We start from the raw sequence: 144,179 nt of genomic DNA, 5'->3' as shown, positions 1-144,179 counted from the left end.
TAACCATGAGCGGCAATTTAGCAGCCATAGTGCTACCAATCATAGTATAAGCTTTGTGTGGTTCCCATTGGAATGGCAAAGAAGCAACCCATAGAAGAGGCCATACAATAAGCAACCATCCAAAATGGTGGGAGGATTCCACCCAGGTAAAGCAGAGGTGGAAGCAATGAGAATCAGCATCATAAGTGGAGGTAGATGCTGCGAGCAGTTGGTCCAGCTGCCAGATTCACAGGAAGGATGGAATAGATAGCGGAGTAGTGGGGGATGATCATACAAGGTGGTCAAGTGGGCTATGAAACCAGGGGCAACAACATTCACCTCAGGAGAAAGGCAGTAGAGGGAGAGAAGGAATGGTGTAATGAAGCAATCCGATAATAAATATGAGGTGGGGTAGGGTTAAGGCTACCGTCAAGTGGCCCAACCTCAGTGGTGCAACAGAGATGGGGGGCCACTCTATCCAGCTACGAGTAAAGCAAAGAGATATTTGTTAGAGGACCATGGAAAAACAGACCAACTCTTGAGAGAAGAAGTAAACAGTGAAGCATAGTATGGTCTTCACATGCAACACTCCGGCACGGCACCTATTGTTTATCTATTAAAATCCCGGTGTGCCAACTGCACAGGATCGAGCTATTGAAATTGTGTCTGGGTCATTCTATGCCACTCCCTGAAGGAAACTGAACAGACAAGGATGACTGGCCAGTGTGATCCTGGGATGTAGACCTGCCAAAGAGGTTAAGCAAGCCATGTGACCTTGTCCTCGAGGACCATTTGGATACATTTGCGAATTGGAATGCTTTGTACGTAGCCACTCAGAAGCCAGATGCAAAGCTGTATGGCCACTCGACATTGTAAATTCCCCACATGGAGGGGAGAAAGTGAGGCCAAGTTCAAAGTAACAACACATTGCATGATCTTAATAGCACATGTGTGAGAAACCTCAAATTAATACCTCATTGCAAGTTTCCATAACCCAGTCAGTATTTGGCCAAAAGCCCTTCAAGCTTGGACGTGTAGATTGTGTCTCTAATCTAAAAGGAAAAGTAATCTCAAAGTATACAGGTTTGGATCAAACATTAGGTACAAAGTCTTGTCCGCTTGGGGGCGACTTAAATGCTTTTGTATGCGAATGTGCTAATCTGATTCCTATTGGATTGACATATTCAGACACAAGATCCACAACTTGCCCTTGAGAGGAACACAGCCCTTCGGTTGCAACCAAAAGAAGTAAAATGACGCCCAGTCACCAAAACCTCAGGGGGAGTAGGAGCGGTCTCAGGCACTCTTTAAACCCCAATCATATCATGCGATAGCACGCTGGGTTGTGGGAGGGAAAGATGTGGAACTACAAACAGAAACATGGCTATTAGAACTGTAGATCCTTCTGTTTTTACGGTCTGGTTCCCCTGGTAGAAAAGGGATTATTGAGACTACCCCTGGCTACTTCTTATCAACAATAAACAGCTGCTCACTCAATAGACTGCTTTACAAGCCCTAAATATTCACCAATCATAAAAAAGAGTGCACTTATCTGTTAGTTTTAGTAGGTGACTGGGCCAATGTTTTTAAAAAAAAACTTCTACTGAAGATTTAAGGCTACTGTGTGTTAGTATTCTGAAATAACATTTTTTGACACCAATTAAGACCAGCGTTCCTGTAATGACACTTATGACAGAGAGTAGTTTGATATTGCATCCACTGCCGTACAGGTCTAGGAAAAGGACAAGTGATTTGCTGACCTGGACTGAAAGTAATGGAGTACATCAGGGGACTATCCACCTTGAAATAAATCATGAACCAAGGTTCTAAAAAACAACCGGGTAAGAGTAGGAGGCCCTCCTGTTCTTTAACACTACAACAAAAATTTGGAAGCAAACACACTTTTGATTAGTGAGGCCAATCAAATGGAAACACTTAAAACACAGAAAAAGGGTTTTTGGTTTCTCTAAATTGTCTGTTGCCACTATTAGTAATTGCTGAACAAATTTTGAAAGTTTACATACGAGTATATTCCCAGAGTTATAAAAATTCATAAAGCGCCATCAATTTACAAATCCTGCACCAAGTTTTTCCAAAGCTACTACTAAATGAAGAGTTTCAATTTTGAATATAATTGTGGCTGCTACAAATGAGTTAGCCCTTATATATTGGCTTGGGGACTGGTCATCTATGACAACATTGTTGGGAAAATGTTCTTAACTTGTCCCTGGTTCATCATTACTGCCCATTTCTTGCACAGTAGGTTTTGTTGGAGAACTTGAGATGCATGCTCTGAACCCTACATATATCTCCTTCAAAAACGTTTGACCCAATCTTACTCTGCCCCCTCTAGTTCTTCTTTCCATTGCTCACTAAATTGTTTCCTATTCATATTTTATTTGGACACTAATTTCAACCCATAGTTGGAAACTTTGCTGATGTCTGAGATCCTGTAGGTACCTGCACGCAAACAGAAGAATATGAAGGAGAAACCAAACATACATTATTACAAATTAATGCATTACTATGAAAATAATATGTTTTAAGGACCCACCTCAATTGCCAGTCTCTATTCATGGTATAGTTTGTGGTCTGCTTCACTTCACACCCCGATTTCGTGGGTTTGACTTCTCTGAAGAACACTAGTATTTACTCCAATTCAGTCAAATTTTAGGATCGTCTGCGCTCTGCAATACTTGGTAGGCTGTCGGGTCTCATTACACCTCTTCAAATTTAGAGCACAAATCTTCCTGCACTTAGGATGGCAAAAGCACTGTTGTGTTCTGTGACAGTCGACCAAACCAACATCAGTTCTGCCACTCAAGTCACAGGTGAGTTCTCATCTTGGTCACTCGGACTCCGACCATACCTCAAACGTATAATGGAAATCAAGCATCTTTGACAGTTCTGCTAGAGTGGTTGATGCAAAGTGACATTCCATTACTCGGTGGTCTCCTCCAATTACTTAGTGGCCTATGCTGTTGGAAAGAAGACTGGAGATGCCTTTTGTTATAAGCACTTAAGCAATTTCACAAAACAATTTGATCCAATAAAGAGGAGATTAATCTTTCTCTGTTCCCTCCATAACAAGACACCAGTTACTGAAAGGACAATATTCCTGAAAGCAAGACTCCACACAAGTTCACTTCACTTCTTCATGGTGCCTCTCAGGGACCCTTCCCATCCCACAGAAAAGGACTGTTAAACCAGTGTTTAAATTGACTTAAACAAAAATCTCTTCTAGCCAGTTGTGCATTAGGACAAGATGGAGGCTTCTGATAACGCAGTATCTTTTCTTGCTATTTACTTACAACTTATCTTACAGACTACATGTACCATAATGCCTTTTTTCTAGAAAAACAAGAAACGACAATATACAACCAACAACATTCAAGATATATAAGGGCCATTAACTGTTGGGTCCCTCTTCTGTCTTGCTGCCTGCAAAGTGCGTTGAAGTGCATGAGGTTGTTTTCTTCAAGATAACTTGTCTTGGAGTGATATTTTGTAGCTTATTCTTGCTTATTGCTGCTTTTCATAATATCTACTTAATCTCTCAAATACATGACAGGTCAGCTTGGCCTGTAACAAAATATTGGTCTTAAACTTGCTACCTCGAGAGCAGTTGGTTTGTTAATGCCGGGCAGGCAGGATAATTTCTCTGTGGGGTGCGTTGTTTGGAGACTCTTGGAGGCAAGCTAAATAAACCAGAGGGACCCCGTTTGCTGCATACTCGCCTCAGAAGCAAGAACATTGCTATGGGAGAGAGTATTTGTTAAAGGACAATGATTCGGTCTCCTGTTTTCTGTAGGAGTATAAGGGCTTTAAGAGAGTGTGAATTCATTATCTGATTATAGATGCCTAGTTGAATTCTAATTGTTTTATGTTTGTAAGCTGTGATTGAGATTACTAACGCAGAATTGAGGTTTCGGTTTCTATGTGCCTAGCAAAAATAAAATGACTACTAGAGGAGAGGACTCATACTACTGTGTATGAGGAAGAGATTTTTAAATATAATTTGTGTGACTTCCTGGACATCAGTGCCTAAATCCATCCCCAATGCAGTTTCCACCTCAGTAAATCTGTGGTTTCAAGTATACTCATAATATAAGGGGGGGGGGGAGCAAATTGATAGACAAAGAACAACAAATTGTGGTGTAGAATTCATGATCAAGCCGATGGTTGGGGTTCTATTCTGCAGTGATTTGAACTCAAGGTCCACAAGGTTTGACTTTCATACAAATCCTATTGAGGGTCAACTCAAAAGATGGTTGAAATAGCATATAGGGTACACAAAAACAACACATGTTTTAACACCTTTCGCCGAGGGGGTAATTCCGCCGCGGCGCGGGGCGGGAGGGGGGCTATGCGCGGTGCCGCCATGCTCGTGATGGAACCACGCTGAGCCACGGGCCGCTGTGCTTATGACGGGTGGTTCCGTCACGACTCCGCCCATTCACTAATTCGCACGTACAGGCGGGGAATCAGTGCCGTGTGGGCGGAGCGGACGCAGCATGACGGAACCACGCCATCATGAGCACACGCCGCCCATGGCTCATGACGGCATGGTTCCATCATCAGCAGGGAAGGGGTTAATCAAGCTGAAGTTCTGATTGCTTCTAAAAAGCGAACACTGATAACTCAAGAGGTTTTCCTTGATGCAGATTTGTTGTGTTTGATCCAGGACTCATTCATCAACGTTACTCATCTGAGTGGTTCCTGCCTTCTTTCACAGATCAATATATTGGGACTTGAATTAGCCCACCCAATGCCAGGGCCAACCAGAGGAAAATGAGGGAGGAGTAACTGAAGCCTTCAGTTTCAGACATGGCACGATATTGATTCTAAACCAAAAAATAAACGCTTTTCTGGTTAAGTACCCTAGGGACGTGCTTGATGGGGCCTGGTTTTCTTGTCAGCTCAGGGTACTGGATGCTCTGGGACTTTGGCAAAAAAATACCATTTACAGCAAAGGAGGCCAAAAGCTCAGGAGGAAGTTTAGCTCTAGACATAATATATAGTCGCTTATGTTTTTTAGGGAATGCTAATGCAGGGCTTTCTTTTGAGAGAAGAAAGAACCTTTTATTCAGAATAGATCCTAAACTGGGTAATAAAGTAGAGTCCAAGTGCTATACCTTTAAGTTAATTTGAGGAGAATTACATGAAATAAATGATCAAATACGTGCAAGCTTTCACTTCTCTGGATAAGGCCTATTCATCTCAAATGAATTGGTCTGATCTCTCCCGGGGCCAGCGGATAGCAGGGAATTTTTAACCTATTACAGGTCCTAAAGCAGCTCCAGTGTCCAGGACAATCTTCCTCCCGCAGGATAGGGGAGGATGCTGTGGCCAGCTCGGAGGACAAGTAAGGGCAGAGAGGACCGAAGATAAGAGTTACTACCCTACCCTCTGCACACACATGTGGCAGGTTAACCCGGTTAGCCCAGGAGTGGTTCTCGATTTCCCAAGATCCATGGGTATTGCAGACAGTGATGGGTGTCCAAATAGACTTCGATATCCCTTTACAGGAGAGGATGTCCTTTCCAATGTATTTCTTCCAGGGCGAGGCGGAATTAATCAAACAATTTACAAATCAGCTAGGCCACAAATTGCAGCACAACCAAAACAGTCTCATATTGTGTTTATGCACCTCTGAATAGTACCAGCTATCCTGTAGCTGGAACAACAACGTTGGAACCATGTCATTTGCCTTGATGCTTAGTTTGATGTAATATTCAGATATAAAAAGGTTACTAGATTGAAGTTAGGAATTGAAAAATTATAAAGATTGAACAGATGGATCTTAAGGATGGAATAGAAAAGCGCTATGCAATATTTGAGAAGTGATACATACATAATTATATCCTAGAGAAAAAAGCTCAGAAAGATTGAAAGGGATGACAGATTACAGAGATGGACTGATTTATATGTTTGTAGGTAAATATGACAATCTGATTTATTGCCAAGGACAAACAGGACACTTATGATGAAGCTATGGGCTTGCCTTTATTAAGTAGCAATTCCATGTCATTTCCAATTAGTAACACACAAGGTGGCGCAAACCAGACTACTCCCTAACTACAGAATGAATCGTCTATTTGTTTTATTTATTTTTTTAGACAAAATGAAACTGGTATGCATGGCCAAAAGACAAACAAGAGGAAACCTAAACCAAGACTAGGAGGTAGGTAGTGGTAAAAGGTGGAGAAAACAGGGGTACAAGCTCAACCGAAAAAGAATGAAGCAACATTGTTGGACTACACCCTGACTGCAGACACTTACCTCTTGGTATGCCAAACAGTACTGTATTAAACAAAGTTGCAAACAAATTTGTAATCCCTAATTTCTCGGATAGGGTTTGGACAAATTGGTACTAGGATTACTGAGTCGGGGGTCGCAACTTTTGCCACAGCCAATTTTGCGACCCTGTAGATATTAGTGTTGACCTGTATAAATTTGTTTGATCATTGAAATTAAAGGAATACTTCAAAGGATTAAAAATCCTGTGTTACCTATTCCTAAACCACTATCTCTGTGCATACTATTTCAGATGTTTATGATCTGCAGAAAATGACAAATGAATCACTGAAACATTATTAGACATGTTAGATATTTCTGAATATGTTGAATTTTGGATCATAACGCTCCAAATTCTGTTCACCTAGTGCACACCTTAATATTTGACATTTTTACAGGAAGGGCCACTATCAATTCATATACATTGAATGACCAGGACACTAAAGAACCACAAATGAAATAACTTGACACAGGCAGAGAAAATAAGCCTTTAACAGATTACAACAGACTAAGATAATCCTTATTCGCAAGGCAGATAAGTGTGGAAATATCGTCATTATGAATTAGGAAAATTGCAGTGGTGAAAGCAATAGATAATTGGCATTTGCCACTTATTGTAAACTGTTCTCAATTAACCCTGTAAAAGAACTGACTATGGGTCAGATGTATCAAGCTATTTTGCTATCGCATGCGGTGTGATTCGCAAAAATAGGCCATTTGCGAATGCAAAATGGATTTATCCAATGTATGAAAGCTTTTGCATTTGCAAAATTGGGAATCTTAGACCAATGTATGAAGCATTCGCAAATTTCAAACAAACCAAAAATCTCAATTTTGCACATGCAAATTACCACCAACTCAAGTCCGGTGGTAACCAGGTGCAAACTATTTAAACAGGCCCAGAGGTCCCCAGAATGTTTCACCAGGCCAAGCTGTATGTCATAGCGAGGAGGATGCGGATTCAAGCAGCAGCTCAGAAGAGGAGGAGGAGACAGGAATACATTTACAAAGTGCACATAACCCTGTTAAAGCAGACAGAGGAAGAAATCCATTAAAAATATAGACTAGACTCTGCAACAATACTAGACCGGATAGCTGACCTACATCCAATACTGGAGCATCAAACCCAAGCCATCCCCACATATGTGCAGGTCCTATGTTCACTGCACCTACTAGCATCAGGAAGCTACCAGGGGGTCATAGCTGCAGCAGGAGGTGTGTCCCAAAGTTGCATTTCACTCTTCCTAAATGCTTTCTTGGATGCAATGGTACAGAGGATACACCATTACATCGGACTTACCACTACACAAGTGTTGCAGCAGACCAAATTGGAATACTACCATATAGCCCAATTCCACATGAAATTGGGTGCATTGATGGGACACTTGTAGCCATCTGTCCCCCCTCAGCTAATGAGTATGCATTTAGGAACAGGAAATCCTTTCATTCACTCAACATCCAGGTCATATGTAATGACTCGCACATAATAATTGACATATTGGCCAGATATCCTGGTAGCATGCACGATTCATTCATATTCAGACATAGTGGAATATACGCAGGTTACACTGGGGGTGAATTTGGGGAAGGCTACCTGCTAGGTAAATGCATGTAACTCACTGACAGACTCCTTGGCTCTGTAGAAATAGGAAAGGGATTCATCTATTTCCTTTAATCCTGATGGTGACAGTGCATATGCTGTGTGCCCCTTCATACTCACACCATACCGTAATCCTGCAACTCAGAGACAAAGGAAATACAATGCTGCACACAAGTCTACGCACAATGTCAGAGCGGACATTCGACCTACTGAAAAGTAAGTTCCGCTACCTACACAAAAGTGGAGGTGCCCTGCAGTATAGGCGAGAGATCTGTTTCAAAATTGTGGCCACTTGTGCCATGCTGCGCAACCTAGCAACAAGCATTGGCATACAATTGGAATTGAAGACACAGGTTTGAGGAAACCTTCCACCTTTACCCCCTCCGATGGGATGGTACCACCTGAAGTCCTAACTTTTGAGAGAGCGGTTCTTAGGACCATGCAGAACAAACCATCCATTAAACCTTTCAATAATTTATCCAATGCGGAAAGACAGGCAGCCATTTCCTTGGGTAAGGATACCTCAATTGTCATTAAGCAGGCTGACAAAGGGGGAGCAACGGTCATACAAAACTATGACGACTATGACCGTGAATGTAAACGCCAATTGGCCAACACAACACACTACAGACCTCTGATGGAGGACCCTACCAAACGACTGACTACCACCGTGATGGCTCTTGTCATTGAAGCTGAGACAAATGAGTGGATCATCAAGAAGGAAGCAGAATTCTTGGTGACAACGGACCCGGTCACACCGTATTTTTACACCCTCCCCAAAATACACAAGGGCACCACCCCGGTCCCGGGGAGACCCATTGTTTCCGGTATTGGTTCGGTGTTGGAGCCCCTGTCCCAATTCTGCGACGCGTTCTTTCAACCATTGGTGAAACTCATCCCTTCTTACTTACAAGACACCAGAGATGTGCTACGTCTGATCGCTGACATGGATGGAAGAGAAGACATCGATCTTCTTTTGACCCTTGACGTGGAAGCGTCGTACACAAATATTCCTCAACAAGCAGCGCTAGAAGCGGTAGACTCAATGATGCGACAAGAGGAATGGGTGTCCCCTACCCCGATATCCTTCATTATGGAGCTGGCACACATTGCACTCACTGAGAACTTTTTTAGATATGAGTCCAATCTATATCATCAAGTCCGTGGAACTTCGATGGGCTCGACCTTTGCGCCGAGCCTAGCATGTATCTATATGGCATCATTTGAGAAGAACTGTATCTACCCTCCTGAACACAACCCGTTTCGTGAAAATCTCACATGTTGGCGTCGATATATCGATGACATTTTGGTATTCTGGAAGGGTGACCGACCCACCTGCGAGGCTTTCTGCGTCTGGATCAATCAACAAGACCCATTCTTAAAGTTCACGGGCACTATTTCCGAAACGTCAATACCATTCTTGGACCTAACCATCTCCCTGGATCCGACTACGATCAGTACCACCCTGTTTAAAAAGGATACTGATAGAAACAGTTTACTCCCCTACAACAGCCACCACACGAGGGCCCTAAGGGACAACTTACCCTTCGGACAATTCCTCCGCTTACGGAGAAACTGCAGTTCCATCAATGATTTCAAGCAGGAAGCAAAAACTTTACAACACAAGCTCCGGGACAGGGGTTACCCTACACGACTTCTTAAAACATCAACCAAAAGAGCGCTAAACAACAATAGAGAATCCTTACTTGAAGTTTATCCCAAAGAGCAAGACAATATGATTACCTGCGTGACCTCGTTCACCAAGCATTCAACGTTCATAAAAAAGACTGTTAATTCACATTGGGGCATTCTCAATTCTGCAGGGATGGAGCTTCCGCGCCCACGCTTTGCATTCAAGAGGACAGCGAACTTAAAGGACACTCTGATCCATACCCGCCCGAAGAAAACAAGCACTCAACCAGTCAATACTCTCTGGGACCTCCCACCAGTCACCGGACACTACCGCTGTGGCTCCTGCGTAGTGTGCCCACAGACCATCCAAGGTAAAACCATCGAACTCCAAAGAGATTTTACTTGGACAATTAACAAACACACCAACTGTAATAGTTCCAGGTGTATCTATGTCCTTATTTGCCCATGTACATTGGGATGACCATGCGCCCTGTCAAACAGCGCATTATGGAGCACAACAGTAATATTCGCTGCCGTAAGACACACACCAAACTCTATGAACACTGTAAAGAACACAACCATTCCACAGAGAACATTCGGTGGACTGTCCTTGAATGTTTACCAGCTATCAACCAACAAGCCCTCTTTAGACTTGAACAAAGATGGGTGTATCGTTTACACACCGATGAACTGGGTCTCAATGATGCGGTGCCCTGGACGACGTTAGCCAGATAGTATCTAACTAGGACTGCATTGTCCTGCTCCCAGTAATCACCATTGCGCTTTCAATGATCTGATATCCATTCTAAGATGGCGCCTTTGTTTACCTCCGTTACCTCGCTGGTTGAGCAAGAGCTTCTTCGCTCTCTACCCCCGCGTTACGTTGCTTAGCAACTCAAGGGACACGCCCCCGTGGTGCGCGCGCAACTCGCCCTTATCTGCACCGGCCGGTGCTCCACGAGTGTACCGGTTGTCCAGCTATCGGCATTGAAGTGGGAGGGGTAGGTGCCTAACGGCCTGCTGCCAGCAACCCTTGAGGTAAGGTGTTGAAACAACCCCACCCCCCCCTTTTTCCCTCCTTGTTGACTTCCGCGTGCGCTCTGATGTGCTCGCTATGGCTGATCTCCCAGCCGTTCTTTAGCATACGGTGAGCCGCACCGCTTGATTAACCATCTGGCCTCGCGGTGCACCTTTCTCTTCTGTAGGTTCTCCTCACTTGTTGCTGGCCCCACCTGGACAGCTTGTGGGACCTACAAACGGGATTAGCGGGTAAGTCTACTATTATTATCCTTGCCTACTCCTCCCTTGCGAGCATGGCATTTTGATGGTGATTTTGATACTGATTACGTCACCCACGCCGGCGCTAGCCACCACCTTGTATCATACAGAGTGTCAAATGGTTCATTCTTTTGCGGTTTTAGCTAATTACCAATTGTTCTTCTTTTATAAAAATAAAGCTCCTCACGTCACTCGACTGCTGTAAGGCTCTAAACACTCACTGCTGTTAGTGTTATTGGCACACCCCATACAGTATGTCTACCTGTCGCGATACCGGCAATCACTACGATGCATGCCATGAGTGAAGCATGCCAGCTACACACAGGACGCAGTATTACCTCGTTCTGGTTCATTTTCTACCCTCTCTCTCACAGAAATCCCACATACTGACGGGGCAGTGTATTTTCCACATCCCGTTACACATCACTGTCACGTTCCTGTTGGCACCATATGATGTACTCGGGCCACAAATACACCAATGTTAGTAACCGCCTGTTTGTTTCCTTCCTAGTTCCCGGGAGGTCCATAAAGAAAATAGGCATTGCGCGACACTATACAGGTCGTATATTCGAGTCCTCTCACCTTAGAGGAATCTAAGCAATTATATGAGCACCTAAGGTCCTGATGAATTGCCCTTGTGGCAAGAAACATGTCGACCACACTCACACTAAGGGTTGAATAAGGATTTATCACATTGCCCATCACTCCTTAATACCCCTTAAAATCCTTTTTAACAAAGCAGTGAGCCAGACTATTAAAAATTGTTTAATGGACTCTACTGACTTTTTTTAGACTTCACTCACGCTCACTATTGCACTTTTTTAGGCCCCTCACACTCACACACCCGTTGGCTCGGAATAAAAGAACTCCGCCAAAGTGCAGCCCCCTATGCTGCCCGACGGGCATTGCACCGCCAGCCTGCCGTAGGAGCAGGATACCAATGATGACGCTGGACGGCCATCGGATGGGATGACAGTAGTCGTCCAACCGGTAACCTGTGTGAGGTATCCTTAAATTCCGAAAAGGGTTCACATCATGCACTTCCCTTGTCATACCTAGTGAGAGACAGGTTAGCTTGAGCCAATCATTTGGCACCCACTGGGGTTCTCTGTACAGCTACTTTGTTTACATACAATTGGACCTCACAGATTCGGAGTCTGATGAAGAGGATGAATCATGCACAACTTGCAGAGCAGCAGGTGGTGTAGGTGCAGCAGATGGCAGACAGACGTGATGAAATAACTATTTCTATGTGAGTAATGATGAGACAATGCACCTCATGGTTTTTGTTCAACTGTGTTTTTATTCACCTTAACATCAGCCAAATTCACACACAGCTGGGTGTGAATTTTGTGGGTCAGCATGGCATTTATACGGACCATGCACCAACCTTTTTTTGGACATAGGTAGCAACGGGGGGAGAGCACACTGGTGGAGAGGTCCACCCTAAAGCCAAATACAAGAACATGACATGTTCAGGACCAGGAAACAAATATACAAACCCACGCTGGCTCCTGAACGGAACCAGATATATAATCTAAGTAGATGCTCTCCTATGCAGACACACAGATTTTAAGAAAAGGTCTATCCTCTGTACCTGCTAAGCTCAAAGACACAGTTGAAACCAAAACTGAAATTTAGCATATTCTGCATGTACTTAGACTTAAAATGTATTTATTCGATTCCGATGCCTCTGTGGATCAAGTATTCAATGTGAGTGGCCTAAAAAACAAATCTACATTTTGTCCAAATAATTCCAGTATGCCACCAGAAATCATTAACTTTGAAGGCACTATTATTAAGGAGGTAGACCAACTGAAAGAGAAAACTATTCTGCAAACAGAACTGCTCCAAGGCAGAATCTTCTGCCATCTGCAACTTGGCCATGAATGATTTGTGTATCTGGCTAATTTTCTGGACCCCTCCTGAGGCGATAAGCCGGGAGGTAGACTGTCACTGAATTCGGTTAGTTAACTTGCTGAATGCGAGCGAATCTTAACTGCATTAACTGAATTTTAACTGCATTTTAAACGGCGATTTTATAAAAACTGCAATTTTGTAAAAACGTATTTTTATTTACTGCACCTACCAGAATTCTGCCCTCACTAGACCTTTACCCTGCACATTGACGGTAACAGCCAATTTTCGGGCTGAATACCGAGTCCTAGGGAATACACTCCTAAACGGCAAACATCTTAGGTGGGAGGCGTGAGCTTCGACAGCACTCTAGCCATCCCTACATAAGGAAACGGTAATCCTCCGCGATAGCGGACGCGATTTGTGGACGCGCCTTCTTCAGCGCCGGAGTCATGCCAGAGTCAGCCCGTCTGCGCCCGAGCCCGAGCCCGACAGCCATGGCTCAGACTCTTTTGCACCCCAGATACTTATCACAGGTACCTACTAGTAGAGTTATAAATGGACCCAATACAACTCCTCGTCTCATAAAATATAGTTCTGAGCAATTAATGGCTCTGAGATCCCCTATACAACTGCCCTGCTGTCTTTTTGAGTTAGACAGAGAGAATAATGCTTGCCACACCTGTACTCTTGCTATAAACTCTGTTGGGATAAAAGATAAAAAAAAATGGAGGATAGAATCCATAAAAACTATTCGAACTTTGATTCTGGACTATTCACATTTCTTAGCCTGAACTGCCGCTCCCTACCAAAACACAAGACGGAGATATTTAACTTACTACTAGATGAGGCTCCTGACGCTTCAGGCAAGTTCCGGACCTGATGTTGCCATGGCTCTCCCTGATGCATACGCGATTATACGACTTGACAGGATAAATAAACTAGGAGGAGGCATAGCCATCATTTTTAAAAAAATCTATAACTGATTTCAAAAAATTCCCATGCGCCGGGTGCGAAGGTGGCATTTTTAAAATTATACTGGCCCCTAATTTTACCTTCTCAGGAGCACTTATTTATCGACCGCCCGATGCGGCATCAAACTGGTTGACCAATATTTCAGAATTTATTGGCCCCTTAGTAATGAAGGCTGCTAACTTCACAAATATTGGTGATTTGAATTTACATTTGGACAATGATCATTGTATAAATGCCACTGAACTTATTGCTGATCTTGCGTCTCTTAACTTAACCTTTAAAAACTCTGGCCCCACGCACATCGCTGGTCATCTATTGGATCCAATCTTTTCCAATATTACTAACATGGGCACTTTCCCTGCCTTGCCCATTCCTTGGTCAGACCACTTTCCCATTAAATTCTCATTTCGAGTACAACTGTCAAATAAGGACATATCATCGGTTCCAACCCATGTTGTTAGAAAATGGAAAAGATTAGATATTAACATTCTGAATACTTTTCTAGAGGACACTACGCCTTGCACTAAATCAAGAGTGCAAAATCTTTCGACATCTGTCCAAACATGGCTTATGACAGCCATCGACTCATGTCTGCCCAAAACGAAGCTAAAAGGTCAAAATCAGCTCCCCCCTGCCCCATGGTTCAATGAATCTTTAAAGCAAGAAAAAACTAAATGTAAAAATGCTGAACGCCAGTGGAGGAAAACTTACTCCCTAGAAACCAAGAAGGAATATAAAATAAAACTAACACACTATCAAAAGATGTGTAGCAAAGCTAAAGCAGCATTTGTATGTACCAAAATTACTGAAGCCTTAAAGCAATCAAACACTTTTTAAAATAGTGAAAGAGCTGGCTGGCTCAAATACTTCACAAACCCCACCTGACCTTACTAAAACACAATGTGACCAACTAGCTACCTTTTTTGTAAACAAAGTGGATAAAATATATCAGAGCATCGAACAAGAACAGAATGAACAAAACGAAGCTAATATGGATGTTCATAATTCCTCCCTTGACAGACCGAGCAACCTTACTGACATACTAGACCCTAGTGTCTGCGACATTCATACCATCTCACTAGAAAATTGGCCCATGCTTAATATTGATACTGTTATCGACCTAATTAATACGATCAAATTGGGCTCACCAAGAGACCCATTACCATGCTCCATCCAAAAATTGCTTAGTAGGAAAGCTATGTCTATTATTACCGACCTTTTAAATACATCCCTAAAGGAAGAACATGTGCCAGATGAATGGAAACATGCAATGATCCATCCACTGCTAAAAAAAGCTGATGCTGATCCAAACTTGCCTTCTAACTTCCGGCCAATTTCTCTCCTCCCCATTTTTGCTAAGATCCTGGAGAAACACGTTCACCGATCTCTCACGGACTTTATAACCACGCATGACCTGTTGCCATCCCATCAGTCAGGCTTTCGCGCAGGCTTCTCAACTGAGACTACCTTGTTAGGTGTTACAGAGAATATCCGCGCTATGATAGATAGAGGAGAAACGGTGGCTCTTGTGCTTCTTGACCTCAGTGCCGCATTTGATACGGTGTCACATGCGGTACTAATGCGGACTCTCCATTCAATAGGCATTCGTGGCGCTGCCTTAAATTGGATCAAATCATTGCTACAGAATAGAACGTTCCAAGTCTTTTCTCAATCTGCCTGCTCAGATACTCTTACCTTCAAACATGGAGTACCACAAGGCTCGATTTTAAGCCCGCTACTTTTTATCTGTCTATGAGTCCGCTCCCAAAAGTAGTAGAAGAGACTGGTTTGCTGATGTTCTCCTACACTGACGATTCTCAGCTTCTCTTCTCTCTCTCCTCGTCGGAAAGTGATAATCCCTCCACCTTAAATCTAGGATTGGGAAAAATTGCAGGGTGGATGCAAAAAAACATCCTCAAATTAAACGGTGATAAAAATGAGTGAATGGTCATGGGAAAAAATAAAGAACTTTGAGGACCTCAACATTGGACATCAGAAATGGGTACTCCCCCAACTACACAAGCCCGTAATCCACGTTTCATTGTGGATGACTCGTTGAGTATGCACCAGCAAGCTGTGAAAACATCGGCTACTTGTTTCGCTATTCTAAAATGGCTAAAATAAATTTGCTGGATGCTACCAGAACACACTAAAAAAAAACGTCATCAATGCCTTAATAACATCCAGGCTTGATTACGGCAATGTGTTATATCTGGGGGCAAAAAAGGCAACGATCCGCAGACTGCAAACAGTGCAGAACGCAGCGGCGAGACTGTTAGGGAAAATTCCATTCTTCTCATCCACCGCCAAATTCATCCGAGAGCTGCATTGGCTGAGAATAGAGAACCGGATCAAATTCAAATCCCTATGCTTCATGCACAATATTTCCACCAAAAAAGCCCCCAAGTACTTACAAAATCTAGTCCGCACTTACCATCCTTCTCGGACTTTAAGATCTACAACAGCCAACAATTTTGTTATCCCTAAAATAAAACTATCACGCATGGGTGGCACATCCTTTGCTTTCCTTGGACCCTCATTGTGGAACGCTATGCCACAGACTCTGCGCTCTGAGACTAGCTACATGAAATTCAGGAAAACCTTAAAAACTTGGCTTTTTAACATCTAAGTCAGTTGTCCTGTCATTTACTACTGAATCATAGCGCCAGGAAACCCTTTGTTGGGTAGCTGTTGCGCTATATAAGCTAAATAAATAAATAAATAAATTCAATTGTTATTAAACCAGCCAACAAGAGGGGTTGGGGGGAATTGTCATGAGACAGCTCCCTCTAGGACGAAGAGGTTTTGCGACAATTGAAGATGAAAATCCCAGCCGTGAAATTACAACCAAAATTTACGACTTTACATCAAGAGCCCTGGAAGATGGATGGATATGTAAAAAAGAATTCAAATTTCCCAATAACATGGAATGTAGAATTCTGAATATTTACATTCTACCCAAGGTTTTTAAAAATCCTCTCCAACCTCCTGGATGTTCGATTATTTCGGCCTGTGGTTCCCTTTTCGAACCACTGGCGAAATATGCAGATGGGTTTCATAAACCGTTTGTTTTGAAGACTAAAGCGTATATTAGAGACGCTATGGACGTGATTAGTAAGGTTGAAGAATTTAGATTTGATGATACAAGACAATACCTTGCGACTTTTGACAGAGTCTTTCTTTTGCAATATGTTGCAAGATGAAGCACTATTCGTATTAAGAGAAGCATTCGAATATAGACCCACTCCACATGCAGTCACCACCACATCATTTTTTGGTTCCTTGACAACCCTGTGTTTAACCCCTCCCCTGCTGGTGACGGAACCACTCCGTCATCAGGCGTGGTCACGCTGTGCTGATGACGGAGCGGTTCCGTCATGGCCCGTCGGAACTGCTCCGGAACTGCTCCGTCATGAGCACAGCGCAACCGCGGCTGGTGACGGAGCGGTTCCGTCACCAGCATGGGCGCGCTGTGCGCCCCCCGCCCCCTTAGCACTACGGCAGAATAGCCGCCGCAGTGAAGGGGTTGAAGAATAACTTTCTCATTTAAGAGGAAGCTACATCTACAAATTAAAGGTGTTGCCACGGGCTGATATTTTGCCTCAGAACTAACTTAGAATAGACTACTTTGAGAATAAGTGCGTCTATGATAATACCAAACCATATAAGCCATATATACAGAAATGGTTCTGGTATATTGACGATATATTGATGATATTGGCAGGTGACTTGGCAAGACTGAATGGATTCGATGGGTGGCTATACTCCAGGACCTCAGACTTAAACTTTACTATTACATATGACACAAAAAACGAACGTCTTAGACCTAGTCATACAGAAACAGGGAGAGCACCTGGAAGTACGTCTGTTTACAAAATCCAATCATCATAACAATCCATTTTTCTAGTAACCACCCACGATCCCTCAAAGAGAATTTGCCACAGGGACAGTTTGTCCAAATCAGGAGAAACTGTACTAATAGAGGCGACTACTTTAAAAATTTTGAGACTTGAGTAAAAAGAAAAGCAATGAAAGATACCCCACAATTGGTTAAAAATACCATGAAAAGGCCGTGGTTCACACCCAGAGAGTTATTGAGTACTAAAATCTGGAAACCCACCCACCGAAAAGTTGACATACACCCTAAAGCCAATGAAAACAAAATATCTTATTACATCTTCATATTCCAAAACCCATGTTTTCATTCCATAGAGAAAACAATATGAGAAAAGATTTGAGAGGAATGTTAGGACTCCCCCCAGTTACGGGACATTACAAAAGACACTAAATTTATTGGCATTAGAGGTAAGACATGTAGTTTTTCAAATTGCAATACTAAAAACTTTGTTTTGTGTGCAATGCCCATGTGAAATGTTCTACATTGCCCAGTCCACCCTATCGGTTTAGCCAAGAATTCTACAACATAGGTCTACAATAGGATGCACAGTGCATGATGGTCCTCTAGTCCACCATTACATTGAATGTAAGCATTCAGAGGATGATATCAGTTTGATTGTGTTGTTTGTAATACAGACTAATTACTGTAGGGGCAATGTTGAGTCTGTACTCGATAGAACTGAAGCAAAAATGATAGAGATACGGGACAGCCATTCATGGCTTGAACAAATTTGATGAACTATGGGAACTATTGTAGAGCTTTGCACAGTATTGATTTATTGCCTTCCATGAACCATCTTGATGTAAAGTTACAGTTATCAGTTGGTTTATAAGGTTGACACAAGATAGTGTATCTATATGGTACTGCTATTTAAACACTTGAATGGTGCTGATGTGCAAACAATGGTGCTCTCCAAATCCGTCAAGATTAGCTTTTTCTATGATAATTACATGGGATTGATAATTAACTGTATAATATTTTTCTTTGAGGTGTTTAGATATAATTCTCAATGTTAGCAGTATGTTGAATTTATACTTCGAAAACTGTCTCTTGTTTCATAACCAATGGGTTCTTCACAAATGCCACAAGAGTGTGCCCTGAGCTATTTTAAAATGGCCATTTATTACGGATTTATTTAATCAGATTAGGACTAAGCATGAGCGAATTTTGCGGATCTCGCGTTCGCGAATTTTGCGGATTTGCGGATTCGCAATCCGCAAAATCCGCGAATTCCCGCGAATTTGCGGATTTTTTTTTTTTGTGTTCGCCCGTGTTTCTGCCAGTTCGCGAGGGTTTTGTACACTTTCGCAAATTGCGAATTTACCTGTCGGGTCGCAAGTTTCGCGAACTTGTTGTTTCTACGTGTCCAGCCTGTTTGGGACACTCTTCTTCATCACTGCCACTCTCTGTCACCACTGCCACTCTCTGACTACTCATGCCACCCTCTGGCCCACCCATGCCACCCTCTGTTTCATCACCACACCCTCTGGTTGTCCAGTGTACATTATTTTCGGCAAAGCAAAGCACACCTTCCCTGCCTCAAGTGACCTGAATTAATTTGGGGCTGATTAATGTGTCACAGAATATTTTTTTAGCTGGCACCTGCTTCCTTAGTGCGCCCTGATTAGTGATCTTTTGCACTTGCTAAGTGCTTTCATTGTTGCAAAATTAGTTACAACACCTGCCCTGCCCCAACTGACAATAATGAATTAGGGGCTGATTAATGGATTTTAACTTCCAGCCTGGCTCCTGCTTGTCTCCCTTAGCTGTAATTCAGGACCTTTGTGGCATATGTGTAACTATTCTGAGGTTCAGAGCAGGGTCACATAATAGTTTCAACTGGCAACTGAACTCTGGAGGGGCCCCTCAGGAAGCACTACAGGAAATGGCTACTAATGATGAGCCTGAACTTTTGAACCTGGTAAGTAGTTACTTTCAGTTTTGCTAAAATCGTATTTCTGCAATTTTGCACTTATTCGCGGGGCGCGAACTCACGCGAACTCACGCGAACAGTGCGAGCAGTGCGAGCAAAATCCGCTGCTCGCGGATTTGCGGATTTTGCGGGAGATTCGCAAATCTCGCGGATTGCGGATTTCCCGAAAATCCGCAAAATCCGCGAGCGGAACGGATTTTCCGCCCATGCCTAATTAGGACTTATTATACTTACCAACAGTCCTTGATGAGATGTCTGGGATCTACTTTTTGTCGTCATTTAGCTTAATTCATACTTGGATCCATCCATAACCTAGGAAAGAATTAACAGATTCCTTGTATCCTAGACTTCTAGGAATATTCCCTTCATTAATATAGGATCGGTTCGAAGTCTGGTAAGCTATTCTAAGATGGCGGACATGTCTTCTATTGATTCAGTTAACCACACTCTGCCACGAATAAGTTCGTGTCACTTGCACACACGCAATCCTTTTGACCTTTTAATGCCTTAGGAATGCATGCACCCTTAATTTCGTAATTGTCCCACAACTGTGGCAGATCTGAGTCTAGAGACCGACAGACGCGAGATGGAGTCCCAAAGAAAAATAATCTGTGTAGGGTAAACATACACAATCAGTTTAGTTAGCACCATAGAGACATTGTGCCTGGCATATATGTTGCCAGTAGACTCGATATTTAGCAGTTTTTTCGGTTACTTTGGAGATCTGATCGCAGAGCTTTAACGAGGACTGCACTACTCAGAAGAGACCATAGTGGATATTCTTCTCTATAAATCTGCTCGAAATGATCAGTAGACACATGATCATTTGCGGCTTGTCACTAAAGCACAAAAAGAACTGGACAGTGGATCAACCCTTCTTACGGCACCAAACATCAGAGATATTTTCCATACCTTAACATAAATCGGAAAAAACTTTGTGTGCAAAACTTCAACAGTGCCCTCTGTCCAAGAGCACCACTCTTACCATAGGGTCCAACAAATATTTTACAAAATATATTAAAGTTGCACCACCTCCTAATTTAGTATAATCAATATATTTTATACAGTTCACTAAATGAATGCAAATTCCTTCTACTGTGTTTTCGCAGGCAACGCATTTCGTTCTGAAACCGGAACTTCTTTAGGGCTGGAAAATTAAACATTTTACAAGCGTATAAAATCACCATCCCACATATATATATATATGTAAAACTAAGACATGAGCATGTACATAAAAATATATACAGCGTGTTACATCGATATAAATACAGACAATACAATACACCAAAAGAGCTTAAAATACATCACATATTGTGATTGTTACATTAAGTAACTTGCAATGATCATTTCATTTTTTCATTTAGAAAAATTTAGGCCAAAAGATAATGTCAGGTTCTAGCAGGGAAGAGCAAAAAGCAGAAAGTATAGTGAAAAATATATAGTAAGATCAGACCATAAGAAACTGCTACAAAACATCACAGTACATTCCTCTATCACGACCAAGCTTTGAAACAGGTTTCATGAACCTCACATACTAAAAGGAAGAGTTTGCTGTTATTCAGATTTACAAGCAAAAACCCTGTTCACTGGAGTACAGTTACCCAAACAAATCAGAAACTGCAGAAGGATTGATCCACTGTCCAGTTCTTTTTGTGCTTTATTGTTTTTGGATCAGAAGGGTACAACTCAGTCCAGGTTTACTGATCTATTTGAGCTGTACCGGGTGCTGTTGTGGTCAATTTAAATATAAACATGTCACAGTTTAATGGCAACAGGGAAGAAATGGCCAAGGGACTCTTCTCTGATATACAACCTTCTACTTCTAATATCACTAAAATACATACGAATGAAGGTCTGCGAACTAAGGTTCAAAAACTAGAAAGATTAAAGAAACAAGAAATGTCTCGCTGGTGGGACGGGATCACATTACAAAAATATCTTGATAATCAAAAAATACCACGAGGTCTAAGAATACTAATATTCCCGACCTTCGAGGACCTAGATGAGGAAGGACTAAAGGATTGGGATGAAAATTTACAACAAGAATCTAATACCATGATGCGTATTCCGATTATAGTAAATCAAAAAGAGACTAGCTAGAAATGGAGTTAGTTTGACATTAATAATGTTATTGTCATAGCGACTCAGTATCGTTTTGCCGATTGGTGGTGGCACCTGTTGGGTGTCTTTAGAAAGCCCTCACCCACCAACCTAGTTGGTGGCATGCTTCATCATCGGGCCCACCCAGTGACACCTAGCGTGTCCCGGGTGACACTCAGAAAAGAAAGTGGATAGCTTAAAACAAGACATTCTTAATCTTGAAAGAGAAATTGAGACCTCTAGTTTAAAATATATAGTTCAGAAAAACTATGAAATCATTGACAATGTGATTGAGTCCTACCAGGTATACCTAAGGGACAAGAAACTTCGAAAAATCAGCAGGGATGACAATGACTATAAGAATGGACGTATATACACATTTGCTCATAAATTTAATATGGTCAAGCCAGTAGGGGAAGGCAAAAGACTCAGAGAGGAATCAATTGATTCGCTCTCTGCTAGTAGCAGTTCGATTTCATCTATTGAAAGTAGCACCACCAAAGAAGGGGGTTCGACACCCACTACCTCTACTGTAAAATGTAATTTTTTATTGGAAATGGAGAGGATCAGATTAGGCAGCAAACTGGTAAGAAAGGAACAAAAACAAGGAGGGGCGGAAAAAGTTGGCGGGCCAAAAGTGATAAGGAAAGAAACGACCCATGCAATGGACACCTGGTCCAAGAAAGTTTAGATACAGACCTATGTAATCAGGATGAACAAAATGCTCTGACTATTGTTAATTTGTCAAATCGCTCACTCACAGATGTAGCAGTTGATGTTTTGCTAAGGGGACTTTGTTTTTGTCCCTCTTAATGGGGAGATCCATGTGAAATGACCATTGATTTTTTCAAATTTGTACGTTTGTTAAAATTAAAGGATCACTTTAAAAATTCTCCCAGTAGTATTGATTTAAATGTACAACCCTCACCAATAGTGACTCACACTGTCTCTGATCTTCTTAATTTTCAGATGTTGCTATCAATTCCAGGGGACAAATTCTTCTCGATTCAGACAATAAGGGATGATCTGGAGATAAGTGAGAATTTGGGGGTAACTTTTGGTTCAAAATCAAGATCTAAATGTATACCTAGCAATACACACAAAAACAGACCTGTTTAAAGAAAGAGTAACAAAAGACATGTACATTGATGGAGAGATCTGGCAAATATACACAATATCACTCAAACTAGACTAAAAAAGAAAAAGAGGCTGTGGAGGATTTATGAAAGGACACTTCAATTACCATTAAGGAGGCTGACAAGGGAGGGAATGTGGTTATCATGAACATAGTAGATTATTCAGCAGAAATAAAGTGACAACTTGAGGATCGGGTGTTATCAGAAAATTGCAAGCAGTCCCATTCCCTCCCTTGTCAGTTATATAAATGCCAAAATCTTTGACTGGGGCGAGAGTGGTCTACTTTCAGACTATGAGTTTAAATACCTCAAGGTTAACAAGCCACTCGCTCCTTGCATATACATTCTGCCAAAAATCCATACATAGGGTGCTTTCCCTCCGGGCCGGCCAATTATATCTGGCATTGGCTCACCCACTGAGCGGCTCTCCGAATAGGTTGATGGATTCCTCAAGCCTTTTGTCACTAATTTGCCAGCATACATACAGGACTCTAGGGACATCCTTGAGAAATTCTATGGCTTATGGTCAGATGATCTAATTTTTGTAACAATGGAGGTCTCTGGGTTGTATACCTGTATTCACAAGCATTTCGGTCTAATAGCAATACTATCTTTCCTTGCAACTCGTACAGCGGATCATGCTGACCATAACGAGATGCTTATCGAAATGATTGATATCATCTTTTCACAAAACTTTTTTCTACATGAGGGCACGTGGTTCCACCAGAACCAGGGGACTGCGATGGGGAGCAAATTTGCTCCCTCGTACGTGGGCCTCTTTAACCACATTGCTGCTTGAGAGATTCCTCTGCTGTGCTGGACAGCAATAAAAACGCGTGTGGTCATGACAAACTCAGCTTGTCATGAGCACAGGAGCACTGTACTGCATGACGAGCTGAGCTCGTGATGAGCATGGAAGGGGTTATGGGTTGGTGGGAGAGGGAGCATGCTTGGGGTAGATGTGCCTCCCCCTGGATGGTCAATATTGTCTTCTGGGGGAGGTATATCGATGATATAATGATGTTATGGAAAGGTACCCCAAGCCAGCTCCTGGAATTTCATGGGTTCCTAAATGACAACCCCCACAACGTACACCTTACGATGAAATACAGTCAGAGCAGTATAGAATTTTTGGACAACTTATTTTACATCAGAAATGGCAAAACAGAGAGTACTCTTTTTCGTAAGAGCACATCATGCAACAGTACATTGCATGCAGCAAGTGCTCACCCCAAATCAGTTATAAGGAACATCCCTTTTGGGGAAATGACACGAATCCGTCGGAACTGTAGTTCAGACGATGCATTTGGGGCTAACATCGAGGATTTGAAAACCAGGTTTAGACAGCGTGGTTATGACAAGGACACTTTGCTGAAAGCCAATCTGAGAATCAACAAAGTTCCAAAGGCGAGTACATTACAGAAAAAAAGAAACGTGGCAAAATTGATAAGGACAAGGGCCTACATTTAGCCTTTACTACACAATACACAAATAATAGTGCTGATCTTTTTGCCATACTTTAACGTCATTGGGGTCTCTTGTATGAAATTCCTATCTTGAGGGAATCAGTTACAACAAAACCTAAGGTAACATTCCGTCGGGGTAAGACACTTCATAACTTACTATGCCCAAGTTATCCCCGTAATATATCATCAAAAACATGGCTACCAACTGTTCCCATGGGTTTCTATACTTGCTCAGGTTATAATATGTGCATTTTTGGACTAAATAAAACGCTGAACTTTCAACATAATACTTGCAAAAGGTATGACATAAGACATTTCATTAATTGTTGTGTATATCATTGGATGTAACTGCAATAGGATCTATGTGGGCAGCACAGTGCGCCCTCTCAAATCACGGATACAGGAACATGTCCGTGCTATAAAAAATTTCAATTTAAAATATCCTTTGGCATATCACATAAGGGAACATCATGGTAAAGATAATAGGATTTGGTTCTATGGCATTGACCATGTCCCTATTCATCCCTGTGGAGGCAACAGGGATTTAAGCCTACGGAGAAGGGAAGCCATGTGGATTTATCGTCTTAGATGTGTAAAGAAGGGGCACAACACCGATGATGAAATACATTACTATCTGTAATAATTTTTTCTAAATATCTTGTATAAATTATTCTTGTCCTAGTTATTCGTAGGAATGTCCTTTCGGATACCTTGAATTAAATAAATATATGGGCTAAAGCTGTGCAGAGAAGTGGCCCAGTATCAATGATAAAATGCACTAGTATGTATACGTTTTTGATAGTCCCCCTCTGCTTTGGGGTTCTTGCCGTTTTTTTCTGAGTCCACTCTGCCTTTATTGCTCAATACTCTTTCCCTTCCCTTCTATATCTGCTCAATATAAATATATGGTTGTTCTGAATGAATAATGGTAAGAAGCTGTGCATTATTCTATTTACATTTCTCTTGGATTATGGTTCCAACCTACCAGTGCCCTTAAATAAGGTTACATTGGAAATTTGGACCGTTTTGGTATGGCACAATATATATGTGTCTTCTGATATAAATTATAACAGAGGCATGCTTATTGTGATTAGGAACGATTAGGTCAGAATTAATGGTTCGCATCAAAGCCAGTTCTTTAACGCACGTAGTTAGAACTGGCTTTGATGCGAACCATATATCAAAGCCAGTTCTAACTATGTGCGTTAGAACTGGCTTTGATGCGAACCATTATTTCTGACCTAATCGTTCCTAATCACAATAAGCATGCCTCGGTTATAATTTATATCAGAAGACACATATATATTGCAATACGAGATGAAACTGCAAGACCTAGCAGTTCAAAGAATGAAAATATATGAATGTCTTGCAGAGAAATTAGCTGCCCAAATTGCAATCCATCGTGCTGACATGTATGAAGTTGGTGAAAATTCAGGACGCTTATTAGCCAAGCAGTTAAGAAAGAGTGGCTAGGAAAGTAGAAGCCATACAGGATGCTAATGGTGTATAACAGACTGAGCCGAAAAAAAATTGGAAACATTTAGAGAATTCTATAGTAATCTTTATCTTAACGAGGATTCCCCCCATACTGTAGAGGAGGTAGCCAAGTTTCTTGGTGATCAAGACTTTTCCATACTTACTAACATCCAGTAACTGATGAACTGAGTGCAATCATATAACACCTGCCAGTGTAGGTGAGGTGGAATATAGTGCACTAGCTTATGCGGACGATATTGTGGTAATAACAACCGATTTGCAGCCTGCTTTAACAGCCGTTGAAGCCTTGGCGAAGCAATTCGGGCACTTCTCGGGATATAAGCTGAACATAAATAAGACTCAGATTCTATACGTGGGGGATAACTCCCCGAGAGATGTAACTGTCGTACCAGAGGCTACGTATCTCGGTATTAAAATTACTTCGCTAGTCAGTAAGATCCCAGAAATGAACTTTAATCCAGTTCTAGATAAAGTTAAATCTACTTTAGAACGCCTCAACCATCTTCATCTATCACTACATGGAAGAGCAAATGTGTTGAAAATGAGTGTACTTCCGAAATTCCTTTATTTATTTAGATCTGTCCCATTAGAATTTTCTGTTACCCGTTTTAAAAGACTTGAAAATATTTCCACAAGATTTCTATGGGGCTATAAAAGGAATAGAAGGGCCTATAAAAGATGGTACTTCACAGATCTGGGGGGGGGGGGGGGGATGGGGAATTCCATATTTTTTATTTTATTACTGGGCTTCGGTTCTGCAATTTATTTTTCCCTTAGCAGTTGGCAAAAAATGTAAGCTATTATCATGTCATCATCCCTCAATATATAAATTTGCTATAGGAGCAGAGGTTAATGGTTGTTTTCTGAAAGTACTCGAACCTAGCTATTATAAAAAGACCAAGTTTAAGGTTCTTATTGCTGTGTTCTCAGTTTGGAAACAAATTAAGCGGTTTTTAGGGCTACCTCAAATAAATCGATATACTCCTTTTCAGGCAGCCATATGAGGCTTCTCAATGTCAACTTGCTCGGGCTAAGTATGCCCCGGCAACGGTAGCTATGTATGTGTTCAGGCACACAAACAGAGAGCATGTAATTAGTCCTTGATTCACAATACTGCCCCAGTGGGCTTGTGTTGCATAGTTCGAAACCGCCATTTACAGTGGAAAAGTCACTGTAAATGACATTGAGAAGCCTCATATGGCTGTAAACCTTTGTTTATATTTAAGCATACCATGATGCTGTTTGTTGCACTGTTAATATGATTGCCAAAGAAATGTGGCCTTCAGTGTATGTTTTCCGTTCCGTTTTGGATAATAACTTGATTGTTTACATGAAACTTTTATTTTTCATTGATGACATTGCTTTAACAAAATGTTTTCACTATGTCTACGATCACGTGTGGCAATGCAAAACAAAGTATGTTTCTTTAAAAGAACGATGGTACCGGTAAGCTCCACCCATGAGCAAGAGATCGGCTGATCTCGAAACGCGTTGGGTGTTTTTCTTCTGTCGATTAAAACTGACAAGCACCGTTCTATAATTGGGCTCCGACTCTGGTTTTTCTGTGAAAGCATTTGGAACCAGGAGTGTGTGCATATTGAGGGGTTGGCGAACCCCGTCGTGAGCCCGCCGTCTGAAGTGGCTTAAGCATGCCATCCTTGTGTGTATTTATTTAAAAATAATTGCTTTTGCCCGCCTGATTTGTGGCTGCGCTGCATGGGGAAATCGGATTGAAAAGAAAAAACGGGCTTTGAACTTCACGAAAGCCGCGTAACCGAGTGACATTTTACGGCAATTGGGATAAGACCGGAACGCTTCCATTTACCCCGGACTGTGATATCCCGCCCCCCAGCTGGGAGAGCAGTGGCAGCCAAACACAGAGCAATACGGAAACGAACGGTGCACACAGCTATATACCGGCTGGTTAGCTGTGTCAGTAACCATGGCAGAATCAATGAACAACAGGAGGCAAGAGGCAGCAGCAAAACTCTTTACACCAACAGAGTCCAGTGTTGGGGAGGAAATGAGACCACCTGGCAAAAAGATTGATGAACTCAGATTATTGTGGGATGCATTATGGAAAAACCTTAAACGTGAACAATCACATTGGTGGGAGGCGGCTGCCCTTACTAAATACCTTGAATGTAACAGGATACCGCGAGGTTTAAGGATTTTTGTTATACCAACGTTCCAAAACCCTGACCCCGAACTCATTAGTGAGTGGATGGATAATAACCACACATGTTCACTCAACATGTTGAAAATGCTGATCAAGAATGCGGAAAAAGAGTGTGCACAACTGAATACAGAAGGTGAAGCACTAATTACGAAACTGAAAGCCAAGTATACTGAGAGTGAGTTTATCACAGAGATGGAGAAGATGAATAAACGTCTTGAGAAAATAGAGAAGGAAATAAAAGAGAAAAAACAGAGAAAATTTCATCGCGATGAAATTGACTACAGTAAAGGCCAAATCTTGACTTTTGCCAAGAGGTATGATGTTATCAGGGATGCAGCAAAGAAAACTAAAGCGCATATGACACCCGGAATGAAGAAAAATGTACCTAATCAAACGGAAGTAATTCAAGGGGAATCTGTAAACCTGGATGAAGATAATGAATCAGTTGAGAGTGAAAACTCAGCCAGCGGAAGCTATTCCAGCAAAAGATCTAATTTTAAAGGAGGTAGCCCTAATTGCAAAGGGACGCCAGACAGGCACCCCGTCAAAAGGGCGTGGAAAAGTCGGCGGACGCGGAAGAGGCAACAAATCATTCGAGGCAGCACAGAGTCCGGTGGATGTCGTAACCAGAGGCAAAGCGGCAAAGAAGTGAACTCCATGACTGTGGTAAACCTTTCAAAATGTATTTTAACACCTGTACAACTCGAAGTTTTATCTAAAGGGCTATCATTCTGTCCTACATCCACATTTAACTTTACTAATGCCCGCATAGATCTGTTTTGCTTTACACGCAAACTCAAGTTAAAGAAATGGTTTGCAACTAAACCTCGACTGAGAAAAGATGTAATGGTTGACAAACCCAGTGCTCTAAGTGTAAAGGATGCTGAACTTTTACAATCTGTTCAAATATTAGCAGGCTGTGACAATGTTAGTGACAATGCATATTTAACTTAGTAGACACTGAGATCTCAGTCGAAATGAGCAGCAACAGTGGGTTTAAACCCAAATCGGTTTTTGTACCGCAAATCACGAACAGCTATATCTCCAGGCCAGACCCTCTTGCCCCCTCCCCTGGACAGACCATTTTTTGGTCCCCTTTTTCTGGCCAGGAGAATTTAGGAAGCCCCACAAGCCCATCACGTACACCCAGGACAGGGCATGGTCCAGACTCTCAACCAAGGACTGGGCCAGAGCTCTGGAATCAACGACCCCCGCCCCCTCCGAGGACCCTGTTATAGCCGATAGTAACTTCAGGAAGTGGATTTCCGACTCACTTGACTCTATCATACCTATAAAAACCCGCGAAGACCAGAGCGGAAAGACAGGCTCGGCCCCCTGGTTCAACCTAGAACTCAGAGCCCTCCGCAAGGAATGTAAAAAAGCGGAGCGTCTATGGAGGAAGGATTGGCTCCACTCCAATAAAGACTCATACCGGAGGACTGTGAGAGCATATAAATCTGCTCTGAAAACTTCTAAAGCCTCCTACTATGATAGGATAAAAAATGCCACTAACTCCGCAAGAGAATCCTATCTTATCGTCAAAGAACTCCTAAAAGTCCCACAACCCCCACCCCTGACCAGGCCCCCCCCCCGGACAGGAGTACAGAACTAGCAAAATTCTTTGACTCTAAAGTCTCCCACATCTTAGATTCACTTCCGCAGCCCAGTCAGCTACCTTGCTGGGACAATGTGACGCCCGTCACTTGTCCAGTAGGCGTCCCCCGCCCGCAGCTTAATGCTTTTAGAGCAGTTTCATCGGACGAAGTCGAAAAGGCTCTTGCCAAGATGAAAAGTGGCTCTCCCTGCGACCCTGCTCCTATGAGGTTCCTGAAAACAGTCTCTCCTGCGATTGTTCCTCCAGTTCTGGAGTTGATCAATGCCTCACTGTTCCAAGGCACCGTCCCTCCCAGCTGGAAGGGGGCGGTAGTTAAAGCCCTTCTTAAAAAAACCCAATTGGATCCCGCTGATCGGCAAACTATAGACCGATCTCGCTCCTGCCGGGCATCAGCAAAATTACCGAAAAACTGGTCAACGTTCAGTTGTCTCAGTTTCTGGAAACTAACAAGCTGCTGCGACGGTCCCAAACGGGGTTTCGCCCTGGCCAAGGCACGGACACTGCCCTCCTCGCCGTCATCGAGGAGGCAAGGTGCATTTCGGATTCGGGGGGGGTCAGTGGCAGTGATCCTCCTGGACCTTAGTGCAGCCTTTGACACGGTGAATCACCGTGTCCTGCTCCACCGGCTGGCCAGGGCGGGACTCGGGGGCACAGCGTTGGCCTGGATAGAGTCATTCTTGTCGGGCCGTTCGTTTCAAGTCTGGGATGGCAATTCTCGTTCTGACCCTATTCCTCTGACAAGTGGGGTTCTCCAGGGCTCCTCACTGAGTCCCACCCTTTTTAATGCGTACATGGCCCCTTTGGAGGACGTAGTGGCCCCCTTCGGCATCAAGATTGTGAGCTATGCGGACGACACGCAACTGGTCGTCTCTCTCTCACACCTTGACCAATGCCCAGATAATCTCCTGCACTGCCTCCAGAAAATCCCTCTCTGGATGTGCGAATCCTCACTCAAACTCAACGGGTCCAAAACAGAAGTTATGCTGATGGGCAAGAAGTGGTCAGCTATTCCATCGTCTGTTTGGCCCGATACCATGGGTGAGGTGCCCGCCCCCAGGAAAGAAATTAGGAGTCTGGGGGTCTGGCTTGAACCAGACTTATCCATGAAAACCCAGGCAACTAAAACAGCTGGAACCTGTTTTGGACTTATGAGGTCAGTTCAAAAGATCCTTCCTCTGCTCCCCCCTCAATCCAGGAAACTCCTGGTTCAGGGACTGGTTCTTGCACGACTGGATTACAGCAATGCGGTCTATCTAGGAGCCCCTGAAGCTACTCTGGGCAAGATACAACTAACCCAAAATGCAGCTGCCCGGATGCTGATGGGTCTTCCCTCCAGATCCTCTGCCAGACCAGCACTTAAGGCGCTTCACTGGTTGCCAGTGCAAGAGAGGATCGAGTTCAAGGCAATGTGCATCGCTCACAAGCTCCTCAATGGAAAAGGCCCCTCGATCCTAGGCGACATGGTCACCCCGTACAAAGCCTCGAGACCCCTGCGCTCGGACAACGAGCGGCTGGCAATTGTCTCCAAGTTTAGGAGGGCACGTACCGGAGGTCGCCGCTTCTCAGTTAAGGCTGCCACACGCTGGAACTTGCTTCCCCGCAGTGTGCGGCTGGAACCCTGCTACTTGCATTTCCGCAAGCAGCTCAAAACTTTGCTTTTCCCTAAATAAAAAAATCTTTCTCCCGTCTCAGCCAATTTTCAGGTCTTCACAGCGCGGGGATACCTCCGGGTCACCAGGCGCTTTACAAATCCCTAAATAAATAAAAATATATCGATAGCTTTGAACAAGGCATGATTCAAGAAATGAGAAGGATGGACAGAATGAAGCCCAAATTGAATTGGAATCTAAACAAACAGCAGTTTCTTGCTTTAAAGGAGATGGAGAGTTGGGCTGATGTAGTCATTAAGAACAGTGATAAAGGTGGGAATGTAGTGGTCTGGCCACTTGACATGTATCTAGAAGAAGGTCTCTTGCAATTATCTGATGAGAATAACTATGTTAGAGCAAATAGAGAGGAATACAATGTATCTAAATGTGCATATGGTGATAAATTAAGTGATTGGAAAGCAAGGGGGTTGATAGAGGACGATGAGTACAATTACCTCCATGTAAAATATCCAAATCTATCTGCACTGTATTTATTACCCAAATTGCATAAAAACCTTCAGACACCCCCCGGTAGACCAGTTGTTTCATCTGTGGGGAGTCTATATGAAAACACTTCTAGATACGTAGACCACTTCCTGCAGCCTTTTGTCACCAGTTTGCCTTCATAGGTGAGGGACTCATCGGATTTCCTAAGAATTATAAAAGATACCATATGGAGTCCCGAGTACTGGTTGGTGAGTTTTGACGTCACCAGTTTGTATACCAGTATTCCACAAGAACTTGGCGTAGAAGCATGTAAATATTATTTAAAAAAGAGAGATCTATCTCTCATCTGTCACATACCAACATGCTTCTGGACATGATGTGGGAATGCCTGACCGATAACTTCTTCATCTTCAATAAACTATTGTTCAAACAAACCAGGGGGGTGGCGATGGGTACTTGCTTCGCCCCCAGCCTGGCATGTCTGTATCTGGGCTGGTGGGAGGAGCTGGTGGTAAATAAGATCTCCCACTTCAGTACCCACGTCATCCTCTCGAAAAGATATATTGATGACATCTTCTGTATTTGGAAGGGCACCCTCGACCAGGTACATGAATTTGAGTCCATCCTGAACCAAAATTCTCTTAACCTGAGGTTTACCAGTGTTATTAGTAATGAACAGTTGGAATTCCTGGACATTAGACTTGAGGTCATTGAGGGAACTTTAAAAAGTTCCTTATTTCGGAAAACTACCGCAGGAAATAGCCTTCTCCATGCGGGTAGTTGTCATCCTCCCAGCCTAATACGCAGTATACCAGTGGGCAAACTGATCAGAGCCAAAAGAAACTGTAGCTCGGCTGAGAGTTTTTCCAGTGAGAGCAAGACAATGGTGGAACGGTTCTCAGAGAGGGGCCACAGTCAGAAAGTGATTCAGCAGGCCTTAGCCAGGGTCAATACTATGGACAGAGATGGGCTGTTAGTCCCAAAACAACATACAAAAGATGAAAGAATACGTTTCATCACTACATACAACAGCCAATCCTGGAAACTGCATAAATGTTTAGGCAAGTATTGGGACACACTCAAACTGGACTAAGATATAAAAGAAGTGATACATGACATTCCCTCTTTGACCTTTAGGAAAGCCAGATCATTAAAGGATGCATTGAGCACCACATTGTTAAAAGAAAACCACAGGGCAGACACAATACAGGGATTCTATCCATGTCGCAGATGTAAGGCTTGTAAATACAGCAACAACTGCAAAACAATACAACTGTCTAAAGAACGTTGTCCACACAAGATCACTAAACACCTCAGTTGTACTACTGAATATGTTATCTACGCACTGGAATGTCCGTGCAACAAATTCTATATAGGGTGCACTACTAAACAGGCCAAGCTTAGAATTTTGGAGCATCAGAGAGCAATCAGGAATGTGAATCAGCAATATCCTGTAGCCAGGCATTTTGCAGAGGAACACAACAAAAATCCCAACTTGATGAAATTTTGTGTTTTGAACAGTGTTGAGAGTAATGAGAGGGGAGGTAACAGGTGGTTGGAGTTGAGAAAACTGGAATCGAGGTACATTATCATGTACAACACAATGCAGCCTGTAGGACATAACTTGGGGGAAGACCTAGCAATTCACCTCCAAAACTGAAATGAGTTATACTAGGTTTATTGAGAAGCTGCTGCCTCTTAGGTAACTGAAGTCTGATATTTTAATCATGTTTTTAACAGTACACGGATCTGTAATGAAATACTTGTTATATATAGCAATGTCCTCTTTTCTTTCCTTGCAGGAACGGGAGCACTATTGTGATTTTGCCCACTCGGGCTGAATTGGAGAAGTCAATGTAAATGGCGGTTTCTAACTCTGCAACACAAGCCCACTGGGGCAGTATTGTGAATCAAGGACTAATTACATGCTCTCTGATTGTGTGACTGAACACATACATAGCTACTGTTGCCGGGGGATACTTAGCCCGAGCAAGTTGACATTGAGAAGCCTCATATGGCTGTAAACCTTTGTTTATATTGAAGCATACCTTGATGCTGATTGTTGCACTGTTAATATGATTGCCAAAGAAATGTGGCCTTCAGTGTATGTTTTCCGTTCCATTTTGGATAATAACTTGATTGTTTACATGAAACTTTTATTTTTCATTGATGACATTGCTTTAACAAAATGTTTTCACTATGTCCATGATCACGTGTGGCAATGCAAAACAAAGTATGTTTCTTTAAAAGAACGATGGTACCGGTAAGCTCCACCCGTGAGCAAGAGATCAGCTGATCTCGAAACGCGTTGGGTGTTTTTCTTCTGTCGATTAAAACGGACAAGCACCGTCCTATAATTGGGCTCCGACTCTGGTTTTTCTGCAAAAGGATTTGGAACATGGAGTGTATATATATATATATATATATATATATATATATATATATATAATATATTACCTACTGGCAGTCGCCAGTAGGTATATATAGTTAGGATTTTTTTTAATAGGGATTTCTGAAAATTCTATGTTGAATAACTTTGGCGTTGGACGGAATTGGCTGAAATTTTCAGAAAAATAGCACATTTTGTTTCTGAGCAAGCCCGAAAGTTTGGGGGGGGGGGGGGGGGGGGGGGGGTTCATGAAGCGGGGGCCGAGAAAAAAGGGGGGCCCCAAAACGTGTTTTTAACATTAAGTTTTCCATAGGGCGGTTGGACTCACTTTTAGCTCGAACCGCTGAATGGGTTTCCACAAAAATTGGCAAAATTGTAGGGACTGGTAGCCCAATGTGCCTTTGCTATGTCTCAAGATATATGCTCCAGTGGTTTTTACGAAAATTAACTTTGAAAAATATATATTTGGCTATATATATGTTAGAGCCAAATGTAGCCCAAAGATGGCCACCAGAGACAAAAAAAACAAATGTAGCCCAAATATCAGCCAGATGTAGCCCAACTATAGCCCAGTGACAGAATGTCCCAGAGTGTTCTAAAGAACAACTAGATCACTAACAGTCTTACTTATGACAAAAGTATGGCACACCTGAAGTCATCTTGGTTGGAATAAAGTGTTAACACTTAAAACATTTAATTTGCAAAGGAACAAAATGAGGGGTTTAATTTGCCATAGAAATGTTATATATTACCTACTGGCAGTCGCCAGTAGGTATATATAGTTAGGATTTTTTTTAATAGGGATTTCTGAAAATTCTATGTTGAATAACTTTGGCGTTGGACGGAATTGGCTGAAATTTTCAGAAAAATAGCACATTTTGTTTCTGAGCAAGCCCGAAAGTTTGGGGGGGGGGGGTTCGTGAAGCGGGGGCCGAGAAAAAAGGGGGGCCCCAAAACGTGTTTTTAACATTAAGTTTTCCATAGGGCGGTTGGACTCACTTTTAGCTCGAACCGCTGAATGGGTTTCCACAAAAATTGGCAAAATTGTAGGGACTGGTAGCCCAATGTGCCTTTGCTATGTCTCAAGATATATGCTCCAGTGGTTTTTACGAAAATTAACTTTGAAAAATATATATTGGGCTATATATATGTTAGAGCCAAATGTAGCCCAAAGATGGCCACCAGAGACAAAAAAAACAAATGTAGCCCAAATATCAGCCAGATGTAGCCCAACTATAGCCCAGTGACAGAATGTCCCAGAGTGTTCTAAAGAACAACTAGATCACTAACAGTCTTACTTATGACAAAAGTATGGCACACCTGAAGTCATCTTGGTTGGAATAAAGTGTTAACACTTAAAACATTTAATTTGCAAAGGAACAAAATGAGGGGTTTAATTTGCCATAGAAATGTTATATATTACCTACTGGCAGTCGCCAGTAGGTATATATAGTTAGGATTTTTTTTAATAGGGATTTCTGAAAATTCTATGTTGAATAACTTTGGCGTTGGACGGAATTGGCTGAAATTTTCAGGAAAATGGCACATTTTGTTTCTGAGCAAGCCCGAAAGTTTGGGGGGGGGGGGGGGTTCGTGAAGCGGGGGCCGAGAAAAAAGGGGGGCCCCAAAACGTGTTTTTAACATTGAGTTTTCCATAGGGCGGTTGGACTCACTTTTAGCTCGAACCGCTGAATGGGTTTCCACAAAACTTGGCAAAATTGTAGGGACTGGTAGCCCAATGTGCCTTTGCTATGTCTCAAGATATATGCTCCAGTGGTTTTTATGAAAATTAACTTTGAAAAATATATATTGGGCTATATATATGTTAGAGCCCAAATGTAGCCCAAAGATGGCCACCAGAGACAAAAAAAACAAATGTAGCCCAAATATCAGCCAGATGTAGCCCAACTATAGCCCAGTGACAGAATGTCCCAGAGTGTTCTAAAGAACAACTAGATCACTAACAGTCTTACTTATGACAAAAGTATGGCACACCTGAAGTCATCTTGGTTGGAATAAAGTGTTAACACCTAAAACGTTTAATTTGCAAAGGAACAAAATGAGGGGTTTCATTTTGCCATAGAAATGTTATATATATATATATATATATATATATATATATATTCAATGAAAAAAACATAGGTTATAGACCATATATAGTTAGGGATTAGCATATATGGTTTTTTCAGTGAATATATATATAAAAGCCAACGCGTTTCGCCGTAAGGCTTGGTCACGGTAAAGTTTGCTGTGTGCACTCCCCTATACATACACCCAGTGATAACACTCAAAATAGGACTGACGCCCTGTGTGTCTTAGATTGCGCCGCCATCTTGTAGTGGCTTGTGACTACCTATCGCTCACTCAATGTAACCACCCCGCCTTCACGGAGATACAGCGTTCGTAACTGGGAAGATGAGCCGAGGACGCCGAGGTGGGGACTTTGGCAGGTGTATTCCGATTACAAACACTGATGAGAGCAGCGTGTGAGAAGTGCATTGACGCTGGGGACTCGCGGGTTTGTTTTCATCAAAACACGGAGCAACCCGGTGTCAGGTACATTGACGTCAGCACATAAAACGCAAGCTCGTGAAATTCACACCTGTATTCCACGGTTCTCTGAGGGAGCGGATTGGTTACGGTCGACCGAAGTGGGGGAGATCGTCATCCAAGCTGGGATGCTTTGAAACGGACTCGGTAATTTACTAAAACCAGCAACAATGGCTAGCAACTGGGAAATGAAAAGAAAAGAGGTCTCGAACAGATTATTTTTTACACAAATCACAGAGACTGCCTGTGGGGAGGAGGAGCGGCTGGAGCACTCCGAAGCAGATGAGGAAGAAAGAAACACTGCTTCCTGGTTGCCAAGAACACAGAACCAGGAAGTCAACAGCCGCGGTCTAGCTGTTGAACAGCGGAAGGGGGAGGAGTCCCATCAGCCGGCGGAACCAGGAAGGATAAGAGGAAGAGGCGTGGAACGGACGGTGCGCGAGGTCGAAGAGGAGGCTGCGGAGCACCCGGAGGCAGAGGAGATCCGAAGAGTGGAGAGCGTGAGAGCGGAGACAGAGGAGATACGAAGAGTGGAGAGCGTGAGAGCGGAGGCAGAGGAGATCCGAAGAGTGGAGAGCGTGAGAGCGGAGGCGGCTGCGGAACACCCGGAGGCAGAGGAGACTCGGAGAGAGGAGAGTGCACTGCGAGTCTACTGAGCGACGTTCCCGACACTGCTTCCATACCCGGTGGGCTGAAGGGAGAAGACGCCACGGGTCCTGCTGCTGTGGTCCGAGAGTCGGGCCACAGCCCAAGGCAAGTGCTGTTAAAAGGGGCATTCTGGTGGGGTGTTTGGGGAGGTGGGAGGTAGCAAGGTCAGGGAGGCGGGAGGCCCCGCGGTGATCCTTGCACTAAAAACACCCCCCCTTTTTCTTTAATTTGGTGAAGGTAGCACTACACGTAAAACTGAGAGCAGATCAGTAAAACCTGTTTGTTTTCTATTTTCCCTGAGGCCACAAGAACCGGGACATCGGACCAAACCCTGACGTTCCCTGCAACCAGAAACAACCCCAAGAAGGAAGGACCGTTACAAAAGCCATACTTAAGAGTAAAACTTAATAAAAAAACTGAACTGTAGACAACAGTGCTCTGGTCTCATTCTCTGTCCACCACTAGCCCCTGACACTGCCGAAAATGCACATAAAGAAGGAGGTGCGCAAACGCTGATGACCAATGAGGTTCTGTTACTGGCGCTATTCGATAAATTAGAAAAACTCCAAAAAAAAGAACTCTCCAAATGGTGGGAGGCGGAGTCTCTCCAGAAGTACATCGATGTGGGTCGTGTTCCTAGAGGCCTTCGAATATATAACATCCCGACGTATGAAGACCCAGATCCAGAGATGTTGGAGGAATGGGTGGGAAATTCAAAAGAAAGTTTGACGGTAATGATGCGCATATTGATAAAATACGCATTGAAAGATAGATCAAAGATCGTGGAGGAAATCGAGACGACTATCGAAGAACTGTTGAAACTAACCACCCAGGAGAAATTGGATGCTTTTATGGAAAAGCTTCAAACACGACTTAATACACTGGAAGAAGAAATTACAGCGCGCAAACAGCGCAAGTTTATAAGAGACTTCAAGGACTACCAAGCAGGAAGAACTTTAACGTTCCACAAAAAATATGACCATCTGTTCACGACCACGGAACCAGGTTGCAGTAATCAACAAGCTCAGAAAGCACCAGAGATAACTAAGAAATGAAGTGATAACCGAAGAGAGCAAAACTTCTGATGGTAATCTGTTCGATAGTTCATTGGAAAGATGAAGCCAAAAAGAACCCACTGCAACCCCCAGCCGTAACAATTTCCTGAAGCAATTTCAATTGATAAATAAAGCAAAACAGGATCAATTGAACGCACAAGAGAGGGAACAGGATTTTCGGAGAGGCCGGGGACGAGGACAACGCGGCAGAACGCGAGGACAAAAAGGAACAAAAAAGCAGGAACAAGGAGAAAAAAACGTATCGAATGCAGCTTCGCCGATGGTAACAAGAGCCAAGAGGGGAGCCAATTGACTGTCATCAATCTCTCAAACCGTGAGTTATCTAGTACAGAGATCAAGGTGTTATCATTGGGATTGTCCTTCTGTCCTACAAGAAATATAGACTATGTACAGACTCGGATAGACATGTTTTATTTTTGTACGCAAACTCAAGTTAAGAAAGTGGTTTCATTTACATCCAACACCCATGGGGGGCAACAGTAGGACGGATAACTTACCTACAATTGCTATATCTGATATTGCAGATTTTCAAACGGTGTGTGAATTAAATGAGGATGTTGTTCACCATGAGAATCCACTGCTTAACTTACAAGATACGGACATGGTCATTGATGATGCTGGTTTTAGTGGATTTAAACCCAGAGCATCACAATGAACCATAGGCATAAATTTTGATTTGGAAGTATTTGAAAAGAGTGTAACCAAGGAATTGAAATAGATCCGGTACAAGAGATTTGGTAGATCCAAATTTAACCTTAGAAAAGAGCAATTAGTGGCCATCGATAAACTCAAGAATGATCCCTCTATCATCATCAAGCAATCAGATAAGGGGGGGAATGTAGTGGTCTGGGGAATCAAAGACTATACCTGTGAAGGACTACGACAATTAGCTGACACTACCTGTTATAAAAGAGTTGACAAGAATGAAATGTTGATGTCTAATGTAAAATACGATGCTATGCTTGAGGATTGGAAGGACAAGGGACTATTAAATTGGGACGAGTTTAACAGTCTGAAATGCAAATATGCCAAAACGCCGGTATTATACTTGTTACCCAAGTTGCACAAGAACCCAAAAAACCCACCAGGTAGACCCATAGTCTCCTCTATGGGGTCGAAACTGGAGATGACATCTAAATACATTGACTTTTTTTTTAGACCGTTTGTTACTGTCTTACCTGCCTATCTGAGAGATACCATGCATTTTTTAAATATGATTGATGATATTCATTGGGAACCTGATTTTCTTCTGATTACATTAGATGTAACTAGTCTGTACACATCTATCAGACATGATCTAGGATTACAAGCCATTAGACACTTTTTAAAGGCCAGATCTATCTCTCTTTTAATGCATACCGAAATGTTGGTGGATATGGTGATGTACTGTTTGTCTAACAATTATTTCCTCTTCAACGACCAACTCTATGTACAACTACTGGGGACAGCGATGGGCACTTGCTTTGCCCCGAGTTATGCCAACCTCTTTATGGGGTGGTGGGAGGAGCAAGTGTCCATAGAGGTCGAACAGTTCAATGAACATATTGTCCTATGGACAAGATTTATAGACGATATATTCGTCATTTGGCGTTGTGATCGAAAAAGTGCGAATGAATTCATTCAGACTCTAAACACCAATGACTTCAACATTGAACTGACCTCACAAATCAGTGATAAATCCATAGTGTTTATAGATGTGGAGGTTGAGGTACAGGATGATCAGCTATGGAGAGCTAATTCGGCTTAACAAAACTGTAGTACAGAGGAAGAATTTGTGAAGGAAAAGAAAATCATGTGTGAGAGGTTCAGACAGAGAGGTTATGCACAGGAAATAATAAAGAGAGCAAGCAACAAGGTAGATGAATTGGACAGAACAGAGCTTTTGAACCCAAAGGCCAGAGAAGATAAGAATGATAACAGACTCAGGTTCATAACCACATATTCCAGCCAGGCATTTCAGGTGCGTAAAATTATGAAGAACAACTGGCACATATTAAAAACTGATGCCACTCTTGACAAATGCCTACATGAAACCCCCCAAATAACATTTAGGAGAGGTTTGTCATTTAAGGATGAACTAAGCCACAATCGTACTAGGACAGCAACCATCCAGCAGGGCAGAAATATGTCAGGGTTTTCTTGCTGCATGCGCTGTAAGGCGTGTGCGTACAGTAGCAATTGTTCTAAAATCAAATACCCACTGGTAAGAGGGAATTTGAAATTAGAGGAAACTTTGACTGCAATACAGAAATGTGTGTTTATTGCTTAATCTGCCCATGCAATAAACTTTACATTGGTAGTACGAAGAAGAAGGCTAAACTGAGAGTACTTGAACATAAACGAGCAATCAGAAACAACAATGAATTATACCCGGTAGCTCGTCACTTCAAAAGATGCCATAACCAGAATGACAAACTGCTATCTTTTGTAGTGCTAGATGCAATCAAACCTCAGTTAAGGGGAGGAGACAGAGAACATCAACTGAGAGTATTGGAGTCGAAATTTATTATTGATTTCGAAACTCTGATACCTGTGGGCCTGAACTCGAGTGAGGAATTATCAGTACATTTGTAACAGTGATGTGTGACACAACCATCGAGACCCTTTTGTAGATAAATGAAGGAAATAAGTATATTTTAATTGTATATAGATGGGTGTAATTTTAGCACTTCTTGTTTTTCCCGTTTTTTGTAGAATTGTTCGTAAGCACTGTTTTTTCTGTTACTTTGTATTAGGACTATGCTATCAGTGGGGTGGCTACAAACTGAAGAAACTCGGCTGGCAAGATTGAAAAATTCTTCATGACAACAGTTGAAACAGAATCTATTGTATATTGGCAGCATGCTCAGTACTATCCAACTTAATCGTTAAATTGGTAGTTATTATGGACAATGGTGCAGGTTCAGAGTAGTTTAGCCCACTTGGGCGAGAGTCTCTCTTATATATATCTTATATAGTGTTATATATATTTATAAATAATTATATAAATGCAGTTATCCGATGTATATTGTGAAGTCTGAGCCGCCATTATAAATAATGTTATACTGTGAGATGGCTGTACAACACGGGTGTCCATTAGAAGTATAAGTTGTAGACGGTATTTACGTTAACACAAGCATGCATGCCCATGTCTCATTTACATTTGCTAGCCGAGATAAAATGTTTTGATCTATATTGTTTTCGCCCACTGGGGCGACACGCAATTACATTGAGTGAGTGATAGGTAGTCACAAGCCACTACAAGATGGCGGTGCAATTTAAGACACACAGGGCGTCAGTCCTATTTTGAGTGTTATCACTGGGTGTATGTATAGGGGAGTGCACACAGCAAACTTTACCGTGACCAAGCCTTACCGCGAAACGTGTCGGCTTTTTGTGAACCTTGTTGCTGAATAAATCAATTTGAAGCATCCCGGAGTGTCCCGACCCTTTCTCAACCTGTTTGGTATGCAGAAAGCTTGTTGGTATATTTTTAAAAACGCCGGTTTTTTGGAAGGGACCGCCGCATTGACAGAGCCCTGGACTACCGGTAACTGTTGTAATATATATATATATATATATATTACAGACTGCATTTGTACACACGCATTGTGTGTGACCAGTGGTCACTCTACATATGAAATTATGTGGTTGAAGCTCCGGAAAATTAATTAAGGAGCAACATATAACATTTCTTTATTTATTTAGAAAGATATATATATTTTTATAGAGATGTATATATTTTTGTATATATGAAGATGTACATTTGGGACTCTATATATGTTGATTTTAATGTGTACATTCCACTGGAGCTTTTATGTAATCGTTCTGCAGTCTGATCTTTGTATGGTGCATTGCATAGTCTGTTTCTCAGTTCTATTAATGTAATGTCACAGCTGTTCACAATTTTTTGTTACCTTGCACTTTAAATTTGGCACCGGTCCATGAGTAACGCGTCATGTGATCAAGGTCCAGGTCGGACCGAAACGCGTCATGGCGGCGTACTGATGCAGGGCGGAAAACTTTAAATAAATGAAGAAAACGCACAAAGAAATTGGGCCGCGTTGTCTATCTGAGTCCGTGGTTTTGTTACTGGATTCTTGAAGGATAGAGTACTGCAGTATTTCGGTGTCAAATTGCTTCTTTGACACGAGTGGATAACCCCTCCTTGTTGTGGGCGTTGCGGCATTGGAAGCAGCTGGTCTCGTCTAGGCGGGACGTACTCATTTGCTCTGGTGAAGAGCGAGCCGCACGGAAGCCCCTGGATACCGTGAAGGAGTTCCTGCCTGTGGTGCCGGAATCGAGGTGGCCGGAGTGTGTGAATCCGAGCAACCTGAAGATATCTGGCGAGGTAGGAAAGTAACGGACTATCCAGTTAGGAGAGTGCTGTGTGTGGAGTTTCAATTGTGTTACAAAACTCCCACTGTTTAAATTCCCTATCGCCCGTTTTGCATCATGGCCGCGGAGGCGTCACGTAGCCGAGAGGAGGCGGCGATCGATATTTTTGATGATTCCCCGGCTGGGGGGTCAACTGTGATGGTGCAGGAACAGGACACTGCACCATCAGTGAACACTAGCGCGAGAGACTTATTTAGGCGCTTGGAGAAGTTGATGCGTGCCGAGCAGGCCAAATGGTGGGAGGAGAAGTCACTTACTCGCTATTTGGAGGTGGGCAGGGTCCCTAGAGGGTTGCGGATAACTCTGGCGCCCAGCTATGAGAACCCTGACCCGCCCTGCTGGGAGAATGGGCGGATACTAATCTCGAATCATCGGCCAAATTGTTAAGAATACTGGTAAAATATGCAGCCAGTGACAGATTGAACTGCATGTAGAAATGGCTGCTATCGAAGAGACTGAGAATTTAAAAAAAAATGAGACAAGACATGCTGATTAGACTACAAAAGGATGAAGATGCGATAAAAAAGCGTAAAGCCTTCAAATTTAACAGAGATAAACTTGATTACCAGAACGGTAATGTCTTTACATTTGCCCGGAGGTATGGCGCTGCTAAAAACAAAGGCAACATAGCAACTCAGCGCAAAAAACAAGGCACTGCGGGAGATAGTACACCCTCGCTAACATCTACCTCTGAACAAAGCGCTGTCAGCGGAAGCGAAAATGAAGAGGAAAGCGGTCCATCTAACCTGCTAAAAGACGGAGTTTTAATTATGTCCCGGGCAGAGGAAATGAATGTCCTTTGCCAAGACAGGAGAGACACGCTAAGACCCCGGAAGAAACAGCCGCAGCAAAAAGGCTTGCAAACGCCAAGCGGGGGGCCAGGAGGAAGTGCTACAGGCAGCGCAAACGTCAGCAAACCTCCGAAAAAAACAACGAGGGGCAGATGGAACCGAAAATAAATCTTGAGGACACGGCCAACACAGTAATCAATCTTTCTGACATCGCATTGAACAAGGCTGAATGCCAGATACTGTCTCTTAGCCTCTCTTTCAGTCCGGAAAGCAATTTTAACTATTCTGAAACCCGGATGGATGTGTTTCGATCTATCCAGAAATTGAAATTGCAAAAATACCATAAAACGAAGGCAAATAAGGACAGTACTAAGACTTCTCAGTATGCAACCAGTCCACCCCTATTATCTGCCGGTGATGTGGATTTGTTTTTTGATTTACAGCAACTTCAGGAAGATCAAACTGAACCCATTGGTGCATTGGGATTGGAAGGTATGGATTTTGGTTGCACTATAAAAACACCATTCAAACCAAAATCGATTTTTTTGCCTATAATGATGCATGATAACTTAGATCGTTTCCATGACCTGGTTGCCTCTGACTTGAAAGATCTATACAGAGTCACTAATCAATGTGGCACCGAAATGAACTGTAAACAAAGGTGCTATATTGAATTGATGAAGAAGTTGCAGGCCAATGAGGAACTTGTTATAAAACATTCTGACAAGGGGGGCAACATTGTCCTTTGGCCTAGACTCATGTATATGGAGGAGGCTTACAGCCAACTTAATGATGTTTCTTGCTATAAACGTAGTAATTTACAAATGATGAAGTCATCTTGGTTGGATTATTATGGAAAATTATTAGCTTGGAAAAGCAGTGGGTTAATCAGTAATGATGAATACCTTTTTTTGCACAATGATTACCCTACTGTACCTTCGATATATTTTCTTCCCAAGGTGCATAAGAATATCAAAAAACCTCCTGGTCGGCCCATAATTTCAGCTATTGGGAGTTTAACTGAAAACACCTCCAAATATGTAGATTATTTCTTACAAGAATGGGTGCTCACATTACCATCTTATGTTAGGGACACCTCTGACTTCTTGAGAAAAATTTGTGACAATAACTGGTCAGATGACTTGATTTTGATTACCATGGATGTTGCATCCCTCTACACCTCTATCAGTCATCGGGATGGGATCAGGGCGATTGAACATTATCTCAATCGTAGACCTGCATGCTTTACTCTCCATAACAAAATGTTGGTGGATATGATTAAAATGTGCTTGGAATATAACTATTTCACATTTGATAACACCATCTTCCAGCAGATAAGGGGGGTAGCTATGGGGGCCTGCTTCTCCCCCAGCTACGCCTGCCTTCATATGGGCTGGTGGGAGGAGCAGGTCCTGAAAACTGAGCATGAAACTACCTTGAGGGCACACGTCCCTCTTTGGCTGAGGTATATCGATGACCTCTTCCTATTGTGGAGGGGGTCAGAGGAAGTAGCCAGGGACTTTATTAACAGCTTAAATGACAACCAATTGAACCTGCAGTTTACTGCTCACATGAGCAAGACCTCTGTAGTCTTCTTAGATGTTGAAGTATATATAAGTAACAACAGTATATGTACTAGACTACATCGTAAACCCACTGCCGGAAACTCGGTACTTCATGCTTCCAGTCACCATCCCCAGCACTTGATCAACAGCATCCCCTATGGGGAGATGCTGAGGATCAAACACATCTGCAGTGATGTGGAGGAATGTAAACTGGCACAGAAGGGTTGTAAAGAACGGTTCCTTCTAAGAGGATATAGTCCTGCGATTATAGAGAAAGCTATTCACAAAACGGAGTCTCTAAATCGTGAAAGTGCTTTAGCCCCTAAAATCCCAATCACTGTTAATGGTGCCAGTAAAAAGGTGAGGGTCATTGTCACCTATAACAAGCAACAGGCGGCCAATAGAAAAATACTCAGGAGACATTGGGATTTATTGTTGAAGGACCCTGTTATTGGTGAGGATTTACTTAAGAACAACCCTACCCCCCAAATAACATTTGGTAAAGCCAGATCCATGGGAAATTGTCTTGACAAATGTAATCCTGAAATCAGGCCCCCATCTAATTGGCTTTCCAAACAAAAAGGCTTTTTCAAATGTTTTACATCCAAAGCTTGCAAGCATGCTAAAAATGTTAAGGAATACAATACTCCTTTCCTGCCCCAACCTGTTAAAATCAAACAACGCATTACATGTAAAACTGAATACGTTGTTAATGGGTTTGAATGCCCTTGCGCATTACGCTATATTGGCAGTACTAAGTTACCCGTGCACATGAGGATCCTGCAACACCTTCGGGCTATCAACAACAAGGATCAAACATACCCAGTTGCACGGCACTTCGAAGCCAAAGATGGCAGTGATAACACTCTTCTCCAGTACTTTGCCATCAACTGCATACCTCCGTCTCGCAAGGGTGGAAACAGAGATAGTGCCTTGCGGGTGTTGGAGACTAAATACATCTTGGAATTAAATTCCAAAGCTCCAAGTGGTCTCAACACTACGGAGGATTTATATACGTGTATATAAATCAAGTCTCACCGTCCCTGAATCTATGGACATTAAGGTATGTATAGCTTTGCACTGCCTGCGTGTTTTGGAACATTGTTTGATTAAGTATACTGCTAAGGTACTGCTACAACTCTCCATTATCTATTATAGGATGCCTCTATTTGTTTCTCTATATATACATCTGCGCTTTATGTACTGTAACTAAGCATTGTCTTTTTTAACAATTCACTATTACTGAACACATTGGTGGCTATAGGTTGGAATTTATTTTTGATTTATTATTTGTTCACTGATTCACTTTTAAGTATATCACAACATTTCTCGCCTATGATATTCAGGCAGATGATATAATCGATCATCTAACACTTGGATTAGGTTGCCTACTTTTTGTTAAGTGCTTGCCTACTTGGGCAGTATTAAGTAAACAGCTAATTGCAGACTGCATTTGTACACACGCATTGTGTGTGACCAGTGGTCACTCTACATATGAAATTATGTGGTTAAAGCTCCGGAAAATTAATTAAGGAGCAACACATAAAATTTCTTTATTTATTTAGAAAGATCTATATATTTTTATAGAGATGTATATATTTTTGTATATATGAAGATGTACATTTATGAACTCTATATATGTTGATTTTAATGTGTACATTCCACTGGAGCTTTTATGTAATCGTTCTGCAGTCTGATCTTTGTATGGTGCATTACATTAATAGAACTGAAAAACAGACTATGCAATGTCACAGCTGTTCACAATTTTTTGTTAGCTTGTACTTTAAATTTGGCACCGGTCCATGAGTAACGCGTCATGTGATCAAGGTCCAGGTCGGACCGAAACGCATCATGGCGGCGTACTGATGCAGGGCGGAAAACTTTAAATAAATGAAGAAAACGCACGAAGAAATTGGGTCCGCGTTGTCTATCTGAGTCCGTGGTTTTGTTACTGGATTCTTGAAGGATAGAGTATATATATATATATATATATATATATATATATATATATATATATATATACGGAAGAGGATTTGCTTCCGTAACGGACCCCTTCGCCTACAGCTGACAACCGCTCTACAAATCACCTTGCTTGGATCTCTTTTGGGAATTACAGCGGTTGTCCCCGTGATTACAGTTACTTCATTTGCGAGTGTTGACGGCGCGAGAAGCCTCGCTGATTCGGGTCGGAGGACGCTGAGCAGGGAGCAACTTCTGCCACACATAAGCGGTGAGTGAATCGTACATTATGTCACGGCGGCGAAGTTAATCAGCAGCGGCAATATTGTGGCGGATACAACACGAAATAACTTATCTGCCAAACTTATAACTATACAAAGCCACTATGAATGACGAAATTGATAAGTTGCGGGAAGAAGCCGCATCCACTATGTTTAACGGGACTAAAAGCCGTTCAGACAAACCACAATCACAGAGTGATACTAACACTACTCAAAAGCGAAATTTAAAACAGTTGTTTAAAGAATTAGAAAAACTATGCAAGTCTGAGTGCACCAAGTGGTGGGAGCACAAATCCCTCAGCAAATATGAAGTAGGCCGTGTCCCTCGGGGATTGCGCATCTTACTAGCGCCCAGCTTTGACAAACCTGACCCGGCCATGTTACTGGAATGGGGTGAGAGCAACCTAGCGGCTTCGATGAACTTGGTATGCATCTTAATTAAATATGCCGCAAGTGACCGTCTTAAACTTTTAGATCAAATAAAAGTTTTGGAATTAGAAATCAACGCTCACCCGGACCAACAAGAAGTCAAAAAGCTCACTGACAACATGACTGAGCGTCTACGGAAGCATGAAGAGAAAATAAAAGAACGCAAGGCCTCCAAATTTGCACGGGATGCGGATGATTATAGCCAAGGCCGTATCTTCACATTTTCTAGGAAATACAACAACGCTAAACGACAGGCATATTCCAATAAAAACATCACGGAAAATTCCAGCAACAGTGCCTTACCTGCTCCCAACCAACAAACTAGCTCTGATAATACCACAACCTCTGTGCCTGACGATGATAGCAATAATTCTACACCATTACAGAGTGATTACAGCAGTGATGCTTTATCCTCGTGCTCCTCCACGTCGGATTTAAACTTAACAGGTCTTGCGAAAGTAAATCTGCAGCAAGAAATGGATTTTGTGGTGGAGGAGAGGTTGCAGACCCTGCGATCATGGCAGCCGAATCCGCAAACAGACAAAAGCGGAACCAGCGCCGGAAAGCAAGGAAGCGCAAGTGGAAACAATGCCGGAGGGCAGCAACAGAAAAAGAAAAAGAAACCTTAGGTGAAACGCAGATAGTGGACAATACCATCATAAATCTATCTAACATCACCCGGACTAAGGCAGAGGAGCAATTACTTTCCCTTGGCTTAAACTTTTCACCCATACAGAGTTTCAATTACGCAATGACCAGGGTGGATCTATTTTGTTTTATAAGAAAATTGAAGTTGAAAAAAAATTTTGCTTCTAAATCCACCAAGGCAACATGCAAAGCTGATATGTCTAATTCTGTGACTAGTACAAATGAAATAGCCCTCTTAAGTGCAGCGGACACCCACACTTTTCTGGATGCCAATGATCTATTAGCTGACACTGATATAACAGAAATTGATCCAGATGTAGCTACACAAAATCGTTTGCGCAGAATATCCATCAAACAAACTGGAGCTGGCTTAAGTCCATTCCGCAGCAAATCTAAATACATCCCCCTGATGCCTAGGGATGCTGTGGATGTGTTCCATGATTGCGTAGTTAATGATATGAAAAAACTATACACAAAATCAAACAGCAAATTTCGCAAGAAAGAAATACATAGCAAAAGAGCGTTTGATGAATTAATGAAGAAGTTGAGTAACAATCATGAAATAGTCATCAAAAAATCGGATAAAGGGGGTAACTTGGTAATTTGGCTAAAAGCGGACTACATCATTGAGGCCAAGCGACAACTCGACGACTCTAGTTGTTATATAAAAAGTTCGCATAAAGACTACGAAAGTGCCAAGAATAAATTGCACAAAATGTTAGGCCAATGGAAGCGGGAGGGCCTTATTTCATATGAAGAATTCAAATTTATGTGCATCAACTTTCCCGTGTTACCCTCTTTATATCTAATACCAAAAATCCATAAAGCTGTTGTACCCGTGCCTGGCAGGCCTATAGTATCTGCCATTGGAAGCGTGAGAGAAAAAGTAGGAGAATATATCGATTTTTTCCTCCAAATCTTTGTCAAATAATTACCCAGCTTTGTAAGAGACACTAGTGACTTTATCAGCCAAATTGAGAACATTACATGGGATTCTGATATGTGGCTTATTTCCCTTGATGTGGAAGCGCTTTATACTAGTATAGACCATAAACAGGGGCTCTTGGCAGTAAAATATTTTCTATCTAAGCGCTCCATCACATTCTACGAACACAATAAGGTCATTATCAGTCTGATGGAGTGGTGCCTCCATATTAATTTCTTTTCGTTTGGCAAGGAAATTTTCCGACAGCTCAGAGGTGTGGCAATGGGGGCCTGCTTCTCTCCCAGCTATGCGTGTTTACATGTAGGCTGGTGGGAGGAGCAGGTCCTCATGACACGCCACAAAACATGGATGGACAATCATGTTATTCGTTTTTTGCGTTATATTGATGACATTTTCATAGCCTGGCGTGGCACCAGGGCAGAGGCATTTGAATTTATTGATAACATCAATCAAAACGACCTCAATCTCAACTTCACTGCTCACTTAGAAAAAGCGAGAATTCAATTTCTCGATGTGGAAGTGTATATAGAAGATAACAAAGTCAATACTACCCTACACAGGAAAAAGACAGCTGGAAATGCCACACTGCATGCCACCAGCATGCACCCTCGGCATACGATCACAGGTATCCCCTATGGCGAGATGTTAAGGCTCAAAAGAATATGCAGCTCTCCTTCCGATTATGAGCAATGCCTGAAAGATTTAACTATCCGCCTAAAAGCCAGGGGGTACTCAGACTATATTGAAGAAGGCCTATAACAAATCCCTATCTCGTACAAGAGAGCCTATTTCCGGTGAGCATTTCTGATACAGACAACCCTGCCATTAGTGAGCCCCCAGTTTAGTAGGGAGGAAAGGAAAATCAAGGCCATTCTTAACAAGAATTGGCCCATAGTTCTCAGCGATCATGTCCTTAACACTGTGTTACCCTCAGCTCCCCAGGTCACCTTTAGGAGAGCTAAAACTATGGGCAACCATTTGGATACTGCTGCACCTGAATTAAAAACTAATGCAGCCTGGTTACGACCATCTAGGGGTTTCTTCAAATGCTCCAGCTGTCGGGCATGCAAATTTGGCATTTCCACTACACATTACACGACTCCTTTTAGCTCTGTAGCTAAACCTATATTGGGCAATTACTCCTGCAAAACCGATCACGCTGTGTATGTTCTAGTATGTGCCTGTGGACTTAGGTACGTTGGTAGTACCAAACTCCAGGTACATATGCGAATATTACAGCACCTACGAGCCATACTCCACAATGACCCTGCATATCCGGTCGCCAGGCATTTCAATCTAGTCCACAAGAGAGATTTGTCTTGCCTCACTTACTTTGTGATCGGATCTGTACCTCTGTCAAGGAAAGGTGGTAACAGAGAACTTCTATTGAGAAAGTTGGAATCTAGATTTATTCTAGAGCTCGACAGTCGTTGGCCAAATGGGCTTAACAACATCGAAGAGATGCACCATTTTCTAGAATGACTCTCCTCTTTCAATTGATATACACATCAATTTTCTCGCTCTCTGTACATTAATCTCTTTGCCGTTATCGGATGCATGAGTATGCATATCTCAAGTTAGGCTCCCTATTTGAGATATTTATGTTTATTTGCTCTCTATTTTCCAACTCTTAAGTACTAATATCTGCAGAATTATACATTTGCACAAGTTAGGTTCCCTATATGTGTAAATTTGACAGTTGCTCTATCCAATTACAGTTGTGTAAAACTTCTTGATGTATTAGACATTGTGTAGATTGAACATCTTTGACTCTGCACTTCATAAGCACTTTATTAATCTATTTTTGTACATCTGCGCCGTTTTTCTATGAATTTAGTGTTAATTATGTGACTTGTCTACTCACCTTGTAAATATATGGGATATAGTGTTTTTTATATATATACCCGTTATTAACATTTTTTGATACTGCATTTTTGATACCAACTTTTACCATTTATGACTTTGATTGCCATGATTTATTGTATTTATTGACCATTTCTATTCAGGGCTCTGAATTTTGGTGTTTATTTACATACGGCATTTCTGGTCCGGTTACAATGCGGCTTACATTGACCTATGACACTTTTTTCATCGCAATCACCTCTTTTGCACTTTTTCCACTTATGCACTTTACAATTGTCTTTTGCTGCTATTGAAACATTGCTAAATTTTGCACATTACAGTCAGTGGTTTACATGTTTCTTTAATCCCAGGTTTTAATAACTGAAATAAAAGCACAAAAAAGTATACATACTGTTGTCATTTATTTGTGATGTTATTGTAGTAATGAGTCTAGTTGACCTTAACGACTCCATGTTATTAGAAATAGTGACATTTTAAGAGTTATCATGGATTTAACCAGTTATTTTCTTTTAATTTGTACACTCTAGTACCACCATCTCACAAATTTCGGATTTAACCTGTGACTGTTTTGTAATAATGTGCTGTTTACATAACACCGCTGCAGCAATAGTCTGTTTTCACTGTCATTACCCACGTGACACAGGAGGTTACCACCAGGGGGTGGTAACATACAGTTGCATTACATTTAAAAAAGGCTTGTGATTGCTTTATTTTTTCACTGCAGCGTGAACAAGGGCACTTGTGCTCGAAACGCGTCGCTGAACTGGCTTTGTGAATTTAATAAACAAGAACTTTTGCTGATTTGGTGGTCCGTATTTCCTTTTGTGGATGGCGTGGAGGCTCTGACCGCATACGCAGATCCTGAAGAGAGGGAATATATATATATATATATATATATATATATATATATATATATATATACACACATATATATATATACACAAATATATATATATATACATACATATATATACATTCCACGAGTTGCCTCCCTTTTATTCAGAGAGGCAACACAGTATCACAATCAGCTTCTCGAAGCACCAATTCCATAGCCAGACGCGTTTCGGGCATTCCATCGCCCTTGTTCACTGGCAGGAGAAGAGAGCAGTTTGAGGAAAATCATGCGCAATTTAAATGTCCCGCCCATAATGGGCGTGTGCGCAGGTGTGTCCTGGTACTTGTGGTTTCCCAAAGTCAATACATGCCCCAGTGGGCTCCGCTCTCCCTCCCAAAATAGCAATTTCAAGCCCCAGTGGGCATGCTTGAAGCAGTCTGAGTTGCGAGCTGTGTCAATCTACCAGCTCTGATCGGCTTACCGCTCTTGCAGCGTCCTTGATTCTTGACGTTGCAGACCCGCTCTTTGCAGCAGGGGGGCTCTCTCGCGGCCAGGCCAGCCGCTTATACACATTCCACGAGTTGCCTCCAACAGAGATTGCCACACCCGGTAAGTTTAAAGTCCTTTTATTCAGAGAGGCAACACAGTATCACAATCAGCTTCTCGAAGCACCAATTCCATAGCCAGACGCGTTTCGGGCATTCCATCGCCCTTGCTCACTGGCAGGAGAAGAGAGCAGTTTGAGGAAAATCACGCGCAATTTAAATGTCCCGCCCATAATGGGCTGATTGTGATACTGTGTTGCCTCTCTGAATAAAAGGACTTTAAACTTACCGGGTGTGGCAATCTCTGTTGGAGGCAACTCGTGGAATGTGTATATATATATATATATATATATATATATATATATATATATATATATATATTCCAGCAATGTTTGATCCCGGGGGGAAAAAACCTTTGGTCACACCAGAAAACTCCGTTTTAGCTGCCTTTATTGAGGTAAAACAAGCGGCTTGTGGCTCAGTCCCGACATGTTTCGTTCCTCCTGGAACTTCTTCAAAGGTAAGCCCCGCTCTTGCATCACTCCACAGTCCGATGTTTTAAATCATTTCATTTGCCTCCAATGGCATTCATTTATGGAATCACTTCCGGTTTGAAATGTATTGTGGGACTTGTGGTCGTGCCTTGATCCCAGACCCTTTGATACACAGTCCGATTTATTTTGAAGTCACCTCTTATTGTTTTTTGTGTCTCACTCGGTGTTGTTTTTCCGATTCGATTGTTATTTCCCGACACCCAAGTCGGACCTGTGATTCAAAAGTCTGTTCAAATTTAAAACCCTCCAGTGGGTAGAGCGTTGTGCTGTTGTTCTTTCGGTGCTTGTTTAAAAGGTACATCAATTGGACAGTGAGTATATGGGATGGTGATTTTATACGCTTGTATATGGTTTAATTTTCCAGCCCTGAAGAAGTTCTGGTTTCACAACGAAACGCGTTGGCTGCGATTGAACAAATGAAGAGAAGAGAAAAAAAACACAGGAGAAGGAATTTGCATTCATTGAGTGAACTGTATATAATATATTGAGTATACTAAATTAGGAGGTGGTGCAACTTTAATAATATTTTGTAAAAAATGCAGCTAGTCACTATGTGTTAGCTGGCTGGAAATTTCTGGCTTAGCCTCATATCAGGAACAACACGAGTACTGCCCACTGAGTTTGAGTATGCAGACTGCACTATTTACCAGACACTGTGGTGACCACACACAATTTATATGCATGATCCATAGAAGAAAAACAATGGCATCCTTAATATGGAAAATTTCCCTTGCACAAATTTGTCTTGCCCTACTCTATTTGGTTGCTGTATCTGGTGGTTGGCTGTGACAAAAAACACGCCTCTAGAGGTTGTGTCTGAGGTTTGGAATTTGGGGTCTTCGGTGCAGACTTCTGAAGATTGGAGAAGTATCATATTTATAAGTAAAACATGTATATGGATTCAATTACAGGCTCCCTATGTCCTGAAGAAGCTCGAATACAAGGGCCAAAACACGTCGGCCTCTCTTGATTGGAGGGGTCAGATTTAAAAATGAAACTTGATATATGTTACAAGGGACATCTCAGATTTATTTTTGAGGGTAGGATGTTCCCTCGTGGATGACAACACAAAGGACAACCTCTGATATTTAAAAGGCACAGCAACATATTTTTATAAAAAACCTGGAGCGACGGTTCCTATAGGTATAGGGACATTGAATATATGTGTGCTTTGCTACACTGTATTTGGTTGACTAGGAGTTATGTATGGATTTAAATAGGTCTTATTTTGGATTGCGAATAGACATTAGATTTTTCACTGTGATATATATATATCACAACTGAATTTAGACAATCCTGCTGTTATACCCAATAGTGTTTCTGCACTAGGGGTTGCCATTTATTTCATTTGTCCAAATGCTTTAAAACCCAAATCCACGTTTAATCCTACACTCTCTCCTTGTGCTATTGATATGTTTAAGGCACTGATGGTAAAAGATTTGAAAACTCTAGCAAGGAAATCAGGTTAGAATAAGGATAATCTAACTAAATAAGACAGGCTAGCTGTAATAAATCTACAGGGTGACTATGATATAGTAATTTGCCAGTCAGACAAAGGAGGTAATGTGGTGATCAAGAATGTTGGGGATTACATTCATGAGGGCAGGCAACAGCTAAGTAGTTCTAACTGTTATGTGGTGGTGTCTAAACAAGCGGTTGAAAGTTCCAATGCAATATATCATGGGATGCTATCTGGGTGGGAGAACAAAGGTCTCCTAGAATGGGATGAATATGCGTTTCTCCTTAACAGATATCCGCGAATTGCAGTTTTGTACTTCCTTCCCAAACTTCGTAAAAATAGTCTTGAGCCACCTGGGAGACCTATTGTCTCTACTATAGGGTCCTTGTTAGAACATACTTCCAAGTATGTAGATTCTTTTTTACATCTGTTAGTACAACCATTACCTTCATACATACGAGACAGTACAGATTTTTTACATAAAATCAGAATGGTACAATGGGGGAATAACCTTTTGCTTATGACTTTGGATGTTTGCCGTTTATATACCTCCATCAGACAAAGTTGGGTTAGAAGCATGTAGACACTTTCCTAACACAAAATATCTTATTTCCAACACACGGAGATAATGACCATGATTAAGTATCGCATCGAAAATAACTTATGTTTGATGAGCAAATCTTCAGGCATATACAAGGTACAACAATGGGCACCTGTTTAGCTTCCAGTTATGCCAATCTGATGATGGGTTGGGTAGGAGGAGCTGGTACACAACCACTCCTCACAATATGGCAACCATGTGAAAATGTGGGTGTGCTATATAGACTATCTCTTTATTATCTGGCGGGGTAGTGAGTCTCAAGCAAGGGAATTTATTGCCAATCTGAATACCAACAACTGCAATCTCAGATTTGAGGGGAAACTCTGACAGCCAGACAGAGTTCCTTGACATATAGAGCCAAGTCCGGACCAACAAATTAATATCCAAACTGTTCCGGAAAGAGACAGTGGGTAACACTTAGTTGCATGTAAACAGTCACCACCCTAGAAATTTAATTAAGAGCATCCCTTATTGGGAATTACCACAGGCTGGTTGGAATTGTACATCTGATACTGATTTTTTGGAAGAGAGCAACTGTATGTCATCTAGATTCTTGGAACAGGGTACCAAAAAAAGTGGATATAGTGAGTGCACTGAGTAAGGTTTCTAAAGTGGGTCAGGAAGTGGCACTTGCTCCAAAGGCACTGAATGATACACTTGCATTAGGTTCATTACCACAGACAATGCTGGGCCAAAATACACTAAGAAGAGTGTCTAAGCACTGGGATGTGCCACATACAGAACCTAGTCTGACTGATGGTTTGGGCATCATCCAAATATAACATCAAAAAATGCAATTCCCTGAGTGACAAGCTGTGTCCTAATGAAATAAATTACACTGAACATAAGAGAAACACAAAACAGGGTGTTTACACATGTATGGCATGTAAAGCCTCTACATACAGCTCAAATGTTAAAAACAAATTCTATTCAGTTGAGAAATACACTAGATGGATTGATAAGCAGCGTACGTTACTCCAGGATCATTGTGTGTATGTACTTACTTGCCCATGTCAAAAACCTTATGTAGGAAATACTATGCTTCCAGCTAAAAAACGCATTTTAGAACATATGCATGCTATTGTTATGTAATTGCATTTGTACAGCGCTTACTACCCCTGACGAGACGTCGAAGCGCTTTCCGGCGAGTAGCACGTTACTCCGGGACCCATAGAGGATTAGTGTTGAATTAGTATAGTGAAACATGCAAGTACATTTTAAGTGGTGGATATGTTAGTCAGTTATTTGGATTCAGAAGGATAGAAGAGGAAAAAAGGTTTGTATTTATATAGCGCTTCTTACCCCTAATGGGGTGTTGAAGCGCTTTTTTTGGTGAGTAGCACGCTACTCCGGAAACCCATAAAGGATTAGTGGTGAATTAGTATGGTGAAATATGAAAGTAATTTGAGGGGTGTATATTAGTCAGTTATTTGGAGTGAGAAGGATAGTGGAGTGATAGAATGGAAAGAAAGGTTAGCATTCACATAGCGCCTGTTACCCCTGATGGAGTGTTGAAGTGTTTTTCTGGTAAGTAGCAGGCTACTCCAGAACCCATAAAGAATTACAGTTGAAAAGTAGTATAGTGAAATATCAAGTATTTTAAGTGGTGGATATGTTAGTCAGTTGTTTGGATTGAGAAGGGTTGGGGATGGGTAAAAAAGGTTTGCATTTATATAGCGTTTGTAACCCTGATGAGATGTTAAAAAGTTTTGTTGGCGAGTAGCACGCTACTCTGGAACCTATAAAGGATTAGTGGTGAATTAGGATAGTGGAATATGTAATTAGAGAAGTGAACATGTTTGTCTGTCATTTTGATTGAAAAGGATAGTAGAGGGATAGAAGAGTGAAGGATTTTTTTTTAGGTCTTAGCAGTCAATCAATCAATCATAAAACTTGTATAGCGTGCTACTCACCCGGGAGGGTCTCAAGGCGCTTAGGAGGAGACTTTTGGATAAGTAAAAGCGTTTTTGGAGGGGAAGAGTCAGAGGGAATTGATTAGAATGGTTTGATTTGGGGGAGCTGTATAGAAAAAGAGGTGTCAGATGATGCAAGGAGGGGTAGAGTAGGAGAGTCAAGAAAGGGTTATTTTTGGGAACATAGTAGTGGTAAGGGGATTCGGATAAAAGAGAGTGGGTGTAGAGGATATAATGATAGATGTATATGGTGAGAGATAGGGTAGTGCATTGGAAAGAGTAGTAGAAAGGAGTTTGAGATGAGTCAGAAAGTTGGGCTAGAAGATATATTGAGAGAAGCATAGGGTGATAAATAGGGTACTGCATTGGAAATGCTAAATTAGCAGAAAGTGATAAATATATAGATCCATAAGTACATTGAAAGTATATAGATGCATAAAGGAGGTAAGTATATGCAGATTAAAGATATTGATAGAGGTGAAGGATGAGGAATAGGGTACAGCATTGGATATGCTTTTTCAGGATGTCACTGAAGCACCTTTAAGTAAGCTAAGGAATGAATTGCACTGATTTCCATTGAAGAGGAAAGTGTGGTTTGGTAAAGGTGTGATCAGTAGGTGCATATGTGTTTTATAGAGTTGTGAGATGTCTTCGGTGGTAAAACCTAAAATGCTTTAACAAGTTTCCTCAAACGGTAAAGGCGTCCATTGCCCGGCAAACGGATAGCTATTGAAAGCAGCTGATGAGTACCTTATTTGTGAGGGATATACATATCAGAGTTGTTTTAACCCTATATGCTAGGGAGAAGTTGGAGCTGCATACGGAGCGCTACAAAACTATGCTACACTCATGTGGTTCCACATTAAAGTAATAAGCAACTGCTTACAAGTTGAAAAAATGATAGAGTTGACTTTCCTAAAGTTAAATGGCTGAAGGTTTGAATAAATGCTACTCGAACTCAAGCATACCAGGGCAAGACCTATCGGCACCATTATCATTCCAATCATATTCAAAATAAAAAGCCCACCCTGCTCCAGCCTTGTGGCTCATCTCGACTACTCACTCTTGATGGGCATTCAGATCAATGCAGTCGTTAAAATGCAACAAATGTCTTCTTTTAAACCTGCATTCCAGCAATTCTCACTATCCCAGCTTACAACAACCACAAAAACAACACATTGTACAAGATACAAAATCCCATGTCATAACATGACAAAAAACTGAAAAACTAATTTGCAACTAGAAGGGGAATTTCAAAGAGTGTACTAGGTTTTACAAATACGTTCATTGATTAGTGCTTAACTAACTCTTCTTAATGGGAAAAAAATATCAAATAGCCTTGCAAGTTGACCTGCAGCTGAGGGAAGAGTTAATGGTTCTCAAATACAGGCACCATCCTTTAGATTCTCCAATCTTGGCTAACCTTTCCCAGTAATACCCACATTTCTTTAAACAGATGAGAACCACAACTATTTTGGGAACTGAATTGTGTTCAAAGCCAAAATTGTAATGTTCATGGCAAGCATGTGTACAGACAGTTATGTCTCTGTGCACGCTGCAAAGTGCCTAATGTAGCTGTTTGGAGCAAGGTTCAGAAGTATCTTAGAGGCTTACTGGTTTATAGTGCGCTAGACAAAACAAGACATAAATAACTAGGACTGTGTCGGGTGCCAGACTTTTTGACGTTTATGAAAAAATATTATTTCATTCACACCTCAAAACTTGAATCGTCCTTTTGAACTGGAACTAAAGAGCACCTAAGTGTCAGCATACCCATCGATATAGATTACTTTTCCCGCGGATTGCTCATGTTAGTTAATTGGGGTATCATGAGACATCCATCAGGCTACTGAAACCAAACTGTCCCAGACCATCATAGTGAACATGAATTTGTTGGGAAAATTCAGATCGCAGTGCTCTAAATCTTAAGGACTAGAGAATGTCCAACTGCCCTAAGCAGAGAACAGACAGACATACTGCAAAGAACTATCGGAACCGGTTTAGCAAAGGGATTCCAAAGCTGTAGAGCACAAACACCTTAACTCCGAATATAGAAGTGAAAATGCGGTGGAAATGCACACCATGCAGGGAAGCAAAGGAAAAGCAACGCTTGCATAGAATGGGAGAATATAGCTACACAAATCAGAGCGGAAACCAACATGCACAAAGACAACCTAGTTATTCTAATGCACAGAGACACAAACAAGATAAGACGTAAAAATATTGCAGAAGTTATGCCTTGGAGGAAAGTGAAGCAGCGCGTGGGAGCACACAGAAGGAATGCCTCTCACACAAACAGAGGCACATGGAGGGGAAGGATGGGAGGGCTGTCAGCACTCCTCTGTCAAGGAAGCCCAGGAACCCCCCACTGCCCAGATCATGCCGCGGCATCAGGCGACAGTACATAGGGACCAGCACCTCCACCCCAGCCCACACACCAGATACCCCAACACCTAGAACCAGGATATTATTAACAGATAGGATGGGGAACCCCATGGAATCACATCTATTCCAACAAGCAGACAAGCCTACAGCACTAGAGATAGAGCCCCAAATCAGGTCAGCCCGAGGTATATGGGCCAAGCACACAGCAAGACATACGCCCCTGCAATAACTGAGCCTGTCCCATACCTAAAAGAGCCCACAACATTATAAGCTCGGACATGCCAAGCTCGCTGCCAGGGGACCCCTGTGCCCCTAAAGGTAGCGTCAACCACTGCCCCCTCCAACCGGCCCTCCCACAAAGAAACAAAAGAACCCGAGGGCCGAATGATAGCACGAAAGCACAGGACATGAGTGGCAAAGGCCCCGACCCCCACCGTGTTAACCCCTAAAGTGAAGTAGTGCACTTCAAAAGCAAGGCACCCCACACTAACCTGGGACCAAAAGGCTCTCACTGTGACAGCCTGTAACACAAAGGGCAGAGTGCACCCACTGCAGACACCCCAATATTCTGTGCAGTTTCCCTTCCCTAAAAATGAAGAGCAGCTCGACCATTACACAAGAGCGTCAGTTAAAAGTAGTTCAATCAGACTGCACAGTGACCTTATACTACTTGGCGCTCTCACATTAAACAAAACTGCTATGGGCCATGTCCATACCCACTCCTGTAACAGTCCACAGCAAATACGCAATGTACTGAAGAGATCTGCCACAAACCGCTGGCTAATAGAGGACTTATGTTCACTTCTGAGGGTCCCAACTAGTTACATACTATAACAGGCTTTTGACATCTCACATGCCAATCAGATATAGATGATAGTTAAGTGCATCCTAGCACATCTCTGAATCTTGTGTTCCACCAGTTTCTGCCTTCTCAGGGACATACATAACATTTAAACATTCTTACAACAAAGCATAAAAAAAAAATCGTCTTTCTAACCAAACACTGTGCACGGCATAGCCTGCTACTTATGTAGGCAATCGCCTGTGCACCCGCCATAGGAGTACTAACTTCTACATAAAGGATGCAAAACAAGTATGCGGCCAGGCATGAATGCTGCAGCCAAGTCCGTCTTTAGGAGACATGTCGAGCTCCAGAAAAGCTAGTATCATTTTTGAGTTGAAGGATCCCAGACAGAGTTCGGAATCTGGATTAACCCTTAAATATCTTGCCCACTTCTGCCATCAGGTTCACTTTTGCGTGGCAAAATAAGGAGTGTTTAATTTGTAAAAGGACAAGTGCTGGCGTCAAACATTTTACTAAGAATCTTGTGGCAGGTGTTAAATACCAGGGCTGGATAGTCTTGTGTGTACTTTATGCATCTTGTACATATGCTCAGACACTCCCTCACTCGTTCTCTCACTCCTGGTGCTCATGTAGAGCGCGCCGACCCAGTCGAGTCAGGCTTGGAAAAAAGACAAAAAAATCACCAGCCTTCAGGAGTGAGCCCACTCTAGAGGTGTAGAAAAGGCCCGGCCCTAGCACAGCTGACCCTGATTCAGGCTACGCCTTGCTGCCGTTTCGCATGTTGACCCTGTTTGAGCTGGACCCTGGTGCTCGGACCCTGCTTGTGCTCCAGGCCCCCCGCCTCCCTCGTGCTGCCTGCTGTTCATGATGGCCGGAGCGCCCCCCCCCATGCCCGCCCTCCACCAGGCCGTGCGCCTCTTCCTCCGTAACACCATGGAGGAGGCCTGCCGGCTGGTGCTCCACCGCCTCTTGGAGACCGCACCACTGAGCCAGGGGGGCAAGGAGGCCCAGCACCGCACCACCGCTGAGCTGTTGATGGTCGTCCGCGGCCTGCCCGCCCCCGCCGGCCCCACCACGGCACCGCTGCTCTTAGAGGCCTGCGGCTGCAGCCTGCTGCTCCGGACACACTGCAGGCCCTGGCGCGCCGCCTGGTGAAGGTGGTGGAGATGCACCGTGTCCAGCAGGTGGTGTGGACCGTCACCAGGCAGTGGTGCGCGAGCGGCGGCTCAAGGCCCTGATGGCCACTGAGGGCGCCCTGAGGTATGCGCTCTACCTGGAGCTGGAAGGCCTGCTGTGGCGCCGCTACCTGCCCCACCTCCACCTGCAGGTGCACTACGAGACCCGGCTGACGGACGCCCTGGGAGTCCAAACCCTGTAGCAGGTGGACCTGGCGCTCGGTGAGAGCAGGAGCCGGGAGGGTCTCAACATGACCATCTGCGTGAACCCTCAGGACGCGCAGGCACTGCAGGCCGGAGGGCCCTCCTCTAGGCCATCTTAGAGGCGCAGCAGGCCAGCGCACCCAGAGGGGTGGTAACAAAGCTCATGCTGAAAGCACAACTTCTCAGCCTGGTAATGCAAGTTCGCGGATAAGTTTGCAGAAACTTGAAAACCTGGCCCTTTTAGCAGGGATGGCTAGTGTCCGTCATCAAAAATCCACAACTAAAAATGACGCATCAAACCGTGAAAATGAACTTGTCTTGGAGTCCCCGCTTAAATCCAAGTATCAAGGACAAAAACATGTCTCCCTTTCACCACGTCATCCTAGAGTAATCAACACTCTGTCTGAAAATATCATGGGGCCATTCTGATGTAATCAATAGCCATCCTGAAGCTGTCATAGGATCATCCAGGAATAATCCACACTCATCCAGAAATTGTCATGGGATCATTCAAGAGTATTTCACTTCCATCCTGGAGCGGTTATAGGATCATCCTGGAATAATTGACAGTCCTCCTTAAATTAGCTAGAACCCATCCTGGAGTCATTCTCACTCATCCTGAAGTTGTCAATTAGTATTCGTGGAGTTGTAAAAGGTAATCCCTCCCTGCCAGTAGAAGTCATCAGAACACCCTCCTGCTGTCGCTTTTGTGATGAGTCTAGGTTCGTCATCACATTTACATTTTTCGTCCTACATGCATACTTCAGGATGGCTTGGGATGACTTCCCCAGATAATTGCAGGAATAGCCTGACTGTAATCATCAGATGAGTCCAGAATGACTCCAGATGATCTTCCTTTTTGACATGGGTTGTCACTATTGCCTTATGTAACGTAACGTTTGCTCTTGTAAGATGCTGACTTGGAATTGTTTCTCATGTTTCAATACTGTTCCTATTGTGAAGCGCTTTGACACCTTAGGGTAAAGCTGCGCTATATAAAAACGCATAAAATAAAAAAAAATTAAAAAAGGGGTCACTATGGAGGAGGAGGGCCGCACCTGCCTGCTGCTGGTGATCCAGAGTGCGGACGTGCCACAGGGAGTCAGGAGGCTGCTGGCACAACACAGCAACTGTTTTGTGGCAAACAATTGTTCACGCCATTGGATGGTTCTTGGGGTTGAGACGGCACGTGAGCAAGTGGAACAACTTAATAAGGAGATACATATATATAGGGGTCCCAGAGAGAAAGCGTAACATAAGAGCACGCAAATTACTTAATCAGAACATTACTGAATGTAGAATTCATCATGTTTATTAAAGCCAACACGGTCATTGAATCACAATGTGCTATTAAATCAATTCAAATTTTACAGCATAAAAAGCATTAGAGCCCCAAGCACAGAAAGGGGGTGGGGAAAGAAAGTGTAGGGTGTGGAATGAAAGGAGGTAAAGTGATTCAAAAAAGAAGAACTAAGTTTCATATTCAATAGAAAACATTCATTATAAATTGTGGAAGGCTTAACTTATTCAAGCCAATGTTACAATGAAACTAATATGCAAATCATTCTACGGTCACAATCATAAATAATTTAGTCGTGGGTAGTGCCGGATGATGAGACAAGTAGAGCCGTCGACGTTTCGACCCCTACATGGGAGGTTTACTTGAGCCCTTAAAACGGGGTCTTTATCAGGACAGGAAGTGTTGTAGTGGGGCAAGGCAATTCTATAAGATAAAGAGGATTCAATAAATTCTAAGCAGAAAGTGAATCTAAAATATTAGCTATATATTAAAAGGAGAAGGATTTTACCATGGGTATTCGGGCCAGCCGGCACCGAATGTCAGGAATCTGAAGGACCACCTTCCGTGTAGTCTGATGTTAATGGGCTTAAGAATCGAGCAGACTAAAAGGGAGCAAGGGTGGGCTTGAATCAGTAAGATACAGGCGCCCAAGACTATTCAAAAAGGGGGGGAAAGGAGGGGGGCGGGGAGTATGAGGGGGTGGTAGAGGAAGGGGGGGAGGGGGGGTTGTATTTTAAAGGGCTCCCACTTACATGTATCTTTCTCTATAGGGCTGGGACCCCTATATATGAATTACCTAGCACCCGGGTCCCAGCGACTTTTTGGGTAAAACCCCCCTTTGGTAACATTATCTGAGCAGGTGCTGACCTACGAGGTTTCTTTCATTTAATTTTTTTAAACCTTTACCATGGTTGAATCAGAACTACTATCATACACAGAGGAGTATATAAATCAATTGATACAGGATCAGGCCAACTCCTTTCTTTCCACCACAGCACCCAGGGTAGATTTTTCCCTTAATGATAAAGTCTCCTGTTTGGAAAGGTTAGAGAAAAAGCTGGTTAGAACGCGCCTACATGGTCACCTTCTAACACGGTACCTTCAAGAAAACATAATCCCTGTGGGTCTACAAATTAAAATAGAACCTGCAATCTTCGTTGATGTCCCAAAATTCAAGGAGGGCTTCAGCTACGTGGCAAACAACTGCTCCCGGCACTGGATGGTGCTGGGAGTAGAAACGGCCGTCGAACAGGTACAGTCACTAACTAAGGAGATAGCAGCATTGAGATCTGAGATTCTTGGGGACAGCACATTAACTAATGCTAAGGAGGCATTAGAAAGTCTGGACGCTACCCTAAAGGACTTCGATATAACGGCTCAAACAAAAAAAATTGAAAAGCTTACAAAAGATCTGCGCACATTTGATAAGAAAAGAGTCTATCCTTATTTACAACCTGATTATTTTAAACAGGATAATCAAGGCCGGTTCACCAATCGTGGGCGCGGCAACTATCGAGGCAGACTTAATTATACTACGTTCTTGGACTCATCTTTCAGTTCAGGAAGTGAAGGAGAACCGGGCACGAGCACATCCTACAACTACCAACAACAGGATTTTGGATACCAGCAATATCCTCCCCAACTTCCACCTCAATGTCCACTTCATTTTTTAGATCAAGGCCCTTGGCCGTGGCAACAACTGGGCCTGTGGTCAAGCGCGGGGACAACAACAGAATCCGAACAACTGGAGTGGAGGCAGAGGCAAGGTGCAGAAACAAGTAACCTTTCGTCCGGAGACATACGGAGAAATTTCAACAAGGAGGAACACCTACCGATGGTAAACAATTCTCCAATTGCCCAAGCAGCTATCAATGGACAGAATGAGGACAGTAATACACAATTGGCCACCAACCCTGTGATCAATATTTCCCAACATGAGCTAAACGATCTGGAAATACAGGTTCTGAGTAGAGGTCTTTCTTATGTTCCGACATCAACACCTAATAAATTCCAACTGAAGACGGAGTTGGTTAGGTTTTTTCGGAAGATCCGTTTGAGGTATTATTTTAGAAACCAAACTATCCAACAACGAACCTCCACCACTGGGCTAAGATCACCTTCAACCTTTTTTCCTCCAACTTATGCCATGAGTCACAAAATCTTGGCCTTTGAGGATATAGTGACTAAAGAAGTTGACAAACTTCTTGGACATCAGAAGTATACGAGATTCAATCTGAGCAAAGCTGAAAAGACCGCATTGACCACTCTTAATAGGAACAAAAAGGTAGTAAAACCCGCTGACAAAGGGGGAGCCATCGTGGTTCAAGACCTTACCAAATACAAGGATGAGATATATCGTCAACTTTCGTATGGAATAAGCTACCAAAAGTTACGTATGGACCCTTCTCGTGAACTAACTATGGATATACTTCAAGTGACACAGAGAGGCCTGGAGGAAGGTTTCCTGTCAGATCTGGAGTTAAAATTTTTAAATCAACAACATCCCAGGTTGGCCACCATATACACTTTACCAAAAGTGCACAAGGATGCCAACAACCCTCCGGGCCGATCAATCGTCTCGGGCTGCGGCTCAATGCTGGAATCACTTTGCAAGTACATAGACTTTTTTCTCAAACCGATAGCCATTAAGACCCAGGCATATCTCCGAGACACCACCCAAACCATCAACCTAGTGGATCAGCGCCCATTTGATTGCACTCGACAACTATTAGTCACCTGTGATATAGTGTCTCTATACACTAGTATGCCACAGCTGGAAGCTCTCGAAGTTATCCGCAAAGTCTTAGACGAACGTCCAGCACCTGTACCAGTACCAACTGACTTCATTGTGGATTTGCTGAAGTTAGCCATGATGAAGAATTTCTTCATATTTCAAGAAGACTTCTACCTCCAAACAAAGGGAGTCGCTATGGGGGCCACGTTTGCCCCAAACTTCGCAATAATATTTATGGACTCTTATGAGAAACAATTCATCTTTTCAGAAACTAACCCATTCAATGCCAAACTGGCTTTATGGGTAAGATATATTGATGATGTCCTTTGTGTTTGGGATGGCAACGTGGAAGAATTAAACAATTTTCACACTTGGCTAAATCTACGCAATGAACACATACAGTTCACTATGCAGTCTAGTAACAATCGGATCCCATTCCTAGACATTACCATCTATGTTGAAAATGATCATCTACAGACAACTTTGTACAGAAAACCTATGGAAAGGAATTCATTGCTGCAATACGGAAGTCATCACCCAAGGGGATTAAAAGATAATCTGCCTGTGGGACAATTCTTACGTATCAGAAGGAATTGTTCCAAGAAGGACGACTATATGTGCGAGTCCCAGGATCTATCGGATCGCCTCATAGCCCGAGGGTACCCGGGACGACTTGTGAAAAAAGCCCACAAACAGGCGTGGTACAATCCACGTGACATTCTTCTTAGTGCCGGAAATCAGGATAGAACCAACCCCGAGACATAGTGGTTCATTCTTTCCTTGATTCGCCTGAACAACCCACCATTACCTCATTATGGAACCTCCCTCCGATTACTGGACACTATAAGTGTGGAGCATGTATTGCTTGTACCACCACATTACAAACCAAAAAGTTTGTATACCAAAACCGGACTTTTTTTCTGAAATCCTACACTAATTGCAACACGGCCAACATTACATATATCATTCAGTGCCCTTGTGAGAAAATATATGTTGGTCAGACTCAACAAAAGGTGAAACAAAGGATCCTACAGCATTGTAGCAGGATATGGTGTGCTGTACCAGGAGCCCCCCTGGTAGAGCACTGCCAAAGAATGGGACACACCGCACAGGATGGTTAGTCATAGAGAAGATTACCTTGGGTAGAAGAGGTGGCAATTTGGCTACAGTGCTCAATACCCGGGAATTGAAATGGATGGCTACATTTAATTCAATTGCAAATGGTCTCAATGAAACCGACAGTAGCTATGCCCAGATGGCAGCATTGGGACATTAATCTTAGTGGCTATATTAAAACATGTACATGTGGTGCAGAATAACCACCAATTGATTCCTGATCTTATGCTTGTTCAAATGTGATCTGATGATAACGTTTACACCCTCATATTTGAGAGGTGCACGCTTTGGAATCAGCTAAAGTATTGAACCATTTTGAATGTACCCTCTACTACATGAGATTGAACCTAATCCTTATATACCAAATAAACTGGTTTGTGATTACTATATACAAAGGGAAACATCCTTAACAACGATAATTATATAACGACTTACCTGAACAACGAAGCCGGAACCACGATTTTCTTAAACCACGACTTTCATTAAGCACGACTTCCCTGAACCACGAGTCTCTCCACTACACTCCTCAGAATTAAGGGAACATTAGGGGGGGTGTGGGGGGGTCTCCCCCCCCCCCAAAAAAAAGGAGAAAAAAAATAAAAGCTAATGGTATGCGTAGTAAAACAAAAAAAAGTAGATTTAGATCCGTTTATTTTTTACGAGTGGTTCACTCAAGAAGAATTATAATTACAATAGTGCCATCTACTGGCAAAACACGAGATGTAAAATTTTGTGGTTTAGGAAAGTCGTGTTAAAAAAAGGTAGTGGTTGAGAAAATCTCGTGGTTAGGCTTTCGTGGTTAAGGAAGCCGTGGTTTAGGAAGTCGTTGTTTAGACATACAACCATATACAAAACCTCTAGAAATATGATTGAGTGAAGTTTACACCCTCATGTGCGAGAGGTGCACGTTTTGTAATTTTGTATATTGTATACACTCATGTACCCTATTTCGAATTTGTGTTTTGTAATACCGCCTATACATTTCCAAACATTCGCCCTGCTCCCCCACAGCCCGAGTAATATCTCATCTTCAGTAATTGTGTAACGTCTACACCCTCATGTGCTAGAGGTGCACGTTTAATATACTGTTCACATCTATGTACGCTATTTCGAATTCTTGGTTTGGTTTGTAATACCATATATACAATTTTAAACATCCGTACTGCTTCCCCAACCTGAATAGTATCTCTTCACTTTCTGTCACTCACAGCTCACGCTACGAAGTTGTCAAAACACGGAAGTGCACCCGCTTTGCATACACGAAGAAGCGAGTACTTTTGTAGCGAGAGACCGCGGCTGCGGCTACGCGTTCCAGTAAGTCCCCACTGCGGCAGGTCTTTGCTGGTTTCTTTGACCACTAAGCTTATTATACAATTACTGATACCTGCCCAATTACCTTAAACCTTGCTCACACCCGGATACTATCCCATTGCCCTGACATAAATATGAGGAAGGGTCTGAAAACCGGTAGAATGCCTGTTTCACGCTCCAAAACGAGACAAAAAGAAACTGCGCCGCAGCCGGTCCCTACCCTCACAGCAATCGACATCATGCTACAACAAACTATTGGGGCAGTATCTTCTGCTATTGCTAATACCGAAAGGAGGTTATCTTTGCCGCCAACAATATTTCTGGCTGACACTCAAGAGGCGGCAGTTGATCTTGTGGGTCCCTCACAAGATGCCACTGACGACCTAGACTTAAGCCTCAGAGTCACCGCCTCCTTTGTTGATCTTCCATGCGGTCAGCCTTTAATTGAACCTCAAGGAAACCTTCAAAATATGCCACCTGACTTAGTTCCTCCAAGGGTAGATGAAACGCCAGTCAGTGTATCGCCAGGACTACGGAATAGGGGTCCTACTAAGAACGAACCCAAGATGAAGAAAAAGCCCAAAAATAACACAAGGAACCATAACTTCGTATCACCTGCTCCAAATTCTGCCTCAGGCATACCTTGTTGGGTCGAAAATATGGTTGCAGATCTAAAATCGGACCTTGAAGCTACTATAACGGCCCACATTAAACCCTTAATGTCCAAAATCGATAGGTTGACATCATTAATCAACACAAAATGGACTAATAAGGCAAGTGGAAATGTACCAACACAGACGCACGGGAAAACAAAAGAAGTACCCCTGGGAAACACCACTAGCAGCAAATCTTCAAAAGACCCTACCACTAAGGCCAATACTTTACAAGTAAACTCAGGAGCAGCAATACAACATCTGTCTCAAATGGGGGAAAAATCTGCTGCACCTCCCCAAACTCCTAGTGCTACTGGCCCTACCCCGGAGACGCAAACAATCTCTGGTCCCAAAAAAGTGTCTAATCAACCAGCAAAGGGTTCTAAAAGTTTGGATACCAATTTAACATCAACTTCCTCTCCAAACAAGACTCAAGAACCAAAAACAAGACCGGCTCGTTTTAAGACAATTAACTTACCGCCTGAAGTTTCACCCTTTGTGGTTGTACTGACGGGCGTACCACCACTGAAGGAGGGAAGAAGAGAAACCTTTGTTGAATTGAAAAACAAGTGTGCCCAGTGGCTTCAGCTGCACAAACCACTACCCATCTATATGTGTGGTGAAATACTTGCAGTTAGAAGAGGGGAGTGGGTGGGTAGAAATACCAAGACTATAGCAGGAGATGTTGTAATGGTCAATTTCAGGGATACAGGGGTAGTGAATTATATATGCAATGCACCTAGTAGTGGACCAGCTACCCAAATCCATCAACTTCCTCCGTCTTACTTCTTACCTATGCCACCAAGACAACATCCCCCTAGATTTAGTTATCCAATCAACAGAGGGTATACACACGCTCCACAACATACTATCCACCAGTGGCAGCAACCATGGCAAGGACCACCTCCTCCACTTGACCCCTTTCTATCTCAGTTTGCTCACTGGAATAGATTCTGTGCTCTTGATGAGGTAGACTGACTTATTTTTGATGAAACTTCCTGCTCACACCTGGACCTCAATAGGGATGAGAAGGAGGGTTCTCAAATTACAACATACTCGACATGCCCCAATTCTCCAACTACGATAGCCACTAGCCAGATTCAGTTAACATCTTTTGTTCTAGAGAGGGAATGTTTAGAACCTCCAAGCCATGGTGACTTTAGCACTAAAAGCGAAACCGCCAAGGAGAAAATAAAAATCCTTAGCTGGAACCTCGCAGGCATCCACAGAAAACTGTATGTTCCAGGAGACCTGGAGCACTGAACCACTCCACCGGGTTGGGTTTGTAACCTACTTTGTCCCAGCTGAGAAACCCAGGCATGGGAAGGGGCGTCCCTCGGGGGGCCTCCTTATCTGGGTAAGCATTTCCCTCAACTGCCGAACAACATCTAAGCAGATAAATAACCCAGATATCCTAGGTATTTCACTGTCCAACCCCTGTACAGGTTTATCCCTAGTTCTATATAACGTTTATGCTAGAGGCACAAAAAATGGGTGTACTTCCTCCGTAATATCTGATCTCGAGGTGCAGCTCAGAGACCACAAGGAAGTTAACTACACCCTAGTAGCAGGTGATTTTAATTGTACCTACGAGCCACTTCCCTTGGATGGTATCCCCGATTTAGGTGAAGAAGATAGCAGATGGGGTATCCCCACACTTAGCATCCCTCCGATTAAGCGATGGACTCGTAGCGCAGTGCAGTTAAATGCACTGACACTTGAGTTTGGGCTAAGAGCCACTAATGGCCGCACATCTTCAGATCAGATGGGTGCTCCTACGTTCAACAGAGTAGGTCATACCTCAAGGATTGACTATATTCTGTTGGACTTAAAACTCTGGAGTCTGGTCGAAGATATGGTAGCTACACCGACTGTGGAGAGCGACCACAATTCGCTTTCCCTATCTATCACGAATCCTTGGTCCAATGATTATTTATTTATTTATTTATTTATTTATTTATTTTATTTTTTGCACTTATAATGCGCACAGATACCCACAAAGGGTTTCCCGGCGCAAATGATGCATTGTTAGCACCATCCAAATGCACACACAAGGTTACTGTTTCCTCTTGTGGTAGACGCCTAAAGTGGAATAAAGTTGCCACTGACGCTGTTAAACTTTCCAGTATAGATGAGGTTCTTACGGCCTCACAAATAGAGTTAGATAGCATTAACCCAGTCATGCTAGCTGATAAGGCAACACCCATTTTTGAAGCAGCTGTTAAGAATATAGGCAAAGCTTTTTGGGTAAAGGGCTCCGCAGGGAGGAATATGTCCCAGCACAAAACTAAGGGAATGCATGATTGGTACACCACAGCATGTAGGAAAGCCAAGACTTGCTTAATCGAGGCCGTTAAAGGCAAATCCCAACCCCTGATACAGATAGCCAGGAAAGAGCACAAGAGAATACTGGCACAAGCAAAAAAGGAGTGGGAAGAGGCCTATTGGTATACCCTTAAAGAAGCTAGCTCCAAGAAAGATCCAAAATGTTTTTGGGACACCATAAGAGCTAGAAATAGGCCAGATAGTGACTTGATAACCTGTAATATCCCAAGTCAGGCGTGGGTTAAACATTTTTCAAAGCTCTACACCCGCCAAGATGATCATTCTACTTCCATTGCTTCCAGTGATCCTGAAGGGGGGGTTGTAGTTCCACTATCGTTCCCACAAATTTGGGACACCCACCCTGAAGATTTCGACTTCACAATCAAAGAAGTGGAATACGCAATAGGCACTATCATTCCTCAAAAAGCTGCAGGCCCGGATGGTATTCCTGGCGACCTTTTCCGATCTGACATCCCGAAGTGGGGAAAACTGATTCATTGCCTACTTGTTGCCATCTGTAGGGGCGCCCCTATCCCCTCTTCGTGGAATGGGGCGGAGGTGGTCCCTATTTACAAAAAAGGTGCCAGAGATGATCCATCAAACTATAGGCCCATCAGCCTGCTGGATATTAGTCAAAAAGTAGTTGGCAAGGTCCTACTAGTAAGAATACTAGACTGGATAGAAGAAAATAAAATCCTTTCTGACTACCAGGCGGGCTTTAGAGTGGGCACCGGGACAATCGAACAAGCTTTTAGATTAATGATGGTGTATTGGAAAGTCGTGGTTATAGGCAAGGGCAGTCTTTACCTCGCGTTCATCGATCTAAAGACTGCCTTTGACCTTGCACCTAGGGAGTCCCTGTGGAGTGTCTTGGCTGATATGGGGTTGCCCCATTATTTACTATCACTACTCGTCAGGCTACATGAAAATAGCTTTGCCCAGATTAGGTGGGGCCCAGGGGGGGGAAAAAACAAGTAGCATCCCGGTTGAGAGAGGGGTCCGCCAGGGATGTGTGTTAGCTCCCACCCTCTTTTCCCTTTACATCAATGGGGTGGTTGAGCATCTCCGGGAACATCCTTCAGATGAACCATCCCTGGCTGGTGAACGCATACCTACCCTCCTCTTCGCGGATGATACGCTTTTAATATCAAAAACCCCAATAGGCCTCCAAAGGCTTCTGAACAACTTCCAATCCTTCTGCTACAAACGAGGCCTGGTAATCAACACAAGCAAGACAAAATACCTTGTGTTGAATCCTCCTAAAAAACCAGTCCGCTCCCCTACCCTGAACGTGGAACACCTGGAGAGGGTAGAAGTCTTCGACTATCTTGGTATTCGCTTATCACACAAAATGGAATGGACCCCACATCTGGACAAAATGCTCCTAACCCATAAGAGGATAACAGGAGCCCTCCTGAAAGAACAACGCTCCTGCTTAATAAGACCAATAGCTGTTGTCCTCGAAATCTACTCGGCTAAAGGGGTCAGTTCTGCTCTTTACGGGGCTGAACTTTGGGGTTCATCCATCACTAACGATTTACCAAGATCAGAGAAGAAATTTTGCAGAGCGATTATGTCACTCCCTCAGGGTACTCCCACGGTCCCGCTAATGTTGGACCTAGGTTGTCGCCCAATTGACGATCTTGCAAGATTCCGCCCACTTTTGCTATGGGCTCGACTGTGGCGAGTGGAGGAACTTGGTAAATATGCGCCAGGTCTTGCAGAAATCATGTCATTACCAGGGTGGCATAAAATCAAATGGTTGAGAGATATTAAAACATTGTTACTAAATCTGGGCTTAAACGATGCGTGGGCAAACATATCCTCACCCCCAAAGTCAACTCTTAAAAAACTTTATTGGGACTGGATTTTGCTACAAAGGAACACTAGTACTACCCTGGGCAGACTTACGGAAGATTTCTTGAGGTTCAAGGATCAACCAAAACGGGAAGTGTATCTTGATACTATCGAAAAACCCTTTGATAGGGCCTTGTACTTTAAATTTCGAGCAGGAACTCTTCCTTTGTATTCTTTTACCTCACGATGGAATTCCCCTCCACAGACTACAGAGTTTTGCCCAGTATGCCTAGATAAACCAGAGACAGTGGCAGATTTTATGTTTGAATGTGGAGAGTATGCCCTTCCTAGGAGGGTATGGCTCAAAAATGTATGCCGTCAGCTGGGCACTAGGAGCCACATGGACGCAATTCGGATATTAATGTCTGATAGTCGTGCCCCCTATGCTTGCGCCCTAGCCAAATTCTTATCATGGGCTTGGTCCATCAGAACTATAAGGCTAAAATTAACGGTTTAATTTCTTTTTAAATTGACTGCTAAATGAACTTTTTCAAAAAACTTGTAACTTTTTAACCAACTTCCTTTTTTTGGGTTATAAAACTTTTGCTGTATGTTTATGTTTGCTTTTGCCTTTGCTTTTAAACTTGATGTATTTGTGATTTATATGCAGCTTTTATGATAATTTTTTATTGAAATAAAGCCTTTTTGACTTGACTTGACTTAAATCTTTTAGGGATCTAGAAAACGCTGACGAGCTTTCACCGCCAAGGGCCACCAGTTTTGGACTAAATCCACAGTGACCGCCTGAATATTGTAAGTGCTCTGATCAGGGATCACAAAGCCACATACGGGTAGATTTAATATAGTCATTGGGCTATAACCTCCTTCATCTTCTCTTTTTAGCGGCAGTCTAGGGTAATCAAGTTCGTTTTACACCAACAGTCCCTCTACACGGATGGACTCACTCCAGCCCTAAAGAGAAAGATACATGTAAGTGAGAGCCCTTTAGCCCCTTCCGCCCTACCCCCTCCTACTCCCCCACCCCTCCTACTCCCCTTTCCCCCTCCCCCCCCCCCTTTTTGAATTGTCTTGGACACCTGTATCTTACTGATTCAAGTCCACCCTTGCTCCCTTTTAGTCGGCTCGATTCTTAAGCCCATTAACATCCGACTACACGGAAGGTGGTCCTTCAGATTCCTGACATTCGGTGCCGGTTGGCCCGAATACCCATGGTAAAATCCTTCTCCTTTTAATGTATAGCTAAGATTTTAGATTCACTTTCTGCTTAGAATTTATTGAATCCTCTTTATCTTATAGAATTGCCTTGCCCCACTACAACACTTCCTGTCCTGATAAAGACCCCGTTTTAAGGGCTCAAGTAAACCTCCCATGTAGGGGTCGAAACGTCGACGGCTCTACTTGTCTCATCATCCGGCACTACCCACGACTAAATTATTTATGATTGTGACCGTAGAATGATTTGCATATTAGTTTCATTGTAACATTGGCTTGAATAAGTTATAGCCTTCCACAATTTATAATGAATGTTTTGTATTGAATATGAAACTTAGTAGTTCTTTTTTGAATCACTTTGCCTCCTTTCATTCCACACCCTACACTTTCTTTCCCCACCCCCTTTCTGTGCTTGGGGCTCTAATGCTTTTTATGCTGTAAAATTTGAATTGATTGAATAGCACATTGTGATTCAATGACAGTGTTGGCTTTATTAAACATGATGAATTCTACATTCAGTAAGGTTCTGATTAAGTGGGGAAGATGGCGGCCGGCTAAGACGCTCTGTCGCGAGCTCCTGAAACGCCAGCAAGCAAGTCGATGCCTGCGCTTCCCCGGAGGAAGCTGATGAATGATTCCAGCCGTGTATCCATTTACTAAAGAGCTGGGCAAGGTAGGCTGCTCTGCGATGTCTGTTAAACCATGTGGCATGTAAATCACAATTAGGCTCAGAAGCGATACCTCCGTAGCGTTCATTTGAAAAAAAAAAAAAAAAGCCCTCTCAAGGTCGCTGCCTAAAGAGAGACACTCACCGAGACCGGAGCAGGAGAAGTAGTGATTGCAGCGGGCTGGTGGCACTGTTGCAGCATTACCGGAGCCGGAGGCACACCTGTCAGAATTTCAGTGGCAGCCAAGGGGTTTAGAAGTCGACCGGCAGGAAATCGCATGCCAGTTCAGAAAGAGCGTGGCGCCCACGAAACGGTGGTAGCAGAGCTCTGGGCGCGAGCAAGAGACGCTACCCGTCACTGCAGAAGGGGGTTCGGTGAAATTACTTTGCTCTCTCTCCCCCGGAAGAGGAGAGACAGCAGCATCAATCCCAGAGTCTGTAAGGAGGTGAGCAGAAGCAGCCACAAAGAAACAGGCAACGATAGGAATACCTGGAGCTTACAAAGTTGCATAACAATTAAAAATAAATATAATAAAGCCAATTACTCAGACAATTATCCAGACATTCTAAATGCGAAAATAATAAAAAACCAGGACTGTTATAAAGACTCTCAAATTCTCAATGACTGGTACTGGATGAGTAAAAGAAGCAATGTGGTTGTTCCTGTAGATAAAAAAATTCACTCAAAGTAAACTATTATACACTGCTCGACGGGAGGAAGGAGAAAAAGAACACAACCTAAACTCCAAAGAACTCACCCCAGCTGGAGAATACGGGGCTGTTACTACACAAGATCTGGAGGCTAAAAATACTAGAGAAGAGGTCACCCCCGTGTTCACCTATACCACTAGGTCCAAAAAAATATTTGCAGAGAAAGCAGTACCTTCAGATATACTAGACAAAAAAGAGGAGGAATCAGGTAGATCAGTCTATTGCTTAAGAAGCCGGAATTTACCCAAGCAAAACATACTATCAAACAAGAAGAAAAAGTGTGTGACCCCAAGAAGCACTAAGAAAAGAAATCTACCGCGTCTGGACGTATTATCAGAGAGTATTAAAGGTAGAATCTCAAAAACGAAAACTAGGGGACCAAAAGTTAAAATAACACCATCCCTAAGATCATATTTTAAAGTGCAACAAGTATTACAGATACGGGGAGGACAACCAACGGTGGAGGCTTTAGCTGAGAGTTCCTCAACATCTACATCTACATTTACATCAACCCCAGGTGGTGCAGGTGGAGGCGGGGGTGAAGAACCTACGAGTGAGGGTGAAGAAGAGATACTTGCTCTAGATTACTTGGAGGAAAGCACAGAAGAAGAAGAAGAAGGAGGAGAACAACAAAAAGTCTCCCCAACTTCAGTCAGGTCCCCACAGTCTCTACACCTATCAATGATATAACACCACAAGAGCAACAAGGGGGAGCGGCAGGGCAGCAAGTTGAAAAGGAAAAGGGCGTAGACCTACATGACTTGTTGCCAGAGGAACAGGACTCGGATCAGACGGGTGTAAGCAAAATGGAAGAAATAATGGGGTCGTGCTTGGATAAGATGATGGACAAGATTTTGGGGGAAATGAGAGAAATTCTCAATATCAGAAGGGAATCAATCCAAAATCCAAGAAGTAGTTGAAAACCTTGACCAGAAACTAAATGAGTTAGGAGTAAGAGTAACGGCTGTGGAAAATGAACTTGGCTCTTTAATTAAAAAAGTTGATGCAAACCAAAGGGAGATACGTCTGATAAAAGACAGTGAGAGGGCAATTAAGGAAAAACTTGAGTCCCTGGAGAATCAGGGAAGATGCAATAATCTTAGATTACTGAATATCCCTGAAAATATGGAAGGGTCAGATATAAAATTGTATGTCATATCTTTGTTAGAGGAGCTCTTTCCCTGGTCGAAGGATAGCGATTTATCAACAGACATCCAGCGAGTCCACAGGGATCCTTTCAGGAAAAGTAAAGAAAAAAAAAAAAAAGAGAGAAAGAAGAATCTTAACATGAAAATAAATTAAAATAACTGAAAGCCTAGAAAATTTAAATGAAAGGGGAAAGGGCAGGCATAACAAACAATTAATGTGTAACGAAATAACTGGCGTTTCGGAGCACGAAAAGGGTGAAAATACCACCTGAAAAAAGAAGAAGGGAGGCTTCCTCAGGGTGGGATGTTAGACCTGCATTGTACAGTAATCATGTAAGATATAATTGCAAGTGGGTGGGGAGCAAAATAGGGAAAAAACAAAAAAAAAATGACCTCAAAATTGGTAAAAAAAAAAAAAAGGTTTTCGATGGGGACGAGATGGTCCTTTTCAATTTTATTTTCAATCAACATTTAAAATGGAATGGCGAGAGAAAAGATGATAAAAATACTCTCATGGAATGTTAATGGACTTAGAACTCCCAAGAGAAGAAGAAGAATCCTAGAGTATTTGAGAGAAGTAGAAAGTGAGATAATTATTCTTCAGGAAACACACTTGATAAAGTCAAAGTGGTCTCAAATTGTGAAAAACTTACACTGGATTGGCTCAAGCATTCATACTTCACAAGAGTGTAATATAAAAGGGGTGGCAATTATCATAAAAAAAATCCCTGAACGCTAAACTAGAATCGGAAGAGGTAGACAGAAAGGGAAGATGGGCAATGGCTAAAATCAGGATAGAGGCTTCCACATTTATGATAGCAGGATATTATGGTCCAAACATTGATGACCCGGCTGCACTCAAGAAATTATATTCAGAATTACTAACATCCACACCCCCAATAATTGTAGGAGGAGACTATAATATTATATTAGATCCGGCCGTAGACAGGCTACCTCCTTCTAAACAAAAGAATTCACCAAAGATGAGGGAATGGCTGGGGATATACAAAAAAGACCTGAACCTAGTTGATATGTGGACGCAAAAAGGCGAAAAAACATACCCGTTCACATTTCATAATAAAAAACTTGGACATAAATCCAGAATAGATTTCTTTCTAATAAGCAACTCACTTCGAGATAAGGTTAAAAGTATTGAACATCAACCAGCCCACCTATCGAACCACTCAGCAGTTCAATTAAAACTGTCATTAACACAAAGCTCAACACCAACTAGATGGACATTGGATCGATCAATCTTAACAACGGAAGAAAGTGTGGACACATTGCTAAAAACCACAACTAATTATTTTGCAGAAAATGGTGAAGAATCCTCCGAAAGAATTATATGGGATACATATAAAGCAGTAATAAGAGGACATTTACTCAGTTTGGGAGCGCATAAAAATAAGCGAAGGAAAACGGATTTAAAGAAATTAGAAGAAGAAATTAAGGAGGCAGAAATACAACTGGGAGCCATCCCTTCATCGGTTTCTAAAGAAAGACTAACTGAGAGGGTTGGTAAGTTAAAAGAGGCTTTAACAGACTACTTGGAGAATATAGTTCAAGAGAAATGGGAGAATAGTAAATTGGCTAAACACGAATATGGGGAAGGCTGCGGGAAAATGTTAGCTTGGAAGTTGAAAACAGACCAGACAAGGAATACTATACTATCTGTATATACTAAAGATCAATCAGCCTTACGCGAAGACGACGCTTCAATAAGACAAGAATTTGCAGACTTCTTCTCAAATATATATAATGAAGATACTAATCCAACGAATGAGAACATTAAGGAATATTTAGAGGGAATAACAATGCCAAAATTAACGGAAGAGGAAGTTGTTTTCTTAAATAGCGACATAACATTTGAGGAAGTAGAGCAGCCATAGGTAGTTTAAAGAAGGGAAAAGCGGCAGGTCCTGACGCCCTTCCCAATGAATTCTACATAGCCTTAAAAGAGACTTTAATCGGTCATCTGACAAAGGTCATGAACAAGATTTATGTGGAGCATGGAAAGATCCCTGACTCGTGGAACGACGCCACAATAAGTCTTATACTAAAACCGGGGAAAGATCCAAAGTCTTGTGAATCCTACAGACCAATTTCATTACTTAATTGCGACTACAAATTGTTTATGAACATAATAGCAAAAAGATTATCAAAGTTAATGCCGAATTTGATTGATCAGGATCAGAAGGGATTCATAAAGGGCAGACAAATTCAAGAAATAACGTATGAACTATTAGCGACAATCGATGTAGCCATATCAGAGCAGTTACCCCTCACGATTATCACCTATGATGCGGCGAAAGCCTTTGACCGCGTGAATTGGTCGTTTTTAAATAACATCATTGAGAAAAATAATCTGGGAAGCAACTTCGGGCATATGGTGAAGGAAATTTACACTAATCCTAGAGCAAAAATAATAGTGAACGGGAGCCTGACAAGCAATATCACTATTCAGAGGGGCACGAGGCAAGGTTGCCCCTTGTCACCATTGCTTTTCAATTTATATATTGAACCCTTGGCTTGCTCGATCAGAAATCATACCCAAATAACACCTTTCAAATATCAAAATTGGGCAAAGAAAGTGGCATTATATGCAGATGATCTTATGGTGCTCACGGACAATTATAATAATTCAGAATTAGCAATTAAAGAAACAATGAATAATTTTGGCAAGGTTTCAGGCTATTTGATTAATGTTAGCAAGACAGAGGCATTGAGTTGGAATAGTACCACCAAACCAGCATTCTCAAAGGAAAAAATAAGATACTTAGGGATCACCCTAACTGAAGACCTGAATAAAATTCCACAACTAAATTTAAATATAGTAGTAAAAGAAATGAGAAGACTTCTTAAATCATGGTCCGGTCTACCACTAAACTTCTTGGGCAAATCAAACGCAGTCAAAATGACCATCATCCCCAATTTCACGTATCTTTTTAATACGATTCCGTTGGAGTTTAATAAAGCTGCCCTCAAGAAGATACAAGAAGAGATATCCAGCTTTATTTGGTCGGGGAAAAGCACAAGAATTGCATGGAATAAACTCAGGAGAAGGAAGGAACAAAGGGGCATTGCAAGCCCTGATATTATAGAATATTGTAGAGCATTTCAGTTCAAAAACTTTAGAACGCTGCTAATGAAGCACAGTAAATTCCAAAATTTTCTGCAGCATCTGACAAATGGAGAAGACTATTTCCTTTTCAAATTTGGCCACCCCAAAATTTTTTAAGAAAGTAAAATTGAAGCTGCTAAATAATGCGGTCAAACTATGGGCCCAGATTAGAAGCATTCTGAAGATCCCATATTATAGTAATATGGCCCCAATTTGGGATTCACCTGGAACACCAGAATGCCTCAAAGATGCATTATCTAGTATACTTACACAACTAGGTTTTGAAAAGTGGGGACAACTTCTATGTGAAAACGATCTAATAACATGGGAACACCTACAAACAATTACGGAAGGGAAAGTGTTGAAGTTCAAATATTATCAATTAAAGAGCTGGGCTAATACCATACCAAAAGGAATAACAGATACAGGAAATTTTGAAGAAGAAATGACAAAGGAATCTACAATAATAAAAGAGGTATCAAAATGGTATTGGGCGTTAATTGAAGCTGGAGAAGAAGACCAACCGCTACCTGACAAAATATGGAGAAGAGAGCTTACTAACGAGGTTATTGATATAAATAAGATCTGGAAAAAATCATCGGAAGTATGTTGGGCGTGTGTAAAACCAGCAGCTCAGAAAAGAAATCATCTATTCTCAATACATAGAGCTTACTGGACTCCAAAGAGGCTATCAAGCTTTAAAGGTGCATCGATAAAAACTTGCAGTAAATGTGGCGAAGAAAAGGTAGATGATATTCATATGTTTCATCATTGCCAGGCACTAACGCATTTTTGGCAAGAGATTGGTAAGACACTATCAGCACTGATGAAAACACCAATAATTGTAAGTACACCTTTAATTATTTTTGGGATTAGTTTAGATACCATTAGATTAAGTAAACTTCAGGAAAATTTATTGTTTGTGCTGATACTATTAGCACGAAGAGAGATTTGTATAAATTGGATAAAACCGGTACCTCCGTCATATGAGGACTGGTTAAATTCTGTTATTAAAGTGTGTAGGTTGGATAGGAAAGGGAATAGTATAAAAAGAATGCAATACTGGGAGATATGTGTAAACTTCTTTACTCCTGAGTGACAAACTGGTTTGTGTCTGACCTTTTTCTTCTTTTCCTTTGTTTTTCTTTTGTGTTTTGCTCTTTTTTCTTTTTTCTCTTTTTTTTCTTTTTTTACCAATGATTAAAGCGGAAACAATAATTCCTTGGCAGGTGGATATCTGCCGAGTAGCTCTAGAGCTAGCTCATCTCAGAACGCTGGAATTATTGTATTGGATAAAGGTAAAGAGGAGAATTTGACAGGTTCCAAGTTACAGCTGGGAAACTCCCCCTGGGATTAGCAACAGGAATCCGGGGCAGTGAAGGTATACAACTCGGATAGACCGTCAATTCCGTCGAATACCTTATTATTCATTTCCTTTTCGCAATATGAGGTTATAGAAAAAAAAAAGGTTCTGATTAAGTAATTTGCGTGCTCTTATGTTACGCTTTCTCTCTGGGACCTCTATATATGTATTACCTAGCACCCAGGTCCCAGCAACTTTTTGGGTAAAACCCCCCTTTGGTAACATAACTTAATAATAAGATCAGTGATCTAAAACAAGAAATAGAAAACCACACAGCCTTTTCCAGTGCCAAAGAGACTCAAGAAATTTGGATAAGCTGGCGAAGGATATACAATACTACAACAAAAAGAAAACCTACCCGTAACTTACAAGAAGACTACTTTGAGCAGGACAATCAGGGTCGTTTCTTTTATAGAGGAAGGGGTGGATACCGAGGAGGAAGGAGATTCACTAATTTTTCAGATTCATCCTACAGCGGCGGTAGCGATAACGAACAGACGGGACCGAGAGGAGGCTATCAATACCAGGACCAATGGTATCAACCTTCCCAGGACCGGACAACCAGATCAAACCAGACTTTTTTAGAGGACACCACCTGGAGACCCCCGAGAGGGAGGGGAGGAGCATGGAACAGAGGCCCGACCAGAGGACAGAACCCACAGAACTGGGACGACGGGAGACAACAGGCCCAGAACAGCAAATTAGTGAGGTTCCAGCAGATGAATAATGGCGAATTCAGCACGAGGAGGAAAACATACAGATGGTAGGACAAAGCAACCCTATCATGAATTTATCTAGTTTTGCTTTATCTACGGATGAAACTAAGGTCCTAAGAAAAGGACGCTCCTTCGTACCTACTTCACACGTGAATAGGTTTAACATCAAGGCTGAACTGGCTAGATTTTTCCGTAAGATCAGACTGAGAAACTTCTTTCTACATAAAACAACATCCAGTCCATCCTCCTTTACTGGACTCCGACCACCGTCTACACTCATGCCCAGCATGACATCAGTGTCCCATAGGGTTCTCACCTATGAAAATTTAGTACTGAGGGATGTCTTGAAGATCTGTGATACCAGACCCTATGTAAGACACAACATCTCACAAGGAGAACGTACAGCCCTGGACTCCCTAAGCAACAACAAATCTGTGGTTATTAAGCCGGCAGATAAAGGTGGGGCCATAGTGATTATGAATGTGGAAGATTATAAAATGGATATCTACTCCCAACTGAGAGATGTTGTCAGCTATAGACCCATCAGGACCAACCCTACCAAAGAGATCAGACTTGATATTGTGGCAATTAACTCAAAAGGTAAAGAAGCTGGCTTCCTCACGGATAAGGAGTTTGAGTATTTGAATGTGAGTCAACCAAGGACACCAACCATCTATATCCTTCCTAAGGTTCACAAAAATCCAGTAAAACCTCCAGGCCGCCCAATCATATCAGGGTGTGGCTCCCTTCTTGAACCGTTGAGCAAATATGTGGATATTTTCCTCAAACCACTGGCTGAAACTACACCAACCTACTTAAGAGACACTATGCAAGTTATACATTTAATGGACCAAAGACCTTTTGATAAGGATAAACAGCTACTGGTCACAATGGACATCGTCTCATTGTATACGAGTATACCACAAGCACAAGCTCTTGAGTCCATGAGGAGAGCATTACAAAGGAGACCGCAACCTGCAGGAGTACCTACAGAATTTATTATAGACTTGTTAGAGATTGCAATACTTAAGAACTTTTTCATATTTCAGAATCAATACTACATCCAGTGCTAAGGTGTGGCGATGGGTGCAGCCTACGCCCCAGACTTAGCTATTCTGTTCATGGATGACTAAGAACAGCATTGCATCCTATCCCAGCACAATCCATACCGGGCCAAGATATATGAGTGGCGGAGGTATATCGACGACGTCCTAATTATATGGACAGGGGATAAACAAGAACTCGCTGCTTTTACACTGTGGCTCAATAACCAATCTGAAGATATCAAATTTACTATGCATTTTGATAAGAAATCCATAGACTTCCTGGACATCAGTATCAAAGTGAAGGATGGCCTACTTTACACTACTTGGTTTAGAAAACCTGCTGTACGTAACACCCTCCTGAGATACTCAAGCCACCATACACGTGGACTCAGGGATAACTTACCATTCGGACAGTTCATCCGGATCCGGAGGAACTGCTCTTTGAAAAACGACTTCTTCACTGAATCGGATGAACTCATGCTACGCCTCTTGGAGAGGGGCTACCCTAAGAGACTATTGAAAAGAGCGAGGAAAAGAGCATGGTATATTGACAGGGATAAACTATTGACACCAAAAGAACGCACTCCAATGAAGAACAGGATGATATGAGTTACAACCTACTGCACTAAAAGTAATGCCATAAAGAAAATAATCAACAAACATTGGGACATAGTTGCAGACGCAATAGAGATGCCCAAACCGCCGATGCATGCTTTTAAGAAAGCCAAAAACATTAGAGACTTTGTAGTTCGCTCTTTGCTGGACACGCCACCTACGCCATAAATTCAACAACTATGCAATCTACCAGCGGTGGGGGGACATTTCAGATGTATGAAATGTAAAGCATGTCCTACATGTCCCGAAACCAAAACATGGACACACAACAACAAAACCATAACTCTTTAGACATTGACCAATTGCAATACTAGTGAAGTCATTTATGCAATCATTTGCCCGTGCGGCCTCATGTATATAGGTCAAAAGAAACAAAGAGCGAAACATTGCATCTTACAACATTGCAGTAGAATTAGGTGCCACACTACAGGGGCTCCTCTAGTGGAACATTATACATTATACAATCACACACCTGAATCTATGAAATGGTTGATAATTGAGAAAATAATTTCGGGTCCATGGGGTGGTAATCTAAGTTCCATCATGAATCTCAGGGAGTGCAAATGGATGCAGTATTTTGACACTGTTCTCAGTGGACTCAATGAATCAGATGCCACTTATGCACAATTGGCAGGCCTCAATCCAGAATCCTGATCTTACTATATGCTGCCATATAGTTTTGTCCATATTAATTTGATGTACCTGTTAACTGTTGTATCTTTTTATGCCACTATAACACATATTCTTGAATATGTTATGTATGTCAAGTGTACCGATGATTCCTGAGGATACCATATTCTATCTACAACTGTATTGTTGATATCTGTTACACAATAGCACGCCATTGGCTCAATCATGTCTCTGGTCTACCACTATTATGCAAATGTTAAATTGGTATTTAACTAAATTGCACTTCAACTAAGGGAACAACGCTTAACCCTCATCCCCTTTTCCCACTTTCATGCCGATTATTGGGTGGTTGCATTTGGCGACATTTATTAGTGACAATAGCTAGAACTGTACTGGCAATACATTGGTATATATCTGTTACGCAATAGCATGCTATTGGCTCAAACAGGTCTCTGATCTACCCCTACTATGCCATCTTGTAACTTAACCGAATTATACTTCAACTAAGGGAACAACGCTTCACGCTGATCCCTCATCCCACTTTCACGCTGACCATCGAGGAGTTGCATTTGGTGACAATTTCACTACACCTCAACACTCATGCTGCAGGATTATCACTGACCCCTTTTACTTTATATCGCATATAATTATGTCATTCTGGTAAATAGAAATTTATCTAGCAGTTACTTAAGGAATTAATGTGAATTCGATTCAACCACGAATTCAACTGAAATGGTATCTTTTTAGACACCCCCTGGCTATTTTGCAAATGACAACCATCATCCTTTGAGGCTCCCATGTGCGTGCTTCGGGACTGGCCGGAGTCTTGACAAAAGATGGATACAACCAACAGTGTCTGTCTTTACTGTCAGATGAGAACTTCTATAAGAAAACTGGACACTGATCCTACTGAAAGACTTACCAACACCATTGCTATCATGGTACATGAGGCAGAGACAAATGGATGGATCTCCAAAAAAGAGGCTGACTTTCTAACACCAAAAGGACTAAAAGAACCATTTTTCTATTGCCTGCCCAAGACGCACAAAAACAAGTCCCCACCACCGGGACGCCCGATAGTATCGGGTATAGGATCTTTGTTAGAACCCTTATCTAAGTTCGCGGACGAATATTTTAAACCTTTAGTCCAGAGTACCCCCACCTACTTAAAAGATACCAGAGACCTCTTGACTCAGATTGCAGATCGGGAGTTCAACCCAGACACAATGTTAATGGTGGGACTGGATGTGGAGTCCCTCTACACCAGCTTACCCCAAGAGGATACCTTAAAAATGCTAGAAGATCTTCTCTTTTTGCAAGACTGGACACACAAAACTCCTCGACATTTCATTCTTGAATGCTGTAGACTGGCCCTACAAGAAAATTATTTTGAATATAACGGCCAATTCTTCCTGCAATGCCATGGCACATCCATGGGCAGCGCTTTTGCGCCTTCAGTAGCGGGACTATGTGAGCCGCCTTGAACAAGAATGTGTGCTCCACAACACCAACCCATACGTTTCCAGAATAATATACTGGAAACGTTACATTGATGATGTTTTGCTCATTTGGGACACCAGACTAGATCTCACTACCTTCATGGAATGGCTCAATGGTAGAGATCAGTGGCTGAAATTTATTTTCACTGCGAACAATCAAAAAATTGATTTCCTGGACCTAACCATTTTTGCTGAGAATGGAAGATTGGAGACAAAAACTTTCACGAAACCAACAGCAAAAAATAGCCTGCTTTCATATCACAGCTACCACCCCCGCCCTCTGCGAGATAACCTTCCCTATAGTCAATTTTTGAGGCACAAACGCAACTGCAATAAAAAGGAAGACTATACACAACAAGCACAGGAACTGAGCCGTAAGCTACGAAACAGAGACTATACTCCAGCAGTAATCTCCAAATGCAAGAAACGTGCTAAACACCAACCCCGAGAATGCCTTTTACAGAACACCAACAAAGAACAAATAAAAGATCTTGTCACTTGTGTCACCACCTTCTGCCCGGCAACCTATGATGTTCAAAAACTCATAAGAAAAAACTGGCAAATACTGACCTCAGGCAAATTCAATTGGCCCAAACCCAGATTTGCGAACAGAAGGACGAAAAACATCAAAGACGTCCTTGTGCACACTAGGCCAAGGAATAAACCACTCAAGTCTACCATCAGAGATACAAACATGACCCAAATCACTGGCCACTACCCTTGTGGCACATGTGGAGTTTGCAAGTTCACGAACACCACCAAGACACTACAATTAACAGACAACATACTGTGGACTCAAAGAAGCCACACTAACTGCAACTCCACTCACGTAATCTACCTAATCACCTGTCCCTGCCAACGTCAATACGTAGGCATGACTTGTCGCAAAGTCAAACTCTGCATAGGAGAACATCGGAGCAACATCAGACTCAAGAAAAACAACACCAAACTATGTACTCACTTTGTAGAGGCAGGTCACACCTGCGATGAACTCAGATGGACAGTTATTGAAATGCTACAATTCAAAAACCAGAATGCAGAGCAAACTCTTTTCGAAAAAGAACAAAGATGGGTAGATCGCCTCAAAACAGACACATTGGGGATGAACGATCATATTCCTTGGCATCAGTTCTACTGAAAAAACGACATTGTCTTGAGTGTCCTCCATTTTACTAGTAGTTATTCAAACACATAGAGTTGTCCCTTCTTTGTGTTCAGGACCAATATAAAAGACTGAAATCTATAGTCCCGCCCATAGCCAGGGGAAGAGTCAGCACAAGGGACACCAAGCTGTACCTCATGGGTAAGAATGGTAGCACACCGCTCTCCAGCAAAATGGGTAAGACTAATCACTGTACTAATCAATGGGCCCATCTTTACTTTGACAGTAAAATACCGTATGCGACTCTGGTTCCCCTGTTGAAGGGCTCACTTTGCGCAAAACAGGTATTTACAACTTTATTTATCAAAAAGGGTTACACAAGTCACTATTCACGTCTCCTTTAAAAAAACCCAAATTACTCATCAAATAACTACCACCACCGACCATGCACTATTTTTCACTTAACAGACTATTGCGGGGCACTTAGGTTACCAACTCCCCGACCAAAATAGATCAGCGACCAGACTCAACACCACTTGGTCTACTGTGCATGTGATATACCTGTATGTTTTGCAATTATTTGCTGCCTTGGCTATCACGATCTTTGAATCGCTACTATTACACTTCCCCCCTCTCAGACCTAGTTTGTTTTCCTTTTCTTTGTACTCACTGTGTAAATGCCACAATGTTGGCGCGCATTCTATATTTGGAGTAAAACAATAGCGCTCCCCATAGAATCCTGCATGACTGTCTACTCACCTGAATAGAGTACCAACCTTCATAATATTATGTGTTGGTTTTTGTCTCCACAGCATGGGAATTTCCCATTCCTCAAACACTAAATCCCACACAAATTGTATGATGTTCATCTCTTAATTTTTCTTCGTATGTTTTTGTTTGTATATACGTTTTTTGTCCTGACGAAAGCGCCATAGACCCGACCGGGCCAAGCGAGCTGAAACATGTCGACACGTCCCTCAAAAGATATGGTAGTCCAGTAACTTGACCACCTACATATCGCAATTCCTTTTTAAACCTTAGTGCCTAAACTATCCAGAATAAATAACTTGTTTTGATTAGACACTATTTTTAGTCTATTCCCTCACATATATCCTTTTGATCTCTGGACACTTCTACTTGCACCAGAGGTAGCCTCAGGTGAGGCAGGCACCCAGCACGTCAATCGATCACCCAATGAATACGCCATGACTCCGGATGGGGCGGAGAAAAGATACACCGCAAACGACAATACCAGGATGTCTATGAGGGTTTTCGAATACAAACCAATGGCTTTGTAGAAACAAGTGTCCATTCTATTTTTGATTATTGAACGTTTACCTAGGGGAAATGAATGGACTTCTAATCCTCTTCCCTCCCATTTTTGATATAAATTTTTTATTCAACTCATCATGATTAATTTGCCATCCTTTATTCAGGACACCGGACATATACTCAATATCTTAAATGATATTAAGTGGGAAACAGGTATGATACTCGTCACACTTGACGTATCACTATACACTAGTATTCACAATGAACTAGGACTTCGAGCTCTTAACCACTATTTGTCTAAAAAATCTGCAACCCTACGGGAACACACACGTATGTTGCTATCCATGACAGAACTAATCCTGACCAACAACTTCTTTCTGTTCAATGGAGAATGGTTCAAGCAAAAACAAGGAGTGGCAATGGGCTCTAAATTTTCACCAGCCTACACTAATATATTTATGGGCTGGCTGGAAGAAACATTTATTTGGATCACACAAGCAAGCCGCTGGAATGAACACATTCTCTATTGGGGCAGGTACATTGATGATGGCTTAATGATCTGGACCGGCCCAGAACCCCTTCTGTTTGAATTTTATGAGTGCTTAAACAGCAATCATATGAACATCAAATTCACCACTAATCACAGCACATCGAACATAGTGTTTCTCGATGTAGAACTATACACACAAGAAGATAGAATTTTGAGTATAATGTACAGTAAACCCACAGCATGTAAATCTATCTTACATGCGAAGAGCGCGCACCCATGACATCAGATTAGAGCAATCCCCACACAGGAGATGCTCCATGCTAGAAGAAACTGCAGTGATGATCAATTTTTCAGACAATGTATAGAGGATATGGAGGGTAGATTCCAACGCAGGAGTTATCATCCCTCAGATATACAGCAAAACAAAAAGCCATGCATACCAAACGCGAATCCACCCTCAACCCCAAGAAGGGAACAGGCAAGAATACACCACCCATTAGGCTAATTACCAATTATAACCCTGTGGGCATGAAACGTAAAGCAAGTATGAATAAACACTGGCATGTAGTGATGATGGATAAGACACTGAAAGATCATATTGGCTCGCAACCCCAGATTACATATCGCAGAAGTCAAACCTTAGGAAATCTCCTTAGCCCGAGTTACCCAACACAGAGTTCAAAAAACGTGGTTAGATGTGTATTCTAAGGGTTTTTACAAATGTGGCCAGTGTGGCATGTGTAAATATGCATTGGACAAAACTAAATATTTTTATATTGATGGTTGCAAAAAATATGATATCTTAACAAATATTACATGCAGTACCAAATATGTAGTATATATTATTCAATGCAAGTGCTCTAAGATATATGTAGGAAGCACAATCAGAATGCTCAAAGACCGTTTGGGAGAACATATGAGAGCATTAAAACATAATGATGCAAGATACCCCACGGCGGAACACATCAATACCTGTCCAGCACAAAATGAAAGTAAAAGCTTTGTTTTCTTTGGGATTGATCAAATCAAACCTAACCCACGAGGTGGGAACAGGGAACTGCTATTACGCAGATGTGAAGCCAAATGGATTATGCGCTTAAAAGCCGTGGATAACGGCATAAATTTCGATCATGAGCTTCAATTTGTTCTGGGGGATTAGATCATAATTGAACAATGTTCTACATCGTTTCACAGTAAGATTGTCATTGGGTCTGTGGTAGGATATATTGCACAACCTGGTCACTCTCTTTCAAAGATGATATGTTTTCTCTCTGAACTATGAGATAATATTATGTTCATATATATATATATATATACACTTGTTTTCTTTTAGATATATTGCATGAAAATAATACCTGTAGATGAATATATGGCAACACTGGTATATGATGATATGTACAACCCAAATGCAACTATAAGTTAATTTGACAATGCATGTCTCTAGCATTCCTTTGGATAGCTTATATCGTTATCAGGCATAGCGAGATTTTTGGACTGACATTACTGTAATACTAGAACCCTTTTATGTCTTATCCGCGGGTTTCTCTACTCTTAAATAATCTCTCCATGAGACCTATTGCAATATGTTTATTTAGGACACGCCTCATCAACTTCGACGGGTAAGGTCTCTCATGAATTATAATAGCATAATTGCTTGTCCGGGTATATTTTTCCTATTTTTGGTGGCTCCGTCAGATACCCCGATAATTAACAACAATGTGTAGCTTAGCTTGTACAATACCATTAAGACCTATCTCTACTGAGACAGTCTTATTTCTACCAATTGATTCATACATATTCTGTTTATAGACAATACTCGGTTCCACTATGTTATGGCGACCGCCTTGGTGTACACTAATGCGGTCCCTCGTCGAGATTCATGCACAGACGTTAGCTTTGCGGATGGCGTTATTTCTTCATGGCAGTTATTTCCTGATACAAGAGATTTGTCCTGTTTCTACCTCTATTCCGTCTGTATAGCGTGGCACATACACGGAAGCCGTGCACGCTTGCCTGAACACGGGCAGGACGCCGAGGATTGAGCAGCGTATCCGGACACGGTAAGAACTAGATAGAAGATTTGCTGGCGGATACAGATTAACTTTATCAGCCTCTTACCCCCTGATGAGATTGGATAACTTATTTTCGTAATTGGGTTCGCAGGATGACACACGATTCGGACCTTGGGATAAAAGCATTACGGGTATCGGACCCACTATAATTGTTGGACCTTCTATACCTAAATTCTTTGATTGGAGGTAAGCGGCTGCAATCCGGTTTATTTCTAATACAGTCACATGGACTATACATACTCTGTGTGTGGCACATATAATATTAGTGGAGCCATTAATTGGGATTTATTTACTCTGGGCAGGAATTTCTTGTAAACAGAAGACAGTAGCAAGAAGATATTATTCAATTCTTTTGACACTGAACAGACTACGATATCTACATAGGAGATGTCAAGGTAGGCTGCACTATCCAGTTATTAATTTTTTCATTTCTATCTACCCTATTTTGCCTCTAATATGTAGGCAGGTATTCTCAAGATTTCTTTAAATTTTGGATTTCAGGGCAATTCCTGACGGTATGAAGGTATTGGCATCAATTTGATGCACTTATTTCTTTTCACGTGCACTTGGGTTGTACATAATAAAATACTTGTTGGCACACCAAGGGTCTATGTAATAACATCGAACACTAAGATCTATACATTTCTCAATACTATAATCGGTATTGTTCATATATGGACATCTAAAGTTCACATTCACATCTAAGCTGTGATTATTGGCATGTATGACTATATGGCACCTAGGTGGTTTTCAGTCCTGACACGGTCTGCTTGTTAAATATGGTGGTTGGTTCTAATAACCAAAAATGTAAGAAATGGTTACAAATATAAGTTTTCTGTATTATTTCCAGCCTTCACATACCCGTAGGTGTCTTGAACCTAGGCGAAACGCTTTGGCGCAAGGAGTGGACTTTGCGAAATAAAAGACCTTTTTGTTACACAACATACTGAGGAGTCAAGAATTTGAATTGCTACTTCTGCAACTTTGCATTGTATTATCTGTGTGCTCCGGTGACATTTTTGTTAATAGGGTCCAACTGTGTCGAGCTATCCACCCTATGTGTGAAGATAAATAGGGAACTAATGATAAGATTAGACTGTAAAGGTATTTCCTTATTGATTTTGTGATTGTGTCATGGTCACACCACCTTTACCCAGTCCCACACTACCTTATCACTCCCATCCTACCCCATCACTCCTCTTTTCTCACTGTGAGCACGTTCATATTTTTATATGAGGTAGATAACTTTGATATACAAGAGTTATATTTGCATTTGGGCAATTCTTAAACCCGGAACTGTTCTTCAACGTGTTTTGATTCACTCATTTGAAATGATAAAAATTGTATCAGTGACTCTCCGGGATTTGTCAGTTTATTAAATATGACATGTGAAATAGTATTGTAATTTGTTTTCTCAGTTTTTTCACATTTGATTATGTTCAAACACTGACCCTTATCTAACGTACTCAGTTGGATCAAAGGCGTCTCTCAAGAATCTGACCCATGGTATAATGAGTCTCTAACTACCCTAAGGAAAACCTGCAAAAAAATCGAACGGAAATGGAGGAAGATGTATGATCTGGAAATAAAAGGGCAATACATTGCAGCACAAAAAAACTATCACAGAGCAATTTGCAAGACACCAGCTGCTTACTCTGCCAAGGATATGAGGCTCAGCTCGAATACCTCCAGATCTATTTTTAAAATTTTGAAGGATCACAGCGCCAAAAAAGCCTCGATACCCGTAACTGTCTCTGAAACACACTGTGAAGAATTGGCTTCCTTCTTTGTAGAAAAAGTGCGTGTAATTTATAGATCCTTTTTCTCTACACCTTTACCCATCCCTATTAGTCCTGAGTCAATCACCAAACTTATGTTGATTCCTGAAATCTCCCATGAAGAACTCATTAGACTATGTGGGAAAATCAAGTCTGGCTCTCCTGCTGACCCCTTAAAACCTGCCCAATTTAGGGAGGCATCCGCGCTTGTGCTTAACCCCCTTCGTCAGATAATTAACTCCTCCTTTGAATCAGCCGTGATACCGGCAAGATGGAAACAGGCATGGATATCCCCCATTATTAAAAAACCTACGTTGGATCCCACCAAACATGACAATTTCAGACCTATTTCCCTGCTCCCTTGGCCGGCCAAGGTGGTAGAATCCCACGTCAATAGCACTCTTACCAGCTCTCTGTGCTTAAACAATACTTTGGATGCTTCGCAGCATGGTTTCCGAGCCGGTCACAGCACCGAGACGGCACTTTTGAGCATGACGGAACATCTGCGGACCATTTTGGACTCTGGTCAAACGGCGGCACTGATCCTGTTGGATCTGAGAGCCGCCTTTGACACGGTCTCGCATGCGGTTTTGCTACATTGTCTGGAAGAAGCGGGTGTCGGGGGACTCGCTCTGGAGTGGTTCAGAGCCTTTCTAACAGAAAGAACTTTTCGGGTTTCCACACCCCCGTTCCTTTCCAAGGAATGACCTATTGAGCAGGGAGTCCCCAAGGCTCAGCACTCAGCCCTACATTATTTAATCTCTACGTACACCCACTGGCTGCGGTCGCTAAGCTATGGGAGCACTCAATGGTCTCATATGCTGACGATATGCAGCTAGTGGTGGCTCTGATGGAGGATTCCGTTTTGAGGGCCACTAGGAATTACAAACAGAGTTACTTCGATTCTTCAGACTGGTTCAGTTGAAAGCGTTCTTTCAATTGCACCCCGCGCCTGAACCGAATCGTAACACTCCTTTTTGCCCCCCTTCCACCTTTCTGCCAACGGCGAGCATGATTCCGCCAGAGATTATCACGTTTGAGAAATTGATTCTCAAAGAGCTTGAGATACTAGAAAAAAAGAGATTGTTTATTCCGTATAATATTCCCAAAATTGAAAAGGAGGCAATAGATTCACTTAAATCCAACACGGATTTAATCATTAAAAGCGCAGATAAAGGTGGAGGCATTGTGTTGCAAAATATTGACACATATAAAGATGAGATTAACCGCCAGCTGAGTAACAGGGAACATTACTTGAGACTGGGCCATAATCCAACGCTGGAAATCCAAACTCTGATTAAAAGAATCACCACAGATGCCAGAGATGAAGGTTTCCTCAGCAAAAAGGAATACAATTTCCTCAATGTTAAGTGCCCAAGGCTCCCGGTTATCTATACCCTCCCGAAAGTTCACAAGAACATTGAGAACCCGCCAGGCCGACCGATAGTATCGGCCTGTGGATTAATTTTGGAACCATTAGGGTCCTATGTAGATTTTTTCATTAAGGACTTTGTGCCTTCTACGTGCTGTTATGTTCGTGACAGCATGCAAATGATCAATCTTGTTAAACATCAGCCCTTTGACCCCAATACTCAAACACTCTGTACATTGGATGTAGAATCGCTCTACACTAACATACCCCAGGGAGCGGCTCTACGGGTCATTGAGAGGACACTCGACTCAAGGCCACGACCACACAGAGTACCTACAATGTTCATACTACAGTTGTTAGAACTATGTCTCACAAAAAATTATTTTGTCTTTGACGGTGTGTTCTTTCAGCAGATAAAAGGCACCTCGATGGGAGCGATTTTTGCTCCTCATCTGGCCATTCTGTACATGGACGCACTAGAGACGGGCACAATCCTAGCTGACACCAACCCATTCAGAACAAGCATCGGGGTCTGGCGCCGCTATATAGATGACATCTTTCTAATTTGGAATAATGACAGGGAAATGTTAAATTCATTTCTGCATTGGTTGAACAATAACTGTGAGTACTTACAGTTTACTCTCTCACATCACAAAACTGAGATACCATTTCTCGATCTCACGATTTATCATGAGGCAGGCGAATTACTAACTCGCCTATATAGGAAACCAACTGAACGCAATACCTTACTAAGATACGACAGTACCACCCCAAAGCTCTCAAAGATTCACTCCCATACTCGCAGTTCCTCCGGATCAGACGGAACTGCTCTTCAAAGACTGATTACTTCAGGGAAGCAGGTGTACTTTGCTCGAAACTTAAAACACGAGGTTATCCAAACAGAATAGTAAGAAATGCCTCAAAACGAGCATGGTACTGTCCTAGGGAGGTGCTACTCGAACCAAAGACTAGGCCAAATTCAGAGAGAATAGCCTGTGTTACAACCTTCTCTCCAATTTCAAATAAAATCAGAAAAACAATTCTGCGGCACTGGCCACCCTTAAACTCAGGACAACTAATGTTTGACAAACCTCTGTTTGCATTTAAAAAAAGTAAAAACATAAAAGACCATCTTGTCTGGGCCGCCCTCCCTGCACCACCTTCAAACAATACTATTGAGTCGAACTGGGGTTTGCCACCGTTGAGAGGTCATGTTAAATGTGGAAATTGTATTGTTTGTGATTTGACACTTGAGGGGCGCACTTTTAGTCACAATAACATCACAATTCACATGAAAGATTTCACGAACTGCAACAGTTGCAATGTGATTTATGCGATTGTATGCCCTTGCCCTCTAATGTATGTGGGGCAAACGACACAAAAAATAAAGACCAGAATAAGCCAACATCGAAGTCGCATACGGTGTGGAACCCTGAACGCCCCATTGGTTGAACATTTTGCCAACATGAACCACACAGCGGACGACCTGAAATGGACCATCCTGAAAACTGTCAAATTACCACAGAGAGGTGGCAATTTGCAGCAACTGCTAAACAGGGAGGAACTAAAATCCATTATACAATTTAACACCATTCATACAGGTCTCAATCGGAGCGAGGACTGGACAACATTGCTGTGATTGGACTATTGATTTATGCAAACATTTTCCCGAAACAGAAAAAGTAGGAAGTATGGTAAAAACTTTTGGTTACAAGAAGGTAATGAGTAAAGTTGAAATGACAGCAACATGATGGAGAGATGTTTGTGATATAATCCGACATCTGGGGCCGAAAAACTGTAATAGTTGTTTTTAAAACCAGTCACTTTTTCACACCAGTCACCCTCGTCTTGTCACATTGTCACTATCACCGTAATTTAAGTCCATGCACTTCCACATCCCTTTGACCAGTCCATCCCACTATCCATTCCAAGATGGCTGCCACTAAAGCGCCATAGCCTTTCCAAGATGGCACCCACACTAACCAACACGTGACCAGGGAGGAAGTATACAATCCGCTCCAGCGGACGGGTCGCTACATCGAAACCGGCATTGTCGGAGTACCCCCGGTAGAGGCGAGTCGCATTCTGACTGAGTAAGTAATCCTGAACCTAACAGCAGGCTTCAGTCTTGGGCCCCGTATCGAGCCGCACACTAAGCCGACTCCCCCTTTTCATTGCAGCGCTTGAATACCACATTGTTGGACCCCCGGTTGAGGCAAGTCGCATCTGTGACTGAGTAAGTAGTCCTTTAATTAAAAGTCGCTTCCAGTCTTGGCCCCCGTCTGGAGCCGCGCACTGAGCCGACTGTCCTTTTTGTATTACAGCGCATTCATACCACATTGTTGGTATCCTGAGTATATGGCCACTGATGCCTATACTTTGAATCCCGTTCCTCGCTCTCATGCAGAGTGGATAAAGGTAGGTCCCCAGACACCCGCCCACCACGAATGCTCGGAGCCCCTATGCTCTAGCTCATAATAATCTGAAGCAAATTCAATCCTTGTCACATTTTTTATTGTTTTCAGTGCGGCCAATTGACCAAAAAACGGAAACGGGCGATGAGGTTTTATTTTCTACTGTCGAAAATAACATTTTGACTGAACCCCATTAAGGACCTCCAAGACACACAACCCCTTGGTATGTTTTAGCTTGTGTATGCTTCACTGCCCAATTAAAGAGGTAGATTTCCAACTAACTTGTCCTTTATTGTGTCCCTAGCCTAGCCTGGCGCTACTACTTCCGCCTTGATCTAGAAGTATAAGAAACCTCCATTGTGAGGCTTCCCATCTCGCACCATAGAGGTAGGGACTACTTCTCTGTTATAACCATTATAACCAGTCCACCATAAGGACTCACAGAGTCAACTCCAGTCACTTCTCCTCCCGTTACCACTTAATATTCAAAACTATGCAAACTTGCAGTATCACTGCACTCCCGTTAGACCAGAAGACGAACTGGAACAATCACATTCACCGCACAGTCCGTTAAACGCAGCAATTTCACGCATGCCACTGCGATTCCGAATACTGTCATAATAGCAATGTTAAGTTCTTTTACCTGGCACAAACACCTTGCACTGGTTCACACACTGCGATTTCGACTGTGTTACAACGTGGGCAGATAACTCTTAAACTACTCCTTAGTGGTAACCTGTTCTTAAAAATTCTTCAACTTTTTTTGTTTCTCCTAAACAGGCTTATCTCATTCAGGCATGCTTTGTTTATTGTTTAACCCCTTCGACGCGGATGACAAAGCCAGCTCGTCATGGGCGTTACCTGCGCTGCGCGGATGACGAGCTGGCTTTGTCACGTTACGCGGGATTTTTAAAAATGCCGCGCACAGCGGGAAAAGCCGCCGCGGTGAAGCGGTTAAGTCCTGATGATGATCCCATGCATCTAGTTGAGCAATAGGGATCGAAACGTCGACACCCAAGAGTGGGTTGACACTCACATTATTGTCAAATGTGCTTGTGTACATTCCACTCCAGGCGACACTGTTATTGATCTTTTATTTTCTACAGTGCCCTGTCCTTGCTCTCTCTCTTTGCCTGAAAAACACCCCTTTTCACCCTACTTCTATTTTTCTTTTCCTTTGTCGGTATGGCACAGGCTTGTGTCATGTTATTTGTGTACTGTAAATTTGACATTGTTTCTTGAGAATAAATTCCTTTCCCGGCTGGGTCAGGAAATCTTAATCGTATAGTTTCCATTGTGTTCCTATACTGCATTGCATTTATGTTGAATAAGCTAGGCGCCATTGTTTCCTATAACGAAGTTATACCCATGGTCCTTAGCTATCCGTTGGGTCCCCCTTGTTTCTATAAAAAACTAGGTTTAAGAGTGGCCTAACGGCCGTGGCTAACTGGATGACCTCTAATTAGTTGCAGCTAAATGAGAGTAAGATGGAGGTTTTATCAGCGGGGAAAAACGCCTCTGCCTGGTGTGAAAAATGGTGGCCCAATACTTTAGAGAATTTTCCCGACCCAAAATCAGAAGTAAAAAACCTCAAGGTCTGGATAGATTCCTCCCTCAGTCTTGGCACTCACAACAAGAAAAGGGCAGCCACATGTTTTGGGATCCTACGGAATCTCAAACCTATTCTAAAAAATGTTGACCCTCCTACCCGCCAGCTCCTACTGCAATAGACTATTCTCTCTCGCCTGGATTATGTGAGCTCCTTGTTGCTAGGGGCCAACCAGGCAGACATTGGAAGAATGCAGCGGGTGCAAAATGCGACAGCAAGAACTTTGGTAAGCCTCCCTTGCTCTCCTGGTTAGTTTGATAGCGCCGGGACGCCCCTTGGCTGGGGCAGCTGAGCGCTATATAAAAATATGTAACATATCATAGCACAGAACCAGCCGATACAAGACCACCATACAGAGGCTAACGGAGGACACCATTGCCAGCAGTCAGGTGCACCCCAACATGCCGAGCTCAGTTCTGCAAAAGTTTCAGCCTGGCAAAGAGCCTGACTTCTTTTTCATGAATTTGGAGCACGTTTCGGCTATCTCCCAATGGACGGCACAACCCGTATGACATCATCAAGAAGGCCTACTTGGAAAGGCTTGGTTTTGACCAAGAACACTATCAGATAAAATTCCGAAAGGAGAAATGGCTTCCCCAGGACAATCCCAGGGCGCTGCTCTATAGGGTACAAGACCTACGTAAACGATGGTTGCAGCCCCATAGCTCCAGCATGGAGTAAGTAATGGATAAGATACTCTGGTGTGGACCGTGCACCAGGCCGTGGTGCGCGAGCAACGGCTCGAGGCCCTGATGGCCATTGAGGGTGCTCTAAGATACGCGCTCCACCTGGAGCTGGAGGGCCTGCTGCGGGGCCGCTATCTGACCCACCTCCACTTGCAGGTGCACTAGGAGGCCAGGCTGACGGACGCCCTGGGAGTCCAAACCCTTCAGCAGGTGGACCTGGCGCTCGGTGAGTGCAGGACCCGGGTGGGGGTCTACCTGACCAACTGCGTGTACCCCCAGGACGCGCAGGCCCTGCAGATTGGGAGGGCAACACTCCAGGCCATCTTGGAGGCGCAGCAGGCCAGCACACCCAGAAGGGTCACTACGGAGGAGGAGGGCCGCACCTACCTGGTGGTGGTGTTCCACAGTGCGAGCATGCCACAAGGATTCAGGAGGCTGCTGGAGCAAGACAGCAACTGTGCCTACATAGAGGAGCTCTACGAGCAGGCCTGGGGCCCTGCAGGCCTGCCTACAGAAGGATGAACAATATCCAGTGGCACGACATTTTGAAGAGGTACATAAGTGCAAGCAAAATTGGATTCGGTTTTATGCAATTGATTGTGTTCCCCAGACGGGAGAGGGGGCGATAGCATACGAAAACTGAGGCAATTAGAAGTAAGGATATTTTTGATCTTGATACTAAAATGCCAAATGGCTTGAATTCTGATGAGGACTTAGCATGCTATTTGGGTGAATGATGCTTTGAATAAGCGGTTATCATTTGGATGACTGTTGTTGGAGAAAAATTTAAAAGTAACTGCCTAGCTTCTGATTGTTTTTAATTCACCCTAATATGCAATATACACTTCGATTTTAATTTGAATTTATCTTTGTGCTTTTTGTGCAGGTGGAACTAATGACATTGCTTTGACAAGAATATTATGTAACTAATGAAGGATTCATTATTCGAGGTTACAAGCGGATAAAGGCCCACGGAGGAGCAGTGACGTACCAAGAGAACTTGAGTAGAGCGGCAGCCACCGCGAACGAGGAGACGGCTACAGATGCTGAGAAAGGAGCGGGAACCACAACGGATGGGAGTCTGAGAACAGACTGTGAGAGGACCAGGGAAGCAGCCAACGCCACCTGCAGGAAGGAAGCAACTCGAGAGGACAAGGGAAACCTGAAGGTCACCCCTCAGGAAGACGCAATGGACGAGGCAACCGTGATCCTGTTGCCGGGTCTCGAGGATATGCTGAAACAGCTGTCCGAAGGCCAACGTCATCTCCAGCTGGTCATAGAAGGGGACACTACTGAGGCCAAAACAGACCTGGAACACCTGCAGGAGGCCCTCCAAGTCCAGGCGGGTCTGATTGCACAGAACCAGCCGGTACAAGACCACTATACAAAGGCTAACGGAGGACACCATTGCCAGCAGTCAGGTGCACCCTAACGTGCCCAGCTCAGTTCTGCAAAAGTTTCATCCTGGCGAAGACCCAGACTTCTTTTTCATGAATTTGGAACACGTTGTGGCTACCGCGTAATGGACAGCTGAGCGTTGGGGCCAGTACATCGCCCCTCTTGTCTGGGGATCTACAAACTGCATATCAGGTCGCCAATCCAGCCGGCACAACCCCGTATGACATCAAGAAGGCCAACTTGGAAAGGCTTGTTTGTGACCAAGAACACTATCAGATTAAATTCCGAAAGGAGAAATGGCTTCCCCCAAGACAATCCCAGGGCACTACTCTGTAGGATACATGACCTACGTAACCGATGGTTGCAGCCCCATAGCTCCAGCATGGAGTAAGTAATGGATAAGATACTCTGGTGTGGACTGCACACCAGGCCATGGTGTGCGAGCGGCTGCTCGAGGCCCTGATGGCCACTGAGTGCGCCCTGAGATACACGCTCTTCCTGGAGCTGGGGGGCCTGCTGCGGGCCGCTATGTGCCCCACCTCCACCTGCAGGTGCACTATGAGGCCAGGCTGACGGACGCCCTGGGAGTTGAAACCCTGCAGCAGGTGGACCTGGCGCTCTGAGAGCAGGACCCAGGAAGGGGTCTACCTGACCATTTGCAAGAAGAACAATTGTTACTTACCTGTAAACCGGTGGTTCTCCAGTATTGGTGTCTTTCATAGATTCACATGCTTGAATATTCCCCGTCGTCGAAGTGGGAATCCCACGGTAAATAAAATAGCAATAATGCTAATATATACATATGTAATATCATAATACATAATAAAACAGATAAAATATATACTGAAAAACCTCAACAAAGGTTCCTACATAGGAATGCAATAGAGAAAAAACTCATTTGCAACATATCAGTGTCATTATTTTAGTCCAAACTGCAGCCAATCAGGCTCAAGCACCCTCTAGAACCTTCTCCTCAGAAGTTCAAGCCCTCAGATTTTCGTAGCACAAGTAATAAGAGCGTATGAGGAGAACGAGAGCCTCTGAGGGGAGGAGGGAGGGTCGCATGTGAATCTATGAAAGACACCAATCTATGAAAGACACCAATACTGGAGAACCACCTGTTTACAGGTAAGTAACAATTGTTCTTATCCAGTATTAGGGGTGCCTTTCATAGATTCACATGCTTGAATAGAATAGATAGCAGTAACCTCCTAGAACTGAGATTGCAATAATTCTTAACACTTGAAAAGAACAACATACAGCTTAAAAGCAAAGGCAATCTCAAGAAATGGAGGAGGGAACAGAGGCTCACCTTATTTGAAAAGATGACAAAGCACTGCTTGCCCAACTGCGGTATCTGCTTCGTTGACAGCTTCCAAACAATAATGTCTGGTAAAGGTGTGCCTGCTGGACCATGTCGCTGCTCGACAAATCTGGTGTAGAGGCACCCCCGCAAACAACGCGGTGGACGATGCCATCGCTCTTGTTGAATGTGCCTTCACTGGACTCGGTAAAGGTCTGCCCGCCTGCTGATGACAAAAGGATATGGCTGAAGAGAGCCATCGTGCAACTGTTTGTTTAGTCACTGAATGCCCTTTTCGCAGCAGTCCATATGCTATAAATAGCTGATCGGATTTACGGAAAGGGGCTGTTCTGGAAATGTAGAATTTTAGACAACGTTTTATGTCTAAAGAATGTAGTCGTTGTTCTGCTGGAGATTTAGGATCCGGGAAAAAAGTCTTTAAGAAGACAGGTTCGTTCAAATGGAAGTCAGTAGGTACTTTTGGTAGAAAAGTAGGATTTGTACGAAGTGACACTCCATTGGGCTTAAACTGTAAATACGGAGGCTTGATGGTAAAAGCGTGTAGGTCACTTACACAACGAGACGATGTTAAAGCCAAAAGTAAAGCAACCTTCCAGGTAAGAAACTTGATTTGTGCTCGGTGAATCGCCTCAAATGGAGGCTTCATAAGTTGTGATAATACCACGTTGAGGTGCCATGCCGGAGGAGGGCGCCTTAACGGAGGAAACTTCCTGAAAAGACCTTTAAAGAACTGTCGGATGATTCTGGATGAACAGAGAGACGTAGTGCCATCATGGCGGTAGCGTGAAATGGCTGCCAGAAAGACTCTCAATGTGGCATGTGAGAGACCAGACTGAGCGAGGCTCAGAAAGAACGGTAAAAGTTGCTCCGGAGTGGAATCAATTGGATGAATATTGGATGCAGCGCACCAATGACAGAAACGCTTCCACTTTAACTTATATGTTTTGATGGTTGATGGAGCTCTAGCAGATGCTAGAATGTCTCTACATTCTTGGGGCATAGTTAAGGAGGCAAATTCAACGTACTCAGGTCCCATGCCGACAATTGAAGCGTTGACGGGTCTGGATGGCAAATTTGCCCGCCGTCCATCGTCAGGAGGTCCGAACGTGGACGTAGATGAATGGGCTTGCATTTTGACATTAGAAGGAGTTCCGAAAACCAAGCCTGCCTGGGCCAACGTGGGGCGATTAGAATCAAGCGGCAGGGTTGCCTACGCATCTTCCACAACGTTCTTGGCACCAATATCATCGGTGGAAACGCATAAGCAAACAGTCCGTTCCAATCCATGAGTAGGGCATTGCCGCTGGATTCTGGATGAGGATGCCAACTTGCGAAAGTCTGGCACTTCCGATTCACTGGGGTTGCAAAGAGGTCTATCTTGGGATGACCCCATCGGCGGAACACCAGGTCTAGAGTTGGTTGGTGCAACTCCCATTCGTGAGTGGATGACGCAGACCTGCTCAGGGAATCTGCCAGTATGTTGGATGCTCCCGGCAGATGGACTGCCGTCAAAGAAATGTTGTGACGAAGTGCCCATTCCCAAATTCTTTGAGCTAGACGAGACAGAGGCTGAGATTTTGTGCCGCCCTGTTTGTTCATGTAGTGCATGCTGGTGGTGCTGTCTGTTTGAACCAGCACCGATTCCCCTTGCACCACGGGCAAGAATGCTTTGAGCGCCAGGAAGATTGCCAGCAACTCCAGTCGGTTGATATGCCAGGTTCGCTGAATCGCTGTCCATTTTCCCTTGATGGAAATGTCCAGGAGATGGGCATGCGAAAATGACTGGAACCAAAAAGAAGTTAGAAGCAACTCCCGTTTCAGAGGAAGACTGGGGCATCTACCTAAGTGACTTGATCAGATTCCTATTAAGGTCTACCAAGCTGACCATAAAGCGTGGGGCCTGATTCTCTCGCCACTATTTAATTATATATTCGATTCTGGGAAAATACCAAACTCCTGGAAGGGAAGTATTATAATCCCGATATATAAAAAAGGAAAAAGAAGTATAGCAGGAAACTACAGACAAATAGCTCTTATGGATGCTGCCGGGAAGATTTTTGCTGCAGAAATATTGGACAGGTTGAAATCTTGGGCATTTGCGCTGGGTCTAATTCCCATGTTTCAGGCTGGATTCCGACCGAATCATTCAGTCACAGACAATATAGCAACCTTTCAAACAATCCTAGATAAATATGTAACAGGAAAATCACAATAAATATATGCAGCGTTCATTGATTACTCTACCGCCTTTGACCGTGTGGATAGACCGACCCTGTGGACAAAACTAAGAAAGATGGGTATCCCGGAACCACTACTACAACTAATAGTGAACCTACATAGTAACACCTGGTGCTGAGTTCAAATGGGGAGAGATAAGGGCTTGTCAAAGATAATACGGACATCTAACGGCTTAAAACAAGGGTGTCTCTTGGCTCCGATTTTATTCTCTCTGTACTTAAGTGACTTACCATCCCATTTACAACAAGGGTTATGTACACCTCCGAAGATCGCCACTCAGCGCATTCATGCCCTGCTGTATGCGGACAATATAGTTATGTTCGACCTAACGCCTTTTGGACTTCAAAGTCTTCTAGATATTTTATACAACTACTCTAAGGAAATTTTTTTAATCCCGAATACAAACAAAACTAAAGTGGTTGCATTTTCAAAAACAGAAAAAAGGTGTGAGGTACCAATGGAAGCTGGGAGGAGAGACGCTAGAGCAGACAAAGGAATATACCTATCTTGGTAGAATTTTCTCACATAATATGAGTAACATCAAACAAATTAACCATTTAAAAAGGAAAAGTGATTTACATGCTGGGGCCATGTCACGCCTGTACACGGCCACTGGAAATAGGCATTTTTCTGCATTAATAAAAGTCTACAGAGCTAAGATTCCCCCGGTTCTGTCATATGCCTCGGAATATATTCCCTTAAAACAATGGACCTATATGGACTTAAATGAAGGCAAAATACTAAAAAAACTACTGAAAGTTCTACTTCTACACCAGTACAGGCGCTAAGACTGGAATGTACTATCACCAGCGCATATGCAACAGCCGTAGCAAGTATCATCAGGTGGGCCTATAACCTTCTCCATTCAAAAGAAGGTACTTTACGATATCTGTTAAAAATCGAGCCATTCAATAAAGATTCCACCCATCTTATCTTTTCCAAAAATATTAGAGAGGCTTTTCAGTTAGCAAAAGTCAGCTTAGAAATGTTGTCATCATGGACACCTGCACAACTCAAACTCTTCCTAAAAAACTTTACCCCCAAATTGAGTTATGAGCTAGATCATTTACATTGTACTAAACTATCTGTGTACAAGACTTATGCTGACTCCCAGGAATATAAGCAAAAACAGCCGTATTTAGAATATACTCTTACACACGGCGCAAGGCGTGCAATCATGATGTTGCGCTTGGGTATACTTCCCGTATTAACCTTTACCTCTTCCTGGAGACAAGACAGTCCCTTGCTATGTAACCTTTGTCAGGGGGGCAAACAGAATCTTGAGCACCTGCTTTTTATATGCCTAAACAACAAAGTTGTAAATGCAAGGTTAACATGTCTTGAGCCCATCTATCGGTCCTGTAGGATTGTCAATGCAAAAGATTTTATATCTTTATGTATAAAGCCACCTAACGAATATGTTTGCTATAGAATTTTTAAGTTTTTGAAAATTTCATTGAAAATGTATTAATTTGTATGAAAAACTAAATGTATATTTTAATCAATTTTGTGGTCCTCAAAAGAGTACCGAAACAAAATAAAAACTTTTGACTTTGGGCACCCCATCCTTCCATGGACGCATCCGTGGTCAATGTCAGATCCGGAGGCTGGGCAAGGAAAGAAACCCCTTCGTCCAGATTGGTTCGTTGTTCCCACCAGAGCAGACTGGTCTTTATGCGGGGTGTGACTGTCACCTGGTCGTTGAACGACCCTGACACTTGTCGCCATTGCAGGTCCAATTCCTCCTGTATTTGACGGGTACGTAACCTGCAATTTGGGATCAGTGCGATACAAGATGATGCCATCCCCAGAAATGACTTTAACATCCGCACTGAAACTGACTTTTTTGACCTGATGGTTGAGACCAGACGAACTATCTTCTGTCGCCGTTCGATGGAGACGAACGCTTTTGACACGTCCGTGTCTAGGATAGCTCCGAGGAAGTTCATGTTCCGCAGAGGTGTGAAGTGTGACTTTTCCACATTGATGGTCAACCCTAGAGACTTGAACAGGGTTTGGCACAAACGTGTGTCGTGAGCCAACTGGAGCGAGGATTGGGATTTTAGAAGACAATCGTCCAGGTAAGGAAATATCTGGACTCCCTGAAGACGCAGATGAGCCATGACCGGAGCCAGAACCTTCGTGAAAACACGAGGAGCTGATCTGAGGCCAAAAGGTAGGACTTTGAACGGATTGTGAACGTGACCCACCTTGAACCTCAAGTATTGCCGATGTCGATAGATAATTGGCACATGGAAATAGGCGTCTTGCAGGTCTATTGTCGTCAAAAAATCTCTGCTGCAGAGAAGTCGCAAGACTTCCAACAACGTCAACATGCGGAAAGATTGTTGCTTTAGGAATAGATGGAGAGCTCTCAAGTCCATAATGGGATGCCACTCCCCAGTCTTCTTTAGAATGAGGAAAAACCTTGAATAGAAACCTTTCCCTCGCTGAGATACAGGAACCACTTCGACTGCACCCTTTGTTAACAAAAGTAGAACTTGATGTTGCAGTTCTTCTAGCTGGGGAGGTGGCGGCCCGAAGGCGGAGAATGAGGAGGAATCTCTGTGAACTCCAAGGCGTGACCCTTGCGCACAATGTCCAAAACCCATTGGTCTGATGTTATTTGAGACCACTGGGAGTAAAACTGCGAGATTCGCCCTCCAACATTCTGCTTAACTCGAAAGTCATTGACGTTTGTTGTTGTTGTTGGAACCTCTATAAGTAGACTTTCCTCTATAGGACTTGGAGTGTTGTTGACGAGAAGATTGCTGATTCGAGTAACGTTGGTTTCCCTGATTGTACTGGCGGTACTGCGATTGTCCTCCTCGTGAAAAATTGGATGAGGTGCCCCGTCCACGCGCTCCACGAAAAGGCTGCTTTTTGAACTGTAGGGACCCAAGCGACTTTGCTGTGTCGGTATCTTTCTTTATGGTCTCCAATGATTCATCGATGTGAGAACCAAACAAAGATTCTCCATCATACGGCATGTCAAGTATTTTTGGCTGGACCTCTTGCCTGAACGATGTGGATTTCAGCCATCCCTGGCGTCGGAGCGCCGCAACACTGGCAAGAATACGGAAGGCAGTACTTGCCACGTCCACAGCACAGTCAATCATTTCCTCCGAAGCTCTTTGCCCATCCTGAAGGATCTGGAGCGCTTCCGCTCTGGATGTTTCCGGAAGTTGCGCAAGCAGCACGGAAATGTCTGACCACATTTGACGGTCGAAACGACCTAAAATGCCCAGAGCATTTGCGGCACGGGCTGAAGTAGACGTCATGGACGAAAACTTCTTTCCAATTGCATCTAAACGTCGACCCTCTCTATCGGGAGGGGTAGTGATAGGTGCTGCTGGGTTGCGCGCACGACGTTGCGCTGCCTGAGTCACTACGGAGTCTGGCTTAGGATGCAAGAGTAAACATGCAGGCGAGCCCGTTGGGGCCTTATATTTCTTCTCTAATCGAGGTATTTGAGAAGGCAAGGAGTTAGGAGCCTGCATGATCTTTAGCCCCTCTTTCCAAACAAACTCTATGATTGGTATGGTATGGACTTGCTTATAAGGCTGGTTCTTAAAATCATAAAGGAAACTGTCTTCCTCTCGCTGCACCCTAGGTAACTTGAAGCGGTCTGCCGCTTTATCCATCAATTTATGGAAGCTAGCGATGTCAACCGGAGGTGAATCACCGGAATCGCCCTGTTGTGGCGAGGGTGTCTGAACTCGATAGTCATCGAATTCCGCCATATATGGATCTTGTTCATCATCTGTATCCTGATTAACCTCACCTTCCTCTCTTTCCGGCTCTGATTCATCATCCACATCTTGTTGTGAATTAGTGGGGAGAGTTGTACGCGGATATTCTGATGGAGCAGCTTGCCTAGGAGGTGTTTGCTGAGGCTGAAAAGACATTGCTGCGTCAGAGGTAATATGTCCCGGAGTACCCTGGGGGGTAGGCGGAAATCTTCTATTATAATCATCCAACATATGTTGGAGGTTGGAAAATAGCGATACTGGAATAGCCGCCATAGGAACCTGCACGCATTGTTCCTCGTGCTGGTCTACAGTCTCATCCTCATCTTCTTCAGAACTAGTGTCCTGACATTTGATTATTAAATCTGATGGACTCTGAGCATCACCATAAACAGTTTCATCCGGAACGGATTCCGTCTCATGGTCCGATACGAACAACGGAGAAGGTGGCTGTAGAGTAGGTGTTTGCAGTTGGAGAGCAGAATCCTCCACAATGCTGACAGAAGACTCCATTGCAGGGACTGAAGTGTCCAAGGGCACTAAGGGCATATTGACGAAGGACAGAGAACTTGAAGCTGTCGTCGACACAGCCGTTGACATAGATCCTTGCGTCGACGACGATGATTTTGAAACAGTCGTCTGAGACTGTGATGTCTTGGATGTATTCGTCGACATAGGAGGCTTTGATACTACCGTCGACGTTGTTTTCGTCGACGGGATCGTCGTCGAATCCTTGGATAAAAACTTCGCCGTCGACGTGGTCCTCGACGTCGACTGTGTCTTCGACGTCGACGGTGTCTTCGACGTCGACGGGAGCTTAGCCGTAGACGGGATCTTAGACGTAGACGGAACCGTCGACGAAGAAATCATCGTCGACTTCTTCGTTGGCTTCTTTGTCGACGATACAATAGGGACCGTCGACGAGACTGAAGAGGTAGAGGCTTTCGTAGACGTGAAAGCCGTCGACGAGAACTTCGCAAACGACGACGACGTCGTTGTGACAGTAGTCGTCGACGAAGCCACAGTAGCCAATCTCGTCGATGGAATGGTCGTCGACACACTTATAGAGGCTGGAAAAGACGCCTGAGAGCCAGGTCTCGTGGGCGTAGACACAGCAGTCATAGTAGCAGTAGGTGGCACTGTAGCTACAGTCAAAGCCAGCTTTTTCTTCTTTAGAAAAGGAGATGGTAACTCCTGAACACTGCCACGCTTGGAAGCCACAGAAGAAGGACCTGACTGGAAACTTTCTGCATCTGATAAAACTGCGTCCTTATCTTGAAGGCGCTTCAGCCATAAAAGGAGACGACCCTCCCTGTCTCTGAGGGGTTTAGGAGGGAAAGTTCTACAGAACTTACAGTCAGCCACCTTGTGTTCTGGATACAAGCAGTAAATACACTTTTGGTGGGGGTCCTTCTCAAACAAACGCAGTTTCCCACAGGAAGAGCAAGGTCTAAATAAAGACTTCTTACTTGACATTTTGTGAAAACAATGAGTAGAAGAGTAGGTATGAAGAAAAACTGAGCAGAGCTCAGGGAGACTCCCTTCACACGACGTGCGGTAGAAAATCTGAGGGCTTGAGCTTCTGAGGAGAAGGTTCTAGAGGGTGCTTGAGCCTGATTGGCTGCAGTTTGGACTAACATAATGACACTGATATGTTGCAAATGAGTTTTTTCTCTCTAATGCATTCCTATGTAGGAACCTTTGTTGAGGTTTTTCAGTATATATTTTATCTGTTTTATGTATTATGATATTACATATGTATATATATTAGCATTATTGCTATTTTATTTACTGTGGGACTCCCACTTCGACGACGGGGAATATTCAAGCATGTGAATCTATGAAAGACACCCCTAATACTGGAGAACCCCCAGGACGCGCAGGCCCTGCAGACTGGGAGGGCCCCACTCCAGGCCATCTTGGAGGCGCAGCAGGCCAGCGCACCCAGAGGGGTGATAAAGCTCATGCTGAAAGCACAACTTCTCAGCCTGGTAATGCAAGTTCGCGGATAAGTTTGCAGAAACTTGAAAACCTGGCCCTTTTAGCAGGGATGGCTAGTGTCCGTCATCAAAAATCCACAACTAAAAATGACGCATCAGACCGTGAAAATGAACTTGTCTTGGAGTCCCCGCTTAAATCCAAATATCAAGGACAAAAACATGCCTCCCTTTCACCACGTCATCCCTTTCACCACGTCATCTTAGAGTAATCAACACTCTTTCTGAAAATATCATGGGGCCATTCTGATGTAATCAATAGCCATCCTGAAGCTGTCATAGGATCATCCAGGAATAATCCACACTCATCCAGAAATTGTCATGGGATCATTCCAGAGTAATCCACTTCCATCCTGGAGCGGTTATAGGATCATCCTGGAATAATTGACAGCCATCCATAAATTAGCTAGAACCCATCCTGGAGTAATTCTCACTCATCCTGAAGTTGTCAATTAGTATTAGTTGAGTTGTGAAAGGTAATCCCTCCCTGCCAGTAGAAGTCATCAGAACACCATCCTACTGTAGTTTTTGTGATGAGTCTAGGTTCGTCATCACATTTACAATTGCAGGAATGGCATGACTGTAATCATCAGATGAGTCCAGAATGACTCCAGATCTTACTTTTGGACATGGGTTGTCACTATTGCCTTATGTAACGCACCGTTTGCTCTTGTAACATGCGGACTTGGAATTGTTTCTCATGTTTCACTACTGTTCCTATTGTGAAGCGCTTTGACACCTTAGGGCAGAGGTCTTAACTTTTGGATGCCGAGACCCCCTGTCAACATTTTGAGGTGTAAGGACCCCCTCCTGACAAAAATTTCTAAACCTGTAGGCAGGGCTACTGGAATTATGAGGCAGTTGAGGACCAAATTACACAACAGGCTTGACTAAATTGTGTGGGAAGAAAATGTAAATGATGTTACGTGACGCAGCGTATTTTGGGATAGCATTGCTTCATTATTTTGAAATTAATTTTTTACACACAATAACACTGAGGAAAGATTTCACCCCATCAGTACCTGTTTATAACCAAAATACAGAAATTAACATCAGAAAGATTTCTAGTCAACCTTTGTGAAGGGCCCTCCACTCAGCAGGAATACATGCTGCCACATTAGAAGCTCACCTGACCCTGGCCGGGAAAAATCGGGGAACATTAAAACCCTGGCAGTTTTCTGCAGAGTTAAGCAGTTTACCCATGCAGTTTTTCTCTCACTCCCTCCCAACCCTGGATCCCTCTCTCACTTAGCAGGCCATTTTCTTTCACCCCTTTTTACAACATCTGAACCCTCCCCATTCAACCTCTCACTTCACCTTTTATCACCTCTTGCCATTCGGTCTTTTTACTGCCCTCATCTCTAACAGTCTCTCGCATTTATCTCATGGCCTCTCTGTCCCCGTCACCTCAGCACTTCTCATTCACCTCGTCTCTCCATTTAACTTATTGTCTATTTGCATCTTACACCTCTCCGGTCCCCCCATTCATCTTTCACATCTTCCCTTTGTCCTAACAGAAGCCCTCACCTTTGGCTCACACTCACTTCTTGCGTGTCCACACTACTCTTCTGCAATTTACATTTCTCCTCATCCCTGACCTCTTCAATCAAATTCTCTCAATCCCTTGCTGTCCTTTGTCATCCTCTCATCTCTCCTCACCAAACATACGGGCCGGACCCGTATGCTCCTCTCGGCCTATGCCACTCTGCTTATTGTTCCCCAATTCAAGAAGGCATGAGTGGTCTTATCTCGCTGTTTTGGTGCAGGCCGCGCAGTTATGGGACTTGTACCCTCCTTTGTTTCAATCCACCAAGGATCGATTATCCTTTAGGAAGATATGAAAACCTTTCTCTATGCTCTGTGGGTTACCCAATTTGGCTGGTTATTCATCTCCTATGTGTTTCTCATTTGCCTTCAGGCAGCAGGTGTTCATTAGAACATTAGGTCATTAGTAAATAATAATAATCTGCAGAAGCAGGGGAGCCACTAGACCAGAACTTCTGGGGGAGGGGTACTAACACTCCCAGCCAGGGCAGGCCATAACACTGGTTGCACCCGGTGCAAGTGTCTTTTTTGGTGCCCCACCCAGTTTCCTCCTTCTCCATGAACTCCCTCACTACCACTCGCCAACAATGCACCTCATCTCTCTATAACACCTTTCTGACAAACATTTCATTTTTTATAGCGCTACTCATAGTTTACTCACACTAATTTCTGTGATCTGCATGGTACATATTCTTTGTAGCAGGCACATTAACCCTCTGCGCTGTGTGGGTGGCAGGAGTGCCCATGTGAGTGCACGGTGAGCGATGCAACAGTGTGAGAGTAGGGTGAGAGGAGTTTCTGCAGGGTGAGTGAGGTGGCCGTTCGAATGTGGGTGCGGATGCAAGTTCAGAATGGGATGAACGAATGTATGATTACTGCTCGGATTGTTTGAGTGAGTTGTATATTCAGCAGTGAGAGGGACGGGTGAGTGAAGTGTCACATGAGTACAGGATGAGTAGTGTGCTTGTGTGACTGCATGGTGAGGTATAGGGTGAACAGAGCAAATGCATTGTGAGTGCAGAGTACTCAGTGTGAGTGCAGGGAAAGCAGGTGAATGGTGTAAGTGCATGGTGATCAGTGAGTGCATGGTGATCAGTGTGAGTGCATGGTGATCAGTGTGAGTGCATGGTGATCAGTGTGAGTGCATGGTGATCAGTGTGAGTGCATGGTGATCAGTGTGAGTGCATGGTGATCAGTGTGAGTGCATGGTGATCAGTGTGAGTGCATGGTGATCAGTGTGAGTGCATGGTGATCAGTGTGAGTGCATGGTGATCAGTGTGAGTGCATGGTTATCAGTGTGAGTGCATGGTGATCAGTGTGAGTGCATGGTGATCAGTGTGAGTGCATGGTGATCAGTGTGAGTGCATGGTGATCAGTGTGAGTGCAGGGTGATCAGTGTGAGTGCAGGGTGATCAGTGTGAGTGCATGGTGATCAGTGTGAGTGCATGGTGATCAGTGTGAGTGCATGGTGATCAGTGTGAGTACATTGTGATCGCTACGAGGACAGGGTGAGCATGAAAGTGAAGGGCGTGAAGGAGGAGTGAGTTGTCTGAATGCAGGGTCCATTCCCAGACACTTGAAGTAACCCAGCAGGTTACTGACGGCGGTGTAGGGTTTAAGATCCAAGTTAAACTATTGCTATTATGGCAGGGTGGAGGAAATAAATATTGTGCTGATCCTGCAACAAACTTTCAGTCTTATGTATACGGTTGCCAGTAGATTATTTTGATAGCCCAGTTGGTACAAAAATAAATAGTCACCTAAAGCTGTATTTTAAGCACCTACCTGTGCATACTTCAAACAGCAAATATAAATAGAAAGCACTTTTAATTGTGTTCTAGGACTGCCTCAATGATCCATGACTGCTAATTAAAAAGAACAAACAGAGAAAAGTCACATAATGAATGAATACATACTTTATTTATAAATCTATTTAGTGTCAAGAGGAGGTCTCTGCAGGCTCTTTAAACAACACACACAAGCATTTTTATTTTGACAACCCTACTTTATATTCCTTTTCATGAAATGCATTCGCACACTACATCAGTAAATGTAAAATATAAATGTAAGGAATAGGCAGAGTGGGACCAAGGGGGTACTGGAATCAGGACAAAAACACTAAGCCTCTGTAACCAGGTTACAAAGGCACGTAAATATGTAAATGACCTTTAAAGACCTGTGAAAAACTCTGATGGGGTGCTGGAGATAAGACTCCAGACACTGCCCAGCTGAGGCCCCAGCAGCTCAAATTACACTGCAGCAGCCCGGGCTGAGACACAGGGGAAGAGGGGGGCTGAAGTCGTTCGGCCTGAGCAGAAGTGTGACTGGGAGCGCGACCCCCTTTGCATGGCTCCACGGCCCCCCCTGGGGGTCGCGCCCCACAGTTTGAAGACCCCTGCCTTAGGGTAAAGCTGCGCTATATAAAAACGCATAAAATAAAAAAAAATTTAAAAAGGGGTCACTATGGAGGAGGAGGGCCGCACCTGCCTGCTGCTGGTGCTCCAGAGCGCGGACGTGCCACAGGGAGTCAGGAGGCTGCTGGCGCAACACACGCCATTGGATGGTTCTTGGGGTTGAAATGGCACGTGAGCAAGTGGAACATTTAATAAGGAGATACATATATAGGGGTCCCAGAGAGAAAGCGTAACATAAGAGCACGCAAATTACTTAATCAGAACATTACTGAATGTAGAATTCATCATGTTTAATAAAGCCAACACTGTCATTGAATCAGAATGTGCTATTCAATGTGCTATTCAATCGATTCAAATTTTACAGAATAAAAAGCATTCGAGCCCCAAGCACAGAAAGGGGGGGGAAAGAAAGTGTAGGGTGTGGAATGAAAGGGGGTAAAGTGATTCAAAAAAGAAGAACTAAGGGCCCGATGTAGGTAAACGCGATTTTCCGATTTCAAAATACCGAGGCGGGCCGAATCGGTATTCTGAAATCGGAAAACGAGATGTAGGAAAAAAATACCGAATGAATACCGATTCGGTCGGCATCGGTAATGAGATTCGGTACGTTCCGATTCTGCTCGGTCCGAATCGGAAATTACCGAATTGGCCAACAACGAATCGGAAATCACCGAATCGGCTACCACCGAATCGGATATTTCCGATTCGGCGAATACCGATTCGGTAAAAGCCGAATCGGTAAAAACCGAATCGGCAATCATAGACCCATGGCGAAAAAGCCCATAGGAATGCATTGAATGAACCGATTCGGCTTTTACCGAATCGGATAATACCGAATCGGATTTTACCGAATCGGATATTACCGAATCGGTAAAAGCCGATTCGGCAATAGGCGATTCAGCCAATGAGGTGGCTCCCCCTCCCCCACCCAAACAGGGAGTGGCAACCCTGGCAGGTGCAGCTAATTAAGAAGTTTCTAGAAGTTTCTGGAAAGCCTGCCTGAGCCCAACACACACAGTTAGCAGCAGTGGGAGAAGGAGGTTGCAAACTGAGCAGGAGAAAATGGCAGATCAGGCAGGAAGCCAGAAGTCCTCCCAAAAGAGGAAGCCCAAGTTCACCACCACCGAACTTCAGGTGCTGGTTGAGGAGGTGGTGAGGGTGCACCGCCAGCTCTTTGGCAAGCTGTCCCTCAACGTGCCAGACAGCACCAAGAGGAGATTGTGGGCCGACATCGCCCAGAAGGTCAATGCTGCTGGTGTCACCCCCAGGTCCATTGAGGAACTGAAGAAAAGGTTTTACGACCTCCGCAGCCTCACGAAGAGGAAGCTGGCTGACATTCAAAGGCAGGCTGGACACACCGGAGGAGGCAAGAACCCGGCGCCACCCCTCACCGAGCTGGAGGAAATTGTCTCCAGCACCATCGAGAGGGAGAGCATCGTAGGAATCGGGACCCTGGACAGCACTGCGAGAGCCACAGCTACAGGTAAGAAGCATGCGCATCATGACACACCCTACCAGACACCTCCCCATTAGACACAATGCATAGGCAAACACCAGCACTGTACTGTCACCAACATACAAGAGACAAGCATCATGGTACATGTAGTCAGCAGAAGTTAGCCAAATATGTCAGTGCAGAATCACAAGACAGGAAACAGTGTGACACGGTGTAAGGAGATGCAAGGACATGTGGAATGCCATAATTGTACTGACTGTAATACATCGGCACTCAGTTTACAAATGCTTCTTTGTACCTAGGGGCACCATCAGGCGGCACCACTGTGACAGCAGAGGGAGCATCAACGTCAAACACTGCAGTCGCAGGGCCGAGCACCAGCCAGGCTGGCCAGGAGGAGGAGGATGAGGATGAGGAAGGAGACACCCCAGGGCTTGGAATGGAGGGAGTCCTGGTGATTGATTTCCAAGCAGTGCACTCCCCAGTACTGTCCAGCACACCCCCCTTGCAATTCTCACCAGAAAACTCCCCTACAAGGCAGATCATTCCGCCTACACCAGCTCCTGCCACAATCGTGGCCTTGCCACCTGTCCAACCAGTCCTGGGAGCAGGGGCTCAGGGACCTGCCAGCACCACACCCCCACCAGTGGCACCCCAGCCCAGTCAGCAGGCCGGAAGCAGCAGTACCCGACGCCGTGCCACCACCACCACCACTGCTGCACCAGCACGGGAGGGCAGTGTGTTCCTGGGCCTGGAGGGACAAATGGTTAAAATCCAGCGCCAACAGGCCAGATCCACCATGGCCTGCCAACGCCAGCTCCTGCAGCACAACATGCAGATGGGGGAGTTGGTGAAGGGTTTCCAGGCTGTTGTGGACAGCAACAAGGAGGTGGCAGCAGGGTTGGGCAGGCTGACCACTGCCATCACCCACTCATCTGCCAGTCAGGAGGAGCATGAGGTTGCGCGCAGGAGGGATGCCCGGGTGCTCAACCGGGCCATGGCCCGCCTTGCAGCGGCGACCGCACAGCTGTGCCATCGCAGCTCAAATCAAGAATCTGTGCTCAGTCAGCATACGGCTGAGCTGACTAGGGGGATGGCCAGGATCACCACGGCCATGGAGGCCATGATAACATCTAACACTGCCTCCAATCCTGCCCTGGACCTGGGTGATGCTGGAGACAGCAGCAGCCGCAGCAGCCCGGCCAGCGCTGCATCAGAGCCACGGAGGAGCACCAGGCGATCCGCTGATGCTGCTGGGCATTCGGAGGGGGCCGAGGGACACCCCAGTGGGTCTGGAAAGCGGGCCAAAAAATAGCCTGGCAAGGGGGGATGGGGAAACCAGAACCCTGGACTTTATTTGAGTTTACAATCTCCATTTTTTGATGCACATCAGTGCTGTAACTGTGGTGCATCACTATTAAAAATTTTATTTTCCAAGCAACATTTAGCTGTCTTTGCATCTGTACTCAGTCAGAAATAGTTCTCAGTGATCTCCTCACGTCTGTATCTGCCATCACTTGGCGTACACACCCCAGCTGGCTGTGTCAGTGGCACAGCTTCGTCGTCGTCATAGTCCTCGTAGTCAGACAACTCCACCTCAGTGTCCTTCTTGACCGCAAGGTTGTGTAACATTGCACATACAGCTATGATCTTGCAGCAGGTGATGGGGGTATACTGCCTTGCACCTCCACTCTTGTGCAGGCATCTGAATCTACTTTTCCAGATGCCAAAGGTCCGTTCAACAACATTCCTGGTGCGTATGTGGGCCCGGTTATACCTCCTTTGGCTGGGTGTGGAGGGGTTGAGGTAGGGGGTGAGTATGAATGAGCGGAGGGCATATGCACTGTCGCCTGGGAGAGAAAGGGGTCACATTAGACACATGCATACATGTATTACACCTACCTACTATGTGTTATGGGGGTCTGATGATGTGGCTCACCTAGGAGGTATCCTTCTCCAAAATCGCCAGCCATCAGCCGTGCATATATGCCGCTCTGTTGGAATATATAGGAGTCATGGGTACTTCCTGGAAATTTTGCTACCAGGTCTGTGATGGTGCACTTGGCATTGCAGATCACCTGCACGTTGATGGTGTGTGTAGATTTCCGATTGCGGTATATGTACTCGGTGTCCGCTGGTGGGCAAATTGGAATATGCGTGCCATCTATGCAACCGATGATTTGGGGAAATTGTGCCATCTGGTAGAAGTCCGCTTTGGTTTGTAGCAGTTCTGCGTGGGTTGCAGGGAATGAGATGTATTGGTCCATCCTGTCTATCATGGCGTCAAGGAATATGTGGAAGAACCTTGACAGGCTGCTCTGGCTCACCCCTCCTGCTGCTGCTACTCCACTTTGATAGCTGCCAGACGCTACCAGGTGTAGGCTGCATAGCACCTGGACGTGCGCAGGGATGGCGTGTGCCCTTGGGGTGTGGTGGTCCAAGTATGGCTTAAGGTCCCTGATGAGCTCAAGTATGGTGTCAGAGTCCAGCCTGTATCTCTGTAGGATCTCAGCCTCAGTGAGCATGAACAGGGTTATCCTCTGTCTGTAGACCTGTTCATTTCTTAGCCATTCCCTCCGTCCTTCCTGCTGTAGCCGTAGCCGCCTCGCAATGACATAGAAAGCTGCCATCCTGCAAGTTGCAATGCATTTTGGGACTGTTTATATGGGTTGGAGTTGGTTACCACCTGATTGCAATCCATGGTAAATACCGAGTGAATTCTACCGATTTTGAGCCGATTTCGGTGTTTCTGTGCCTCCCTACATCTCCCCAACTGTCGGAATCGGGGAATTTCCCGATCGGAGATTCATACGAATCGGCATGTTTTCCGATTCGGCTCATGTCCGAATCGGTATTTTTTCCGATTCGGTACATGGACCGAATCGTGATTTTCCGAATCGGTGTCACTAACGATTCGGTTCTTGGACCGAATCGGTGATTTTCCGATTCGGTGTCACTAACGATTCGGTTCTTGGACCGAATCGGTGATTTTCCGATTCGGTGTCACTAACGAATCGGTACAAGGACCGATTCGGTCTTTGTAACCGAATCGGTGTTTTTCCGATTCGTTACATATCCGATTTTCGGTATGTACGTATCGGATTCTTTCCCATTCGGTACTCATTCCGAATCGGTTTTCTATCCGATTCGTTCTGTTTTTGGTTCCCTACATCTCGATGGCTGTTTACCGATCGGTAAGGGCCAAAAATCGGTATTTTCGGCCAATACCGATCGGTAAAGCCCTACCTACATCGGGCCCTATGTTTCATATTCAATAAAAAAACATTCATTATAAATTGTGGAAAGCTATAACCTATTCAAGCCAATGTTACAATGAAACTAATATGCAAATCATTCTACGGTCACAATCATAAATAATTTAGTCATAGGTAGTGCCGGATGATGAGACAAGTAGAGCCGTCGACATTTTGACCCCTACATGGGACGTTTACTTGAGCCCTTAAAACGGGGTCTTCATCAGGACAGGAAGTGTTGTAGTGCGGCTAGGCAATTCTAAAAGATAAAGAGGATTCAATAAATTCTAAGCAGACAGAGAATCTAAAATCTTAGCTATATATTAAAAGGAGAAGGATTTTACCATGGGTATTCAGGCCAGCCGGCACCGAATGTCAGGAATCTGAAGGACCACCTTCCGTGTAGTCGGATGGTAATGGGCTTAAGAATCGAGCCGGCTAAAAGAGAGCAAGGGTGGGCTTGAACCAGTAAGATACAGGTGTCCAAGACAATTCAAAAAGGGGGGGGGGGAAAGGAGGGGGGTGGGGAGTAGAAGGGGGTGGGAGAGGAAGGGGGGTTGTATTCTAAAGGGCTCTAACTTACATGTATCTTTCTCTTTAGGGCTGGGACCCCTATATATGTATTACCTAGCACCCAGGTCCCAGCAACTTTTTGGGTAAAACCCCCCTTTGGTAACATTATCTGAGCAGGTGCTGACCTGCGAGGTTTCTTTCATTTAATTTGTTTATACCTTTACCATGGTTGAATCTGAACTACTATCATACACAGAGGAGTATATAAATCAATTGATACAGGATCAGGCCAACTCCTTTCTTTCCACCACAGGACCCAGGGTAGATTTTTCCCTTAATGATAAAGTCTCCCGTTTGGAAAGGTTAGAGAAAAAGCTGGTTAGAACGCGCCTACATGGTCACCTTCTAACACAGTACCTTCAAGAAAACATTAATCCCTGTGGGTCTACAAATTAAAATAGAACCTGCAATCTTCGTTGATGTCCCAAAATTCAAGGAGGGCTTCAGCTACGTGGCGAACAACTGCTCCCGGCACTGGATGGTGCTGGGAGTAGAAACGGCCGCCGAACAGGTCCATTCACTAACTAAGGAGATAGCAGCATTGAGATCCGAGATTCTTGGGGACAGCACATTAACTAATGCTAAGGAGGCATTGGAAAGTCTGGACGCTACCCTAAAGGACTTCGATATAACGGCTCAAACAAAAAAATTTGAAAAGCTTGCAAAAGATCTGCGCACATTTGATAAGAAAAGTGTCTATCCTTATTTACAACCTGATTATTTTAAACAGGATAATGAAGGCCGGTTCACCAATCGTGGGCGAGGCAACTATCGAGGCAGACGTAATTATACTACGTTCTCTGACTCATCTTTCAGTTCGGGAAGTGAAGGAGAACCGGGCACGAGCACATCCTACAACTACCAACAACAGGATTTTGGATACCAGCAATATCCTCCCCAATTTCCACCTCAATTTCCACCACATTTTTTAGATCAAGGCCGGGGTCAGTGGAGACCACCCTGTGGCCGTGGAAACAACTGGGCCCGCGGACAAGCGCGGGGACAACAACAGAATCCGAACAACTGGAGTGGAGGCAGAGGCAAGGCGCAGAAACAAGTAACCTTTCGTCCGGAGACACACAGAGAAATTTCAACCAGGATGAACACCTACCGATGGTAAACAATTCTCCAATTGCCTAAGCAGCTATCAATGGCCAGAATGAGGACAGTAATACACAATTGGCCACCAATCTGGTGATCATTATTTCCCAACATGAGCTAAATGATCTGGAAATACAGGTTCTAAGTAGAGGTCTTTCTTATGTTCCAACATCAACACCTAATAAATTCCAACTGAAGATGGAGTTGGTTAGGTTTTTTTCGGAAGATCCGTTTGAGGTATTTTAGAAAGCAAACTATCCAACAACGAACCTCCACCACTGGGCTAAGATCACCTTCAACCTTTTTTCCTCCAACTTATGCCAGGAGTCACAAAATCTTGGCCTTATAGGATATAGTGACTAAAGAAGTTGACAAACTTCTTGGACATCAGAAGTATACAAGATTCAATCTGAGCAAAGCTGAAAAGACCGCATTGACCACTCTTAATAGGAACAAAAAGGTGGTAATAAAACCCGCTGACAAAGGGGGAGCCATCGTGGTTCAAGACCTTACCAAATACAAGGATGAGATACATCGTCAACTTTCGGACGGAATAAGCTACCAAAAGTTACGTATGGACCCTTCTCGTGAACTTGCTATGGATATACTTCAAGTGACACAGAGAGGCCTGGATGAAGGTTTCCTGTCAGATCTGGAGTTTAAATTTTTAAATCAACAACATCCCAGGTTGGCCACCATATACACTTTACCAAAAGTGCACAAGGATGCTAACAACCCTCCGGGCCGACCAATCATCTCGTGCTGCGGCTCAATGCTGGAACCACTTTGCAAGTACATAGACTTTTTTCTCAACCCGATAGCCATTAAGACCCAGGCATAACTCCGAGACACCACCCAAACCATCAACCTAGTGGATCAGCACCCATTTGATTGCACTCGACAACTATTAGTCACCTGTGATATAGTGTCTCTGTACACTAGTATACCACAGCTGGAAGCTCTCGAAGTTATCTGCAAAGTCTTAGACGAACGTCCAGCACCTGTACCAGTACCAACTGACTTCATTGTGGATTTGCTGAAGTTAGCCATGATGAAGAATTTCTTTATATTTCAAGAAGACTTCTACCTCCAAACAAAGGGAGTCGCTATGGGGGCCACGTTTGCCCCAAATTTAGCAATAATATTTATGGACTCTTATGAGAAACAATTCATCTTTTCAGAAACTAACCCATTCAATGCCAAACTGGCTTTATGGGTAAGATATATTGATGATGTCCTTTGTGTTTGGGATGGCAACGTGGAAGAATTAAACAATTTTCACACTTGGCTAAATCTACGCAATGAACACATACAGTTCACTATGCAGTCTAGTAACAATCGGATCCCATTCCTAGACATTACCATCTATGCTGAAAATGATCATCTACAGACAACTTTGTACAGAAAACCTATGGAAAGGAATTCATTGCTGCAATACGGAAGTCATCACCCAAGGGGACTAAAAGATAATCTGCCTGTGGGACAATTCTTACGTATCAGAAGGAATTGTTCCAAGAAGGACGACTATATGTGCGAGTCCCAGGATCTATTGGATCGCCTCATAGCCCGAGGGTACCCGGGACGACTTGTGAAAAAATCCCGCAAATGGGCGTGGTACAATCCACGTGACATTCTTCTTAGTGCCGGAAATCAGGATAGAACCAATACTGAGCTCATCATTTGCGTAACCACTTTCTCGACAAGAAGTAACGAGCTCAAAAAGATCATAAACAATAACTGGCCCTTGGTGGCTGATGACATCAAGCAGGAGGATCTACCGTTACATTCTTTTAAAAGAGCTAAGAACATCCGAGACATAGTGGTTCATTCTTTCCTTGATTCGCCTGAACAACCCACCATTACCTCATTATGGAACCTCCCTTCGATTATTGGACACTATAAGTGTGGAGCATGTATTGCTTGTACCACCACATTACAAACCAAAAAGTTTGTATACCAAAACCGGACTTTTTTTCTGAAATCCTACACTAATTGCAACACGGCCAACGTTATATATATCATTCAGTGCCCTTTTGAGAAAATATATGTTGGTCAGACTCAACAAAAGGTGAAACAAAGGATCCTACAGCATTGTAGCAGGATACGGTGTGCTGTACCAGGAGCCCCCCTGGTAGAGCACTGCCAAAGAATGGGACACACCGCACAGGATTTGGCATGGTTAGTCATAGAGAAGATTACCTTGGGTAGAAGGGGTGGCAATTTGGCTACAGTGCTCAATACCCGGGAATTGAAATGGATGGCTACATTTAATTCAATTGCAAATGGTCTCAATGAAACCAACAGTAGCTATGCCCAGATGGCAGCATTGGGACATTAATCTTAGAGGCTATATTAAAACATGTACATGTGGTGCAGAATAACCACCAATTGATTCCTGATCTTATGCTTGTTCAAATGTGATCTGATGATAACGTTTACACCCTCATATTTGAGAGGTGCACGCTTTGGAATTAGCTAAATTATTGAACAATTTTGAATGTACCCTCTACTACATGAGATCGAACCTAATCCTTATATACCAAATAAACTGGTTCGTGATTACTATATACAAAACCTCTAGAAATATGATTGAGTGACGTTTACACCCTCATGTGCGAGAGGTGCACGTTTTGTAATTTTGTATATTGTTTACACTCATGTACCCTATTTCGAATTTGTGTTTTGTAACACCGCCTATACATTTCCAAACACCCGCTCTGCTCCCCCACAGCCCGAGTAATATCTCATTTTCAGTAATTGTGTAACGTCTACACCCTCATGTGCGAGAGGTGCACGTTTAATATACTGTTCACATCTATGTACGCTATTTCGAATTCTTGGTTTGTAATACCATATATACAATTTTAAACATCCGTACTGCTTCCCCAACCTGAATAGTATCTCTTCACTTTCTGTCACTCACGTGACCACGCCACAAAGTTGTCAAAACACGGAAGTGCACCCGCTTCGCATACACGAATAAGCGAGAACTTTTGTAGCGATCACCGCGGCTACGCGTTCCAGTAAGTCCCCACTGCGGCAGATCTTTGCTGGTTTCTTTGACCACCAAGCTTATTATACAATTACTGATACCTGCCCAATTACCTTAAATCTTTTAGGGATCTAGAAAACGCTGGCGAGCTTTCACCACCAAGGGCCACCAGTTTTGGACTAAAACCACAGTGACCGCCTGATTAATGTAAGTGCTCTGATCAGGGATCACGAAGCCACATACGGGTAGATTTAATATAGTCATTGGGCTGTAACCTCCGTCATCTTCTCTTTTTAGCGGCAGTCTAGGGTAATCAAGTTTGTTTTAGCCCAACAGTCCCTCTACACGGATGGACTCACTCCAGCCCTAAAGAGAAAGATACATGTAAGTGAGAGCCCTTTAGAATACAACCCCCCCCTCCACCCACCTCCTCCTACTCCCCCACCCCTCCTACTCCCCCCCCCTACCCCCCCCCCCCTTTTTGAATTGTCCTGGACACCTGTATCTTACTGATTCAAGTTCACCCTTGCTCCCTTTTAGTCGGCTCGATTGTTACGCCCATTAACATCCGACTACACGGAAGGTGGTCCTTCAGATTCCTGACATTCGGTGCCGGCTGGCCCGAATACCCAGGAGAAAATCCTTCTCCTTTTAATATATAGCTAAGATTTTAGATTCACTTTCTGCTTAGAATTTATTGAATCCTCTTTATCTTATAGAATTGCCTTGCCCCACTACAACACTTACTGTCCTGATGAAGACCCCGTTTTAAGGGCTCAAGTAAACCTCCCATGTAGGGGTCAAAACGTCGACGGCTCTACTTGTCTCATCATCCGGCACTACCCATGACTAAATTATTTATGATTGTGACCGTAGAATGATTTGCATATTAGTTTCATTGTACATTGGCTTGAATAAGTTATAGCCTTCCACAATTTATAATGAATGTTTTGTATTGAATATGAAACTATGGGCCCGATGTAGGTAAAAGGGATTTTCCGATTTCAAAATACCGAGGCGGTCCGAATCGGTATTCTGAAATCGGAAAACGAGATGTAGCAAAAAAAAGGCGAATCAATACCGATTCGGTCGGCATCGGTAATGTTAATCGGTACGTTCCGATTCGGCACGGACCGAATCGGAAAGTACCGAATCGGCTAACACCGAATCGGAAATAGCCGAATCGGCTAACACCGATTCGGAAATAGCCGATTCGGCTAACACCGATTCAGAAATAGCCGAATCGGTAAAATCCGAATCGGCAATGAAAGATTCGTAGCTATGAAAACACACCCATGGCCAAAAAGCCCATAGGACTGCATTGAAGAAACCGAATCGGTAAAATCCGAATCGGATAATACCGAATCAGATTTTACCGATTCGGTAATATCCGAATCGGTAAAATCCGATTCGGCAAAAGCCGATTCAGCCAATGAGGTGGCTCCCCCTCCCCCACCCAAACAGGAAGTGGCAACCCTGGCAGGTGCAGCTAATTAAGAACTTTTTGGAGAGCCAGCCTGAGCTGAACACTCACAGTTAGCAGCAGTGGGAGTAGGAGGTTGTGAACTGTAGTGAAGAAGATGGCAAACCAGAGCGAGAGCCAGAAGTCCTCCCAGAAGAGGAAGCCTAAGTTCAGCACCACCGAGCTGCAGGTGTTGGTTGAGGAGGTGGTGAGGGTGCACCGCCAGCTATTTGGAAAGCTGTCCCTCAATGTGCCAGACAGCACCAAGAGGAGGATCTGGAGCGAAATCGCCCAAAAGGTGAATGCTGTGGGTGTCACCCCCAGGTCCCTGGATGAGCTCAAGAAGCGATTCTATGACATCCGCAGCCTCACAAAAAGGAAGATGGCAGAGATCCAGAGGCAGGCAGGACTCACAGGTGGGGGCAGGAACCCGGCGCCACCCCTCACAGACCTCGAGGAAATGGTCTCCACCACCATTGAGAGGGAGAGTGTTACCGGAATTGGGACCCTGGACAGCTCAGCCAGAGCTACAGCTACAGGTAAGAAGCATGCGCATCATGACACACCGTACCAGACACCTCCCCATTAGACACAATGCATAGGCAAACCCCAGCACAGTACTGTAACCAACATACAAGAGACAAGCATCATGGTACATGTAGTCAGCAGAAGTTAGCAAACTATGGCAGTGCAGAATCACAAGACAGGAAACAGTGGAACACATTCTAAGGAGATGCAAGGACATGTGGAATGCTTTAATTGTACTGACTAATACATCAGCACTCAATTTACAAATGCTTCTTTGTACCTAGGGGCACCATCAGGCGGACAAACAATGTCCACAGAGGCAGCAGCACCATCTGACACTGCACTCGCAGGGCCGAGCACCAGCCAGGCTGCCGAGGAGGAGGAGGACGTAAACACCATAGGGCTTGGTATGGAGGGAGACCTGGTGATAGACTTTGAAGCACTGCACTCCCCACAAATGCCCAGCACACCCCCCTTGCAGTTCTCCCCAGAGAACTCGCCGACAAGGGACCTCCTTCCACCTGCACCAGCTCCTGCCACGACCATGGCTTTGGCACCAGTACAACCTGTCCTGGGAGCAGGGGCTCAGGGCCCGGCCAGCACCACACCCCCACCAGTGGCACCCCAGCCCACTCAGCAGGCCGGCAGCAGCAGTACCCGGCGCCGTGCCATCCCCACCACTGCAGCACCAGCACGGGAGGGCAGTGTCTTCCTGGGCCTCGAGGGAAAGATGGTCAAGATACAAAGGCAGCAGGCAAAATCCATGATGGCCTGCCAACGCCAGCTCCTGCAGCACAACCTGCAGATGGGAGAAATGGTAAAAGGATTTCAGGCCTTCGTGGGTTCAAACAAGGAGGTGGCAGCAGGTTTAGGCAGGCTAACCACTGCCATAACCCAGTTGTGTGGCAGAATGGAGGAGCAGGAGCTGGTGCGCAGGCGGGATGCCCGGGTGCAGAACCGCTCCATGAGCCGCCTTGCTGCGGCAACGGCACAACTCTGCCAGCGCAGCGCAAACATGGAGTCTAGCCTCACTCAAAATACGGCAGAGCTCACAAGGGGAATGGCCCGCATCACGACTGCAATGGAGGCCATGATCATCTCTAACACTGCCACAAATCCTGCCCTGGACCTGGGGGATGCTGGGGACAGCAGCAGTCGCAGCAGCCCGGCCAGCGCTGCGCCTGAGCCACGCAGGAACACTAGGCGCTCCGCAGATGCCGCTGGTCATTCAGAGGGGGCTGAGGGACACCCCAGTGGGGCTGCTAAGCGGTCAAAGAAATAGCCTTGCAAGGGCGGGTGAGGCAACCTGGACCTTGGACTTTTGTTTTCTTTGCCATTACACCATTTTTTTGTTGCACATCAGTGCAGTAACTGTGTTGCAACACTATTAAAAATTGTTTTTTCACAACAACCATTTAGCTGTCTTTGCATCTGTACTCACTCAGAAATAGTTTTCAGTAATCTCCTCACGTCTGTATCTGCCATCACTTGGCGTACACACCCCAGCTGGCTGTGTCAGTGGCACAGCTTCGTCGTCGTCATGGTCCTCGTAGTCAGACAACTCCACCTCAGTGCCCTTCTTCACCGGAAGGTTGTGTAACATTGCACATACAGCTATGATCTTGCAGCAGGTGATGGGGGTATACTGCCTTGCACCTCCACTCTTGTGCAGGCATCTGAATCTACTTTTCCAGATGCCAAAGGTCCGTTCGACAACATTCCTTGTGCGTATGTGGGCCCGGTTATACCTCCTTTGGCTGGGTGTGGAGGGGTTGAGGTAGGGGGTGAGTATGAATGAGCGGAGGGCATATGCACTGTCGCCTGGAAGGAAAAGGGGTAACATTACTCACATGCATACATGTATTACACCTAGCTACGGTGTGTTATGGGGGTCTGATGATGTGTCTCACCTAGGAGGTATCCTTCACCAAATTCGCCAGCCATCAGCCGTGCATAGATGCCGCTCTGTTGGAAGATATAGGAGTCATGGGTACTCCCTGGAAATTTTGCTACCAGGTCTGTGATGGTGTACTTTGCATTGCAGATCACCTGCACGTTGATGGTGTGTGTAGACTTCCGATTGCGGTATATGTATTCTGTGTCCGCTGGTGGGCAAATCGGAATGTGCGTGCCATCTATGCAACCAATGATTTGGGGAAATTGTGCCATCTGGTAGAAGTCAGCTTTAGTTTGTAGCAGTTCTGCGTGGGTTGCAGGGAAAGAGATGTATTGGTCCATCCTGTGTATCATGGCGTCAAGGAATGTGTGGAAGAACCTTGACAGGCTGCTCTGGCTCACCCCTCCTGCCGCTGCAACTCCACTTTGATAGCTGCCAGACGCTAGCAGGTGTAGGCTGCATAGCACCTGGATGTGTGCAGGGATGGCGTGTGCCCTTGGGGTGTGGTGGTCCAAGAATGGTTTGAGATCCCTGATGAGCTCAAGTATGGTGTCAGAGTCCAGCCTGTATCTCTGTAGGATCTCTGCCTCTGTGAGCATGAACAGGGTTATCCTCTGTCTGTAGACCTGTTCATTTCTTAGCCATTCCCTCTGTCCTTCCTGCTGTAGCCGTAGCCGCCTCGCAATGACATAAAAAGCTGCCATCCTGCAAGTTGCAATGCATTTTGGGGCTGTTTATATGGGTTGGAGTTGGTTACCACCTGATTGTAATCCATGGTAAATACCGAGTGAATTCTACCGATTCTGAGCCAATTTCGGTGTTTCTGTGCCTCCCTACATCTCCCCATCTGTCGGAATCGGGGAATTTCCCGATCGGTGAATCATACGAATCGGTATGTTTTCCGATTCGGCTCATGTCCGATTCGGTCTATCTACCGATTCGGTACATGGACCGAATCGGCTTCATTCCGAATCGGTGTGTCTACCGAATCGGTACATGGGCCGAATCGGATAATTTCCGAATCGGTGTCACTACCGAATCGGTACATGGACTGAATCGGTTATTTTCCGATTCGTGTCACTACCGATTCGGTACATGGACCGAATCGGTTATTTTCCGATTCGGTGTCACTACAGATTCGGTACATTGACCGATTCGGTGTTTGCATCAGATTCGGTGTGTTACCGATTCGTTACATATCCGATTTTCGGTATGTACGTATCGGATTCTTTCCCATTCGGTACTCATTCCGAATCGGTTTTCACTCCGATTATGATTTTTTTGTGTTCCCTACATCTCGATGGCTGTTTACCGATCGGTAAGGGCCAAAAATCGGTATTTTCGGCCGTTACCGATCGGTAACGGCCTACCTACATCGGGCCCTTAGTTCTTCTTTTTTGAATCACTTTACCTCCTTTCATTCCACACCCTACACTTTCTCCCCCCCCCCTTTCTGTGCTTGGGGCTCTAATGCTATTTATACTGAAAAATTTGAATTGATTGAATAGCACATTGTGATTCAATGACAGTGTTGGCTTTATTAAACATGATGCATTCTACATTCAGTAAGGTTCTGATTAAGTAATTTGCGCAATCTTATGTTACGCTTTCTCTCTGGGACCCCTATATATGTATTACCTAGCACCCAGGTCCCAGCGACTTTTTGGGTAAAACCCCCCTTTGGTAACCTAACTTATTAAGGAGATCAGTGATCTAAAACAAGAAATAGGAAACCACACAGCCTTTTCCAGTGCCAAAGAGACTCAAGAAAGTAGGATAAACTAGCGAAGGATATACAATACTACAACAAAAAGAAAACCTACCCGTACTTACAAGAAGACTACTTTAAGCAGGACAATCAGGGTAGTTTCTTTTATAGAGGAAGGGGTGGATACCGAGGAGGAAGGAGATTCACTAATTTTTCAGATTCATCCTAGAGCGGCGGTAGCGATAACGAACAGACGGGACCGAGTGGTGGCTATCAATACCAGGACCAATGGTATCAACCTCCCCAAGACCGCACAACCAGATCAAACCAGACGTTTTTAGAGGGCACCACCTGGAGACCCCCGAAAGGGAGGGGAGCATCGAACAGAGGCCCGACCAGAGGACAGAACCCACAGAACTGGGACGACGGGAGACAACAGGCCCAGAACAGCAAACAAGTGAGGTTCCAGCAGATGAATCATGGCGAATTCAGCACGAGGAGGAAAACATACAGATGGTAGGATGAAACTAAGGTCCTAAGAAAAGGACGCTCCTTCATACCTACTTCACACGTGAATAGGTTTAACATCAAGGCTGAACTGGCTAGATTTTTCCGAAAGATCAGATTGAGAAACTTCTTTCTACATAAAACAACATCCAGTCCATCCTCCTTTACTGGACTCCGACCACCGTCTACACTCATGCCCAGCATGACATCAGTGTCGCATAGGGTTCTCACCTATGAAAGTTTAGTACTGAGGGATGTCTGCAAGATCTGTGATACCAGACCCTATGTAAGACACAACATCTCACAAGGATAACGTACAGCCCTTGACTCCCTAAGCAACAACAAATCTGTGGTTATTAAGCCGGCAGATAAAGGTGGGGCCATAGTGATTATGAATGTGGAAGATTATAAATGGATATGTACACCCAACTGAGAGATGGTGTCAGCTATAGACCCATCAGGTTCAACCCTACCAAAGAGATCAGATTTGATATTGTGGCAATCGAAAGGTAAAGAAGCTGGATTTCTCACGGATAAAGAGTTTGAATATTTGAATGTGAGTCAACCAAGGACACCAACCATCTATATCCTTCCTAAGGTTCACAAAAATCCAGTAAAACCTCCAGGCCGCCCAATTATATCAGGGTGTGGCTCCCTTCTCGAACCGTTGAGCAAATATGTGGATATTTTCCTCAAACCACTGGTTGAAACTACACCAACCTACTTAAGAGACACTATGCAATTTATAAATTTAATGGACCAAAGACCTTTTGATAAGTTTAAAACAGCTACTGGTCATATTTCAGAATCAATACTACATCCAGTGCAAAGGTGTGGCGATGGGGGCAGCCTTCGCCCCAGACTTAGCTATTCTGTTCATGGATGACTATGAACAGCATTGCATCCTATCCCAGCACAATCCATACCGGGCCAAGATATTGGAGTGGCGGAGGTATATCGACGACGTCCTAATTATATGGACAGGGGACGAACAAGAACTCGCTGCTTTTACACTGTGGCTCAATAACCAATCTGAAGATATCAAATTTACTATGCATTTTGATAAGGAATCCATAGACTTCCTGGACATCAGTATCAAAGTGAAAGATGGCCTACTTTACACTACGTGGTTTAGAAAACCTGCTGTACGGAACACCCTCCTGAGATACTCAAGCCACCATACACGTGGACTCAGGGATAACTTACCATTCGGACAGTTCCTCCGGATCCGGAGGAACTGCTCTTTGAAAAACAACTTCTTCACTGAATCGGATGAACTCATGCTACGCCTCTTAGAGAGGGGCTACCCTAAGAGACTATTGAAAAGAGCAAGGAAAAGAGCATGGTATAATGACAGGGATACACCATTGACACCAAAAGAACGCACTCCAATGGAGAACAGTATGATATGCGTTACAACCTACTGCACTAAAAGTAATGTCAAAGAAAATAATCAACAAACATTGGGACATAGTTGCAGACGCAACAGAGATGCCCAAACCGCCGATGCATGCTTTTAAGAAAGCCAAAAACATTAGAGACTTTGTGGTTCGCTCTTTGCTGGACACGCCACCTACGCCATCAATTCAACAACTATGGAATCTACCAGCGGTGGTGGGACATTTCAGATGTATGAAATGTAAAGCATGCCCTCCATGTCCAGAAACCAAAACATGGACACACAACAACAAAACCATAACTCTTTAGATATTGACCAATTGCATTACTAGTGAAGTCATTTATGCAATCATTTGCCTGTGCGGCCTCATGTATATAGGTCAAACGAAACAAAAAGTGAAAAATCGCATCTTACAACATTGCAGTAGAATTAGGTGCCACACTACAGGGGCTCCTCTAGTGGAACATTATACATCCTACAATCACACACCTGAATCTATGAAATGGTTGGTAATTGAGAAAATAATTGTGGGTCCACAGGGTGGTAATCCAAGTTCCATGATGAATCTCAGGGAGTGGAAATGGATGCAGTATTTTTACACTGTTCTCAGTGGACTCAATGAATAAGATGCCACTTATGCACAATTGGCAGGCCTCAATCCAGAATCCTGACCTTGCTATATGCTGCCATATAGTTTTGTCCATATTAATTTGATGTACCTGTTAACTGTTGTATTTGTTTATGCCACTATAACACATATTCTTGAATATGTTATGTGTGTCAACTGTACCGATGATTCCTGAGGATACCATGTTCTATCTACAACTGTATTGTTGATATCTGTTACACAATAGCACGCCACTGGCTCAATTATGTCTCTGGTCTACCTTTATTATGCAAATGTTAATCTGGGATTTAACTAAATTACACTTCAACTAAGGGAACAACGCTTCACGCTGCTCCCTTTTTCCCACTTTCATGCCGATTATTGGGTGGTTGCGTTTGGCGACATTTATTAGTGACAATAGCTAGAACTGTACTGGTAATACATTGGTATATATCTGTTACGCAATAGCATGCTATTGGCTCAAACAGGTCTCTGATCTACCCCTACTATGCCATCTTGTAACTTAACCGAATTATACTTCAACTAAGGGAACAGCGCTTCACGCTGATCCCTCATCCCACTTTCACGCTGACCATCGAGGAGTTGCATTTGGTGACAATTTCACTACACCTCAACACTCATGCTGCAGGATTATCACTGACCCCTTTTACTTTATATCGCATCTAATTATGTCATTCTGGTAAATAGAAATTTATCTGGCAGTTACTTAAGGAATTAATGTGAATTCGATACAACCACGAATCCAACTGAAATGGTATCTTTTTAGACACCCCCTGGCTATTTTGCAAAGGACTACCATCCCTTTTTTAACGCTCCTTTGAGGCTCCCATGTGCGTGCTTCGGGACTGGCCGGAGTCGTATGAGCCCTTGCGCAGCATTCAGTGCCTGCACCTCGCCTACCGCCGTGCTTAAATAACATGGTTCAGGTCAGCTCTTTCTGACTCGGACAGCGAATCACTTCACGAGGACTGTGAAGCTCTCTCTTGGACTGCTAACGCAGGGAGCAGGATTTTTCTCTAGGACCCTCGTCAACAACTTGCAGGACCCGGTTCGCGGGTCCCGCTGCGCCATCAGGTACTTTGGGGCTGTAAGGATAGCGAGAACAACATCGCCTCCAGGAATCCGCAGGGCTGCGAGCAATACAGCAGGGATTCAACTTCCCAGGAGTCCCTGCTCGCCACACCTGAGGCTGCTCTCCCTGACGGCAACGCCCTAGGTGTACATAAGCAATAGAGGTCACCGCTGCGCGTGAGCGCCCGGGGCTAAGCTCGGGCAAAGGGCGGGCCCTCTAAGGCCCTCATAGGCCGGATAAGGCTGGGCTGGGCCTACCTTCTTTAGTTTGTCCCTTGAGCATTGGATTATTCTTTTGTTAAATTTTCCTTTCAGTTTGCACCCATTACGTTTTGTTATGCCTTCCCCGGCCAGGGAGGGCACTCCTATGAAGCTGGGAGGGGCCAAAAATAGGACTCTAGATAATTATTTCCCCCGGGCCGCGGGAGAAGGGGATAAGGAAAGTACTTTGATCAAGCTCAGGGTGGAGCGTAGACGCTCTATAGAAAATCTGAAAAATAGGCCCCTTGGAGATAACTCTAGATCACTTAGTGAGGAGCCATCCCCATTGGATGATGTCCCCCTTTTGCTGAGGGACTGTACCAACAACCCGATTGTACCAACCACTAACTTAACCCCCTCCATTAGCCCAAGTGGTGTGACTATTGATCTAATCTCCCAGCCCCCACCGGCTATTAAAGCCAGGAAAGCTAAACCTAAGTCAACTTCTGTGCAAGGGGTATATGGGCCCCCACCTAACAAACGCAGGAGGAAGTCGAGGGGTGGTCAGGGAAAAACCAAAACAAAAATCCCCCACTCTGATTTTGGGAGGACAACAAAACTCCCTCCACCCACTCTGAGGGGTAATGGAAGATGTACATACAACACCTCCTGAAAAGATTACCACTGTTACCGATTCGGCTGATGCCACGGTAAACAATGTTACCAATGTTCCTCTCTCTGTTGTTCCGTTAGGAAATCTGGAATTTCTGCTTAGGTCACTATTATTGCCGATTAGTGAGAGTATTAAAAAAGTTGAGATTAGACTCACTATTCTGGAGGCTACATTAAGTAGTATGAAATCCTCGTTGGCCCCCAGGGTAGATCTCTTGAGACTATTCCCTCTCCCATGGTCCCTCCCAACTCCTCCAACATGCCAGTTAGTCTAGCACCCCCCTTGGTGACCACTGTTGTTCACCCCCCACAACCCCCTATGGCTAATTTAGCCCCAGCACACCCACTAAACCTTAACAGGCCACCTTCACCTGTAGGCCTAGCTACCCCTATGCCAATCACTGGTAGTATCGCTCCCCCACCCCCAGTGAAGCCTCCTCCTAGACCCCGTAGGCCCAATCTCCCTCTAGAGGCAAACGATCTCATGGTAATCATGGCCGGAGTTCCCCCACTTGAAGTGGGCGAAGGTGAGAACTTTTGCTCACTGAAAAGCAAGGTTATCAAGTGGTTGAATTGGAACAGACCCCTCCCGGCACACCTCAACAGCAAAATTATCATGGTGATAAGGGTACCTTGGGTGGGTAAAACAAACAAATCTATAATAGGGGATTGTATCCTGGTGAGTTTGAGACGCTGGGACTGTTACTCATATATGTCTAGGGAAGAATAGATCACTCGAATCAACAATTCAGACCTTACAAGTGTCGTTTTTCTTCCCCCCTACCCCTATGTATTCCAATCAAGCCCACGATAACTGGACGAGGGTCGCCCGGAGGGGTATACACCACGATTTTAATGTTCGGCCAGTTTTTCATCGCCCGGTGTTACCCTTCCATGGCTTTAATCGATTTATTTGCCTGAATGGACTTGAGGGGGTCGATTGACACATGGGCAGATATACCAATACAATGGGAAATGTATGTCAAGGAGCTCTAAATATAGGGGACCCAATATTGGAACCTGGGCAGCAAAGCCCGCTGGCACAACAAACTTCACCTGGTAGGGCTAGGGGGATTGAGGCGAACGAGCCCATGGTTATAGCTATCGAACCTACAATGGGAGGAAATGGGTTGGAACTGGGTCGGGTGGAGATTGTGGAACAAACTGGGCTCAATGGGGGAATAGAGCATGTCTATGACGCACTGAGAATCATTTCCTGGAACATAGCTGGCTTGGCAGCCAAATTTAATAATAAAGAGTGGCGCAAATATATTAGTAACTTTCATGTAATTAGCCACCAGGAGACATGGGCCCTTGATAATAGTAATTTCCACATGCAGGGGTATAAATGTTTTTTTGTTCCGGCGCAAAAAACGAGATCGGGGAGAGCCATGGGAGGACTATCCATATATGTAGTTCTAAACCTCCCGGGCAGCTGGTCCATTACGGACTGGAAATCTCATGTCATACAAGCAGTACAGTTTAATGGGAAGGGGCTAAGACTTACTGTTTTCAACATTTACAACAATGGGGCAGGGGGAGACCATACCTCATTTATAGGAGAATTGGATGACAGATTTAGTCAGGAAATTATAGCTCGGAAAGTGGACAGGTACCTGCTCTGCTGGTCATGGGAGACTTCAACTGTCACCTATGCTCGGCACTGGTCCCAATAGATGCAGAATGGTCTCATTGCCCCGTAGAGAAAGGGCCGCATTTCTCCCACACGCCGGATGGTTTAGCTTTTAGTAAACTCCTGCTTAATCACGACCTAGAGCACACTATTAATATGATGGGTGTGCAGAGGGATGGCAGCCTCCCGCCAACATTCAAGGGTAGAGGATGCTCCTCTTTTATTGACTATATCTTAGTTTCTAGACTTTTAATAAATAGAGTCATCAGCGTAGGGATAGAATGGAGCAGTTTTAGTGATCACAACCCCCTTGTATTGGGGTTGTTGCACCTGGCGGGTCCAAAAAGTAGATACCAAGGTACAATTACTGAGAAGGTAACAGACCAGGGAAGGAGACTAAGGTGGTCCAAAATAGATGGGGAAACCTTTTATAAATCCTTGATGGACTCTGGCAAACCCGCCATGGATGACTGTTTAGATATGGATGTTCAAGGTCCTAGGTTGCTCAAAGCATTTGGCCAGATTGTTGACCTTATAGACGGTCTACTAAAAACTAGTGCGCCCATAAGGAACCACTGTAATCCACGTTGGTTTGATAGAGATTGCTCAAAGGCTTTGAGGGAGCTCAAAAGCAGCCTTAGAAACAAACCAAGAGATATCCTACAAATCGCTGTGTGTAGGAACAAATATAAGAGGGAGACCAAGAGGAGGAAATTAGCTCTACAGGGAGAAGCGTGGGCAGACCTAAGAGAAGTGGGGGAAAATAGGGACATGTCCGGGTTCTGGAGAATTATCAACCAACCAACTTTCCAGGAAAATACCACCCCGGAGATAGGATCAAATATCCTACCAGAACAGTGGGTCTCTCATTATAAGGGGCTGTACAACTATGAGCCAGGAACAACTGAAGAGCATGTAGAGACCTCACATCAGGGCACTACAGTAGTGTTCACCATTAAGGAGATCACTGCTGGAATAGAGGGATTGACAAAAAATAAAGCCCCTGGCCCTGACGGGATCCCCCCTGATTTGTTTTTGTGCTGTGTAGAACTCTGGGCTCCCATAATGACTAGGGTCATAAATACTGCCATTACTTGTGGTCTGCCGCCGTCCTGGTCAAAGGCCATAATCGTCCCTATTTTTAAGAAGGGCAATAGGGACGATCCCAAGTGTTATCGCCCGATTTCCCTGATTGATGTGTCTGCCAAACTCCTGGGAAGGGCGATCCTCAATAGACTGTCCGAGTGGACCGAGGAAAATAACATCTTCTCGGACACTCAATATGGATTCAGGACGGGGAGGTCCACCAGTGATCAATGCTTGAACCTCTATATGCTGACTGCCAAATACACCATGGCCAGCAATGAAGCCATCTATATGGGGTTCATGGATCTGGCAGCGGCATTCGATCATGCTAATAGGGAGAAACTTTGGGTCATGATGTCTCTCATGGGGATTGAGGTTGGCCTAATTAATATTTTAAGGGAACTTCACAGTGATACCTCTGCTAAAGTCCGTTTCAATAGGGAGGGTGGGCTGACCGATTCATTTTCTTGCAAGAGTGGGGTAGGGCAAGGCTGTATTCTTACCCCATTTTTATTTTCCCTTTATATAAATAATTTGGAGCAGTTTTTGTTAAATCTAAAGACAGATTGCCCAAAGGTGGGGACGCGTCATATTCCTGTTCAGCTTTACGCAGACGACGCGGTCTTGCTCGCACGTACGCCTAGGAGCTTACAGATTTTGATTGATGGATTTGTTAAATTTATGGGCTCCCTAGACCTTTTTGTCAATTTGGGCAAATCATATGTGTTGTTTGCTGGTAACAAACCTTGCACCAAATTTACGTATACGATAGGCAATCATAAAATAGAAGAGGTTAAAACATTTCCTTATCTAGGTCTAATTTTTGACGGGGCTTTACAATTTAACTCCCTGGTTGAGGAGCGCTGTTGCAAAATGATCGCTACCAATGGCGCCATTGCAAGTTATGGTAGGGTAGGCAGATGGAGTCCTGAACAGGTGATGAAGCTGTATAGCTCCATATGCTGCTCCAAAGTGATTTATGGGGCAGAGGTATGGGGCTTTGTTAATACTGCAAAAATACAGCGGGAAGAAAATAAATACTTAAGAACCATCCTGAGAGTACCCCCAAGCACCGCTGGTTTCATAGCACACAGGGAACTAGGGAGGCCTTACCTAGAAGATCTGGTAAAACTTAGGCCAATAGTGGCCTGGTTAAAAATTTGGGTCAACCCTGAGGCGTCTCTAAGCAGGGAAATTCTAAATGATTGCTTAGAAAGAGACAAATGTATGAGAATACCATGGCTCAATTATGTAAAGAGTACCTTAGAGGCCCTTGGCTACAGGAACCTCTTCACCAACCTGGTAGCAATTGTATCCCAGCACAAGGTGTTAGTAAAAAAAGCTTTTTTAGATCAAAAAGCACTACAGAGAGCTGAGGCTGAAGGGCCCAAAAAGACAGTGAGGGCTCATAACCTGGTTAAGAGCATCGAGGGAATGGAGCCATATTTGTATCTCATGCATAATGCTCAGGACAGATTTCTGATGTGTCGCTTTAGATTAAATCTACTTCCACACTTATTGGCATCACCAGCAGGGTTTTTAACTACAACTGAGCAGAAGGGAACCTGCGGCTGCGACAACAGGTCTCCGCAGGATTCCCTTCACTTTGTACTCCTGTGCCCTTTTTACTCTATGCCCAGGCGTAGATTTTTAGTGAAAATCTTAAAACAAGCCAACCTGAAACATGCTAAAGAGGCCCTAACCTACCTACAGAAAGCATCCGACCCTTTAACATTGTGCTGCATAATGAATTTTATTAAAGTGGCGGTCCGATTAAGGGTAACCAGAGGAGAGGAATGATGCCTAAAAATTGTTATTAATCTTTTTTAAAGTGTCAAATCCCCTTTCCTTTTTTGCAATGTGTATAAATAATTATTATAATTAGGATCCTGATAATGATTTAATGATTTTTTTAATCATGTATATATGTATGTGCTTTTATGGTGATTTTTAATCATCGAATAAAGAATCCTTGAATTGAATTGACTCTGACAGCGATGGTGACTAAACCCAGGTAAGATCGCGCCACTGACGATCGATTGTTGTAACTAGATCCAACCTCATGATCTAGCATAGTCCCTTCTTTTATTTGACCCACATTGCTTTATAAACTGGTGAAACCACGTTATGCGCTTTCCGTAGTCCGTTTGTATTTTCCATTTTCAAATTGCCTGTGCGAACCCAGAATTTCCCACCCTCAATAAATCTGCGATATGGTCCCTGTGAGAGCTTCAATTGGTGGCTCTTACGTAAAGCGGTTTTCTCGTGTCACTAGCCAACGGGCTTCTATTCGACCGCCAGACCCGCAAGATAATTCTCAAGGCTGTTAAGACATTAAATATATAATTATGAGACACACCATCCCTCAAAGGCATGGGTTGAAGCTCTTACGCATAGTGTTTTCTCGTTTCACTAGTTAACAGACACACAAGGTAGGTCTCAAGGCTGTTGAGACATATAATTATGAGATACACCGTCCCTCCAATACATGGGATGAGGCTCTTACGCATAGCGTTCTCGTGTCACCAATTAACGTCTCAAGGCTGTTGACATTTAATATAGAATTATGAGATATACCGTCCCTCCCAGGAAGCTGACCACATGATAACCCTTCTTTTAAACACATGGGATGAGGAACTATCACCACCCCCAGTAGCCAATGACCTCAGCCTGGTCACCACCATTGATAACATTGTAATATGGCTCTTAGTGAATGATGTATACTTTCCTTACCCTTGAAAGTACAATGACAACTGATGTACTCTCTTTTTAACTTCCAACCCCCCCTCCTCTTTTTAGACCCACCATCAGAGCCTGACCCATGTTGGCGGATTGATAACGCCTTTTTGGAAATATTATTACCACAGATGAACCAGGAGATTCATACCCGGTCCCCCTAATAGCCCACCTTAGTAAGTCTCCCCATTTCACTATTAACATATCCACTAGGACAACAATCACATGTCCTAGAATCTGAATTCCTTTCTATATTGTTTCAGATCTGCCGAATAATTGAGGAACTAATTCAATGTCCTACCAAGACTGTCATTGAGAGGCCGCTCTCTAATGTAGGTATCATATGTCTAGATACCCCCCATTTAAGCTTTTTAGTTCACCTCAGATGTTCAGCCTGTGACATTGCTCTTATGTTTACAATTTCAGGTGCTCCCATCCTAGTACGTCCTGATGAAGACTCCAGAAGGGGATGACCAAAGGTCCAGTATTACGAGATGGTTTAGGGGCTATACCAAAACTGCAGAGTACGAGCAAGAAGCAGAACCCCATATCCAGTGTGACGAAGGCTCAGCAGAAGAAAGCTGACAGGATCGAAAAGAAGCCCGAGCCAAGACCGAACGCGACTGGAGCAATCGGATCGAGCAAGTTACAGAAAGAGACCCAGCAGGACGGCGGCCTGCCGAGCAAAGAAAACAAAGAGTCAGACAGATCCCAGCGGGTGAACTTCCGTCCCCCAAATAAGGATTTAATCGTTATGAGGCAGCCTACCTTTCCTGAGACTTTTTCAGCGAAGATACTCCCCAACCCCCCGGTTCTAATGAGGAGATAGACGACGGCGGCAAAACACACCCGCCTGCACGGAGCGCAGAAGCAGAGTCAGCCAGCCTCGAGGACGCAGGCGTCATGGTTGCCGGGCAACCGCCAGAGACGGCAGAGGCGGCAGAGACCTCCAAGGCCCTCACGCAACACGCGGAAAACGCTGATCCCGAAGAAGTAGAGAGGCCCACATCCACGGTGAGCAGGGAAATGAAAGGGGGGGCCGGGGAGGCTCTAGAGGATCTGGAAAGACAGAATAACTCGCAAGTGTTAGATGCCTTCCTATCAGTCGAGGCAGGGATGAATATTCCCAACAGTCAAGCCCAGGAAAAGAAATGGGGAAGCCTATTGAGTTTGGACTCTCAGCAAGAGCACGAGCAGGCTGGGAGTAAGGGAGTGAGAGGAGGCTCCTCGGAATTCTGTACAGTTAACGAAGGGTCAGATTCCACTAACATAAGTGACCGGGAGGGGGATAGCTCAATGGACGCTTCCACAGACTCTGATGTGAGTAGAAGCTCTAAGGACAAAAGTACACAGAAGAAAAAGAAGTTTACAGCAAGGCGTAATGGTGGGGGGGCCCCGAGCAGTATGAACAAAAAGCTATCATGGGATTACTCAGCCACCCTAGGGGTATATCAGGAGAGCAGTCACGAAGAAGGGGCAAGTGGAGGGCCAATAGTGAGACCCGCACAACAGAATGTGACAATGGAACTGATGTTTAGCACTTTAAAACAGATACAATCTGAAGCTAGAACGGAAAGCCGGAGAGCAAGGCGGGATACAAAAAAATACAAGCATCAGTCAGAAAGCTAAATAAAAAATATGAAGAAGTCGAAGAGAGGGTCACTCAAGTAGAAGAGCGCACTGGTAGGCTGGAAGACGAGACAACGGACTGGCGGGATTTCAAAACCGAGCAAGGAAAGATTGTGGAAGATCTTCAGTGGAAGATCGAAGACTTTGAAAACCGACAGAGGCGGAATAACGTGAGACTCCTTGGCTTAGAAGAAGGGGTGGAAGGGCAAGATCCGAGAGGATATATCATCAAGCTTTTGAAGGCGGCCTTTCCTGAGTCCCAGTGGCAGTGGGAGACGGAAGTCCAAAGAGCTCATAGATTCCCTCTGACACTGAAGAAGAAACAAGGGGGACAGCAAGACTCACTTCCCAGAGCAATGCTTGTGTTCTTAGGGAACTTCCTTGCAAGGCAGGAGGTCAAGGATAGAGCAAGGCCAGACTCCAGGAAAACATATGAAGGGGTTACGTTTTTTGCGAGGCCTGACTTCTGTCATGTGACAGTAGAGAGAAGATGGAAACTAAGAGAACTGATCACCCCTTTTCAGAAAGTAGGCGCGGAAGTATACCTGTTGTATCCTGCAAGACTGAAAATCATTAAAGGGGGGATGATCAGGATGTTCCTTTCAGAAATCAAGGCAGGGGAGTTTCTGGCAGAACTTACAGAACAGCATAGAGGGAGGAATAATAGAGGGAGAAGCCCGGCTAAAACACCATAGGATACTTACAGTATAGTCAGCATAAATGAGAAAACAGTAGGAAAGGGTAGGAGAGAGGGGCGACACTACAGCAGCGTAAAGGCCACACACAGGTCACAATTGACCTATTTGCCCGTAGAAGGGGGGGGGGATCTAGGGAGGGAAGAGAAGGGGGGGAGGGGAAGAAGGTGGAATGGTTGGGAAATACAGCACGTGGGGAGGTACTACACAAGGTCGAGCTATGGTACATAACGGGTGAAGAGAGGTGCAACGGGTATAGAAGGAAGGAAGGTTTTAACAAATATTGATGGCAGTAAGGATCGCCTCTATAAATATTTGTGGGTTAAATGACGGGGGAAGAGGCAGAAAGTGGCTGCTATGCTAAGATTATTGAAACTAGACATAGTGTGCTTACAAGAAACACACAGAGGGAAACAACAAACAGGCATTAGATGAAATGGGTTTTGAGGTACTCGCACACACTAGGCAAAATACTAAAACAAGAGGGGTGGCTATACTAGCCAAAAAAGGGGCATTTACACTTAAAAGAAAAAAAGAGGACCAATGGGGGAGATGGGTCATGATCGAGGGAGTCTCAGCGGCAGGATATTGTTCTATTGTTTCAGCTTATGGCCCTACAGACGATGACCCAGAGACTTTTGATCTGTTAGACCAGGAGCTATCGTTGTGGCCAGAACCAATTATCTGTTGTGGAGACTTTAACATCGATGGCTTGTCTGGTTTGTTGGGATCGGGTATGACGGGAGGGGGGATATATGCGGGACGGAAGAAGAAAGTGTGTAAAGCTATTTGTAATTTAGCACAACATAATGCACTAGTTGATGTGTGGGCTCAGAAGAATCCACTTGGGACGGGTAGTACTTACTATTCGGCGCCACACAGGATGGTGGCTAGACTGGACTACTTTCTGATATCCCTTTGCAGATTGTAGCCTTCCTGGCTTGGACCCTTCAAGGCGGACTGGGGATTGGTGTGCCTTGCTGCCTTGCTGCACGGAGCAGTTTTCCATCACGACTTGCCGGACCCGCTGCGCGGGTCCCGCTTCGATTGCCTGACTAAGGAGGCTGTTTGCCTGTACCTGCTGGTGCTCGTTGGGAGGAGCGCGGGTGAGGCGTAGAGACCAGCGGGGCTGCGAGCAGTTGGCCAGGGACTCCAACGACCAGGAGCCCCTGCGCGCCCAACTTGCTACACCTGGGCTGCTCTCCCCACTGGCCACGCCCCACTGCCTATCAGCCAACGAACAAGCAGGCTTGTGTATTTGGTTTCCCAGTGTCCCCGCTACGCGGGAGCGCGCGGGAGCGTGCCGGGAGAAGCCCGGGACAAGGGCGGGACCGTCTTAGGCCGTCAGTGGCCGAAGGAGGCCGGGCCGGGCCCTCTCTCTTGATTCCCCTCTGCGTTATAATCAAGGCTATGCCTTCGCCTCCACCACGGGAAACCCCCTCAAGGGACGGTGCCTCCAGCTCTGGGACTTTAGATAATTACTTCAAACCCAATAAAGGAGAGGCGGACATGGAAGGTTCACTTGAGAAACGTAGGGTGGAGCGTAGGCGCTCCATTGAATCTATGAAAACTAGGCCCTTGCTTGATATCATCCCCTACCCCACCACTCAAGAGGTAGGCGCGCTACCCAGTAGTTTAAATAATTCGACATTAGAGGATTTCCCCGTTTTACTAAGGGAAGTTCCCTCTACTCCAGGGATAGCGCTTGCAAAAAACACAGAGCCAGCCCCCCTAGAGATTTCCCATACCCCTGTCAACCTGGTAACCCAAACCCCACCTATACAACCGGCTAATAAGAGCAAGCCTAAATTAAATGTAGTGGTGGAGTTACATAGGCCCCCACCCAGTAAACGTGCTCGGAAAACAGCGGGGGGCGGGGGAAATCCAAAATATCACATCTGGATTTTGGTAAGAAACATACTAATACCACCCTACCGGGGAAGACTACGGAGATAGTGCCACCTCCTAAGCTCTCAAACCCCAGCATAACTGCCACTACCAAAGAACCAGAGGCTATTACGCCGAATCCAAACCACCCACTCTCTGCTAAGGGGAGCATTGAATTTCTTCTCCGCTCCCTTCTGCAGCCCATCACCGACAGTTTAAAAAAAAGTCGAGATTAGGCTCACCTTACTAGAAACTTCTCTTACCACTCTGAACACCCTAGTAAGTAAGCAGACAAAGCTAGTGGAAACCTATTCCTCGGTTGGGGAACCTTCTAAAGTAGAAACCGCAACCAATGTCAATAAAGCCCCCCCCAGAAGCATGCCATCTGCCCCCCCTCTGCAACCCCTTATGGCCGTCCAACTCCAAGCACGGCACAACAATCAAAGCAACAGACCTACTCATCCAGTGGATCTAGCCCCACATAGTTCACAAATAGAGTCCACTGGAACACATCAAGATCAGGTTAATGCCCCCCCACTCACGCCCGTTTGCCTAATTCCCAGACCACGGAGGCCAGACCTCCCACCTGAGGCTAACAGACTAATGGTGGTCTTAGCTGGTGCCCCCCATTTAAGATCAGGAGAAAATGAGGATTACCAATCCCTTAAGAAAAAGATAATCAAATGGCTTAACTGGAACCGACCCCTGCCACCCCATTTTAATAATGAAATCATCATGGCGAGAAGGGTGCCATGGCTAGGGAAGACCAGGAAAACCATAGTGGGGGACTGTATCATGGTAACCTTTAAGGATCCGGGTACGGTTCGACATATTTGTGGAGGAATGAACCGATCCCTTGATTCCACCATACAGACCCTCCCAGTATCTTTTTTCTTTCCCCCTATTCCCAGGCACCAGGTCCCAACACACGATGACTGGACAAGGGTGGAATATAGACGCAATCAAAAAAGCTTTGTACAACGCCCGTACTTTCAACCGCCGGACACACCCTTTTGCGATTTTAATCGCTTCAATTGTCTGAACGGTTTGGATGGGGTCGACTGACTCACCGTCTGTAAGACAGCGCCAGGGGTCTCGGGTTTCTGTGGCCCCCTGGAACCCCCCACTGTGTCCCCCGGTTCAATTACTGGCCCATTGAATGATTCATCTGCCCCAGACCACGGCCGAATTGAATCCTCCCACCTAGCCACTGATGGAGTAGTTGCTGTTGAGGGGATAACTATGGCTCCTTTCCTTGTGGGCGAGGGGGAGTTGGGATCCCTGGAGCCACATGTATCTTTTGCTGCCCCCGCTACAGGCCCTGCAATACAAGTGGAGCATGGACTTACCCCCTCCAACCCTCACGCTATGACATCTCCCACCTCCGAACATTTGAGGATAATCTCCTGGAACATCGTGGGATTAGCAAATAAATTGGAAGAGCCGGCCTGGGGAAAGTACATAGAAACTGGCGACATATGTATGTTCCAGGAAACCTGGGCCAGAGAGGACTATGGGCATCAAGGCTACTCATCCTTTTTTATTCCAGCTAGGTGGGAAGGCAAAGGTCGACCATCGGGGGGCCTTGCGACATGGATTGCTGTTCATCTGGGCTGTGTGGCAACACGGCTCCCATGCAACTCTGATGACATCCTTGCGGTCTTATTAACATGGCCAAACAAAGCTAACCTCCTGCTGGTCAACATCTATTCCAGGCCAATGGGAAAGGCAAAAGAATCACCGACTTTTAATGAACTCTCGGACTTTTTATCTGAACTGTCGATTGATTCATATTATGTGGTGGGTGGGGACTTTAACTCTCACTTTGAGCCACTCCCCGGCCTCCAGGAAGGGTTCCTATCAGAAGAAGAAGATAGGTGGGCAGTACCAGGGGTTGATTTTCCATCGCCGAAAGCTTGGACACCACTAGCGTTGCGAATTACTGCCCTCACGTTAAGGTATGGACTCAGAGCGTGTAATGGGCGAACCAACTCCGACACACCAGGTAAAAACACTTACAATCGCCAGGGAAGAGAGTCACACTTGGACTACGTTCTGGTCCAATTAGCGAGGTGGTCAACAA

This window comes from Lissotriton vulgaris, chromosome 12 (genome assembly GCF_964263255.1).
Source record: "Lissotriton vulgaris chromosome 12, aLisVul1.2, whole genome shotgun sequence".
Classification (NCBI taxonomy): Eukaryota; Metazoa; Chordata; class Amphibia; order Caudata; family Salamandridae; genus Lissotriton; species Lissotriton vulgaris.
Note: the sequence above shows the minus strand (reverse complement) of the source record.